At 42.9% G+C, this 105,089-nt stretch overlaps 2 protein-coding genes across 2 annotated transcripts; both read left to right on the forward strand.

Moving 5' to 3' along the window:
• The first annotated feature begins 9,024 nt into the window (after nucleotides 1–9,024).
• cdipt (CDP-diacylglycerol--inositol 3-phosphatidyltransferase (phosphatidylinositol synthase)) lies at nucleotides 9,025–15,832 on the forward strand. The gene is made up of 6 exons (XM_034190059.1): nucleotides 9,025–9,067; nucleotides 10,089–10,223; nucleotides 11,337–11,490; nucleotides 13,000–13,081; nucleotides 15,043–15,124; nucleotides 15,410–15,832. Exons 1-6 carry the CDS (start codon nucleotides 9,025–9,027, stop codon nucleotides 15,553–15,555), a joined length of 642 nt encoding a protein of 213 aa, XP_034045950.1. The 3' UTR covers nucleotides 15,556–15,832.
• Nucleotides 15,833–26,980: 11,148 nt separating this feature from the next.
• LOC117528066 (myc-associated zinc finger protein) lies at nucleotides 26,981–64,613 on the forward strand. Its single transcript, XM_034190592.1, has 8 exons — nucleotides 26,981–27,998; nucleotides 33,219–33,369; nucleotides 34,952–35,346; nucleotides 42,641–42,897; nucleotides 44,148–44,211; nucleotides 58,234–58,405; nucleotides 58,491–58,909; nucleotides 63,701–64,613. The coding sequence occupies exons 1-7, from the start codon at nucleotides 27,966–27,968 to the stop codon at nucleotides 58,814–58,816; spliced, it is 1,398 nt and encodes a 465-aa protein (XP_034046483.1). The 5' UTR covers nucleotides 26,981–27,965; the 3' UTR covers nucleotides 58,817–58,909; nucleotides 63,701–64,613.
• Nucleotides 64,614–105,089: the final 40,476 nt, after the last annotated feature.

The following is a 105,089-nucleotide window of genomic DNA, read 5'->3' on the forward strand; positions in this document are numbered from 1 at the left end:
TATGTGGAAAAAGTTTTAGATCTTTGAGTTCATCTCATACAAAATGGGAGCAAAACCAAAAGTGTTGCGTTTATATTTTTGTTGAGTGTATATGTGTGTGTGTGTGTGTGTGTGTGTATATGTGTATGTATATGTGTACAACCCCTGGCAAAAATTATGGAATCACCGGCCTCGGATGATGTTCATTCAGTTGTTTAATTTTGTAGAAAAAAAAGCAGATCACAGACATGACACAAAAAAACTAAAGTCATTTCAAATGGCAACTTTCTGGCTTTAAGAAACACTATAAGAAATCAAGAAAAAAAGATTGTGACAGTCAGTAACGGTTACTTTTTTAGACCAAGCAGAGGAAAAAAATATGGAATCACTCAATTCTGAGGAATAAATTATGGAATCACCCTGTAAATTTTCATCCCCCAAACTAACACCTGCATCAAATCAGATCTGCTCGTTGACATTGACCCTATGCCATGACATTGACCCTATGTGTCTTTTTGCAAGGAATGTTTTCACAGTTTTTGCTCTATGGCAAGATGAATTATCATCTTGAAAAATAATTTCATCATCCCCAAACATCCTTTCAATTGTCCAAAATATCAACGTAAACTTGTGCATTTATTGATGATGTAATGACAGCCATCTCCCCAGTGCCTTTACCTGACATGCAGCCCCATATCATCAGTGACTGTGGAAATTTACATGTTCTCTTCAGGCAGTCATCTTTATAAATCTCATTGGAACGGCACCAAACAAAAGTTCCAGCATCATCACCTTGCCCAATGCAGATTCGAGATTCATCACTGAATATGACTTTCATCCAGTCATCCACAGTCCACGATTGCTTTTCCTTAGCCCATTGTAACCTTGTTTTTTTCTGTTTAGGTGTTAATAATGGCTTTTGTTTAGCTTTTCTGTATGTAAATCCCATTTCCTTTAGGCGGTTTCTTACAGTTCGGTCACAGACGTTGACTCCAGTTTCCTCCCATTCGTTCCTCATTTGTTTTGTTGTGCATTTTTCGATTTTTGAGACATATTGCTTTAAGTTTTCTATCTTGACGCTTTGATGTCTTCCTTGGTCTACCAGTATGTTTGCCTTTAACAACCTTCCCATGTTGTTTGTATTTGGTCCAGAGTTTAGACACAGCTGACTGTGAACAACCAACATCTTTTGCAACATTGCGTGATGATTTACCCTCTTTTAAGAGTTTGATAATCCTCTCCTTTGTTTCAATTGACATCTCTCGTGTTGGAGCCATGATTCATGTCAGTCCACTTGGTGCAACAGCTCTCCAAGGTGTGATCACTCCTTTTTAGATGCAGACTAACGAGCAGATCTGATATGATGCAGGTGTTAGTTTTGGGGATGAAAATTTACAGGGTGATTCCATAATTTTTTCCTCAGAATTGAGTGATTCCATATTTTTTTCCTCTGCTTGGTCTAAAAAAGTAACCCTTACTGACTGCCACAATCTTTTTGTCTTGATTTCTTATAGTGTTTCTTAAAGCCAGAAAGTTGCCATTTGAAATTACTTTAGTTTTGTGTCATGTCTGTGATCTGCTTTTTTTCTACAAAATTAAACAACTGAATGAACATCCTCCGAGGCCGGTGATTCCATAATTTTTGCCAGGGGTTGTATATATATGTATGTATATATGTATTGTGTGTGTATATATATATATATTAGGGCACACACTTTAACGTAAATATGCCAGTTTTAGCATAATACTAATTTCCATCCGTAGTCTTCAGACATAAAATATAAAACACAGAGCATTTAACAAGCATAAAAACATTGATAATTTACAATATAATACACTGTCATATTTTAATATAACCCAGAGCCATATAAAGGAGGAGTTATCTGTTCCGGTCAAGATGGAGGTTAAAATGCTGTTGTCTCAATATAAAGTGCAGGAAAGTACTGAGGTAGAATTCAGTTGTAGGTGTGTACAGGTACAGTTAGTTTTATTATAAGATGCTGAATTCAAGTGCTTTGTCGCGATAGTAAAGTGCTCGATACAGCTGCCGTATCTCTGTAAAGTGCTGGTGTGCATAAGCTTACCTATGTGTTGTTGTGTGCGTGTATATGAAAGTATATTGCTTTCGCATGTCTTTAACTTGTAATGATTACAGGTTTGGTTATCTTTCAGCCATGTTTTAAGCTGTGTCTTGAATAAAGCAAATGTGGGGCTGAACCTGATTGTCGTTGGCAGAGTATTCCATGTGCTATTGCCCCTAATAGAGAGTACATTTTGAGCAAAGACAGTTTTTCAAAATTTGATCTCGCAATCACACCTAACGGAGGATCTGGTGTTAATTTCATTGTTACTTTTCCTGTTAATATAGTTCCTCAGAGGGAGTGGGGCCAGTTTGTGTAGGGACCTGTACACAGCACATTTTAAATAGCATGAAATTCTCAAAACTTAAAAGCTTATATTTTTCTAAGATTGGACGGTGATGAGAAATCTTTTTTTGTTTGTTTGTTTTTTTTGGTCCAATATTTTTATGGCTTTTTTGTACAATTGTTCTACTGGTTTCAGTACAGTTGTTCCTGCAAAGGACCATGTTGTAATGCAATACTCTATATGTGACATGAAGTGTAAGTAAGATTTGGCCGTATCTATTGTAATAAACGGTCTTATCTGTTTAAAATTAGATCGATTGAACTTTACAGGGTGATTTACCTTTTTGATACGTTTTTTGAATGTAAGATTTGGGTCCAATATCACTCAGAGATATTTGAATTGGTTCACAAGCACAGTTCTTCCCCTTCCAAGAAAACATGGGATCTGGCTAACTTAATTGGTCTTTTGGTGAACATCATACATACAGTTTTTTGGTGTTCAGCAGAAGACAATTTTTATGTAGTCATTTGTGTATTTTACATAGTGCATTTGTGAGGTCTACAGATATTTTGTCACTCTTTCCCTGGGTCAAGATTACTGCGTCATCTGCATACAGTTGCATATTTAGTTCAGAGCACACATCGGGGAGATCATTTCTATACAGAAAGAATAATAGAGGGTCTAATATTGAGCCTTGTGGAAGACCAACATAACTAGGGAGATACGAGGATGTGGCACCATCCACAACAACACGCTGCTTTCTGTTCAAAAGATAGGATTGAAACCATTAAATAGTATCCTCTGAAAAATAAAATATGAATTGTAAAAATTGAGATATTGAATTAAGGATTCTGCATATTAATACATGGACTGGTTGAGCGCCCTTGAACTTCACTGTGCTGAGGGGACTGGCACTATAGAAGTTATTGTATAGTATTTTTATGAATGGTTTTCTTTGTTTTTTAGGCAAAGAAGGAGGATGAAAGAATTGGTACTGGTGTTAATGCTGACTCAGATGCTGGGGTGGATGAAGCCCTGGGCGACGATGTGGATGCCGATGCCATGGACCATTGTGTAGTGAATGATGATGCCATGGACGGCAGTGCCATGAGTGATGATGCCACAATTAGTCATGGGTCATATGAGAAGTGATTCATTTTATACTGAGAACTTATGCCTCCCCCTCTGTAAGGTGCGGGTGAGACATGAAATAAGTGCCCAATTTTCCTTGCACAACTTTTTTCCTGGATGCCATGATCATCAACTCGAATGGACTGACGTTATGTTTGTTTTGATCCACCTTTGTGATCCAGCCACCATTGTGGGAACAAATCAAAAGCTGTGTTCACCACGGGGACACGTTCGGCACTGTTCAGGATTATTTGAGTGTTTTTTTTTTTTGTTTGTTTTTTGTTTTTTTTTGTTTGTTTGTTTTTTTACCGATGACGAACAATGCGTAAAAAAATCTGACCGATGTAACTGCATCAGTCCAAACCGGTCTGGATCCAGGACTGATGTTGCTGCTTTAAAGGGTGGGCGGTGGAGACATCTTCAGTTTTTGTTTAACGTTGACCCTTGTAGTTCATTTTATACTGAGAACTTATCCATGGCTTAATGCTATTGTAACTGTAATAATACTGGATGATGTCACCTGGCTTAGTACCTGAGAGATTGGAGTGTATTTTACCTGTTTCTATGACTGTATTATTTTATGTGTTTATTTATGTAAGGTAAATTATTCTATTGAAGTTTTATTGCACTGAAGTCACTGATTGAGAAAAGAAATTTCATTTTCTAGTGTATACAATTGCACAGTGAAAATAACAATCTTTAAACCTTAGTCATGGGTCACATCACGGATGAGAACTGATCCCTGGCTTAATGCTATTGTAATTGTAATAATACTGGAGGGCGGATGAGAACTAATCAAGCTACTGAGAACTTGTCCATGGCTTAATGCATTGCTATTGTAATAATACTTCTAAAGTAATAAACTTGCAATTTACAGACTCATGCAATGAATGTTCAGTGTTCCTTCGTGTTGGGGGACATTGCAACAACGTTGCAGCAATGTTGTGTCACAACCTCCTGAGAGCGTTCTAGGTGGGTTGGTTGGTAACGTTCTTGGCAACATTCCTGGAACGTTCTGGAGAGTCTACAAATGAACGTTCCTACAACGTTGTGATGCAACGTTACTGCCACTTTGATGTAACGTTCAGGCAACGTTCCATTGTTAGCTGGGTTAAAGCCAGAAAGTTGCCATTTGAAATGACTTTAGTTTTGTGTCATGTCTGTGATCTGCTTTTTTTCTACAAAATTAAACAACTGAATGAACATCCTCTGAGGCTGGTGATTCCATAATTTTTGCCAGGGGTTGTATTACTGCCAGGGTCTTAGAATTCACAGGGAACATTCTTGGGACACAGACTTTGGACAAGTTCAAAGATGGCTAACCTTGACCTATTTTTGTTTCCTATTTTTATGCTCATATGGCCGAGGGTAGTTTAGCATTGCTTTGTTTTCTTAGTCTTACAGAAATCTGGCTGTAAAAGTGATAATTGATCTAACAACATTTTATGAACTGTGCAAAATTTTAACTGACTTACTCAGGGATGCCATTGTCAATAATTCTGACTAGTATTGAATATTTCAAATAAAAGTTATGTGTTGGCTGTTGTAGAAAAACAGGGTCACAGTTTGAGTCAAAAGTGTTTACGGCTAAAAATAAAGATTTAAAGGGGAGGACACGCAGCGTGGATGTGACGTCATCAATTCGGTCAAACTTGCTGCGAACACGCAGATGTAGTTTTCAAAATAAAAGTATTAAAAGATCATAGGTCCAAGCCAGGCGAAAACTGCCGATTTTTACTATCAAGGTTTTTTCACCTGATTTTGCACAATGAGACCATACTCTGAAATAAAAACTCAGGCTACCTGGATTTTTGCCTCATATCCAAGATGGGGGCTAAAATCCAATATGGCCACCAGTATACATAAAATGTCTACTGCAGCTGTCCTGTTTGGCCAATTTCTTTCACTTATATTTGACAGTGAAGGGGCATGGATAAGATACAATCAAGATGAAAATTTCTCAGTGCTGCATAGGCATAAAAATCCAAGATGGCTGCCAGACGGACTCCCGGATCACACTCTAACTCCTCTCCTGTTTGAAGTATGACAACAAATTTGGTGTTTATTTTCAGCAATTGAGGGTCCAGGATTTCATTTATGCCATTTATTTCTACATTAGACCACTGCAGGCACCCCCCCCCTCCCCGTTTTTTTTTTTTACATCAACCATTATTTTATTTTTTTTATTTTTTTTATGTTTTGACCCAAGCATTTAAACTTCTCTACTTCCACCACTTCTACTCCTTGTAACTGCACTATTCCCCTGGGCTCACTCTCATTTGCACATGCACTCAGTCTTGCTCCTACGGACCTTCATTCCCCTGCTCTCCAGAGTGTATCTCCACATTTCCAGGCTAGACTCAACCTATTTCCTACTGTCACAACAGATCACAGTGATTGCAAACATAGCTCATTTGATCTCATCTGTCAACCTGTCCATCACCACTGCGAACAAGAAAGGAACAAGGACTGATTCTTGGTGTAATCCCACCTCCACCTTGAATGAGTCTGTCATTCCTACTACATATCTCACCACTGTCACACACACTATCCTTGTACACTACCCTCCAGACTTCTTCATACAATACCACAACTCTTCTCTTGGCACCCCGTCATAAGCGTTCTCTAAATCTACAAGCGCACAATATAACTCCTTCTGACCTTTTCTATACTTCTCCATCAGTATTCTCAGAGTAAACGTTGCATCTATAGTGCTCTTTCTCTGCATGAACCCATATTTCTACTCACAGATCTTCACCTGTTATCTCAGCCTAGCTTCTACTACTCTTTCCAATAACTTCATGCTGTGGCTGATCAGCTTTATGCCTCTGTAGTTACTGCAGCTCTGCACATCACCCTTGTTCTTAACAATAGGAACCAGCACACTCATTTCCACTCCTCAGACATCCTCTTACTTTCCAAGATTTTATTAAACAATCTGGTTAGAAACTCCACTGCCATCTCTCATAAACATCCCTCCAATGGAATGTCATCTGGACCAACTGGCTTTCCATTTTTCATCCTTACTAATCTCTTGCACTTACTGATTTACTCTCCACATTGTCCAGCCTTTTCTCTCTCTCATTTTCTTCATTCATCAGCTCCTCAAAATACTCTGTTATTAAGTGTGACGTAACCCATCACGTGATTTTCAACTTCCGGGTCAAAAAAAAAAAAATGTGCGCTTTGTCAGTTATTTGTGGTTGTTGGTCATCCGCATCAGCTGAGCTTCTTTTGAAGCTAAGACCTCACAGGCAGAGTTCCCGGATGTGGGACCGAGTCAATAGGTCAAAAACGTCACCAGAGCTGTCGTTTTATAGATTCCCAGCCGATGACAAACAGAAATAGAAGTGTCTACAACTGATCAGGTAGCCCCCTACCCTGGCCTTTTTGTTTTGATTGCTGACGCTGTAGCGGCTGTACCGACCATTTATGAAATGAATCTCGTCAATTTACATAACCATAAGTGTTTTGTTTGGACCCGGAAATAGATTTATCACATGATGCGTTACGCCAGAGCTTAACAGTTCCATTCCCTTCACCTTCTCAACACACTCTCCTCACTTGTCAGCACATTACCATCTGCATCCTTTATCACTCTAACCTGCTGCATATCCTTTCCAGTTCTGTCCCTTTGTCTGGCCAATCAATACAAGTCCTTTTCTCCTTCCTTACTGTTCAACTTCTTGTACAGCTCACTATATGCTTTTTCCTTAGTTTTTGCCACTTCTCTTTTTGCCTTATGCCACATCTCCTTGTACACCTGTCTACTTTCTTCTTCTTCTTCTCTCTGACTATCCCAAAACTTTTTTTTGCCAATTTCTTTCTCCTTATGCTCTCCTGAACATCTTCAACCCACCACCAAGTCTCCTTGTCTTCCTTCCACTGTCCACATGTCAGTACTATCCTAGCGGTCTCCCTCACCACATCTGCAGTACTTTTCCACTTGTCCAAAACTGCTTCCTCTCCGCCCAGTGCCTCTCTCACCTTCTCACTGAATTTCACACAACAGTCTTCTTCCTTCAGCTTCCACCATCTGGTCCTTTGTTGAGCTCTCACTCTCCTCTTCTTCTTCACCTCTGAAGTCATCCTACAAACCACCATCCTATGCTGTCTACACTCTCTCCTGCCATCACTTTACAGTCTCCAATTTCTTTTAGCTTGCATCTCCTACAAAGAATGTAGTCCACCTGTGCACCTTCCTCCACTCTTATTCCTCCACGTTTACTCCTCCCTGCACTCCTTCCTTTTCCTAGATATTCATCACAGCCATTTCCATCCTTTTTGCCAAATCAACTACCATCTGCACTTCCAAATTCCTGTCCTTGATACCATATCTACCCATTACTTCCTTGTCACCTTTGTTCCCTTCGCCAACATGCCCATTGAAGTCCGCTCCTATCACCACTCTTTCAAGCTTGGGTACACTGTCCATCACCTCATCTAACTCACTCCAGAAATCTTCTTTCTCCTTTGTCTCACAACCCACCTGTGGGGCATATGCACTGATGATATTCGTCATCACCCCTTCAATTTCCAACTTCATGCTCATCACCCTGTCAGACACTCGCTTAACCTCCAACACACTCTTAACATACTCTTCCTTTAAAATGACCTTGACACAATTTCTCTTCCTATCCTCACTCACCATGATACAACAACTTGAACCCATTGCTGATGCTCCTGACCTTACTTCCCTTCCACTTGGTCTCTTGCACACACAATATGTCTACTTTTCTCCTCTCCATCATGCCAGCCAGCTCTCTCACTTTACCAGTCATAGTGCAAACATTCAAATTCCCACTTGTCACTTCCACCCTTCTAGTTCTCCTCTTTTTCTTGTTCACCTAGCATTAGCCCAATTTCCAGCAGCACCCTGTTAACCCGGCCCTCAACCGATATGGTATGGAAATTCAATTTGTACTCTGCATCTTTGTTTTTGGCTTGTTTTACACCAGATGTCCTTCCTGATACACTCCTACTCATTTATCCAGGCTTGGGGGCTCTCAGATTGTACTGGCTGCACACCCCATGTGGCTCAGTTTTAATGCTCACATAATGGTGAGGGGGGAGAAAAGGCAAGTGTTCTGGTTTTGTTGAAACAGAGAGGCGACATAGTGAAGACAAGATAACTAAGTTGTACAACATGTCCTACAGTGGAGACAGAAAAGTTCATCTATGAAACTTTGAATAGGTTAATTTATTGGTCTGCCCACAAAGAACACACCATCAAATCACGTGACTTTAATCAGAACAACTAAATTATATATTTATTCATTGGTAGTTGGCTATTGGTCGTTGGTATATTTATTCATTGGTAGTTCTTCATTGGGTAGACCAGTTTGGCATATCGGTGAGGTTATGCTTTTATTCTGAAAACAAGAGCTCCACAGGATGTCACATTCGACTTTGCTCACGCACTTGACAACCGGTCCTGTGAAAAACGAGTTCAAGCTTTCACTTTCTCGCACGATTGAATACATTTTCGTTGCGTTAATAAAGATAGGAAATATCTAAATGCGAAGTGCTTGGGTCTAAACGTCAGAGATGGTGCAGGAAAACATTTTTCTCTTCGTTCCTAATCTGATTGGTGAGTCTGTGACTGTCGCCGCTGTTCGTGTTAGCAGCTATTTTGTTAGCAGCCGAGAGTGCCTTTTACATCTGTATCATTTACCGTGAAAGACGTTTTGAGGCGACAAACAGAACACTTTTATGCATTTCTAATTACTATTTTACACCCCAAATAAAACTCAGACATTATGATTATTTTATGTCAACGTTAAAACCTATCGGCCTGTGTGATATTTCGTTGTGTCTCGTCATCCTATGTCACTGGTCTGTCTGGTACCATCAGTAACTCCTCCCATATTGTGACATGATTGGCTGAGTTCACTTCACAGCAGCCTGTGATTGGTCGGGATAATTTACAGAAAATCCACTTTAAAATATATATGTTTAATTAAATACTGAAAAAATAAATACTCCGAGATATTTTTAAAAACAAAGTACAAGGAATAGAAGGAGGCTTTTGTCTTTTGGACAGACAAAGAAGACAGTCTTAAGTGACATTTGATAAATTAATCTGTTTAAAATAAGTATTTGAATTGACTGACAGTGAAACGCATTAACACGTATGTAATCAAGTTTCATTTTAAAAGCATATGGTTATACTTCACATTGACACATGCTCATGGAGGCTGACTCTGACCTTTGTCCTCAGGAGCACAAACTCACTTTAAAATGTTTGCAGAGAGTGTGGCTGGACAAATGTTGGATCTTACATTCAGATTCTTTAATCTGTCAGCGCTACTTACAGCCCAACAGCAACAACAAAAAAATGATTATAGTTTTTATATTTTGTCACATGACACAAACTAGAAGAAGGATGCAAACAAAGTGATGTGTTAACTTGTGCTTTGTTCTTCAGTTTTTGTTCTTTGTTCTTGGTTCATCAGTTAATTAACTTACTGTTTCCGCCACTGCTAACGGTGACGCACATCCAACACGTGTGAAAACTTCTCATCCCTTAAAACCCCAGAGTTTGTGTTTTTCTGTGAATGTTTGGAATCTGACCACAGTGTGTTTGGTAAGTTGTTGTTTTCTGGCTGCAGGTTATGCCCGTGTGGTGTTGGCGCTGGTGGCATTTTACCTGTTGCCCTGCTGTCCGTGGCCTGCGGTCTTCTGTTACTTGCTGAGTGGCCTGATGGATTCCTTTGACGGCCACGCCGCCCGAGCACTGAACCAATGTCAGAATCTGCAGATTAACAAGTCATCAATGTTCACTGATTAACTCATTGATTCTTTTTTTTTTTTCAATAAAAATACCAATTTTTAACCTGCTACATCTTCTGAGATGACACCTTCTCCTTCTGAGTGTCATGATATAAAGTGCTTATGAAGTGTACCGAGGGCTGTTTGTCAGAGACCAGATTAACAAATCCAGGATAACAGAAAGCCAGATTTGACAGTCTATTCAGTGCTGTCTTTGTTTAAAGATTGCAAAGCCAGGCTGAGGCGAAGCAATTTATTCAAGCAGGTATAAGTAATCCGGATAGAAGCGCCTTCACAGTCTTGTCTGAGTTTCTCTAAGCCAACGAGACAAAAAAAACATGCAAATCTAAATTTAAAGTGATAGAAGGATATTTACAAGCGTGAAAGGAAAACTTTACAGATGTGGTGAGACCAACTATGTTGTACAGCTTACAACAGGGGTCGCCAACCCTGTTCCTGGACGACACCTGTCCTGCATGTTTTCTAACTCTCCCTGGTCCACTCCCAGGCAATTAACTCTATCAGGTGTGCTCAGCCAATCAAGAGATGGAAAACAGCACTTTTAAAAAATCAGGTGTGACTTGAGTAGGTAAATGTGGAAAACATGCAGGACAGGCGCCCTCCAGGAACAGGGTTGGTGATCCCTGGCTTAGAGACAGTGGGGCTAACAAAAAGACAGGAGGTGGAGCTGGAGATGCTGTGATTTTCTATAGGAGTGTCAAGGATGGACAGGATTAGAAGTGAACATACCAGAGGGACAGCACAGGTGGGACAGTTTGGAGACAAAGTCAGAGAGGTGAGACTGAGAAGGTTTGGACGTGCAGAGGAGAGAGCTAGAGTATATAGGGAGAAGGATGCTGAGGATTGAGCCACCAGGCAGGAGAAGAAGGAGACAGAGGTTTTTTTATGGATTTCTTGAGGGAGGGCATGAAGGTTGGTGTGACATAGGAAGATGCAGAGGACAGGGTGAGATAGAAAATGATGATACGCTGTGGCTGCCCCTTAATGGAAGCAGCCAACAGAAGACTAAATTTAACCTTGCATGATGGGATCTTTTGGATCTAATGACTTTCTGTTTTTTGGGCCAGCCACAAAGTTTGGGGCCATGTTGGACATGCTAACAGACCGCTGCGCCACCATGTGCCTGCTGGTGAACCTGTCGCTGCTTTACCCAAAGTACACCTTCTTGTTCCAGCTCAGCATGTGTCTGGATATCGCCAGCCACTGGCTGCACCTGCACAGGTACCTACCTCCAACCCCTCATATACGAGGTCTGTTAGAAAAGTATCTGACCTTTTTATTTTTTGCAAAAACCTGATGGATTTGAATCACGTGTGCTTGCATGAGCCAACCTTGAACCTTCGTGCGCATGCGTGAAAGCGTCATTTGCTTGTAAGCAGCCTTTGAGTGAGGATGGGTGGAGTCTGTCGTCGTTTTTTCTTTGCAAGGAAATGGAATGACTGGAGCAGCGCGACTGCATCAAATTTTGCCAGAAACTGGGCGACAGCCAGGTGGAAACCATTCTGATTATTCAGACGGCTTTCGGTGACGATCCTATGGGCATCACCCAGATTAAGGAGCAGTACAGCCAGTTTAAAGACGACCGCACAACGGTGGAGAGCGCGCTGCGCTCTGGGTGGCCATCAACATGCTGAAATGACCGGATCATTTCCAAAGTGAACGCTGTGGTGATGTGGGACCGTTGTGATTATCCGAGAAATTGCGGAAGAGGTGGACATCAGCATTTTTTCGGCACATTCCACTGTGACAGAAGATTTTGCCATGAAAAGAGTTGCAGCAAAATTCATCGGCATGAAGCTGATGGTGCAGCAAAAGCTCCTTCGTGTTGAAGCCTCACAGGACATGCTCACCTCGTCCACAATTTCTCGGATAGTCACACGACTGAAAAGCCACCAAAAGCCGTCTGAATCTTCCGAATGGTGGAAGAGCTGGGCATGTCCCAGCATGTCCTGTGAGGCTTCAACACGGAGGCGCTTTTGCTGCGCCATCAGCTTCATGCCGATGAATTTCGCTGCAACTCTTTTCATGGCAAAATCTTCTGTCACAGTGGAATGTGCCGAAAAAGTGCTGATGTCCACCTCTTCCGCAATTTCTCGGATAGTCACATGATGGTCCCACATCATCACAGCGTTCACTTTGGAAATGAGCCGGTCGTTTCAGCATGTTGATGGCCGACCGGAGCGCAGCGCGATATCCACCGTTGTGCGGCCGTCTTTAAACCGGTTGTACTGCTCCTTAATCTGTGTGATGCCCATAGGATCGTCACCGAAAGCCGTCTGAATAATCCGAATTGTTTCCACCTGGCTGTTGCCCAGTTTCTGGCAAAATTTGATGCAGTCGCACTGCTCCAGTCGTTCCGCCATTTCCTTGCAAAGAAAAAACAACGAGAGACTCCACCCATCCTCACACAAAGGCTGCTTACAAGCAAATGACGCAACCGACAGGCGTGAAAAAAATCATGCATGCGCACGAAGGTTCAAGGTTGATTTTCAAAAAAGTGTACAACAGTCTGTCCTCAGTGTAGAGCCATTTAAATCTGGACAAAATTAAAGTAATGGAATAAACTGTTGAGCTCAAGGAGCTGTAATGAATCAAAAGTTATATATATTTTTTATTATCTGGAACCCTGAAAAAGTCTGAAGTTGATGTGCTTTGGTCATGATGGCTGACTGATGCTGCTGATGTAATTGGCCTTTTAACTCTTTAATTTTGCATCGTCGTCTTCTTCAGCTCAGTCATACAGGGATCAGCCAGTCACAAGACCATTGACCTCTCTGGAAACCCGATCCTTCGTCTTTACTACACATCCAAGGTAACGCCGTGATCCCTTCAGTCTGCACCCTGCTGCTTGTAAGGTTGTTTCATTGACTTGTTTTAAAGATTGTAAGATGGAATGTTCTGGGTCTTGGATTATGTACAACCCCAATTCCAATGAAGTTGGGACTTTGTGTAAAATGTAAATAAAAACAGAATACAATGATTTGAAAATCTCTTCAACCAATTGAATGGACCACATAGACAAGATATTTAATGTTCAAACTGATAGACTTTGTTGTTTTTGTGCAAATATTTGCTCATTTTGAAATGGATGCCTGCAACACATATCAAAAAAAGTTGGGACAAAGAACACCTAGTTGGAAACAGGTGAGTGTCATTATGGGGTATAAAAGGAGCATCCCCAATAGGCTCAGCCATTCACAAGCAAAGATGGGGGTGAGGATCACCACTTTGTGAACAACTGTGTGAAAAAATAGTCCAACAGTTTAAGAACAATGTTTCTCAACATTCAATTGCAAGGAATTTAGGGATTCCATCATCTACAGTCCATAATATAATCAGAAAATTTGGAGAACTTTCTACACGTAAGTGGCAAGGCCAAAACCCAACATTGGATGCCTGTGACCTTCGATCCCTCAGGTGGCACTGCATTAAAAACCAACATTGTGTAAAGGATCTTACCACGTGGGCTCAGGAACACTTCAGAAAACCATTGTCAGTTAACATAGTTAGTCGCTACATCTACAAGTTAAATCTCTACCATGCAAAGTGAAAGCCATACATCAACAACATCCAGAAACGCCACCGCCTTCTCTGGGCCCGAGCTCATTTGAAATGGACAGATGCAAAGTGGAAAAGTGTGCTGTGGTCTGATGAGTCCACATTTCAAATTGTTTTTGGAAATCATGGACATTGTGTCCTCCGGACAAAAGAGGAAAAAGGCCATCCAGATTGTTACCAGCGCAAAGTTCAAAAGCCAGCATCTATGATGGTATGGGGGTGTGTTAGTGCCCATGGCATGGGCAACTTACACATCTGTGATGGCACCATCAATGCTGAAAGGTACATCCAGGTTTTGGAGCAACACATGCTGCCATCAATGCAACGTCTTCTTCAGGGACGTCCCTGCTTATTTCAGCAAGACAGTGCCAAGCCACATTCTGCACGTATTACAACAGCACAGCTTCATAGTAAAAGAGTGCGGGTACTAGACCTGTCACCCACTGAAATGTGTGGCGCATTATGAAGCTCAAAATATGACAACAGAGACCCCGGACTGTTGAACAACTAAAGTCATACATCAAGCAAGAATGGGAAAGAATTCCACCTACAAAACTTCAACAATTAGTGCCCTCAGTTCCCAAACGCTTATTGAGTGTAGTTAGAAGGAAAGGTGATGTAACACAGTGGTAAACATACCACTGTCCCAGCTTTTTTGAAATGTGTGTGTCAAAATGAGCAAATATTCGCACAAAAACAAAGTTTATCAGTTTGAACATTAAATATCTTTTCTTTGTGGTGTATTCAATTGAATATAGGTTGAAGACGATTTGCAAATCGTTGTATTCTGTTTTTATTTACATTTTACACAACGTTCTAACTTCACTGGAATTGTGGTTGTAAGAAGTCTTATTCCAGATTCATGTTTTGCATGGATGTGGATGATTCCAGGACGGGCCATTCACTGTGTCCGGCTGTCCAGAGCTTTTGCATTCTTTTGTTGAGGAAACTACAAAGCCTTTCAATAGAGACCAAGAAAAGAAAAGAAGTCTGATTTTGTTCTTCTTTCTTTCTGACTTTGAGAACATTTGGCTGACAGTGCCCTCTAATGTCACAGAGAGGAGGTGCAGGGTCAGTTTAAACACAAGAACTATGAATGCTCATGTTAGAATCCATGCAAAGTATGAACTGGACTGGGCCTAAGAGCGGACTTCTGGTTCCAAAGTTTTCCTTCATTAAACATAACCAATGTGTTTCCTTTTTTTTTGGTAACAGCCTGTGCTGTTTGTCATGTGCATGGGGAACGAGCTCTTCTTCTGCCTCCTCTACATTCTCTATCACATCGAGCAACCTGCAGGTAAGCCCATCTGCACTCACCCCCACTGCCTCCAGGTGGCAGTAGCCTCCACGTATGAGCACTGTGGGAGCAAATTGGAAACACCTCCATATGTTAATGTTTATTTCCACTGCAGTACTCAGGGTGTGTGGAAATCATATCACCTCGACTTCGCAAAATGTGTTTGTGCCGTTTTCACTACTCACCGCAAGCCAACATTGGCATCACTTCTAACCAGTTAATAAACTTTGACAGTTCTGCTCTGATGAATGACTTTGGTTTAATGCCGATGCGTTACCCTTACAGCCTGGTTCTACTGTTTGCACGGAATCTGCGGAATCATCTGCCTGCTGAAGTCCGGCATCAGCCTGCTGCACCTCATCACCGCCTCAAAGAACATGGCCGCCCTTGATGCTGCAGAGCGAGAAAAAAACATTACCAAGAAGGAGTGAGAGGCTGCAGAATGAGGAGGTGGAGCAGCTTCTGTGCCTGGTTTTCTGTTTTTATTCTTGGGTACAAAGTGTGGCAGCTAAAGTAAAGAACAGCTTTTCCGATGGTAAGAACGTCAACGACCAAAAACTGTCCATCTGCAATTTCAGAGCCAGATGCTCGAGAAGCTTTTTATGAGCCAATGATATCATCTGACAAACTTCAGAGATTTAAATTCTGAAATCCCAAAATTGAGAAGTTGGCAGCTGTTATTTTTGACACTCAAAATTGTTGATAGTTTATTGGTACAATTAGATCATTTTTATTTCTAAAATTCAAATACCTAAATACGATGTCGTTTTAAGGCCACATTGAAGCTTTTTATTAAACTTCGAGAATAAAGTTGTAATTTTATTACAAAAAAAACTTCTTTAGAAAATATTATGACACAATAAAGTTGTATTCATACGAGAAGCGATAACTCTGCAGAATGCCAGTTCCAGCCATCTCCTCCTCCACAAAAGAGGTGATTTCAGGAGCTACTAATTGCCGGAACTACAGTTGAAGTCTGTGGGGTTCCTCTTCCGTAATAGACACCTTTTCTTGCATATTCTTTCCAAAGTTGTGATACTAATGATAATGTGGTACAGATGGGCCAAAAGATGAAGTATTTCCTTATTTGTAAAACCTATACTGAAGTACAACCCCAATTCCAATGAAGTTGGGACATGTAAATTATAAATAAAAACAGAATACAGTGATTTTCAAGTCCTCTTCAACCTGTATTGTTTGCATTGCATTGTCTTGCTGAAATAAGCAGGGACGTCCCTGAAAAAGAGATTGCTTGGATGGCAGCATGTGCTCCAAAACCTGGATGTACCTTTCAGCAGTGATGGTGCCATCACAGATGTTTAAGTTACCCATGCCATGGGCACTAACACACCCCCATACCATCACAGATGCTGGCTTTTGAACTTTGCGCTGGTAACAATCTGGATGGTCTTTTTCCTCTTTTGTCCAGAGGACATGACATCCATGATTTCCAAAAACATCACTCATCAGATCACAGCACACTTTTCCACTTTCCATCTTTCCATTTCAAATGAGCTCGGGCCCAGAGAAGGTGGCGGCGTTTCTGGATATTGTTGATGTATGGCTTTCACTTTGCATGGTAGAGTTTTAACTTGTACTTGTAGATGTAGCGACGAACTGTGTTAACTGAAAATGGTTTTCTGAAGTGTTCCTGAGCCCACACGGTAAGATCCTTTAGACCAGGGGTGGGCAATCATGTGCCATAAAGGGCCGAGACATTGCAGGTTTTCCTTGCTACCAGTCACCTTCACAGGTGATTTCATTAATGTTCAGGTGTCTCAGCAGGTGATTTCATTGATGACCAGGTGTTTATGTGCAGGGGAGAAGCTCATCAGCAACCCACCTGGTGATTGGTTGCAAGGAAAACCTGCAGTGTCTCGGCCCTCGTTGCCCACCCCTGCTTTAGACAATGATGTTGGTTTTTAATGCAGTGCTGCCTGAGGGATAGAAGGTCACGGGCATTCATTGTTGGTTTTCGGCCTTGCTGCTTACGTGTAGAAAGTTCTCCAGATTCTCTGAATCTTCTGATTATATTATGCACTGTAGATGATGGAATCCCTAAATTCCTTGCAATTGAACATTGAGAAACATTGTTCTTAAATTGTTGGACAATTGTTCCACACAGTTGTTCACAAAGTGGTGATCCTCTCACCATCTTTGCTTGTGAATGGCTGAGCCTTTTGGGATGCTCCTTTTATACCCAATCATGATTGGGTATAAAAGGAGATTGGAAATCACCTGTTTCCAGTTAACCTGTTCACCTGTGGAATGTTCCAAACAGGTGTCGTTTGAGCATTTCCCAGTCTTGTTGCCCTGTCCCAACTTTTTGAAATGTGTTGCAGGCATCCATTTCAAAATGAGTAAATATTTGCATAAAAACAATAAAGTTTATCAGTTTGAACATTAAATATCTTGTTTTTGTGGTGTATTCAATTGAATATAGGTTGAAGAGGATTTGCAAATCATTGTATTCTGTTTTTATTTACATATCACACAACGTCCCAACTTCATTGGAACTGGGGTTGTAGAACTTAACGCACTCCACAAATCTCATTTTGAGATGCAGTTTTTCTGTCGTAAAATTCATCTTTATTCTTGTAAAATTACAGGTTTATTCTGATATTACAAGTTTATTCTCCTATTATGACTTTATTCTCATATTACAAGTTTTTCTCCTAAAATTACGACTTTATTCTCATAATATTATGACTTTATTCTCGTAATGTTATGAGTATTTTCTCAAGATTACACTTAAAAAAAAATTGCAATATTTTGAGAATAAAGTCATATTACAATTTTTTCTCATAAAATTATGACTTTATTCTCGTAAATTCAGACTTTATTTTCAAAGTCTTAAAAAAAAAAAAAAAAAAAAACCCTCAATGTGGCCCTAAATCACCATCGTACCTAAAAGTATTTGTTTTTTGTTTTTTTTCTCTCTCTCTCTCCCCCCTCATTCCTGAGTTTTATTTCTGCTTTTTGCTGTTGGGTCAACGTGTACATCATGTTTCATGATCGTTATTATTGTTAAACTTTTATTCTACTAAACTAGGGGGAACAAAGTCTCTAATCTGCGTGTACTGCAAAATGGTGTTCTAACCAGCGTGTTTGTTCTCTCACATGCAGTGATGACATGAATTGCTTGGGTGAAAATGAACATTCTTTGTGCAATTTCTTTTTCTCTGTTCTTTGTACCACAATTGCTATAATGCCCGTGTGGTTTAGGATGGTATTGCGGCTTGTCTGTTAAATATTTTTGAGGACCTGCACAAACAACACAAAGATAAACTAGATATCATGTGGGGAGGGGATGATTTATTTAACAGTTTGTATGATTCAGGTTTTAATTTTATGTTTGGCACCAATCCAGTATTTTGAGATAGTGTCTCTGACATTGGCCAAAATTATTGAATCAGATATTGTATATTTAAGCAAATTCCAATCAGTCTTTTATCATACATATGAGAGATGTAGTGGGTTTAAGTTTCCCTTTAGACGAAGAATATTTGAAGAGTTTAGATGCAAAATGCTACAAGTCTGTTTTTCTACAAAAGTCCAATTTTAAAATGTGAATTCACAGCCAAGCGCATTAGAACATGCACAGATTTACATAAATGAAAATGGTGTCTTGACATTCATTTGTACATGACCCAAGCAGCCTTGTGCATGTTGGCTTCAATTAAAAAATTGTGGTTTTGGACTTTGTGTTTTGCATCTAAACTCTTAAATTAGTTTACAGTTTGTTTATGTCTGGTTAGTTGGCTAAGTTACCAAAGTACAATCATACAAATGTCTTTAATAATAGATGAGTTAAGAATCAGAATATCTTTGTCATTGTAATGTCGCTGCTTTAAGCCAGGGGAAACGGCATGGCATTGGTGTCAGTATCATGTCAGGATTGTGCCAACTGTACACTGGTGACAAACCACTTCTTCCAAATTACTGAAAATCAATCCCATTTTGTGGCAGAAGTCCTTAAATTCTTTCCCTTGATGCAGAAACATTGATGACTCATATCAGTTGATGATTTTAAGCAGTTGACCAAAACAAACGGGAAACACTGCAGATATGTAGCTGTCCAGTCAGAGATCTTGCAGCCAAGCATGAGGACATGATGGGGATTTTTTTATGCTTTTGCCTTTGGTCATCAGTTGGTGGCGCTATAGATTATCTTCCAGTGACATGAAGGTTTCAGATTGATGCTCTGAGGAACTTAGCTGGACTGATTGTATTCACAGCCTGACGTTCAGACATGAGAGTTGGAAACACAACTTGAGCCGCACCATAAATGTGTCTACATCTCACCCAGGCTATTTATTGTGTAGACACACAGACAGATCAAACTCATAAACGGCCCGTTCTGTAAGGGCGTCATGTGTGTCTGTTCCAGGAGATCTTTGTGTGTTTGTCCTCTAAAAGTTGAATGTTGCATATTCAAGTTGTAGTACTCCCCCTCCCCAAGCATATTGGATTCACAATGTGCTTGAGTTAAAGGTCAGTATTGCAGAATATTTAGTGTTTATTTGAAATTCCTTCTTGTTTGTTGGTGGTGGATTTGGTGTGCTTGTGGTTTAGTCTAGACTTTCAGTTGTTCACTATTGTAAATGAACACTATTGTTTGTTATTGATGTTTAAAAGTTGCTGTGTGTTTAATGCTGCTGATTACACTTCTGTAAATGTGTGATTCTATGCACAGTATGCTGGAAATACTTTTACTCTTGTTTTTGATAGAATGTCTAAATACAAAGGTTTATCAAGACACTGGTGTCATTTAAATATATATTGTATTTTACTAGCTGGGTACCCAGGTGAGGTCCGGGTGTGAGGTCACGTAGACATTTTAGTAGAGGACCCACCCATTGAGTCTGTGACCAATTTTCTGGGAGTAAGCTTTGAATGCAGAGTCTTGGAAATTGGCCCCAAAGATGAGATTGTAGCTGTGGTAATTTTTTTCCTAAGTGTGGGATAACTCCATCAGGAGCAATAAACAAAATCAATATTATGGCATATTTTCACTTCTCTGTGACCTAGAACAGTAATTTTGGTGTCTAAATCTATGTTTTGGGGGTCACAGAATTCAAATATGACCACATATTTGCTACAAAAGAGGATGCTTTAGAATACGTTGGACAGTAATACAATTTTTTGACTTTTCATGATAATGTATATGTTGAATACGTAACACTTAGTATTTCCAGTCTATTTAAATGACAAAAGTCACATTTCACGGTGAAAATAATGTATTTTAAATTTAAGTTCACAGGAGTGGCAATATCAGGCATAGATCAAGTTATGTGAGGTCGATATTCTTACATAGTGAGTACATGTTTGGTAGATCGTAACTACAGTAAGTCAATCATCAAAATCTTTATAACACATCTCAAAATAGCAGCCACAGTTTTACAATATCAAGTTTCTTATTGGGCTAAATATGCTAAGATTTAATTTTTTGGGGGGGCAATCTCCAAGAATCTGCATTCAAAACGTACTCCGGGAAAAATGGTCATGAACTCAATGGGTGGGTCCTCTGTTTGTGATTGCTTCACCACTGACTGTCCGGATACGAGGAAATCATTTCTTTAATTGTCTTTGATTAATGTGAAAATATAATTAAATTGGCTCCTAATGTTATGGCACGATTCAACACTGGTTTCATGTGATGCTCTGGGCAGATAAAGCTGTTTATTCTGTAATATACATCCAGTTCCATAAATATTTGGACATTGCCCCATTACACTCTGCTTTAGGTGAGTGGTTGTTAGGCAATCCATGACTGAATTGTTTCTGATTAAAGCCATCAATGGCATCAAAACCATTTTTACTCTTACTGAACTTTGATCTTGACTGATCAATATTTTTAACATTAGGAGCTAATGTTTTTAACTGTTTGAACATTGTGAACAGAAAGGAAGGAACTAAGCCTGGAAAGGTGTGTGGGGAGGGATGTTTAAAATGAAAGAAAACTGATGCTTACTGCATGTAGTGATTTGAGTTTTACTGTAAAAACAGAAAAATGTTTTCTCTTCAAGCTGCATATAAAAACCCTGATATTTAAGGAATATTTTCTATTTTCATTGTGATGGCCTATTAGAGCTTCTGTTGGAGAAGAAATGGTTTTAAAATTTTTATTTATCATAACCCCTGATGGTAATGGTGTAAAATCAAGGTTTGTTTTGGAGTAATGCGAATGATAATAAAAGTTGATACTGATAGTAAAATGTCTGGTGTTTGAAATGTGCTCTTTTTAGGTTTTTATGTGACACAAAGTATAATTTTAACGCAGGTTTTTTTTAATGTTTAGTTTCTCTGTTGTAGAGCTCATCACACTCCTCGCTGCAGTGAATCGCACACACCAGCTTGCTTTTGTGGGTGTGTAATGTGCAGACTTTGGCGTGAATCGGTTTTTGTCTGATGGTGCTGGGCTTGAAAATCACAGTAACGTTTTTTGAAAATTCTCAAACTCCAGCTGCATATGGAATTACAGTGGTATTCCTTTTGCACTTTGTCATTACATCACTATGACATCAGGAACCACACATTGGATAAATAATGAGTCTGTTTCTACTCCATCTAGAACTGATTAGGCCTTTGGGAGAAGAACGAAATCTCTTCAAAGAAATACAGTGAGGAAATAAGTATTTGAACACCCTGCGGATTTGCAAGTTCTCCCACGTAGAAATCATGGAGGGGTCTGAAATTTTCTTCTTAGGTCCATCCATGTCCGCTGTGAGAGACATAATCTAAAAAAAAAAAAAAAAAATCCGGAAATCACAATGTATTTTTTTTTTAAATAATTTACCAACCAGCAAGAATTCTGGCTCACACAGACCTGTTCATTTTTCTTTAAGAAGTCCTCTTATTTTGCACTCTTTACCTGTATTAATTGCACCTGTTTGAACTTGTTACCTGTATAAAAGACACCTGTTCACACAATCAATCACACTCCAACCTGTCCACCATAGCAAGACCAAAGAGCTGTCTAAGGACACCAGGGACAAAACTGTAGACCTGCACAAGGCTGGGATGGACTACAGGACAACAGGAAAGCAGCTTGGTAGAAGACAGCAACTGTTATGATTATTTAATCTTTTTCAATCAATTTCAATCTCCCTTGGTCTGGGATTCCATGCAAGATCTTACTTTGTGGGGTAAGGATGATTCTGAGAAAGCTCAGAACTACACAGGAGGACCTGGTCAATGACCTGAAGAGAGCTGGGACCACAGTCACAAAGATTACATTAGTAACACATGATGCTGTCATGGTTTAAAATCTTAAAGGGCAGCAAGGTCCCCCTGCTCAAGCCAGCATATGTCCAGGCCCGTTTGAAGTTCACCAGTGACCATCTGGATGATCCAGAGGAGGCATGGGAGAAGGTCGTGTGGTAAGATGAGACCAAAATAGAGCTTTTTGGAATCAACTCCACTTACCATGTTTAGAGGATGAGAACAACCCCAAGAAAACCATCCCAAACGTGAAGCATGGGGGTGGAAACATCATACTCTGGGGGTGCTCTTCTGCAAAGGGGACAGGACGACTGCACCGTATTGAAGGGAGGATGGATGGGGTCATGTATTGTGAGATTTTGGCAAATAACCTCCTTCCCTCAGTAAGAGCATTGAAGATGGGTCATGGCTGGGTCTTCCAGCATGACAATGACCCCAAACACACAGCCAGGGCAACTAAGGAGGGGCTCTGTTAGAAGCATTTCAAGGTCCTGGAGTGGCCTGGCTAGTCTCCAGACCTGAACTCAATAGAAAATCTTTGGAGGGAGCTGAAACTCCAAACCTGAAAGATCTAGAGATGATCTGTATGGAGGAGTGGACCAAAATCCCTACTGCAGTGTGTGTAAACCTGGTGAAAAACTACAGGAAACATTTGACCTCTGTAATTGCAAACAGAGGCTACTGTACCAAATATTAACATTGATTTTCACAGGTGTTCAAATACTTATTTGCAGCAGTAACATACAAATAAATTATTAAAAAAATCATACATTGTAATTTCCAGATTTTTTTTTTAGATTATGTCTCTCACAGTGGACAAGCACCAAAGATGAAAATTTCACACCCCTCCATGATTTCTAAGTGGGAGAACTTGCAAAATCGCAGGGTGTTCAAATACTTATTTTCCTCACTGTAAGTCCAGCTGACAGACTCAACCTACTTGGATGCCATCAGCTGGACAACTGAGAATCTCCAGATGACCCCCCCCAAAAAAAAAAAAAATCAGGGAATTAAATTTATCTAAATTAATTTTTAAAAAAACAGGAATTTTAACTTATCATAGATGATCAATACAAAGAGAAAACTAACATTAAGTATTTAAAAATGTTATTGGAAGAAGATTGTCATAACTGTTGATCCCATTGTATTTTTCATTCCTTCCCTGATAAAAAATGTATTTCAACAACAACAACAGGTGACCAGATTTTAACACATTGTAAATTTTGGCTCAAAGTTTCACTTTAGCTTGAGACTATGCTTTCATAGATTTGGCATGTTTCTATATTTCATAAATGGTAAATGAACTGCAGTTATACAGCCCCTTAATGCTAAAAGCACTTTACAGTGATGTCTCACATTCACATGAACAGGGTGCTGCCATGCAAGGCACTCAGCTGTACACCGACAGCAACGTGGGGATAAAGGACCTTGCCCAAGGGCCCTTTATGATTTTCCAGTCTGACAGGCGTTTTGAACTGACGATCCTCTGGTCACAAGCCCACTGCTTTAACCACATCAAGTAAAATGTGTACATATCATCCAATAATATCTCATTTCCTGTTTATACATCTGCAGTGTTTGAACTGCCCTCTTACATAATCTATTCTATTTAACAGGTCATCAATACTATTGTATCAGTTAATGCACGTTTAACATTAAAAGAATGAGATGTTTTGCACTCGGTGGGCCATTAAGTCCAAAATAGCAATTTTGATATTTCTCCATTGAGATAAGAATTCCAAATTAAAATTTTTTTTCCAATGTTCTGGTTACCAAAATATCTGCGTGCTGGCGAAGCAGGGTATTGTAATCGGACCTCGATGTATGGGTGTGTGTGAGAACAAGATATCTAAGAAAACAGTTGGGTAGATTTTATTAATATTATTTGTCCAGATATCTTGAAATGATTCATTTTTGAAGAGGATCAGACGAAGGTCAAGGTCAACAAAAACATGGTGCAAAAAAATTATACAAATAATGAATGTCTACGAGTGCAATGGTAAAAATATTTCATGAGGTGAAAGATGGAATGATCCATTCAACGAGCATTGCATGAATGAAAAAACATTCATTATTTGTCTTATACTTGTATACTGTAATACCTAAAACAGATCCTTGTCATTTGATATTTTATTCATTTCTAAACAAGAGAAAAGGGACTCACATTTTGGTGTGGTTCCAAATAGTCCAACATGAAATTTAAATAGCAATCCAATGCGAAATTGTTCTCGGTCAACTTGCAAAAACAGTCGGTTCTAAAACAATCACGATAATGTAGTCCGTAGCTGATGCTGTGCATTGACTTCTTTGTGTACAGACTACCGTCTGCTTTCCTCAGTCCTGTAAAAAATTGTGACAGAAATTTGTCAAGCTCTTCATCTGACAGCATTTCTACTTCAGCTGGAGAAGTCCCAGCGAATACTGCAAATGCCTCCAGATGGTTTAAGGCGTAGTGGATTTGTTTTTTGTGTTAGAATTTGTACCGTCAATAAGATCGTTCAAATCTTCGTCTGTCAGCAAAACAAACCCGGCCATGTTTGTTTTTTTAGCTCACCACCATCGCCGCTACTATGAGCATGCGGCAGTGTGGAATGGTACAAAACGTATGGAACCAAATTTGCACGGTAAATGGAACAAATGGCAAATGGGACGAACGATCAATATTACATCACATACACACTACCAATCAAATGACAAGGATCTATATAATTTCTGCTATATTGCTGTAACCCATAGGGGCAGAGAGATTATCTAAAGTTTATACTGATCAGCAAAATATCTGTCCTCTGTCTTTCATTGTAAAAGGAGTTTAATATACCATTACTGTCTTACTTAAAATTTATTTAAAATATGCATTTTTGAATAATGTTTGATATGCTATATCATAAAATGAAATGTTTTAAATGGAGTTTGGTTATAGTTACATCTTTTTGATATTGGTCAACTGAGTTGGGTATGCCATTAATTTTTATTTATTTTTTTAATGGTGTTTGGTGGGCAACAATTCTACAATATCAGGTTATGTAACTTCCGAAAATGATTTGCTTTCATTTTTCATATGGTACAACCCCTGGCAAAAATTATGGAATCACCAGCCTCGGAGGATGTTCATTCAGTTGTTTAATTTTGTAGAAAAAAAAGCAGATCACAGACATGACACAAAACTAAAGTCATTTCAAATGGCAACTTTCTGGCTTTACGAAACACTATAAGAAATCAGGAAAAAAAATTGTGGCAGTCAGTAACGGTTACTTTTTTAGACCAAGCAGAGGGAAAAAAAATATGGAATCACTCAATTCTGAGGAAAAAATTATGGAATCATGAAAAACAAAAGAATGCTCCAACACATCACTAGTATTTTGTTGCACCACCTCTGGCTTTTATAACAGCTTGCAGTCTCTGAGGCATGGACGTAATGAGTGACAAACAGTACTCTTCATCAATCTGGCTCCAACTTTCTCTGATTGCTGTTGCCAGATCAGCTTTGCAGGTTGGAGCCTTGTCACGGACCATTTTCTTCAACTTCCACCAAAGATTTTCAATTGGATTAAGATCCGGACTATTTGCAGGCCATGATATTGACCCTATGTGTCTTTTTGCAAGGAACGTTTTCACAGTTTTTGCTCTATGGCAAGATGCATTATCATCTTGAAAAATGATTTCATCATCCCCAAACATCCTTTCAATTGATGGGATAAGAAAAGTGTCCAAAATATCAACGTAAACTTGTAACTTGGAACGGCACCAAACAAAAGTTCCAGCATCATTACCTTGCCCAATGCAGATTCGAGATTCATCACTGAATATGACTTTCATCCAGTCATCCACAGCCCACGATTGCTTTTCCTTAGCCCATTGTAACCTTGTTTTTTTTCTGTTTAGGTGCTAATGATGGCTTTCGTTTAGCTTTTCTGTATGTAAATCACATTTCCTTTAGGCGGTTTCTTACAGTTCGGTCACAGACGTTGACTCCAGTTTCCTCCCATTCGTTCCTCATTTGTTTTGTTGTGCATTTTCAATTTTTGAGACACATTGCTTTAAGTTTTCTGTCTTGACGCTTTGATGTCTTCCTTGGTCTACCAGTATGTTTGCCTTTAACAACCTTCCCATGTTGTTTGTATTCGGTCCAGAGTTTAGACACAGCTGATTCTGAACAACCAACAACTTTTGCAACATTGCGTGATGATTTACCCTCTTTTAAGAGTTTGATAATCCTCTCCTTTGTTTCAATTGACATCTCTCGTGTTGGAGCCATGATTCATGTCAGTCCACTTGGTGCAACAGCTCTCCAAGGTGTGATCACTCCTTTTTAGATGCAGACTAACGAGCAGATCTGATTTGATGCAGGTGTTAGTTTTGGGGATGAAAATTTACAGGGTGATTCCATAATTTATTCTTCAGGATTGAGTGAGTCCATATTTTTTTCCCTCTGCTTGGTCTAAAAAAGTAACCGTTACTGACTGCCACAATTATTTTTCCTGATTTCTTATAGTAAGCGAGAAAGTTGCCATTTGAAATGACTTTAGTTTTGTGTCATGTCTGATCTGCTTTTTTTGTCTACAAAATTAAACAACTGAATGAACATCCTCCGAGGCCGGTGATTCCATAATTATTGCCAGGGGTTGTAGTAATGTTCAGTACTGCACCAGAAATGATGATTCTAACTTCTGTTTCGACGTTTGTTTCCTGCAGCCTTTCTGAATGTGCGGCCTGCTCCATTATGTCCGGAACGAAAATCTGTAGAATTCTGAATGGAGTTTGGTTTGCTGTTGGTTGCTGCGCGTTACCTTTAAGATGCGAACTGAAAAAGCGCGGTTCGAGCTAAACAGGCACCATTTTATCCAAGAGTTTGGAGAATTTACCGCACACATTCAGATTCTTTCCTAAAAGGTGGTTTTTTGATCCTGGTGAAGGAGGGAAATCGACGGCACGGCGGGTTTGGATTATCTGTCGGCCCACCGACAGGAGGCGGGGGCAGCGAGAGGAACGGGACAAGCCGATCCGGTACGATCCGATCCGGGGTCCGCCAGGAGGGTGCATCCAGCAAATACTTTCCCTTTAAAGCAGAGAGGGACAGAGGGGGTGAAGACGATTTAAAAAAAGAAAAGGAAGAAAGGCTGAGAGGGAGGGAGGGCGTTGAAAAAAAAGAGAAAGATGTCACCCTGCCGATTGAAACACCGAGGCGGAGCTGTGGACCGCCGCCGACCAGCAGCTCTCTAGTGCGGGGAGGAGCTCTACGCAACGCCGAGGCTTGGGATCCGACGCTTGGGCCTTTTTTTCGGAGCGATCGCAAATATCAGCTGATTTATTTATTTTTTTTGCCACATTCTACTCATCTCCTCTTTAATATCTGTTTTGCATGCAATCCACCAAGTTTTATTCCAGTAGTCATCACCAGATTGTATTAAAATCCACCACTAAAGCAAGCATGATACCATCATTTTTCCACATATAACTCGTGCAGCCAAAATCTGGCAATAATAATTCATAACTCATAGGAACAAAATCTGGATTATTTATTTATTTATTTTTTAGCCGTTAACTATCAGAGATAACAGGCCTGAGATTTAAGTTCTCCTCCTGCACCTCCTCCTCCTCCTCCTCTGCATGGATCAGGATGGACACCTCCTGGAGTAATTTCCTCTTTCAGGTGAGTCTTACAGCCGCTTTCTGACCATTTGGGGTTTTAACCACAGAGGAGGGGGCACAGGAGGTCACACAGGGGTCAGGACAAACGGCCGCGCGAATATACTGCCAAAACATCTTATACAGTGGTCAAACATACAGTGATCTGCAAATACAAAACACAAAGAAATGCATTTTGTTTTATAAATACACAGTTTAGCTATGAAACAAATACACAACATATTGCGCAATGTGCCATTATTCAGAAACACCACATCTTACAAGTAGAAATATATGGATGTGTGTGCAGCTCATCTCAAAAATATTTCTAATCTTGAGAAATTTTTTTTTTTTTTTTTTTTTGTCAGGTGTTCCAGAAAGTGAAACTTTTTATATATTGTAGACTCAACTAAAATGTTTGAAGCATTTTTATGTTATTATGGCCAACAGCTCCATTTAAAAAAAATGTATATCTCAAAATCTATGAGCAATCAAAAGAAAAAAAAAGATTTAGAATTCTGGAACATTGTAGTTTTGAAAGGTACAATCATCCTGTGGCACTGCTGAGGTTTTATGAACCCTAGTTTGGTTTGATAGCGGCTTTCTGCTCGTCACGTCGTGTCTTTGATCTTACTTTGGAAAATACCCCTAGAGAATCTATGGGGTATTGTCTATGGGGCCAATCAGGTACAGTAATACTATAGTCAGCAAAGCAGTTGCTTGTATTTTTGGCACTGTTGGCAGGTGCCAAGTCCTGCTGGAAAAATAAATCGGCATCTCCATTGACCTTGTCAAGAGATGAAACCATGAAGTGCTCGAAAATCTTTTGGTAGACTATGTAGAGATTGTTGGACTTGATAAAACACTGGACCAACGCCAGCAGATGTCATGGCACCCAAAATCATCACTGACTGTGGAAAGTCACACTGGGCTTCAAGCATCTTGGATTCTGTCCTTCTGCTCTTCCTCCAGACTGTGGGACCTTAGTTTCCAAATGAAATGCAAAATGTACTTTCATCTGAAAAGAGGACTTTGGACCACTGAGCAGTCATCCAGTTCTTTTTCTCAGCACAGTGTGAGGTGCTCATTGTCTCTGCTTGAGAAATACCTTGACACTTGGATTGCGATGCTTGTAGCCCATTTCCTGGACATGTCTGTGTGTGGTGGCTTTTGATGCACCGACTACAGCCTCAGTCCACTCCTTGTGAAGGTCCCCCAAGTTCTTGAGTCAGCTTTGCTTGACAATCTTCTCAGTGCTGTGGTCATCCCTGTTGCTTGTGCATCTTTTCCTACCACACTTTTCCCCTCCAGTCAGCTTTCCGTGAATATGCTTTGATCTAGCATTCTGTGAACAGCCAGCCCTTTCAGTAATGATGTTTTGTGGTTTACCTTCTTTGTGGAAGGCGTCATGGAGTGTCTTCTGGGCAACTGTCATTAGCAGTGTTCCCCCTGATTGTGGTTATGCATACTAAACCAGATTGATGTTTATACTTCATTCATAAACTTTGAATTAGTCAAACTTAAAATGAAGTAATACATTTTTTTTGAGATACTTATTAAAATATTTTCTTCTTCAGCTATAACTTTCAAAACTAAAACTGAAAACTGCTTGGTGGCACGGTGGATTAGTTTATGTTAGATAGAACTTTATTAATCCCTTGGGAAGACTCCCTAAGAGTAGCACTGTTGCCTCACAGTGAGGTCCTGGAATCGTTTTCCTCCTGGTCCTTTGTGTGGAGTTTGTTTGGGTTCCTTCCAGCTTTCCCATGCTTCCAAAAGACATGCAAGTTAGGTGAATTGGAAACTTTTAATTGACCATATGTGTGAATGTGTTTGTCTACAACCCCTGGCAAAAATTATGGAATCACCGGCCTCGGAGGATGTTCATTCTGTTGTTTAATTTTGTAGAAAAAAAGCAGATCACAGACATGACACAAAACTAAAGTCATTTCAAATGGCAACTTTCTGGCTTTAAGAAACACTATAAGAAATCAAGAAAAAAAGATTGTGGCAGTCAGTAACGGTTACTTTTTTAGACCAAGCAGAGGAAAAAAATATGGACTCACTCAATTCTGAGGAATAAATTATGGAATCACCCTGTAAATTTCCATCCCCAAAACTAACACCTGCATCAAATCACATCTGCTCGTTGACATTAACCCTATGTCATGAAATTGACCCTATGTGTCTTTTTGCAAGGAATGTTTTCACAGTTTTTGCTCTATGGCAAGATGCATTATCTTCTTGAAAAATGATTTCATCATCCTTAAACATCAGAAAAGTGTCCAAAATATCAACGTAAACTCGTGCATTTATTGATGATGTAATGACAGCCATCTCCAAAGTGCCTTTACATGACATGCAGCCCCATATCATCAATGACTGTGGAAATTTACATGTTGTCTTCAGGCAGTCATCTTTATAAATCTCATTGGAACGGCACCAAACAAAAGTTCCAGCATCATCACCTTGCCCAATGCAGATTCGAGATTCATCACTGAATATGACTTTCATCCAGTCATCCACAGTCCACGATTGCTTTTCTTTAGCCCATTGTAACCTTGTTTTTTTCTGTTTAGGTGTTAATGATGGCTTTCGTTTAGCTTTTCTGTATGTAAATCCCATTTCCTTTAGGCGGTTTCGGTCACAGGCGTTGACTCCAGTTTCCTCCCATTCATTCCTCATTTGTTTTGTTGTGCATTTTCGATTTTTGAGACATATTGCTTTAAGTTTTCTGTCTTGACGCTTTGATGTCTTCCTTGGTCTACCAGTATGTTTGCCTTTAACAACCTTCCCATGTTGTTTGTATTTGGTCCAGAGTTTAGACACAGCTGACTGTGAACAACCAACATCTTTAGCAACATTGCGTGATGATTTACCCTCTTTTAAGAGTTTGCTAATCCTCTCCTTTGTTTCAATTGACATCTCTCGTGTTGGATCCATGATTCATGTCAGTCCACTTGGTGCAACAGCTCTCCAAGGTGTGATCACTCCTTTTTAGATGCAGACTAACGAGCAGATCTGATATGATGCAGGTGTTAGTTTTGGGGATGAAAATTTACAGGGTGATTCCATAATTTGTTCCTCAGAATTGAGTGATTCCATATTTTTTTCCTCTGCTTGGTCTAAAAAAGTAACCGTTACTGACTGCCACAATTATTTTTTCTTGATTTCTTATAGTGTTTCTTAAAGCCAGAAAGTTGCCATTTGAAATGACTTTAGTTTTGTGTCATGTGTGTGATCGGAGGATGTTCATTCAGTTGTTAATTTTCTACAAAATTAAACAACTGAATGAACATCCTCCGAGGCCGGTGATTCCATAATTTTTGCCAGGGGTTGTATATATAGCCTTGCAATAGACTGGTGTTGTGTCCTCTTAATGACCAGTGGGACAGGCTTGAGCTCCCCCATGACCCTTAATTGGAATAAGTGGGTAGAGAAAATATATTGGGGGGGGGGGGGGGGGTGCTTGAAACACCTTGTTTATATGTAATAAGCATACCATTACCATATACTCGTATAATATGTTAACCTTTTGAGATGTTGGGCAAAAAATACTGAACTTTTTCATGATATTCTAATTTGATGTGCCCACCATATTATATATATTACACATACACATCAAGATTTCTGGTAAAGTCTTTCTGCTGAGAGGGTTGAAGATTTTTATACCCCCCGCCCCCCACAAATGAGAAAAGCCTAGACATATGCCCTTTAATGTTATTATTGTAATTCACAAAAGTTTAAATGTATTTGATGTGGACAAACACAATAAATTGGATCAATCCAGAAACGGCTTTGTGTTGCCTATGTAATCTCATAGACATGTGTGCCACCTGCTGGATGGTTGTCAGTTACTGGATTGATTATGGATTAGGAGCAGGTGTGGTTGTCAGTGAGACTGGGACTCCTACAGTTTGTATACCTGCCAACATTTGAACTTACCAATGTGGGGCACCCACACGTTGGTGCGAGTGCCAAGCGCGCAAAGCGTAATTAGGGGGGGTCTGGGGGCATGCCCACACCCACTCAAATGCGGGATTAATGGGCATCCTGCACACACCCATGCAGGACACAGGGGTAAATACCGGGACTGTACTGACCAATGTGGGACGTTTGGCAGCGCTGAGTTTGTGACATTTATGCCTCGCCTACACATACATGGACATTTTGGAAACTGTAGCTTTCTCTGTGTTTTATCCTTTCATTCACACAAAAACTCTGCTTTAGGTAACTGACAGCTGCTCTTTTGCAAACACTGGTGTTCTGTCGAGATGAGTTCTACGTCATCTAACGACAATATTCTGCTTTAAAGACAGTGTGTACATGCAAATCTTTACTTTTTTCAATTGAAATGACACTTATTACTGTATTTTTACTTAAAGACAAAACTTGTGTGGGTTTTCTTCGGTTGGGGAGCTCAACTCCACGGGTGAGATTTCCCATCAAGATGAGCTCCACTGTGCAACTGTGCCATCCCTGGTTCTCAAGACCAGGCACCTAAGTGGCTCTACTCTACTCTTTTCTACTCTCCTATTTTACTCCCCTTTAGACATTTAGATATACCTTTGTATACTGAACTTTCATGCGCACCTCACCTGTCGAGTTGAGCTCCCCAACTGAAGAAAACCCACACAAGTTTTGTCTTTAAATAAAATACAGTAATGAGTGTCATTTCAATTAAAAAAGTAAAGATTTGCATGTACACGCTGTCTTTAAAGCAGAATATTGCTGTTAGATGACAGGGACCTCTTCTCACCAGGGAGATACGCAGTATTGGGTTTAAGACCAGAAGATCCTTGGTTCAAATCCCAGCCTAACTAGAAAATCACTAGGGGCCATTGGGCAAGGTCTTTAATCCCCTATTGCTCCCGGTGTGTATTGAGCACCTTGTATGGCAGCACCCTCACATCAGGGTGAATGTGAGGCATTATTTGTAAAGCGCTTTGAAGCGTCTGATGCAGATGGAAAAGCGCTATATAAATGCAATCCATTTACCATTTATTTACCATTTTATGACTCTTCTGGAGTATAAACCTAAAATTTTGGATTTTTCACATTGGGATGAGCCCCAGGTTCAACTTCAGGGTGAACCCCACCATGAACTGGGAGCCACTTGTTGATTTTGTATGAAATGACCCTGCAGCTGATCATATTTGGATCTAAATTTGCCAGAACACACACATAGGATGACTGTTTGGAAAAGAAGTTGACTACATGGTGATGTACATTTTATTTTTGGTAGACACCGTCGACTCAGACTCAGCCTGAGACGTCGCTCCAGGCTGAACTGCTGCCTGAGCTGACCGGCCCCACCCAGAGCCCCCCGGCAGAGCACATCGTGACACCACCATCAACCGTCGACACCGCTGCCCTGAGCGAGGAGCCTCTGCCTGGTGAGTCCAGTCTGAAGGTGCTTCAAACCACTTTGTCTTCAAACAGCCAAAACCAACAAAATAAATGTTCTCGGTTTCTCTCTTGGATTACATTAGATAGAACTTTACTGATCCCTTGAGAAGACTCCCGCAGGGAAATTGAGGTTCCAGCAGCATTGTATACCCCTGACATCGGGGTGAATGTGAGGCATTATTGTAAAGCGCTTTGAGTGTCTGATGCAGATGGAAAAGCGGTATATAAGGGTGATTCTTTAACTACGGGCACTATTGGCCTTGTAAATGTAATTTCCACCACACCATTGCCTTACAATATAAAGTGCCTTGGGGCAACTGTTTGTTGTGATTTGGCGCTATATACATGTGCTCTGATGTCACTGTTTATCTCCATAGAAACTACCCAAACAATCTTTCATACAAACTGTTTAAAGGGACATTACAGTGTTGTGGTGGAAATTACGGCAATAGTGTGGGACAACTACATTTTGTTTAAAAAAATAACAGTTGTATGACATTGAATACCCCAATTATGTTTTGATTATTTTACTGATATTACAGTGCTCTGGTGGAAATTACGGCAATAGTGTGGGACAACTACATTTTGTTTAAAAAAATAACAGTTGTATGACATTGAATACCCCAATTATGTTTTGATTATTTTACTGATATTTTATTCAGAGATATTTTAAAACATTAGAAAAAACGTTTCTTTACCATTCATTTTATCATTGAAGATCAAAAGTCTGGGTGTGGGACAAGCACAAAACGGCAATATTTGCATATAATGATGCTGAAAAAAGGTGAAAAAGTCATCATAGACTATTAGAACAAATTTCTTAACACACTTTAATTGTAAAGATAACCATAAAAGTGTGAAATTTCCCCTTTTTTCTGTTTTTCATACAATATGATCAAAGGACATAATAAGTGCCCGTAGTCTAAGAATCACCCATAAATGCAGTCCATTTGCCATTGTATAGCAGCACACAGGGTAAGAAGCACAGAGTATCAAAAGTGAAAGTAAAAAAGAAAAACACTTTGCAGTATAAATACACAATATAAATATCAGACATACTGATCAGTACTGGTTTACTGGCTACTACTGTTCCTCGCGTTCCCGTCCTCTGTCTTCCTGTTACCGTTACTCCCCCTCCCCCTGAGTGAGGAGTTGTACAGTCTGATGGCCTGAGGAACAAAGGAGTTTTTCAGTCTGTTGGTCCTGCACTTGGTAAGGAGCAGTCTGTGGCTGAAGAGGCTCCTCTGGTTGCTGATGACAGTGTGCAGAGGGTGACTGGCATCGTCCATAATGTCCAGCAGTTTGTCCTGTGTTCTCTTCTCTGCCACCATTACCTTGGATGTTTTGTAGCTTCTGCTGGCATTTGGCGGTAATGCATCTGTTTATTTTTTTATCGCTGAGATGCAGAAGGGTCTCCAGAAAGGGGCCGAGCACCAGTATGGCCCATCACACATTTCTGAAGACAGCTGTGCAATATTTCTGTGAGCCTCTTGCAGCTAGCTGATAACTGTGGTGGAATATAAAGTACTAAATGATGTTTGCTGCTGTTTTGCTTCCTGTGTCTGTCAGTAAAACCAATCACCAAACCCCTCCGGCCTGCCCACATCTGTGCCACATGCAACAAGGAGTTCAAGAACAGCTACAACCTGCGGAGACACCAGTCGGTGCACACGGGCATCAAACTGAAGGACCGAGCCAGTCGCGAGAAAGATAATGGCGGGAAGGCAGGACGAGTGGAGAAGCAGACGGTCCCTCTCTCCCTGCTCCACCTGACTCTGCCCTCACAGCCTGCCCCGCCCCCTGTTGTCCCCACCACCCCGGAGACCCTCCCCCAGCCGGGTCAGCTCGCCAGTCCAGAGGGCCAGCCGATCTCTGTGTCGATCGCCCCGGCAACTGTAACCATGGCTGCCCCACCTCAGCCCATCCAAGCTGCTGCTGTTGTTGTTGTGGGTTCCATGGATCAGGTAGGTTAATGTCAAGAACAGTGTGCTGGTTTCAGAATGTCAAACTATTATCTTAAGGTTTGGACAGAATGTGAATTTGTAATAAATTTCCAAAAACAGTGATAAGCTGAAACAGTGGTTTCAACCCGGCCCTCAAGGACCACCTAACGTGCACAACGATAGGTGGTACTTGATGGCCGAGTTGAGGACCACTGAGCTAAAAGCTTCAGGAGGAAACATGTCAGAATTAAAGACAGTCATATCATCATTGCTGAGCAACATTTATTATGTACAAAAAAGATGCAACTTTCTTTTGTGATTTACATCATAAATGTCTTTTGTGGTTTAGATTGTGGTTAGATTGATCTAGTTAACTAGATAATGATTTGTTTCACAGTGTAATCTTTACGTGCCTTAACTAAAGCACTCCCTCTGCTGAATCACCTCTAAATTAGTTACACATTATTCACGTTGTGTGTTTTTAGGAATCCGCTAGCTTAGCGCAGCTACTAGCTCTTAGCCGGTTTAGCATGGAGGCTTCTCCTGTCTCTCCCGCACTTTTCTGCTCTGGGTGTGAAATGTTTAGTTATTCTTCGGTCTCCTTTAGCAGTAATGGTACTTGTAATAAGTGTAGCTTATTCGTAGCTTTGGAGGCCAGGCTGGGCGAATTGGAGACTCGGCTCCGCACCGTGGAAAATCCTACAGCTAGCCAGACCCCTGTAGTCGGTGCGGACCGAGGTAGCTTAGCCGCCGTTAGTTCCCGTCCAGCAGATCCCAAGCAGCCGGGAAAGCAGGCCGACTGGGTGACTGTGAGGAGGAAGCGTAGTCCTAAACAGAAGCCCCGTGTACACCGCCAACCCGTTCACATCTCTAACCGTTTTCCCCACTCGGCGACACACCCGCCGAGGATCAAACTTTGGTTATTGGCGACTCTGTTTTGAGAAATATGAAGTTAGCGACACCAGCAACCATAGTCAGTTGTCTTCCGGGGGCCAGAGCAGGCGACATTGAAGGAAATTTGAAACTGCTGGCTAAGGCTAAGCGTAAATTTGGTAAGATTGTAATTCACGTCGGCAGTAATGACACCCGGTTACGTCGATTGGAGGTCACTAAAATTAACATTGTATCGGTGTGTAACTTTGCAAAAACAATGTCGGACTCTGTAGTTTTTTCTGGGCCCCTCCCCAATCGGACCGGGAATGACATGTTTAGCCGCATGTTCTCCTTGAATTGCTGGCTGTCTGAGTGGTGTCCAAAAAATGAGGTGGGCTTCATAGATTATTGGCAAAGCTTCTGGGGAAAACCTGGTCTTGTTAGGAGAGACGGCATCCATCCCACTTTGGATGGAGCAGCTCTCATTTCTAGAAATCTGGCCAATTTTCTTAAACCCTCCAAACCGTGACTATCCAGGGTTGGGACCAGGAAGCAGAGTTGTAGTCTTACACACCTCTCTGCAGCTTCTCTCCCCCTGCCATCCTCTCATTACCCCATCCCCGTAGAGACGGTGTCTGCTCCCAGACCACCAATAACCAGCAAAAATCTAATTAAGCATAAAAATTCAAAAAGAAAAAATAATATAGCACCTTCAACTGCACCACAGACTAAAACAGTTAAATGTGGTCTATTAAACATTATCAATCAATCAATCAACTTTATTCTTATATAGCGCCAAATCACAACAAACAGTTGCCCCAAGGCGCTCCATATTGTAAGGCAAGGCCATACAATAATTATGAAAACCCCAACGGTCAAAACGACCCCCTATGAGCAAGCACTTGGCCACAGTGGGAAGGAAAAACTCCCTTTTAACAGGAAGAAACCTCCAGCAGAACCAGGCTCAGGGAGGGGCAGTCTTCTGCTGAGACTGGTTGGGGCTGAGGGAAAAAACCAGGAAAAAGACATGCCGTGAAGGGGGGCAGAGATCGATCACTAATGATTAAATGCAGAGTGATGCATACGGAGCAAAAAGAGAAAGAAACAGTGCATCATGGGAACCCCCCCACAATCTACATCTAAAGCAGCATAACCAAGGGATGGTCCAGGGTCACCCGATCCAGCCCTAACTATAAGCCTTAGCGAAAAGGAAAGTTTTAAGGGTATCTGTCTCCCTGATCTGAATTGGGAGCTGGTTCCACAGGAGAGGAGCCTGAAAGCTGAAGGCTCTGCCTCCCATTCTACTCTTACAAACCCTAGGAACTACAAGTAAGCCCGCAGTCTGAGAGCGAAGCGCTCTAATGGGGTAATATGGTACTTCGAGGTCCCTAAGATAAGATGGGACCTGATTATTCAAAACCTTATAAGTAAGAAGAAGAATTTTAAATTCTATTCTAGAATTAACAGGAAGCCAATGAAGAGAGGCCAACACGGGTGAGATATGCTCTCTCCTGCTAGTCCCCGTCAGTACTCTAGCTGCAGCATTCTGAACCAACTGAAGGCTTTTTAGGGAACTTTTAGGACAACCTGATAATAATGAATTACAATAGTCCAGCCTAGAGGATTAGATCTCTCTCTTCTAAGTCCCTGTTAGTAAATTATATAATAATTCATCAACATATTGATTTATTCTGCCTTACAGAAACCTGGTTACAGCAGGATGAATATGTTAGTTTAAAGGAGACCTGCATTGATAAAAATGCAGTCAGATTTTTTGAACAAAAAATGACTTACATTTACACATGAGATCCTTCTGAATGTAGTAAAGTAAATCTGCAAGCCCAGATCTGTCATTCAACGGACAAATCTTCACTTGAAAATGACAAATTTACAGCTAACATTTAGCCCTCCGCAAATTGTCCCTCTCATCATGGACGCTGCCGAGACGTCACGGACAAGACCCTCTCCCAGCATGCATTGCGCCAATTGTAATTTGTGGATTTACGTCAGTTTGCATCTGCACCTTTTTCTTGTCTTATACGGAAGGATCTACTTTTTTAAAAACTTCATATTGTCTTGCGGCACGTTTGGTGAGTACACATTTCTTTTATTTGTACTTGAAAATTATTTTGGGGGACTTTTTAATACGCCCGTTTGAATGAGTGGTGTCGCAATGAAAATCTACTGTCTTTCGCCTCCGGTACCATCGCGGGATATGGAGGCAAGACCCGCAAAGAATCCCAGTCATTAAAAATATATAAACCTCTCTCAGCGTCCATGGAGCTCTGGGGCTCCGATTGCCGAGACGTGCGGTGCTGTGGATTTTGCCGCAAGAAGTCTGTCCTTGCAGCAACAGGTGTGCCGGCCGCTTCGCATTAAAACAGCAAGTGTAGCGGAGGCAGAGAGCGGGAGAGGAAGAACGGCGCCCGCTGTCGATGTCGTTGCTGATCTAAGCACACAGATCTGTATCTCACATTCATTGCAGCTTACTTTTGGATGTTGAAACCAGGACGTGTATAAGTAACATTACTAACAGATAAAATCAATTTCAATGCGGGATCGGACTGAAGGCGGGAGTGCGTCGTCTTGTCCCTGAAGTCATGGAAATGATACGGCTGTACAAACTGTTTTCACAGAGGGCTAAATTTTAGCTGCAAATTTGTCATTTTTAAACGAAGATTTCTCTGCTGAATTACAAATTTGGGCTTACAGATTTACTTTACTGCATTCACAAGGGTCTTATAAATACATATCGGCTATTTCTTTCTGAAATCTGACCACATTTATTTCAATGCAGGTCTACTTTAAATGAGTCAACACCCCCGAGTCACACTAACTGCCAGAACGCTCATAGCACGGGCCGAGGCGGAGGATTAGCAGCAATCTTCCACTCCAGCTTATTAATTAATCAAAAACCCAGACAGAGCTTTAATTCATTTGAAAGCTTGACTCTTAGTCTTGTCCATCCAAATTGGAAGTCCCAAAACCAGTTTATTTGTTGTTATCTATCGTCCACCTGGTCGTTACTGTGAGTTTCTCTGTGAATTTTCGGACCTTTTGTCTGACTTAGTGCTTAGCTCAGATAAGATAATTATAGTGGGCGATTTTAACATCCACACAGATGCTGAGAATGACAGTCTTAACACTGCATTTAATCTATTGTTAGATTCGATTGGCTTTGCTCAAAATGTAAATGAGTCCACCCACCACTTTAATCGTACCTTAGATCTTGTTCTGACTTATGGTATGGAAATTGAAGACTTAACAGTATTCCCTGAAAACCCCCTTCTGTCTGATCATTTCTTAATAACAGTTACATTTACTCTGATGGACTACCCAGCAGTGGGGAATAAGTTTCATTACAGTAGAAGTCTTTCAGAAAGCGCTGTAACTAGGTTTAAGGATATGATTCCTTCTTTATGTTCTCCAATGCCATATACCAACACAGGGCAGAGTAGGTACCTAAACTCTGTGAGTGAGATAGATTATCTCGTCAATAGTTTTACATCCTCATTGAGGACAACTTTGGATGCTGCAGCTCCTCTGAAAAAGAGAGCCTTAAATCAGAAGTGCCTGACTCCGTGGTATAACTCACAAACTCGCAGCTTAAAGCAGATAACCCGTAAGTTGGAGAGGAAATGGCGTCTCACTAATTTAGAAGATCTTCACTTAGCCTGGAAAAAGAGTCTGTTGCTCTATAAAAAAGCCCTCCGTAAAGCTAAGACATCTTACTACTCATCACTAATTGAAGAAAATAAGAACAACCCCAGGTTTCTTTTCAGCACTGTAGCCAGGCTGACAAAGAGTCAGAGCTCTATTGAGCAGAGTATTCCTTTAAATTTAACTAGTAATGATTTCATGACTTTCTTTGCTAATAAAATTTTAACTATTAGAGAAAAAATTACTCATAACCATCCCAAAGACATATCGTTATCTTTGGCTGCTTTCAGTGATGCCGGTATTTGGTTAGACTCTTTCTCTCCGATTGTTCTGAGTTATTTTCATTAGTTACTTCCTCCAAACCATCAATATGTCTATTAGACCCCATTCCTACCAGGCTGCTCAAGGAAGCCCTACCATTAATTAATGCTTCGATCTTAAATATGATCAATCTATCTTTATTAGTTGGCTATGTACCACAGGCTTTTAAGGTGGCAGTAATTAAACCATTACTTAAAAGCCATCACTGACCCAGCTATCTTAGCTAATTATAGGCCAATCTCCAACCTTCCTTTTCTCTCAGAAATTCTTGAAAGGGTAGTTGTAAAACAGCTAACTGATCATCTGCAGAGGAATGGTCTATTTGAAGAGTTTCAGTCAGGTTTTAGAATTCATCATAGTACAGAAACAGCATTAGTGAAGGTTACAATTGATCTTCTTATGGCCTCAGACAGTGGACTCATCTCTGTGCTTGTTCTGTTAGACCTCAGTGCTGCTTTTGATACTGTTGACCATAAAATTTTATTACAGAGATTAGAGCATGCCATAGGTATTAAAGGCACTGCGCTGCGGTGGTTTGAATCATATTCATCTAATAGATTACAATTTGTTCATGTAAATGGGGAATCTTCTTCACAGACTAAGGTTAATTATGGAGTTCCACAAGGTTCTGTGCTAGGACCAATTTTATTCACTTTATACATGCTTCCCTTAGGCAGTATTATTAGACAGCATTGCTTAAATTTTCATTGTTACACAGATGATACCCAGCTTTATCTATCCATGAAGCCAGAGGGCACACACCGGTTAGCTAAACTGCAGGATTGTCTTACAGACATAAAGACATGGATGACCTCTAATTTCCTGCTTTTAAACTCAGATAAAACTGAAGTTATTTTACTTGGCCCCACAAATCTTAGAAACATGGTGTCTAACCAGATCCTTACTCTGGATGGCATTACCCTGACCTCTAGTAATACTGTGAGAAATCTTGGAGTCATTTTTGATCAGGATATGTCATTCAATGCGCATATTAAACAAATATGTAGGACTGCTTTTTTGCATTTGTGCAATATCTCTAAAATTAGAAAGATCTTGTCTCAGAGTGATGCTGAAAAACTAATTCATGCATTTATTTCCTCTAGGCAGGACTACTGTAATTCATTATTATGAGGTTGTCCTAAAAGTTCCCTGAAAAGCCTTCAGTTAATTCAAAATGCTGCAGCTAGAGTACTGACGGGGACTAGAAGGAGAGAGCATATCTCACCCATATTGGCCTCTCTTCATTGGCTTCCTGTTAATTCTAGAATAGAATTTAATATTCTTCTTCTTACTTATAAGGTTTTGAATAATCAGGTCCCATCTTATCTTAGGGAGCTCATAGTACCATAGCACCCCAATAGAGCGCTTCGCTCTCTGACTGCAGGCTTACTTGTAGTTCCTAGGGTTTGTAAGAGTAGAATGGGAGGCAGAGCCTTCAGCTTTCAGGCTCCTCTCCTCTGGAACCAGCTCCCAATTCGTATCAGGGAGACAGACACCCTCTCTACTTTTAAGATTAGGCTTAAAACTTTCCTTTTTGCTAAAGCTTATAGTTGGGGCTGGATCAGGTGACCCTGAACCATCCCTTAGTTATGCTGCTATAGACTTAGACTGCTGGGGGGTTCCCATGATGCACTGAGTGTTTCTTTCTCTTTTTGCTCTGTATGCACCACTTTGCATTTAATCATTAGTGATTGATCTCTGCTCCCCTCCACTGCATGTCTTTTTCCTGGTTCTCTCCCTCAGCCCCAACCAGTCCCAGCAGAAGACTGCCCCTCCCTGAGCCTGGTTCTGCTGGAGGTTTCTTCCTGTTAAATGGGAGTTTTTCTTTCCCAGTGTCGCCAAGTGCTTGCTCACAGGGTTCCTTTTGACCGTTGGGGTTTTTCCGTAATTATTGTATGGCTTTGCCTTACAATATAAAGCGCCTTGGGGCAACTGTTTATTGTGATTTGGCGCTATATAAATAAAATTGATTTGATTTGGTTTGTGGGATCTTGCAGACAACTGTCCAGTTCCTTGTTGTCACTTAAAATGGACTTATTTACCTTCAGATTAAAGATGACAGTCTGAACTGTAACCTCACAGCTCTTTAATTTAATTTAATCTTTATTTAACCAGGTTAGTCCCATTGAGATTGAGATCTCTTTTGCAAGGGAGACCTGGGCAATGATAAAGTTTTTAAATCACCTAACCTGCATGTCTTTAAATGTGGGAGGAAACCCACACAAACACAGGAAGAACATGCAAACTCCACACAGAAAAGCCACAGGTGGGAATTGATTCCATGACCTTCTTGCTTTGAGGCAACAGTGCTAACCACTAATCCACCATGCTGCTCTTCATGTGATCATAGCTTCTAGCCGGAGGATCAGCTCCTGCTGACGTCATAGATTATACGCTCAGCCCCTATAAAACAAAGACCATTGGTAATGTCACTCATAAACCACCTGCTTCTGCTCTGCAGAATCCAAATCCCAACCCCAATCCCAATTCCAACCAGGTGAGGAAGAACCACGCTTGTGAGGCTTGTGGAAAGGCCTTCAGAGACGTTTATCACCTCAACCGCCACCGGCTGTCACACTCGGATGAGAAGCCATACTCCTGCCCCATCTGCCAGCAGCGCTTCAAGAGGAAAGACCGAATGAGCTACCATGTGCGCTCTCACCAAGGTGGCGTGGAGAAACCATACGTCTGCCCTCACTGCGCCAAGGCCTTCTCTCGGTATGAACATGAGCCACACATTCAGCATATTTCATTATGAAACATAAACATTTTGTCTGCCACTGAGCAGAAACATGAATATTGAGTTCCATTCATACTTTGGTCTCTCCATCTGTTTTTTATTCCGTGTGTCAGTCCAGATCTTTTAGGATAAACTACAGTATAAACATCCAAATATCTATCCATTTTCTATACCAGCTTACTCCAGTTCAGGGTCACAGGGCGCTGGAGCCTATCCCAGCAGTAATAGGGCATGAGGCGGGATACAACTGGACACAGTTGCTGTATTTTATGGAGTATAAGACGCGCCTGTCAAAAAACACATTGTGAAGAGGGAGAAAAAAGTATATAAGTTGCACCTTTTTACTGTGTGTGTGTGTGTGTGTGTGTGTGTGTGGTGTGTGTGTGTGTGTGTGTGTGTGTGTGTGTGTGTGTGTGTGTGTGTGTGTGTGTGTGTGTGTGTGTGTGTGTAACTCACTTTGTAATGTAGCGTTCCCAGGGGGTGAGTTTAACAACAGACAGGAACTCAGTGTAGTACATGTTCACACCACAGCCTGTGCTGTTACTTAAAATGACTTTTGAATTAAAAAATAAACAAGATGGACAATTAAACCTCTTTTTGATGCAGTTTGAACAAAGGAAATCATGAAATGAATCCTGCGACTTATACTGCGGAAAATATAGTACATTAAATTTGTAATTGGTTTCAGTTTTGTACCAGTGTTTAAAAAGGTTTCTGTGCATGTTTTCTTGATTTATGGCTCTTGCACACAGCGGTAACCAGGACATAACCAGGACATCCTTCCCACTGTTGCCAAGTGCTTGCTCATAGGGGGTCGTTTTGACCGTTGGGGTTTTTCCGTAATTATTGTATGGCCTTGCCTTACAATATAAAGCGCTTTGGGGCAACTGTTTGTTGTGATTTGGCGCTATATAAATAAAATTGATTTGATTTGATAACTACAGCAGTGGTTCCCAGCGGGTTATCTTTGGTGGTGGGACGCGTACCTGTTGAAGAAACACTGATTTAAAAGAATTGTTTAACGGCGGGGAGATTAAAAATTAATTGAACATGATGTTCAGTGACGTCTTTCTGACATAAAATATGCAGAGGTGGTGATCTGAGATCTGATTAAATCCAAACAGTTTTGGATTATTTTGTGTGCAGATTAAAATTTTGAGCATAGTCCAGGAGAGAGATACAATATTGTATAATGTATGTTAATGTGCTTTTTTGTTTGTCCTTTTAGACCGGACCATCTCAACAGCCATGTTCGACAGGTGCACTCTACAGAAAGACCCTTCAAGTGCACGGTAATGACTTCAAACAACGTGAAAAATAATGAGGTTACAATGCAGACATTCTTCAATAAACCCAGATTTTCTCTCAGTGGCCTAAATTTTATGACTGTGTGTGTATATGTACATATATATATATATATATATATATATATATATATATATATACACTCAACAAAAATATAAACGCAACACTTTTGGTTTTGCTCCCATTTTGTATGAGATGAACTCAAAGATCTAAAACTTTTTCCACATCCACAATATCACCATTTCCCTCAAATATTGTTCACAAACCAGTCTAAATCTGTGATAGTGAGCACTTCTCCTTTGCTGAGATAATCCATCCCACCTCACAGGTGTGCCATATCAAGATGCTGATTAGACACCATGATTAGTGCACAGGTGTGCCTTAGACTGTCCACAATAAAAGGCCACTCTGAAAGGTGCAGTTTTGTTTCATGGGGGGGATACCAGTCAGTATCTGGTGTGACCACCATTTGCCTCATGCAGTGCAACACATCTCCTTTGCATCATCCGTGAAGAGAACACCTCTCCAACGTGCCAAACACCAGCGAATGTGAGCATTTTCCCACTCAAGTCGGTTACAACGACGAACTGGAGTCAGGTCGAGACCCCGATGAGGACGACGAGCATGCAGATGAGCTTCCCTGAGACGGTTTCTGACAGTTTGTGCAGAAATTCTTTGGTTATGCAAACCGATTGTTTCAGCAGCTGTCCGAGTGGCTGGTCTCAGACGATCTTGGAGGTGAACATGCTGGATGTGGAGGTCCTAGGCTGGTGTGGTTACACGTGGTCTGCGGTTGTGAGGCTGGTTGGATGTACTGCCAAATTCTCTGAAACGCCTTTGGAGACGGCTTATGGTAGAGAAATGAACATTCAATACACGAGCAACAGCTCTGGTTGACATTCCTGCTGTCAGCATGCCAATTGCACGCTCCCTCAAATCTTGCGACATCTGTGGCATTGTGCTGTGTGATAAAACTGCACCTTTCAGAGTGGCCTTTTATTGTGGGCAGTCTAAGGCACACCTGTGCACTAATCATGGTGTCTAATCAGCATCTTGGTATGGCACACCTGTGAGGTGGGATGGATTATCTCAGCAAAGGAGAAGTGCTCACTATCACAGATTTAGACTAGTTTGTGAACAATATTTGAGGGAAATGGTGATATTGTGTATGTGGAAAACGTTTTAGATCTTTGAGTTCATTTCATACAAAATGGGAGCAAAACCAAAAGTGTTGCATTTATATTTTTGTTGAGTGTATATATATATATATATATATATATATATATATATACACATACACAAGCATGTTGCCTGTGGGGATCCACGAGCTGTAGATTGGGTAGTGTTTATATAATAGGTAACTGATATTTTACACAATGTTTCTATAATGAATTGGAATTACTTGAGTCCAAAATTTTTTTGACCCTTAGACCTCAACAGTTTTTAGAAGAGAAACTCAACCCTTTTATTACCTGTTAATTATGTCATTTTTAAATTTTAATTTACTGTCGTAATGTATTTATAAATTGTTTAGGTTTTCGCTTCCTTGTGCCACCCATGTACATTGGGGTAAAAAAGTATTTAGTCAGTCCCCGATTGTGCAAGTTCTCCTACTTAGAAAGATGAGAGAGGTCTGTAATTTTCATCCTAAGTCATGGGTTAAAGTTCTCCATCACCACGACGGATTTCCGTCATTTGGAAAATTTAACTACACATACGCGCGCATACGTGGTGTCATGCGTGTTTTGTGGCCGAAATATAATACACTCACTGTCAAAGCAACATCCCATTCTGCGCTAATCAAAGCAGCAGCAACGTCAGCGTGGACTGCGGAGGAAGGGACTGTGTGAAATTTCACTCCTCTCCGCTGTTTTTACTGCTTGCCATGAGCCGTGGCCCTTCTCCTCCCTGTCTTCGTGGGAACATTGGCAGACCTTCCCCAAGTAGAGCAGGGTGTGGCTTTGCTTTGAACCAATGAAGCAATGATCCGAATCACTGCTTCGGTGGTTCATTGTTTTATTTCGCTTTAATCTTAATTTTGCCCGCTAAAACCCTAAAGAGCATATGTCTGTGAGTAATATTTACCTTTTTTATGTTCAACCGACCTGTTATTGTCTTCTGAAAGAGTTGATAGTCGTATTTTATAACTTAAAAACGGGGCCGATGCTATCGCGTTAGCATGTCTATGGCGATTTCAGTTTTAAAGTTAGCATTATCTCAGCACAGTTTGTGTGCATTTCTGTATAATTAATGGCTCAGCGTTTGTTGTCGTAAAGAGTCAAATGTGTTACGAATTGTAATATTTTTTATTTATATATTAATAATAATAATAATAATAATAGCAACAACAAAAGTAATACTGCTACAATACAATTTTAGAGAAACAGACAAAAAGAACCTGATAAAACACAACAGAAAAGGTAAAACCAACTAACAATGAACATAAATATAGAAATAAATGTTTCCTGTGAACATCTAGTGACTCTTAAACCTCCACTTCATCCCTGTTTAATGACAATTTGTTTCAGTCAAACCACATCTAAGCTGTGTTGTTACACAAGAAAAAAATAAAATGTAGTAAACTGCACATTTGTGTCTTTTTTTTCATGAAAATATCTTATTAAAGAGCACATATTACTCTTTAGTCAGGCATTTAAATGTGAATAAGCCAGTTTTGAGTTTCTCAGTGCGCATGTGTTTTCAAAACTGGTGACAGTGTTACTTTGTGCACAGCAGAACAACGTTGTCAGTTGCTTTAGGCCCTAATTTTGTATTTTATTGACTGTACAGTCAGCGACACAGCATTCTTTTGGTGCATTTACCGGATTAGAATTTTTACTTGACAGTTTGAAGTGAGTTTTCTTTGTTTCAGAGGGCTTTATATACAATAAAATTCACTAGAACATACCAAATTTGACTTGCTCTTTTAAAAAATATCTGGGGGAGTACCCCCAGACCCCCATAATCAATAATGTGTTTTTACTTCATAGTTTGAAATGACTTTTATTTGTTTCAGAGTGTTTCATACTCATTAAAATTCACCAGAATATACAAAATTTGACTTGCTCTTTTAAAAAATTTCTGGGGGAGTACCCCCAGACCCCCCATAATCAATAATGTGTTTTTACTTCACAGTTTGAAGTGACTTTTATTTGTTTCAGAGTGTTTCATATCCATGTTCCATTGTTCTCCTGGGGGATTTCAACGCCCACGTGGGCGGTGACAGTGAGACGTGGAGGGGGGTGATCGGGAAGCACGGCCTCCCCGATCTGAACCCGAGTGGTGTTCAGTTGTTGGACTTCTGTGCTAGTCACAGTTTGTCCATCACGAACACCATGTTCGAGCACAAGGGTGTCCATAAGTGCACGTGGCACCAGGACACCCTGAGCCGGAGGTCGATGATCGACTTTGTAGTCGTATCATCTGACCTTCGGCCACGTCTCTCGGACACTTGAGTAAAGAGAGGGGCAGAGCTGTCGACCGATCACCACCTGGTGGTGAGTTGGATCTGCTGGGAGGGGAGGAAGCCGGTCAGACCTGGCAGGCCCAAACCTATCGTGAGGGTCTGCTGGGAACGACTGGCGGAAGCCTCTGTCAGGGAGGTCTTCAACTCCCACCTCCGGGAGAGCTTCTGCCAGATCCCGGGGGAGCTTGGAGACATGGAGTCCGAGTGGACCATGTTCTCCACCTCCATTGCTGATGCAGCCGCTCGTAGCTGTGGTCGCAAGGTCTCTGGTGCCTGTCGCGGCGGCAATCCCCGAACCCGGTGGTGGACACCGGAAGTAAGGGATTCCGTCAAGCTGAAGAAGGAGTCCTACTTATCTTTGTTGGTAGGTGGGACTCCAGAGGCAGCTGACAGGTACCGGCAGGCCAAGCGTGCCGCAGCCCGTGTGGTCGCAGAGGCAAAAACTCAGGTCTGGGAGGAGTTCGGGGAGGCTATGGAGGAGGACTATCAGTCGGCCTCGAAGAGATTCTGGCAAACCGTCCGACGCCTCAGGAGGCGGAAGCAGCTCTCCACAGGCACTGTTTATGGTGCGGGTGGGGAGCTGTTGACTCTGACTGGGGATGTTGTTGGGCGGTGGAAGGAGTACTTCGAGGATCTCCTCCCATCGTCACGACTTCCGAAGAGGAGGCAGAGACTGGGGACCCAGAGGCGGACTCATCCATTACCCAGGCAGAAGTCACTAAGGTGGTTGGAAAGCTCCTCGGTGGCAAGGCTCCTGGGGTGGATGAAATCCGTCCTGAGTACCTTAAGTCTCTGGATGTTGTGGGACTGTCTTGGCTGACACGCCTCTGCAACATCGCGTGGCGATCGGGGACAGTGTCTCTGGATTGGCAGACCGGGGTGGTGGTCCCTCTGTTTAAGAAGGGGGACCGGAGGGTGTGTTCCAACTATAGGGGGATCACACTCCTCAGCCTCCCCGGTAAGGACTATTCTAGAGTACTGGAGAGGAGAATTCGACCGATGGTCGAACCTCGGATTCAGGAGTAGCAGTGTGGTTTTCGTCCTGGTCGCAGCACACTGGACCAGCTCTACACGCTCCATCGGGTGCTCGAGGGTTCATGGGAGTTCGCCCAACCAGTCCACATGTGTTTTGTGGATCTGGAGAAGGCGTTCAACCGTGTCCCTCGGGGCACCCTGTGGGGAGTGCTCCGGGAGTACGGGGTCCGGGGTCCTTTGCTAAGGGCTATCCGGTCCCTGTACGACCGCAGCAGAAGCTTGGTTCGCATTGCCGGTAGTAAGTCAAACCTGTTTCCAGTGCACATTGGCCTCCGCCAGGGCTGCCCTTTGTCACAGGTTCTGTTCATTATTTTTATGGACAGACGTTCTAGGCGCAGCCAGGGTGTAGAGGGGGTCTGGTTTGGGAACCACAGAATCTCGTCTCTGCTGTTTGCGGACGATGTGGTTCTGTTGGCTTCGTCAAATCAGGACCTTCAGCGTGCACTGGGGCGAATCTGCCGAGTGCAGCCGAGTGTGAGGCGTCTGGGATGAAAATCAGCACCTCCAAATCCGAGGCCATGGTTCTCGACCGGAAAAAGGTGCTTTGCCCTCTTCAGTTTGGTGGAGTGTCCTTGCCTCAAGTGGAGGAGTTTAAGTATCTCGGGGTCTTATTCACGAGTGAGGGACAGATGGAGCGTGAGATCGATAGACGGATCGGTGCAGCGTCTGCAGTGATGCGGTCGCTGTATCGGACCGTCATGGTGAAGAGAGAGCTGAGTAGGGGGGCAAAGCTCTCAATTTACCGATCGAGCTACGTTCCGATCCTCACCTATGGTCATGAGATTTGGCTCATGACCGAAAGAACGAGATCGCGGGTAGAAGCGGCCGAGATGAGTTTCCTCCGCAGGGTGGCTGGGCACTCCCTTAGAGATAGGGTGAGGAGCTAGGTCACTCGGGAGGAGCTCGGAGTCGCGTCGCTGCTCCTCCACATCGAAAGGAGTCATTTGAGGTGGCTCGGGCATCTTTTCCGGATGCCACCTGGACGCCTCGCTGGAGAGGTGTTCCGGGCACGTCCCATTGGGAGGAGGCCCCGGGGAAGACCCAGGACATGCTGGAAGGATTACATCTCTTGGCCGGCTTGGGAACGCCTTGGGGTTCCCCCGGAGGAGCTGGGGGAGGTGTGTGTGGATCGGGAGGTCTGGGCGGCTTTGCTTGAGCTGCTGCCCCCGCGACCCGACACTGGATAAAGCGGAAGAAAATGGATGGATGGATGGATGTTTCATACTCATTAAAATTCACCAGAATATACAAAATTTGACTTGCTCTTTTAAAAGGTTTCTGGGGGAGCACCCCCAGACCCCCCATAATCAATAATGTGTTTTTACTTCACAGTTTGAAGTGACTTTTATTTGTTTCAGAGTGTTTCATACTCATTAAAAGTCACCAGAATATACAAAATTTGACTTGCAGTTTTAAAAAATTTCTGGCAGGCACCCCCAGACCCCCCATATTGTGTTTTTACTTCACAGTTTGAAGTGAGTTTTCTTTGTTTCAGAGGGCTTCATACCCATTAAAATTCACCAGAACACACAAAATTTGACTTGGCCTTTTAAAAATGTTCTGGCAGGCACCCCCAGAATCAAGACTACACCCTGTCCCCACCACCCTTTTATGTACCTTTATGTTCAGGTTTTGCATTTTATGCTTTGTCTCTCTCTCTCTCTCCTTAGAGGCTATTTAGAATAGATTTGTTTACTGTATAATGTGTTTATTGTATTTATTGAGGAAAAAAAAAAAGAGTATGTGCCCCCACTACACCACATTTTAGGGAACTGCTGGCATTGATTTTTGCCAGGAAAAATTTCAGTCATGAAAATTTATTGCTTTAACCCATGACATCCTAGGATTTTGCCAACATAAATGTCACACTGGACTGCTCCGCACACACACACAGGGTTTTTATTTTATTACTTTTTTTAAACTGGGATTTTACACCTTTGTTCTTAAAATAATCGTTATGACCAGACAAGTAATGTGACCTGGCTACAGCTACCACCCTGAGATTGCCATCATACATTTTTGTGTAGGCCATGATACACTGGATTCTAAGTATTAATGTAGATAAAATAAATCAATCAATCAATATTTATTAAATATTAATTATTTCATTATATATATATATATATATATATATTTATTAAGTATTAAATATTAATTATTTCATTTATTTGTGTGTATATCCTAGGATTTTGCCAACATAAACATAACACTGGACTGCTCCACACACAGGGTTTTTATTTTATTACTTTTTTAAAACTGGGATTTTACACCTTTGTTCTTAAAATAAATCCTGTCTGTACAACTGCTCTTTAGAAAAAAAAAAATCTCCATTCACATGTAAAGTAACAGGTGCATGGAGAGCGGACAGGTGCATGGAGAATGGGCAAACCATGGTCGTGCCATCCTGTTCCAGTGTGCACCGGCCTGTTACAAGCCTAACAGGAAGCCAGCACACTCCGGCTGTCTCCAGTTTTCCACACGGATGGCCCTGGTATTTGTGTTCAGTGCCAGTGCTTCAGGGAACAGAGCCTGCTCTGGAGTGGCACAGCACCATGAAAGAAATGCAGCAGACCTGGGGGGTCGGTTTAATCTTTATCAGTGTGTATACACGCCAGAATTATATACCCGAGTGAACCACACTATTCTCCTTTTCTTGAACAGTCACAGCACACTTCTGGCAGTGGTGTGTTTCTGTCTGTATGTCTGTCTGACTGACTGACTGACTGGATCGATGGAGGGATCTGGCCTCAGTTATTCTGGGCCCCCCGCAACAGAATGTACATACTACTAAAAAAAAGTGGATCGGGAATGTAAACAACTTATCCGTGACTTTTCGCCTCTGGAAGGTTTTGCTGTTATCTATATTATGATAGCCAAGTGGCCTCTGTGTGCGTGCGTGTGTGTGTATGGCTTTGATCATACAGAAACCGGGGAGAGCTGGTATTTGCCGTTTGGTATGCGTATGTATTTTGGGTCAAGGATGAAAGCTGAGAAAGTGGTATGTTGATAGGACTAATATTTTTGGATAAACAACAGATATTAGCTAACGTTGCTAATTACATTCTGGACTAACACACCATTCCAGCAGGGGGGCGGCAAATCACCTCTATATTAAAAACATGTGTGCGTGATTTTATTTAGTAAGGTCAATGTAAGTACATATATTGTAGATACGTTAGAAGAAAGTGAAAACACTTATTTCCAGTGTGGTCCATTTAAAAATCAAATGATAAAATAGAAGTAATGATAAAATAAAATAAGAATAATACTGATAATGATGATAATAGTCTGTATATGATAACAGGAACCTGAATAATTTGTAAATACATTAAGAATTAACATAAAATCACATAATTAACAGGAAATAAAAGGGTTAGGGTTATACAAGCGTTGCTTAATTTATTACCACCCTTGAAAAATGTCAGCTACCTATTTTATAAACACTACTCAATCTAGAGCAATATATATATATAGTTTATATTAACTTTTAAAATAATGCTTCTGGCTCCAGCATGCGTTTTCAGGTTTGGTTTATTCCCATTTCTGAAGAAAGCATGGGCCCTTCTGCAAAGCAAACTGCAGAAAAATGGGCTGCAGATACAAATCCATTTTGTAGCTGTTCTCTGCACACATTTTAGTCCATGGGCCAAGCAGGTTTTTGGTACCACATAAGGTGACTAAACAACACTTAGAATCCAGCCTCAGTGTATCATGGCCTACACAAAAATGTATGATGGCAATCTCAGGGTGGTAGCTGTAGCCAGGTAGGGGTCAGTGAAGAATTACACATAGGTCAAACTTTAAAAATGCTCCAATCATGTTGAAAACTAAATTGCATTACTTGTCTGGTCATAATGATTCCAAAAAGGTATAGTTTGGACTATCTGTGATGGAATGTTTTGGAGTTATGGTGTAAAAACTGCAAAAATTGTGACAATCAATCAATCAATCAATTTTTTTTTTTAATATAGCGCCAAATCACAACAAACAGTTGCCCCAAGGCGCTTTATATTGAAAGGCAAGGCCATACAATAATTATGTAAAACCCCAACGGTCAAAACGACCCCCTGTGAGCAAGCACTTGGCTACAGTGGGAAGGAAAAACTCCCTTTTAACAGGAAGAAACCTCCAGCAGAACCAGGCTCAGGGAGGGGCAGTCTTCTGCTGTGACTGGTTGGGGCTGAGGGAGAGAACCAGGAAAAAGACATGCTGTGGAGGGGAGCAGAGATCGATCACTAATGATTAAATGCAGAGTGGTGCATACAGAGCAAAAAGAGAAAGAAACAGTGCATCATGGGAACCCCACAGCAGTCTACGTCTATAGCAGCATAACTAAGGGATGGTTCAGGGTCACCTGATCCAGCCCTAACTATAAGCTTTAGCAAAAAGGAAAGTTTTAAGCCTAATCTTAAAAGTAGAGAGGGTGTCTGTCTCCCTGATCTGAATTGGGAGCTGGTTCCACAGGAGAGGAGCCTGAAAGCTGAAGGCTCTGCCTCCCATTCTACTCTTACAAACCCTAGGAACTACAAGTAAGCCTGCAGTCTGAGAGCGAAGCGCTCTATTGGGGTGATATGTTACTACGAGGTCCCTAAGATAAGATGGGACCTGATTATTCAAAACCTTATAAGTAAGAAGAAGAATTTTAAATTCTATTCTAGAATTAACAGGAAGCCAATGAAGAGAGGCCAATATGGGTGAGATATGCTCTCTCCTTCTAGTCCCCGTTAGTACTCTAGCTGCAGCATTTTGAATGAACTGAAGGCTCTTTAGGGAACTTTTAGGACAACCTGATAATAATGAATTACAATAGTCCAGCCTAGAGGAAATAAATGCATGAATTAGTTTTTCAGCATCACTCTGAGACAAGACCTTTCTAATTTTAGAGATATTGCGTAAATGCAAAAAAGCAGTCCTACATATTTGTTTAATATGCGCTTTGAATGACATATCCTGATCAAAAATGACTCCGAGATTTCTCACAGTATTACTAGAGGTCAGGGTAATGCCATCCAGAGTAAGGATCTGGTTAGACACCATGTTTCTAAGATTTGTGGGGCCAAGTACAATAACTTCAGTTTTATCTGAGTTTAAAAGCAGGAAATTAGAGGTCATCCATGTCTTTATGTCAGACAATCCTGCAGTTTAGCTAATTGGTGTGTGTCCTCTGGCTTCATGGATAGATAAAGCTGGGTATCATCTGCGTAACAATGAAAATTTAAGCAATACCGTCTAATAATACTGCCTAAGGGAAGCATGTATAAAGTGAGTAAAATTGGTCCTAGCACAGAACCTTGTGGAACTCCATAATTAACTTTAGTCTGTGAAGAAGATTCCCCATTTACATGAACAAATTGTAATCTATTAGACAAATATGATTCAAACCACCGCAGCGCAGTGCCTTTAATACCTATGGCATGCTCTAATCTCTGTAATAAAATTTTATGGTCAACAGTATCAAAAGCAGCACTGAGGTCTAACAGAACAAGCACAGAGATGAGTCCACTGTCCGAGGCCATAAGAAGATCATTTGTAACCTTCACTAATGCTGTTTCTGTACTATGATGAATTCTAAAACCTGACTGAAACTCTTCAAATAGATCATTCCTCTGCAGATGATCAGTTAGCTGTTTTACAACTACCCTTTCAAGAATTTTTGAGAGAAAAGGAAGGTTGGAGATTGGCCTATAATTAGCTAAGATAGCTGGGTCAAGTGATGGCTTTTTAAGTAATGGTTTAATTACTGCCACCTTAAAAGCCTGTGGTACATAGCCAACTAACAAAGATAGATTGATCATATTTAAGATCGAAGCATTAAATAATGGTAGGGCTTCCTTGAGCAGCCTGGTAGGAATGGGGTCTAATAAACATGTTGATGGTTTGGATGAAGTAACTAATGAAAATAACTCAGACAGAACAATCGGAGAGAAAGAGTCTAACCAAATACCGGCATCACTGAAAGCAGCCAAAGATAACGATACGTCTTTGGGATGGTTATGAGTAATTTTTTCTCTAATAGTTAAAATTTTGTTAGCAAAGAAAGTCATGAAGTCATTACTAGTTAAAGTTAATGGAATACTCAGCTCAATAGAGCTCTGACTCTTTGTCAGCCTGGCTACAGTGCTGAAAAGAAACCTGGGGTTGTTCTTATTTTCTTCAATTAGTGATGAGTAGAAAGATGTCCTAGCTTTACGGAGGGCTTTTTTATAGAGCAACAGACTCTTTTTCCAGGCTAAGTGAAGATCTTCTAAATTAGTGAGACGCCATTTCCTCTCCAACTTACGGGTTATCTGTTTTAAGCTACGAGTTTGTGAGTTATACCACGGAGTCAGGCACTTCTGATTTAAAGCTCTCTTTTTCAGAGGAGCTACAGCATCCAAAGTTGTCTTCAATGAGGATGTAAAACTATTGACGAGATACTCTATCTCACTTACAGAGTTTAGGTAGCTACTCTGCACTGTGTTGGTATATGGCATTAGAGAACATAAAGAAGGAATCATATCCTTAAACCTAGTTACAGCGCTTTCTGAAAGACTTCTAGTGTAATGAAACTTATTCCCCACTGCTGGGTAGTCCATCAGAGTAAATGTAAATGTTATTAAGAAATGATCAGACAGAAGGGAGTTTTCAGGGAATACTGTTAAGTCTTCTATTTCCATACCATAAGTCAGAACAAGATCTAAGATATGATTAAAGTGGTGGGTGGACTCATTTACATTTTGAGCAAAGCCAATCGAGTCTAATAATAGATTAAATGCAGTGTTGAGGCTGTCATTCTCAGCATCTGTGTGGATGTTAAAATCGCCCACTATAATTATCTTATCTGAGCTAAGCACTAAGTCAGACAAAAGGTCTGAAAATTCACAGAGAAACTCACAGTAACGACCAGGTGGACGATAGATAATAACAAATAAAACTGGTTTTTGGGACTTCCAATTTGGATGGACAAGACTAAGAGTCAAGCTTTCAAATGAATTAAAGCTCTGTTTGGGTTTTTGATTAATTAATAAGCTGGAATGGAAGATTGCTGCTAATCCTCCGCCTCGGCCCGTGCTACGAGCATTCTGACAGTTAGTGTGACTCGGGGGTGTTGACTCATTAAACTAACATATTCATCCTGCTGTAACCAGGTTTCTGTAAGGCAGAATAAATCAATATGTTGATCAATTATTATATCATTTACCAACAGGGACTTAGAAGAGAGAGACCTAATGTTTAATAGACCACATTTAACTGTTTTAGTCTGTGGTGCAGTTGAAGGTGCTATATTATTTTTTCTTTTTGAATTTTTATGCTTAAATAGATTTTTGCTGGTTATTGGTGGTCTGGGAGCAGACACCGTCTCTACGGGGATGGGGTAATGAGGGGATGGCAGGGGGAGAGAAGCTGCAGAGAGGTGTGTAAGACTACAACTCTGCTTCCTGGTCCCAACCCTGGATAGTCACGGTTTGGAGGATTTAAGAAAATTGGCCAGATTTCTAGAAATGAGAGCTGCTCCATCCAAAGTGGGATGGATGCCGTCTCTCCTAACAAGACCAGGTTTTCCCCAGAAGCTTTGCCAATTATCTATGAAGCCCACCTCATTTTTTGGACACCACTCAGACAGCCAGCAATTCAAGGAAAACATGCGGCTAAACATGTCACTCCCGGTCTGATTGGGGAGGGGCCCAGAGAAAACTACAGAGTCCGACATTGTTTTTGCAAAGTTACACACCGATTCAATGTTAATTTTAGTGACCTCCGATTGGCGTAACCGGGTGTCATTACTGCCGACGTGAATTACAATCTTACCAAATTTACGCTTAGCCTTAGCCAGCAGTTTCAAATTTCCTTCAATGTCGCCTGCTCTGGCCCCCGGAAGACAATAGACTATGGTTGCTGGTGTCGCTAACTTCACATTTCTCAAAACAGAGTCGCCAATAACCAGAGTTTGATCCTCGGCGGGTGTGTCGTTGAGTGGGGAAAAACGGTTCGAAATGTGAACGGGTTGGCGGTGTACACGGGGCTTCTGTTTAGAACTACGCTTCCTCCTCACAGTCACCCAGTCGGCCTGCTTTCCTGGCTGCTCGGGATCTGCCAGAGGGGAACTAACGGCGGCTAAGTTACCTTGGTCCGCACCGACTACAGGGGCCTGGCTAGCTGTAGAATTTTCCACGGTGCGGAGCCGAGTCTCCAGTTCACCCAGCCTGGCCTCCAAAGCTATGAATAAGCTACACTTATTACTGACACAGGTCAGTTTCAGTTTTTACAGGTGTCAAAAGTTAAAGTTGCTCCAATTTCAGTACAGAATGATGCAAATTATTGGTTGAAATAAAAGGATTAATAAATGGAATAGTTTTGACTGTGTTGAATGTTTGGTCTCCAAGGTAAAGGTCAAACAAGGTCAACATCTATTGGATTCTATGACGTGACATATGTTACCCTGTAACATGATAACTAAGCATGACAGATGGTGCAAACTATTCCTTATTAGAACCCTATTAACCCAAACAATAATTTGCATCATTTGTTTTACTGAATTTTAGCAACTTTAACTTTTGACCCCTGTACAAGCTGAAATTGACCTTTGTCACCATTTTTGCTGTTTTTCCCCATAACCCCAGAACATTCCATCATAGATAGTACAAGCTATACTTTTTTCGAATTGTTATGATCAGACAAATAATATGATATAGCTTTCAACGTGATTGGAGCATTTTAAAATTTTGACCTCTATGTTATTCTTCATTGACCCCTACCTGGCTACAGCTACCACCCTGGGATGGCTATCATACATTTTTGTGTAGGCCATGGTACACTGAGGCTGGATTCTAAGTGTCGTTTAGTCACCTTCAGTGGTACCGATTAGGTCAAAATTGATGACTTGCTCATGGACTATTTATGCTATGTTCTGTAATTTTGGGTTATTGGGAAAGCTGCAAATGCTGACATTCTAGCTGCTGTCTCTCTAATTTGAGCACTCAGTCATAGCGCACCTATGAGGCATATTTCCACACTGAGCTATTTCCATTTATTTTATTTATATAGCGTCAAATCATGTCAAAGCTGCCTCAAGGCACTTCACATGAGTAAGGTCTAATCTTACCAACCCCTAGAGGAAGCAGTGGTAAAGAAAAACTCCCCCTGATGATATTAAGGAAGAAACTTCCAGCAGACCAGACTCAAAGGGGTGACCCACTGCTTAGGCCATTCTAACAGTTACAAGGTTTTTACAGAGTTTTACCGAACTGATGAACTACAACTTTGCTTCTCAATCTCAGCTGCAGTGTTTGTGCTTTCAAGCAGGAAGCACAGCTGACCCGTCCTGGAGTGATGTTACATGTGCACTCTTCTTCAAGCGGGATGTGTTGCTGGCAGAATTTTGCACAGGAAATTGTAAATCTTACAAAACTGACAAATTGTCCATTTATAGTGTGTGTTGATGTATTAGTTTGGACTTAGTCCATTATGTATTTAAAACGTAAAAAAAAAACATGTCAGTTGCACTTTAGTGTTGCAATGTTTTCCACAGACGTGCACTTCTGCTTTTGCCACACGGGATCGTCTGCGCGCCCACCTGATCCGGCACGAGGAGAAGGTTCCGTGTCACATCTGTGGGAAGCTGCTCTCTGCTGCTTACATCACTGACCACATGAGAGTCCACAACCAATCACAGCACCACGCGTGCCACCTCTGCAACCGCAGTAAGTAGTCATCAGTAGACAGCTTGTTGTGAAATGATTTCAGGACGTTTACGTACTTGTACTCGTGTACTTCTCTGTTTCACAGGCTTCACTACACTTACGTACTTGCGTGTTCACGCCCAAAAGCACCACGGGCAGGAGTGGAAGGAGAGCGGCGGGGCACGAGGGGGCTTTGGAGGAACCGGCGCCGGCGGGGTGCTGCTCTGCCAACTGTGCGGTGTGCAGTGCAAAACAGCCACACAGCTGCAGGGTCACATGGGCACACATGCCAATCAGGTTGAACCCAGCGCTGACCCAACGAGCGCGGGCCCCGTGGACACCACCAGTGTGGCTGTCACTGTGTCCAGTGCCACCACGGTCGGATTGCTGGTTACTGACTGCTCGGGAATCGCCCCCCAATCCCACAGCTAGCACGCTGTGAGGGGGCGGGGCTGGGGTGGTTAAAAGGGGTGGGGCAAAAGACGACACATGTAGAGAGGATTTAAAGTGCAGCAGTGTGTCCAGGTAAGTGTGACGCTTTAGTGATTTCACATAGAACAGCGTTCCTCAAACCTTTTCAGACCAACGACCACTTAAACAATTTAAAAAAAAAACAGTCTCACAGACCAACTGTCTCCCCAAATGTCCCAAAACAATAGGTCTGATTACTACTCCAGCGGCACGGCGGCTTAGTGGTTACAAATCAATTCGATTCTGATTCTTAAAATTCAGAATCGATTATTTCAATTCGATTCGATCTGATCTGATATCGATTTGGGTTAGTGTTATTAAAACCGCTTTTGAGCTGTTACCTAATTGTCTAGTTATGCAACATATTAATACGATATAATATTATTATAATATTATAAAATATTAACAACAATAATATATAAATATTCTAAATATAATAATATTATATTGACATTTGACAGCAAATTAATGAAGTATTGTAGTTAATAATGATAGCTATAAGACTGATGGCACAGACCAATCCCCCTCCCAGAATGATAGAGCAGTATTTTTATTTTACAAACATGCTGAAGGACATCCAAAAGAGAGCACCACAGGCAGGGATGGGTATTGATAAGATTTTATCGATATCTATGTCATTATCGAATCTGCTTATCAATCTGATTCCTTATCGATACCTCTTGTGAATTTTCTGTGTACTAAAAGTAGGCTTTACAGGTTTCCTATGTCAACATTTTAGTGAGTCTTAAAGTAAATAAATACGAAATTGGTCACTGGATCCTTGATCTCTGGACATAAATAAAAATATACTCAACAAAAATATAAACGCAACACTTTTGGTTTTGCTCCCATTTTGTATGAGATGAACTCAAAAATCTAAAACTTTTTCCACGTACACAATATCACCATTTCCCTCAAATATTGTTCACAAACCAGTCGAAATCTGTGATAGTGAGCACTTCTCCTTTGCTGAGATAATCCATCCCACCTCACAAGTGTGCCATATCAAGATGCTGATTAGACACCATGATTAGTGCACAGGTGTGCCTTAGACTGCCCACAATAAAAGGCCACTCTGAAAGGTACAGTTTTGTTTTACTCGGGGGGAATACCAGTCAGTATCTGGTGTGACCACCATATGACTCATGCAGTGCAACACATCTCCTTCGCATCATCTGTGAAGAGAACACCTCTCCAACGTGCCAAATGCCAGCGAATGTGAGCATTTGCCCACTCAAGTCGGTTACGACGACGAACTGGAGTCAGGTCGAGACCCCGATGAGGACGACGAGCATGCAGATGAGCTTCCCTGAGACGGTTTCTGACAGTTTGTGCAGAAATTCTTTGGTTATGCAAACCGATTGTTTCAGCAGCTGTCCGAGTGGCTGGTCTCAGACGATCTTGGAGGTGAACATGCTGGATGTGGAGGTCCTGGGCTGGTGTGGTTACACGTGGTCTGCGGTTGTGAAGCTGGTTGGATGTACTGCCAAATTCTCTGAAACGCCTTTGGAGATGGCTTATGGTAGAGAAATGAACATTCAATACACGAGCAACAGCTCTGGTTGACATTCCTGCTGTCAGCATGCCAATTGCACGCTCCCTCAAATCTTGCGACATCTGTGGCATTGTGCTGTGTGATAAAACTGCTTCTTTCAGAGTGGCCTTTTATTGTGGACAGTCTAAGGCACACCTGTGCACTAATCATGGTGTCTAATCAGCATCTTGATATGGCACACCTGTGAGGTGGGATGGATTATCTCAGCAAAGGAGAAGTGCTCACTATCACAGATTTAGACTGGTTTGTGAACAATATTTGAGGGAAATGGTGATATTGTGTATGTGGAAAAAGTTTTAGATCTTTGAGTTCATCTCATACAAAATGGGAGCAAAACCAAAAGTGTTGCGTTTATATTTTTGTTGAGTATAAATTAAAATTTGTAGTTTTTGTCAAAAGCATTTCCTTTCAGACATTTTGGCATGAATGTCTCTCCATACCTCTGAGCTGAGCTCAGTCGACTGCTGCACGTCAGCGCAGGACGTCTCTTTTGGGAGGAAAAAATGTTTTAATTGATTGCAGTTTGTTTGTATCACAACATTTGGAAAGAGGTGTCTTTTGATTTAAACGGTGTTTCCCTTTGAATTTATTAATTCCGACTGGACTCTATTGTTCTACCTTGACTCGGCAGAGAGCCGCGCAGTGTTTGGGGCTGTGTGAACAGAACGGAGGATGACTCTCGTTTCTTTCTCGTAACAAGACAGGAGTCCCAGTTAGTGACTTTCATCCCTGAATATGTCAATCGTGAGTCACTTTTGTAGGGGATTAAAGTGGTGAAAAACAAAAAAGATGAAAATTACCCCCCAACACCACCCACACGAAAATGTTTGTATTCTATAAGCTCTGAAATGCAGTCTGGGACTATTCCAGACAATAAACTGCAGTGAGTGCAGCATCCATTTTGGTGAGGGAAACAAACCAAACTTTCCTTATTCAAATTCATTCCAGTAGTATTCTGCTCTTACTAGGATGCAGCGGTTTTCTAGCTTGGCAGATAGTTCTGGAGGAAATCACTGAAGAAATTAACACATTGAAAATACGGTTTGACAAATTGTCATTAAACTTAAATAAAACAGGGATGGAGTGGAGGTGTAAGAGTCACTAGGTGGTCACAGGAAACAGTTATTTCTATATTTCTAAAATTGTATTGTAGCATTATTAGTTATTATTATTACTATTATTATTGTTGTTGCTATTATTATTATTAATAATAATATCTAAACAACAATAAATTTAAATAATATTACAGTTTGGAATACATTTGAGTCTTCTACGACAACAAACGCTGAGCCATGAATTATTATACAGAAAACAAATGCACACAAACGTGCAGATATGCAAACAGCTTAATGCTAACTTTAACATTGAAAATGCCATAGACATGCTAACGCGTTAGCATTGGTCCCGTTTTTAAGTTATAAAATATACCTGTCAACTCTTTCAGAAGACCATAACAGGTCAGTTTAACATAAAAAAGGTAAATATTACTCACAGACATATGCTCTTTAGGGTTTTAGCTGGGACAAATTAAGAAATTAAGATAAAGCGAAATAAAACCAACAAACCAGCGGATCGGATCAATGCTTCATTGCCTCAAGCTTCAAAGAAGAGCCGCGCTACAGAAACGGTTGATTATAGACAAGGGTTATGTAATCAACATAGAGACATGATCATTTTCCCGACAAACACCCCCAAAAACAACGGCTACTCTAAAGGACCGATAAGGGAACCATTAAGCAAAATGACTATTGATGTCAGTGAATCGAATAATTTCTTAACGATACCCGAAGAGAACCGGTTCTCGATACTCAACCCTAACCGGAGGTGCCTGGTTCATTGGCCCTGACACAGGTACATTTCTACAGGCTTCCATGTTTTGGCCTGACACCTTGTTTCTTTTGGCTTTAAAGTAAGGCTGTAACAAAGATTAAAAAACAAAACTATGGCTTTACTTCACAAAATGTGTCCCTCAAAATGCAGGCAATAGTGTTTCAGGGAGTTCTAAATTTAAAAATTTTCTGGGGGCAAATGGTCCCGGTCTCCCCTACAGCGCTGGTTGTGCAGCACACAGCACCAGAACTTCTCTAACAGCCACGTGGACCGACTTTTCAGTCAGTCTGCACGGCTGTGGGAAAAGACTGACTGGTGGAAAAGACTGATTGAAAAGTCAGTCCACACCAGGGAACCTTTGCACGCTGTCCCACAGAAATGGCACGTTATGAGGAATGAAAGAAGAAAAAAAAACCGAAACAGCACGTTATGAGGAATGAAAGAAGAAAAAAAAACTGTGTGAATTAAATAGTGGACAACTGGACTAAGTGGGTTTAGAAAATAGATGGATGGATGATTACTAGCTTCACCAAACACACTATTCAAATTCATTTTTTTATTTACATATGAATTCATATACAAATAATGAATGTTTATGAGTTCAATGGTATGAATATTTAATTCGGTGAAAGTTGGAACGTACCATTCAACTCGGCTTTGCCTCGTTGAATGGTACGTTCCAGCTTTCACCTTATGAAATATTCGTTCCATTGAAAGAATGTAAAAACATTCATTATGTGTTTTATATCACGGCTAAAATAGATACTTGTCATTTGATTTTTTTTATTAATTTATAAACAACAGAAAAGGGACTTACATTTTGGTGTTCCACTGTAACGTGTAGTCCAGTGATGCTGTGCACTGACTTCGGACTTCCACAAAAAAAAAGACTTTGTGTAGTTCCTCAGTCCAGCCACAAATCACATCAGCGTTTCATGTGAACAGGTCTTCATGCATCCAGGCGGATTTTGTGTGTATGTGTGTATGTTACAAGCAGCGTCCGTTAGCTCAATCAAATCATCGTGTTTTTGTCCCCCGCGCATGCGGGTGCACACACACGCAACCGGCTCGGTCGACTGTGTACGTCCTCGGTGCAGCGGGAAAAAAAAAGTCACGTCAGAAATGAGTCCAGCTTTTTTTTTTCTCTTCCTGCTAACAGCCTCCGGACAACACAGTGGATTTGTTTTGTGTGTGCGTGTGCACGAGCATGTGTGGGTGCACACATAATCGTGCACATGTGCATGCGCAATCACGTGTGCGCGCGTGGACGAGGACGTGCGTGTGTGCAGAGTGCAATAGTACCAAACGTATGGAACAAAATTTGCACTCTAAATGAAACCAAGCTGCACTCTAAATGCAATGCAACACAAATGGGATGAATTAATCCATGTCATGTGACATACAAAGCACCAATCAAATGACAAGGTTCCACTCATGTTTGAATGTTTTTGTTTTCTCAGGTTATTCATGGACGCATGCAGAATCCGCCATGGATGTCATCTTTGATCTTTATGTTGCCGTGACGACTGCATTCTGTTCTTGGACCTTTTCGTGTTTTCTCTGAAACTCTGCTCCACCCGCTAATCTGCTGCTAACAGTCAGGCAGCATCTTTGGCACATGCACAAACTGAGCGTGCACACGCATACAGGCAAACGTCTGCTTACCTCTTCATGTGTACTTTTTCTTCATATGGCTTAGCAGGTAAATATTTGTATTGGTTGAATTCTCCGCTGACTTGCACATCCCCCGTCATGATTTTGTAAAGCTGTTGTTTTTTTGTTTTTGTTTTTTGTGTTTTTTGTTTTTTTATTGTTTATATGAACTTGTTTTTGTTGTTTATAATGAGGAAGTTTATCCCACGTATGCTAAGTTGGATTATCTTTTTGTCCGTTATTTATAATAAGTCGGTGTTCACTTTGCTTTCGTTACTCAGTGTACTTAAGAGCAGGAAAACCTGACAACGTGAAAATACCTTTTAGAAGGGCCATTTCTTGCGCGTACGTATGTGCACACTTTTATATATGGCCAATAAAAGAAGACTAGTAAGTCTTTGTGTATATTCTCCATGAACATTGAATGTATATAATTTATTTGCTTCTGATGATCTTTCTTACTCTGGATGCTGATTTTAATCCTTAAAGATAAATTGCCATGTAATTTGTAGCTATTTTCTGTGGCTGTGCATATTGATTGTACCTAATGCATCGTGCATAGCGCCTTGTTAATCCCGTATTAAAAGGCAGTAAAACGCATGTTTGGCTTCAAGTTAAGACGATCTCCAGTGTTTGAATGATTATGGAAAACTTTTTTTCTTTGCACACCTGTGTTCTAAACGTGTGGGCTTACATTTCTATTAAAACTATTTTAAAGTGCAAAAATCTCCAAATTATTTAACAGAAGTTAAATGGCTGTTGTTTGATTGCTTTGTTGTTTATGCCAGTTGTTATTTATGGAATTACAAAATAATCAAATGGTATTATACACACTCTAGTACCACAACTTGATGTAAAATGGATTGAAAATACTGTTTGCAAATTCGAACATACCTCTATGAATGTATGACTGCTGTGATATCATCAGGCATGTTTTCTCTTGTTACCTTATTCAGTGTCGTAATCATTTGCTACAAGTTCAAATTGAAAATAATAAGACGGTCAAAGCCAGTAAGAGCATAGATTACACAGGTTCGTGAAGTTTGTTTCATTCCTAAAAACAAACACTGACACCTTCATTTATGTCTGTCATGTTAATGAGTCAGTACCATACAGGGCATCCGGAAAGTATTCACAGTACTCAATGTTTTCCACATTTTGTTATGTTACAGCCTTATTCAAAAATGGAGATTAATTTTTTTTCCCCCTCAGAATTATACTTGCAACACCCCTTAACAACAACGTGAAATTTTTTTTTGTTTTTTTCTTTAAATTTATTAAAAATAAAAAACTAAGAAATCACATGTACATAAGTAGTCACACCTTTTGCTCAATACTTTGTTGATGCACATTTGGCAGCAATTACAGCCTCAGGTCTTCTTGAATATGACGCCACAAGCTTGGTGCACCTATCTTTGGGCAGCGTCGGTGCACAGCCATTTTCAGATCTCTCCAGAGATGTTCAATCTGATTCAGGTCTGGGCTCTGGCTGGGTCACTCAAGGACATTCACCGAGTTGTCCTGAAGGCACTCCTTTGATATCTTGGTTGTGTGCTTAGAGTCATTGTTCTGCTGAAAATGAACAGTTGCCCCAGTCTGAGGTCAAGAGCATTCTGGAGCTGGTTTTCATCCAGGATGTCTCTGTACATTGCTGCATTCATCTTTCCCTCAATCCTGACTAGTCTCCCAGTTCGTGCAGCTGAAAAAACAGCCCCACAGCATGATGCTGCCACCACCATGCTTCACTGTAGGGATGGTGCCTGGATTCTTCCAAACATGGCGCCTGGCATTCACGCCAACCTTTGTCTCATCAGACCTGAGATTTTTGTTTCTCATGGCCTGAGAGTCCTTCAAGTGTCTTTTGGCAAACTCCAGGTGGGCTGCCATGTGACTTTTACTAAGGAGTGACTTCCGTCTGGCAATTCTACCATACAGCCCTGACTGGTAGCTTGCTCCAGAGATGGTTGTTCCACTGGAAGGTTCTCCTCTCTCCAGAGAGTAATGTTGGAGCTCTGACAGAATGACCATTGGGTTCTTGGTCACCTTCCTGACTAAGGCCCTTCCGTTCGCTCAGTTTAGACGGGCGGCCAGCTCTAGAAAGAGTCCTGGTGGATCCAAACTTTTTCCATTTATGGATGATGGAGGCCACTGTGCTCACTGGGACCTTCAAAGCACCAGAAATGTTTCTGTACCCTTCTCCAGACTTGTGCCTCAAGACAATCCTGTCTCGGAGATCTGCAGACTATTCCTTTGACTTCATGCTTGATTTGTGCTCTGACATGCACTGTCAGCTGTGGGACTTTCTATGTAGACAGGTGTGTGTCTTTCCAAATCATGTCCAATCAACTGAATTTACCCCAGGTGGACTCCAATTCAGCTGTAGAACCATGTCAAGGATGATCAATGGAAACAGAATGCACCTGAGCTCAATTTTGAGCTTCGTGGCAAAGGCTGTGAATACTTACGTACATGTGATTTCTTAGTTGTTTTTTTTTTTTTTTTATATATATATATAAATTTCCAAAAATCTAAAAAAAAAAAAAAAATCTTTTTTCACATTGACATGGGGTGTTGTGTGTAGAATTTTGATGAGGAAAAAAAATCATCCATTCTGAAATAAGGCTGTAACAAAAAATGTGGAAAAAGTGAAGCGCTGTGAATACTTTCTGGATGCACTGTGTGTCAACTTCCGAAAGTCAAAAATATCAAATATATTAAATATCAGTATGTTTGACTGTTCATAACCTTGTAGGAAATTTCAGAATTAGGATTATCATTGATGATATCTGTCTCCAAAAGCCATTAAAATGGATTAATTGACCTTTTCTTATTCTGCATTTGATACATTGCGAAGTCAAACCCCCAAATTGTCGTATTTAACCTCTGTGCATCGAACTGCAGCAGCCTTCAGGTTTCAAATCAAATCAAATCAACTTTATTTATATAGCGCCAAATCACAACAAACAGCTGCCCCAAGGCGCTTTATATTGTAAGGCAAAGCCATACAATAATTACGGAAAAACCCCAACGGTCAAAACGACCCCCTGTGAGAAAGCACTTGGCGACAGTGGGAAGGAAAAACTCCCTTTTAACAGGAAGAAACCTCCAGCAGAACCAGGCTCAGGGAGGGGCAGTCTTCTGCTGGGACTGGTTGGGGCTGAGGGAGAGAACCAGGAAAAAGACATGCTGTGGAAGAGAGCAGAGATCAATCACTAATGATTAAATGCAGAGTGGTGCATACAGAGCAAAAAGAGAAAGAAACAGTGCATCATGGGAACCCCCCAGCAGTGTAAGTCTATAGCAGCATAACTAAGGGTATGGTTCAGCGTCACCTGATGCAGCCCTAACTATAAGCTTTAGCAAAAAGGAAGGTTTTAAGCCTAATCTTAAAAGTAGAGAGGGTGTCTGTCTCCCTGATCTGAATTGGGAGCTGGTTCCACAGGAGAGGAGCCTGAAAGCTGAAGGCTCTGCCTCCCATTCTATTCTTACAAACCCTAGGAACTACAAGTAAGCCTGCAGTCTGAGAGCGAAGCGCTCTATTGGGGTGATATGGTACTACGAGGTCCCTAAGATAAGATGGGACCTGATTATTCAAAACCTTATAAGTAAGAAGAAGAATTTTAAATTCTATTCTAGAATTAACAGGAAGCCAATGAAGAGAGGCCAATATGGGTGAGATATGCTCTCTCCTTCTAGTCCCTGTCAGTACTCTAGCTGCAGCATTTTGAATTAACTGAAGGCTTTTCAGGGAACTTTTAGGACAACCTGATAATAATGAATTACAATAGTCCAGCCTAGAGGAAATAAATGCATGAATTAGTTTTTCAGCATCACTCTGAGACAAGACCTTTCTAATTTTAGAGATATTGTGCAAATGCAAAAAAGCAGTCCTACATATTTGTTTAATATGCGCTTTGAATGACATATCCTGATCAAAAATGACTCCAAGATTTCTCACAGTATTACTAGAGGTCAGGGTAATGCCATCCAGAGTAAGGATCTGGTTAGACACCATGTTTCTAAGATTTGTGGGGCCAAGTACAATAACTTCAGTTTTATCTGAGTTTAAAAGCAGGAAATTAGAGGTCATCCATGTCTTTATGTCTGTAAGAGAATCCTGCAGTTTAGCTAATTGGTGTGTCCCCTCTGGCTTCATGGATAGATAAAGCTGGGTATCATCTGCGTAACAATGAAAATTTAAGCAATGCTGTCTAATAATACTGCCTAAGGGAAACATGTATAAAGTGAATAAAATTGGTCCTAGGACAGAACCTTCTGGAACTCCATAATTAACCTTAGTCTGTGAAGAAGATTCCCCATTTACATGAACAAATTGTAATCTATTAGATAAATATGATTCAAACCACTGCAGCGCAGTGCCTTTAATACCTATGGCATGCTCTAATCTCTGTAATAAAATTTTATGGTCAACAGTATCAAAAGCAGCACTGAGGTCTAACAGAACAAGCACAGAGATGAGTCCACTGTCTGAGGCCATAAGAAGATCATTTGTAACCTTCACTAATGCTGTTTCTGTACTATGATGGATTCTAAAACCTGACTGAAACTCTTCAAATAGACTATTCCTCTGCAGATGATCAGTTAGCTGTTTTACAACTACCCTTTCAAGAATTTTTGAGAGAAAAGGAAGGTTGGAGATTGGCCTATAATTAGCTAAGATAGCTGGGTCAAGTGATGCCTTTTTAAGTAATGGTTTAATTACTGCTACCTTAAAAGCCTGTGGTACATAGCCAACTAATAAAGATAGATTGATCATATTTAAGATTGAAGCATTAATTAATGGTAGGGCTTCCTTGAGCAGCCTAGTAGGAATGGGGTCTAATAGACATGTTGATGGTTTGGAGGAAGTAACTAATGAAAATAACTCAGACAGAACAATCGGAGAGAAAGAGTCTAACCAAATACCGGCATCACTGAAAGCAGCCAAAGATAACGATATGTTGGGATGGTTATGAGTAATTTTTTCTCTAATAGAATTTTATTAGCAAAGAAAGTCATGAAGTCATTACTATTTAAAGTTAAAGGAATACTCGGCTCAATAGAGCTCTGACTCTTTGTCAGCCTGGCTACAGTGCTGAAAAGAAACCTGGGGTTGTTCTTATTTTCTTCAATTAGTGATGAGTAGTAAGATGTCCTAGCTTTACGGAGGGCTTTTTTATAGAGCAACAGACTCTTTTTCCAGGCTAAGTGAAGATCTTCTAAATTAGTGAGACACCATTTCCTCTCCAACTTACGGGTTACGGGTTTGATTTATTTCTTTTCTATGAATAACAGCAGAACATCACAGACACAGTTAAGATGCCCTGACACTTGCAGGCATTTTGGCTCTGCTCTCTTGCGCACCTCGTCATGACAATCAATTGCGAGCAGGACGCAGCGTATATAAAATAATTATTTTGTAGCGGATTAATCATTTTCTGAGTTTGGCTGTTGAAAACACCATTAATCGCTTCCGGAATCACAGAGGACCATTCAAGCTGCTGCTTTTTTCCTCTCTCTCATGCCGTGGAGAACGCATTTGGAATAGTCTACAGCACACACTGAAGGTCTTTGGCCCTCCCTCCACCTGTCTTCAGAACTTTGGTTTGAAACCATAACAGGTCAGATGTGTAAAGTATCTTTATGGTTGCGCATTTTGTGATAAAGGCACCCAATTTTGAACAGACATTGTTTGATATATAATAAATCTGGATATCATACCAAGCTCTCTCTCTCTCTCTCTCTCTCTCTCTCTCTCTCTCTCTCTCTCTCTCTCTCTCTCTCTCTATATGTATACACACACACATGCACACAGGAAAAGTTGCCTAAACCATCATCGTATAAACCGGATATTCGCAGTCACCATACAAAAGCAAAAGTCCCAATGCTTTTGTATGGTTTTCCTTGTAATAAACGCCGTATATAACAGATTTTGCTCACATCGGACAAAATGTCCTATCCAATTGTAATGCATTTCCATTAAAAATCCCTCACATGTAATGGACAGAGCAGTCTGGATGTCCCCAGTAACAGAGGTATGAAATGAAGTTCCGCACTGACACTCACGATTCACAGAAAGTAGGTACCATATTTTTGTGATTAAAAGACCTGGCATTCATTTTTTTCAAACTTTACTCAGACACAGAATGTAAACGAGGCAGGGCATAATTCAAGGTGATTAGTAACAAAATTCTATGTTGTGAAAGTATAGGAACACGGATCCACAACAGGGGGCGTAAAAGAACGGGCAATGGATAAGCCAAACAGTAACAATTTAATGTTGTAAATTGTGCACAACGGAATACAGACAACAACCAGTTTGGAACTACAGTCAATTACGTTGGGTGACGTGTGGGCAGGCTTGAGGATAGGAGACGCTCGTCCAGAACTGAGCCGGATCCCACACGGCCCTCACCGCCAACGGATCTGAAGAACACCGGAGCCGCCAAGTCCTGGGTCCCCAGGTGGGCACCGTCTCCAGCTGTCAGACCTGGTACTGCTGGCAGAGAACAGAAACAGTACAGGTGAGTGTGAGTACGCACACTCAGTAATCCCACAGTCTGTGTTCTTTTGGGAGGGAGCACCTCCACCTCCAGTCACACACTCGTGCAGCTCCTGTCTAACCACTTATCTGGTTGGGGTGTGAAGCGAAGCCGTCGCTGATCACACCAAACGCCAATCCCACAGATAAGGCAACACCACAGGAAAACGGCTGCAAAGAAGTTCAGACTATTAGTCAGTGTTAAATACAGCAGAGAATATTACCTCCAAGGTAGCTGATTTCTCGGCGAGGAGGTGGAGTTGCAGTCCGGCCTTTATGGTGATGGTGATGAGTTGAATGAGTGACAGCTGGTGCTGATGATGAGTGACAGCTGTCACTCCCAGTGGCTCCGGCGCCCTCTCGTGCTTGAAGCCCGCACTCCAAGCAGGGCGCCATCTGGTGGTGGTGGGCCAGCAGTACCTCCTCTTCAGCGGCCCACACAACAGGACCCCCCCCTCAACGGGCGCCTCCTGGCGCCCGACCAGGCTTGTCCGGGTGCCGCCAGTAGAAGTCGGCCAGGAGGGCCGGGTCCAGAATGAAGCTCCTCTTCACCCAGGAGTGTTCTTCGGGTCCATACCCCTCCCAGTCCACCAAATACTGGAACCCCGGCCCTTCCGACGGACGTCCAGGAGCTGGCGCACGGTCCAAGCCGGCTCCCCATTGATGATCCAGGCAGGAGGTGGCGCCGGTCCGGGGGTACAGAGGGGTGAAATGTGGTGAGGTTTGATGCGTGACACATGGAAAACGGGGTGGATCCACAGCGAAGCTGGCAGCTTCAGCTTCACTGCGGCTGGACTGAGGATCTTGAGTATGGTGAATGGTCCAGTGTATCTGTCCTTTAATTTCTGGGATTCCACTTGCAGGGGAATGTCTTTTGTGGAAAGCCAAACCTCCTGCCCAGGCTGATACGTAGGGGCCGGGGCACGCCGGCGGTCTGCATGGTTCTTGGCCCTCGTCCGGGCTTTGAGCAGGGCAGAACGGGCGGTACACCACACCCGACGGCACCTTCTCAGATGGGTCTGGACCGAGGGCACTCCGACCTCTCCCTCCACTAGCGGGAACAATGGGGGCTGGTACCCCAAACACATCTCAAACGGGGAGAGGCCGGTAGTAGACGATACTTGGCTATTATGAGCGTACTCGATCCAGGCCAGATGGTTGCTCCAGGCCGTCGGGTGCGCGGAGGTCACGCAGCGGAGGGCCTGCTCCAATTCCTGGTTCGCCCACTCTGCCTGTCCATTCGTCTGAGGATGGTACCCGGACGAGAGACTCACGGTGGCCCCCAGTTCCCTGCAGAAACTCCTCTAGACCTGAGAGGAGAACTGAGGACCACGGTCTGAGACAATATCGGATGGAATCCCATGCAGATGCACGACATGGTGGACCAGGAGGTCTGCAGTCTCCTGGGCCATCGGGAGCTTCAGGAGGGCCACGAAGTGGGCCGACTTGGAGAACCGGTCCACTATCGTGAGGATGGTAGTCATGCCCTGGGACAGCGGGAGGCCCGTGACAAAGTCCAGGCCGATGTGAGACCAGGGGCGATGAGGCACGGGCAGAGGCTGGAGGAGGCCTTGGGCCTTGTGGTGATCGGCCTTGCCCCTGGCACAAGTGGTGCAGGCCTGGACATACTCCCGGACGTCGGCTTCCATAGACGCCCACCAGAAGCGCTGCCGGACCACTGCCACGGTCCTTCGCACCCCTGGATGACAGGACAGAAGTCTAGGACCGCAGCCCTGGCCTCTGGTGGGACGTACAATTTGTCCTTCTGACCTGTCCCCGGGTCTGGGCTCCATGTCAGAGCCTCCCGGATGGTCTTCTCCACGTCCCAGGTGAGGGTGGCTCAGGGGATGATGGTTTCCGTCGGGTCTGACAGCTCGGTCTTGACTTCCTCTTCATGCACCCGGGACAAGGCATCAGATCGTTGGTTCTTCGTCCCGGGCGGTAGGTGATCCGAAAGTCAAAACGCCCGAAGAACAGTGACCAGCGGGCTTGCCTGGGGTTCAGACGCCTGGCGGTCCGAATGTACTCCAGGTTCCGATGGTCCGTGAAAACCGTAAATGGTACCGATGCTCCCTCCAACAGGTGTCTCCACTCCTCAAGAGCCTCCTTCACCGCAAGAAGTTCCCGATTGCCGACGTCATAGTTCCTTTCAGCCGGGGTCAACCTGCGGGAAAAGTAGGCACATGGATGGAGAACCTTGTCGGACTCCCCGCTCTGGGATAGAACGGCTCCTATCCCCGAGTCAGAGGCGTCCACTTCAACTACAAACTGGCGATTGGGATTGGGCTGCACCAGAACCGGTGCAGTAGAGAACCGGCGTTTCAACTCCCTAAATGCGGCTTCGCACCGATCCGACCAGGTGAAGGGGACTTTAGTGGAGGTCAGGGCTGTCAGGGGGCTAACTACCTGACTGTAGCCCTTGATGAACCTCCGGTAGAAATTTGCAAAACCGAGGAACTGTTGCAGTTTCCTACGGTTTGTTGGTTGGGGCCAATCTCTCACCGCCGCAACCTTGGCTGGATCAGGGACGACGGAGTTGGAGGAGATTATGAACCCCAGGAAGGACAAAGAAGTGCGGTGGAACTCGCACTTCTCGCCCTTCACAAACAGCCGGTTCTCCAACAACCGCTGTAGGACCTGACGTACATGCTTGACATGGGTCTCAGGATCTGGAGAAAAGATGAGTATATCGTCTAGATATACGAAGACAAACCGATGCAGGAAGTCCCGCAAGACGTCATTAACCAACGCTTGGAATGTCGCGGGCGCATTGGTGAGGCAGAACGGCATGACCAGGTACTCAAAGTGACCTAACGGGGTGTTAAATGCCGTCTTCCACTCGTCTCCCTCCCGGATCCGAACCAGGTGATAAGCATTCCTAAGATCCAATTTTGTGGAAATTTGGGCTCCATGCAAGGGCGTGAACACTGAATCCAACAGAGGTAATGGGTATTGGTTGCGAACCGTGATCTCGTTCAGCCCTCTGTAATTAATGCATGGACGGAGTCCGCCGTCCTTCTTGCCCACAAAAAAGAAACCAGCACCCATCGAGGAGGTGGAGTTCCGGATCAACCCGGCAGCTAATGAGTCCCGGATGTAGGTCTCCATTGATTCGCGTTCCGGACGTGAGAGGTTGTACAGCCTGCTGGACGGGTACTCAGCGCCCGGTATCAAATCAATGGCACAATCATACGGATGGTGCGGGGGCAGCGTGAGTGCCAGATCTTTGCTGAAGACGTCAGCAAGGTCATGGTACTCGGCTGGCGCCGCCGCCAGATTGGGGGGAACTATAACCTCCTCCTTAGCTGTCACACTGGGTGGAACCGAGGATCCTAAACACTCCCAGTGGCAGGTTTCGCTCCACTGAACCACAATCCCAGACGGCCAATCAATCCGGGGATTGTGTTTTAACACCCATGGGAAACCCAAAATCACTCGGGAGGTAGAAGGTGTTACATAAAACACAATCTCCTCTCTGTGATTTCCAGATGCAGCCAATGTCACTGGCTGTGTCTGGTGTGTGATTAGAGGAAGAAGGGTGCCATCTAGTGCCCGCACCGACAATGGTGACGGTAAGGCCACTAGAGGGAGCCCAACCTCCTTTGCCCATCTGCTATCCAGCAGATTCCCCTCCGACCCCATGTCCACCAGTGCTGGGGCGTGAAGGGTTAGATCCCCACTCAGGATCGTGACTGGGATACGTGCAGATTTTCGGGGTCTCCCCGCGTGGGTATTGTGACCCACCCTTAGCCCAGTCTCTAAGGACGAGTGCTGCTGTTTTGACCGTTTGGGGCATTCTCTCTGTGTGTGCTCGGTTGAGCTGCAGGGAAAACACTCCCCACGGATCAGCCTCCTTTGTCTCTGATCTGATCGCCTTTTGGCGCTGCTCGTTTCCATAGCAACGTCAGCAGGGGGAGCTGTCGTCACGTGGAGTGCCCTGGCTGTGGAGCATGGGGAAGACGGCTCCCTTTCGGACCCGGGAGGAAGAGGGACGGCTTGTGCCTGACCACGCCCTTCGTCTCGCTCCCGTCGGTGTTCTGTTAATCGGTTGTCTAACGGAAATAACCAGGTCGATAAGCCCGTCTAAATCCCGCGGCTCGTCCTTCGCCACCAGGTGCTCCTTAAGGACCAGAGACACTCCGTTTACAAAGGCGGCACGGAGCGCAACAGCATTCCAGCCGGCTCGCGCTGCCGCGATGCGGAAGTCGACTGCATACTTTGCTGCGCTCCGACACCCCTGTCTTATCAACAGCAGCACGCTTGAAGCGGTCTCGCCTCTATGAAGGTGGTCGAACACCTGTCAGAACTCCCTCACAAACTCAGTGTAAATCATTAGGAGCCGTGAATTCTGCTCCCAGAGCGCCGTAGCCCAGGCGCTTGCCTCTCCTCGAAGCAAATTTATAACGTAAGTCACCCGGCTAGCGTCTGACGTGTACATGACGGGACGCTGTGAAAAGACGAGTGAGCACTGCATCAAGAAGTCCACACACGTCTCCACACAGCCTCCATACGGCTCCGGAGGGCTTATGTATGCTTCAGGGGAAGGTGGGGGGGTTCGTTGAACGACCAGTGGAATGTCTGTTTCTGGCATTCGGTCAGCAGGAGGAGGTGCTGCAGCAGCGCCCTGAGCACGCGCTTCCACCTGGGCGGTGAGAGCCTCCATCCTTCGATTGAGAACAACGCTCTGCTCGGTAACTAAGTCCAACCGAGCAGTAGAAGCGGTTAAGATGTGCTGCAGCTCACCTAACACGCCTCCTGCTGGCGCCTGTGCACCTTGCTCTTCCATTGGCAGTTCAAGCGATGGTTGACGCCCCTCGGGATCCATGACACTGGCCGAGAAATCCTGTTGTGAAAGTGTAGGAACACGGACCCACAACAGGGGGCGTAAAAGAACGGGCAATGGATAAGCCAAACAGTAACAATTTAATGTTGTAAATTGTGCACAACGGAATACAGACAACAACCAGTTTGGAACTACAGTCAATTACGTTGGGTGACGTGTGGGCAGGCTTGAGGATAGGAGACGCCCGTCCAGAACCGAGCCGGATCCCACACGGCCCTCACCACCAACGGATCTGAAGAACACCGGAGCCGCCAAGTCCTGGGTCCCCAGGTGGTCACCGTCTCCAGCTGTCAGACCTGGTACTGCTGGCAGAGAACAGAAACAGTACAGGTGAGTGTGAGTACGCACACTCAGTAATCCCACAGTCTGTGTTCTTTTGGGAGGGAGCACCTCCACCTCCAGTCACACACTCGTGCAGCTCCTGTCTAACCACTTATCTGGTTGGGGTGTGAAGCAAAGCCGTCGCTGATCACATCAAACGCCAATCCCACAATTAAGGCAACACCACAGGAAAACGGCTGCAAAGAAGTTCAGACTATTAGTCAGTGTTAAATACAGCAGAGAATATTAACTCCACTTACCGTATTTAGAGGATGAGAACAACCTCAAAAACACCGTCCCAACCTTAAAGCATGGGTGTGGAAACATTATTTTTTGGGGGGGTTTCTGCAAAGGGGACAGGATGATTGTAGTGTCTTTGAGGGAGGATGGATGGGGTCATGTATCACAAGATTTTGGCAAACAACCTCCTTCCCTCAGTAAGAGCACTGAAGATGGGTCATGGCTGGGTCTTCCAGCATGACAGTGACCCCAAACACACAGCCAGGGCAACTAAGGAGGGGCTCCGTAAGAAGCATTTCAAGGTCCTGGAGTGGCCGAGCCAGTCTGCAGACCTGAAGTCAATAGAAAATCTTTGGAGGGAGATGAAACTCGAAACCTGAATGATCTGGAGAAGATCTGTATGGAGGAGTGGACCAAAATCCCTGCTGCAGTGTGTGAAAACCTGGCCAAAAACTACAGGAAAAATCTGACCTTTGTAATGGCAAACAAAGGTTTCTGTACCAAATATTAAGGTCTGTTTTCCTATTGTATCAAATACTTATTTCATGCAATAAAATGCAAAGTAATTATTTAAAAATCATATAATGTGATTTTTTTGTTTTTTGTTTTAAATTCTGTCACACATTTGAAGTGTTCTTACGATAAAAATGACAGACCTCTCCATTCTTTGTAGGTGTCCAGCCTTACATGTTGTGTGTGGGCCGCCAGAAGAGGAGGTACTGCTGGCCCACCATCAGAGGGCGCCCTGCCTGAAGTACGGGCTTCAGGCACAAGAGGGCGCTGCCGCCATGGACACATCCGGGGGTGACAGCTGTCACTCATTACCTCTTGACAGCTGTCACCCATCTACTCAACGTCCTCTCACTCCATAAAGACCAGACGTCATCTCCACCTCGTTGCCGAGATATCATACTTCATTGGAGGTAATATCCTCAGCCATTTGTGATTGCAATATTTGTATATTGTGAGTGTTTGCAGGAGTACTGGTACCTCCGTCGGTGAAAGCTGAGAGAGCGTTGAAGGCACTCTTTTCCCCTGAGGAATCTACAGTACTCTGCAGTTATTGAGTGAGAGGTGGAGGTGGCATTCCCACCGCTGTTGTTACTGGGTGTACACACACCCACACTTGACTGTCTTTGTTCTCGCCAGCAGTACCAGATCCGACAGTCGGGGACGGTGATCACCTGGGAATTCGGGACTTGGCGGCTCCAGTATTCACCACGTTCTGTGGCGGCGGAAATCGTGTGGTTCCGGCTCTTCTCAGGACAGACGTCTTCTATCCTCGAGCCTGCCCACACGTCACCTTTGTGGATTGACTGTAATTATATTCTGAGATTGTCTGTATGTTCGTTGTGCACATTTCACAACATTAAATTGTTACCTTTTGGCTCATCTATTGGCCGTTCATTTGCGCCCCCTGTTGTGGGTCCGTGTCACTACACTTTCACAACATTACATCCGGTTATCATTCCCAAGCTAATGGTCAAGCAGAATGTCTCAACCAAGAACTTGAAAAGGGTCTTCGGATCCTGGCCTCTCAATCTCTTGACTCTTGGGCCTCTCAGTTACCATCTGCTTCTGGTTTTTCGCCGTTTCATGTGGTTTTTGGTCACCAACCATCATTGTTTACTTCCACAGATCTATGTTCACCGGTACCTTCAGCTCTGGGACTCATCTTGCGTTGCCTGTCACGAACTTCACAAGCTTACAAGACAGCGGCAAATCATAAGCGGTTGATAGCTCCCTCCTACGCCCGGGACAACGGTTTTGGCTTTCCACGCGCCATCTGCCACTGCGAGGAGTGCCTCAGAAAATGGCTCCCAGGTTCGTTGGCCCATTCCCATTGTCCAAGATCATTAACCCTGTCTCTGTCCTTCTCTGCCTTCCAAGGTCCATGAGGGTTCAACCAACATTCCACGTCAGCCACCTGAAACCTATATGATCCAGCCCTTTGTGTCTGCCTGCCGGTCCCCCATCGCCCACACGGTTCGTGGATGGGGGCCTGTTTTCACTGTGCAATGCCTCCTGTGATCTGAAAATGCTCTTTTGAATGTGGAGTGAACTTTCATAAGTGTGTATTATATGTAATATGTAATTGCTGAAAAAAGGTTAGAAAATGATCTGTGTGTGTGTGTGTCTCGATCTGTGTTCTGTAAAGTATTGACTTCAGTTTTACTGCCTGAATGCTTTGTTGTAATAAATATTTCATCATTCATTTGGTGATTTAGTTAGAAGTCTACTTTCAGTCTCAATATATCCTTTTTAATTGGCCTTGGGTTTTTTTCTTCACATCAGGTTTTCCATCCTGAGATATTCTGTAAGAGCAACTTCACAGAATGGAAATGTTTTTTTCCTCTCAATTTGGTGACTGTCATGACAGTCGCTAACCATCTTTGACATTAATATTCTGCTACTAATATAAGAATATACACAAATGAGATTAATTTCTCTATGATATACTCATATTCCAATGTAGTGCTTTCAGATCCCGCGGGAGTGGAGCGCACACGATCAGAGTTAACAGGAAAACTTACCAACAAAATTGGCCAGCATGATTGTTTAGTTTTATTTATTTTATTTGAGCGCTCTGTAAAAGCACCATTGCAGGTGTGTTAAAAGCAGTCTTTACTATTAATATCTTTAATGTGATGCGAGTGCGCAAAGCTCTTACTTTCACCCCGATTATTTTCTATCAGCCAAAGGGGAATTCCCCCCTAGCCAAGCTAGCGGGGACATCTTTTCAATCCAGACTTCACCTTGCTACATATTTCACCCACCATTTTTGAATTCGTCCCAAATACACAGGTGCATTTAAGCATGTTCTGTGACTACCCAGTCAACTGCCACATCCTGCCGACAACGCCAGTTTGTGACCGGATGGCTTATTTTTGTGGCAGGGATGGTGGTGGGATTCGGACACCGGATTGCTCACACTCGATACCAAGAGCCAAAGAGGAATTCTCCGCTAGCCAAGCTAGCAGGAACATCTTTTTAATCCGGACTTCACCTTGCTACATAAGGACATAAGTTTGATAAACTGATGATATTATTTTCTATCCTGATAAAGATAATGACTTCAGTGGTCGAGATAGTATAAACAAAATTCATAACTCCAGGTGAACTCTTCACAACATCTGGACTGGGACGAACAAATTCATTCAAATCTTATATAAATATTCTGATCCTCTTCTGTATTTGTTTTGACATATAGTGGTTGCACAAATGTGGGACTGAGTTTGAATAAATGTAATAGCACAGTAAATGCATATTTATGATTAACCTCTCTTGGAAACATTGATCATGCCCATCGATATCTGTTTATGTCTGGTTGCTATATGCTAACCAAGATGGCGGTGCTCTGGCAACAGCCAGCAAATGAGCGGATCAGCCCAGTGTCGCAGACCGAACGGTCCCCCTAAAAATCGGTCCACCCTGCCTTCACTGCGCATGCGTCATTAGCCGTGGTTCACGGCTTATCACCTTGTTTCTGAGTGGAGTTCAAACTGAACTCCACACATCATCAATCTCAGCGACAGATATCTGAAGCTTCTGTACAACAATCATTTCCACATAATTTTTGTTTGCTGCCGAGTTTGCATGTTTCCTGCATGTTTTGCTTCATTTGCTGTGCAGAACCGGCGCCACGAGGGGGCGTTTGGGGGCGACACCCCCTCACGTCATCAACCCCGCCCCCTCAGATGTGAGAGTTATCAAAAAATAAAAAAGAAAGAAAAAGAAATACTGGAAAATATAGCAAAATATTAGTTATTCAATAATATCACGTATTTAACAAATAAACCAAATTAATTAACTAAAGTAATTAATTTTAAAACAAACGGATATGGCGTGTGTCTGTGTTCAAGTGATTTGATAGGCTGAGGGTTGCGCTTGTCAGTGCGGCAGAGGGCAAGGATCCTGAGTCCAGCGATTATGGCAAGGTGGACGAACTAAAGCATGCTCGATTTATTCAAGCAGTGTAAGAGCTGGAGTTCCTGGGATTTGTCAAGTCCACCAAGCAAAAGGCAGATCATGCAGCACGACTCACTTGGGGAGGGTGTTAATGCTGTGTTTACACATAACAACGACAAGTCACGAATGCCACGAAGTACACCTTCTTGGCCGCTGATCACGAATGTGATGATTTGGGGCAGAGGCATCAGGTGTCCTCAGGAACTGCTGCAACCTGTTACGATTAATGGCACGTGTTGCTGGAGAATTATCAGGAACCATTACGCACAGTCAAGAATAGTGTTCCGTGTTGTTGCACGCTATTGCGCGTAACAGCGCATCGTTAAGTTCTGTCACCTTGTGAACGAGGTGAATTGTCTCCACACACACACCCATATTCATCCAACCGAATTCAGATCGCTCCAGTTTTTCAGAACTTTGTGACTGCATGCGTAGTTGGGCTCTGTGCCATGGAGTGGCGCACATGCCCAATTGCGCTGTGTTTGCGCTTGTGATGGAGGGCTGTATGTGGGGTTAATCTACTGTCTTGTGTCGTTTTTCAGATCAGTTGTTGGTTTGGTTTTGTGGTATGCAGAAGATCACTTGACAAGGGTCTATACGTTCAAATAATAATTAAAAAAAATACTGTCATCACTCTTTACTCTTACTTAGTCAGTCTCTTACAACGGTGTAGCCTAAATACATGAGCTTTCCAGGAGCACCCAATTCATTACGCATTACGCCGGTGCGCACTTTTTTTGGGGGGGAGGGGGCGCGACCCCGCCCCCTGTGATAAACTCATCGCCCCCTTAATATTTTTTTCCTGGCGCCGGGCTTGTTGCTGTGCCTTTGAGTTCTGCCTCCTCAGTGGTTGTCATGCCAACCCCAGAAGCACCTCTTGCTTAAAATGATTACCTGAAATCATTGCACCTGGGGCATGACACATAATGGGACAAATAAAAGACACTGGAGTTTCAGACGCAGCAGGTGTATGGAGAACAGGGGATGGGGGAGCAGAGCACAGGAGTAGGGACACAGACGGAAGAGCAGGGCAGAGTGGACAGGGGCAGAGAGGGCAGGAGGTAGCATGCGCTGGTATCCTAAGCGGTGTGGCGCGGAGAGCAGAGGATGGGAGGAGAGGCTGCTGGAGAAATCAGGAACCGCACCGGTACAGGCACCACCGGGCCAGCTGGATTACTGTCCAGAAGGAGCACAACGTGGATCACACACAGCGGCAGAGGGAACCTTGCCAGCCCCTGTGAGTACAGTTTGTGTTTGTAGTAGTGCTTGTCAAGAAAGAGTCTTTGGCTCCAGGGATGCTTTGCTGTGTGTTCGCCGGCCCCTATGTATGTATGTGTCTGCCACATGTATGGGATGAGAGATGCCGGTGGAGGAGCCAAGAGGGGAGATGAGCACCGTGGAGTTGATCACGCGCAGCGGCAGGGAAGGAACCCTGCTCCGCCTGTGAGTATTTGTTGTGGTGCTTGGAACAGTGTAGCAGACAGCCTTTGGCAATTGAAGTACGAGGGCTGTCCATAAAGTATAGGTCCTTTTTATTTTTTTCAAAAACTATATGGATTTCATTCATATGTTTTTACGTCAGACATGCTTGAACCCTCGTGCGCATGCATGAGTTTTTCCACGCCTGTCGGTGACGTCATTCGCCTGTGAGCACTCCTTGTGGGAGGAGTCGTCCAGCCCCTCGTCGGAATTCCTTTGTCTGAGAAGTTGCTGAGAGACTGGCGCTTTGTTTGATCAAAATTTTTTATAAACCTGTGAGACACATCGAAGTGGACACGGTTCGAAAAATTAAGCTGGTTTTCAGTGAAAATTTTAACGGCTGATGAGAGATTTTGAGGTGATACTGTCGCTTTAAGGACTTCCCACGGTGCGAGACGTCGTGCAGCGCTCTCAGGCTCCGTCGTCAGCCTGTTTCAAGCTGAAAACCTCCACATTTCAGGCTCTATTGATCCAGGACGTCGTGAGAGAACAGAGAAGTTTCAGAAGAAGTCGGTTTCAGCATTTTATCCGGATATTCCCCTGTTAAAGGAGATTTTTTTAATGAAAGACGTGCGGACGGGTCCGCGCGTCGGGACGCAGCCGGCGCAGTGCGGCGGCACAGGAAAAACACCTCCGTGTTGATAACCATTTGTAAAATCCAGGCAGCTTTTGATGGCTTTCAGTGGAGTGAGTATATGAGAAATTGTTTAACAGCTGGACATGTTCCAACTTGTCCTTAAGGCTTCCAACAGAGGTGTTTTTCCTGTGGCGGAGCGTCACGGCGGCTGCAAGCCGACGCTGCAATCCGCCCGCATGTCTTTCATTAAAAAAATCTCCTTTAACAGTGGAATATCCGGATAAAATGCTGAAACTGACTTCTTCTGAAACTTCTCTGTTCTCTCACGACATCCTGGATCAATAAAGCCTGAAATGTGGAGGTTTTCAGCTTGAAACAGGCTGATGATGGTGCCTGAGAGCGCTGAGCGACGTCTCGCACCGTGGGAAGTCCTTAAAGCGACAGAATCACCTCAAAATCTCTCATCAGCCATTAAAATTTTCACTGAAAACCAGCTTAATTTTTCGAACCGTGTCCACTTCGATGTGTCTCACAGGTTTAGAAAAAAGTTTGATCAAACAAAGCGCCAGTCTCTCAGCAACTTCTCAGACAAAGGAATTCTGACGAGGGGCTGGATGACTCCTCCCACAAGGAGTGCTCACAGGCGAATGACGTCACCGACAGGCGTGGAAAAACTCACGCATGCGCACGAGGGTTCAAGCTTGTCTGACGTAAAAACATATGAATGAAATCCATATAGTTTTTGAAAAAAATAAAAAGGACCTATACTTTATGGACAGACCTCGTACAGTAGTGTTCAGAATAATAGTAGTGCTATGTGACTAAAAGATTAATCCAAGTTTTGAGTATATTTCTTATTGTTACATGGGAAACAAGGTACCAGTAGATTCAGTAGATTCTCACAAATCCAACAAGACCAAGCATTCATGATATGCACACTCTTAAGGCTATGAAATTGGGCTATTAGTAAAAAAAAAAGTAGAAAAGGGGGTGTTCACAATAATAGTAGTGTGGCATTCATTCAGTGAATTCGTCAATTTTGTGAAACAAACAGGTGTGAATCAGGTGTCCCCTATTAAGGATGAAGCCAGCACCTGTTGAACATGCTTTTCTCTTTGAAAGCCTGAGGAAAATGGGACGTTCAAGACATTGTTCAGAAGAACAGCGTAGTTTGATTAAAAAGTTGATTGGAGAGGGGAAAACCTATACGCGGGTGCAAAAAATTATAGGCTGTTCATCTACAATGATCTCCAATGCTTTAAAATGGACAAAAAAAAAAAAAAAAAAAACCAGATGCGTGGAAGAAAACGAACAGCAACCATCAAAATGGACAGAAGAATAACCAGAATGGCAAAGGCTCACCCACTGATCAGCTCCAGGATGATCAAAGACAGTCTGGAGTTATCTGTAAGTGCTGTGACAGTTAGAAGACGCCTGTGTGAAGCTAATTTATTTGCAAGAATCCCCCGCAAAGTCCCTCTGTTAAATAAAAGACATGTGCAGAAGAGGTTACAATTTGCCAAAGAATACATCAACTGGCCTAAAGAGAAATGGAGGAATATTTTGTGGACTGATGAGAGTAAAATTGTTCTTTTTGGGTCCAAGGGCCGCAGACAGTTTGTGAGATGACCCACAAACTCTGAATTCAAGCCACAGTTCACAGTGAAGACAGTGAAGCATGGTGGTACAAGCATCATGATATGGGCATGTTTCTCCTACTATGGTGTTGGGCCTATATATCGCATACCAGGTATCATGGATCAGTTTGGATATGTCAAAATACTTGAAGAGATCATCTTGCCTTATGCTGAAGAGGACATTCCCTTGAAATGGGTGTTTCAACAAGACAATGACCCCAAGCACACTAGTAAATGAGCAAAATCTTGGTTCCAAACCAACAAAATTAATGCCTCGCAGATGTGAAGAAATCATGAAACTGTGGCTATACAACTAAATACTAGTTTAGTGATTCACAGGATTGCTACAAAAGCAGTTTGAACACAATAGTTTTGAGTTTGTAGCATCAACAGCAGATGCTACTATTATTGTGAACACCCCCTTTTCTACTTTTTTTTACTAATAGCCCAATTTCATAGCCTTAAGAGTGTGCATATCATGAATGCTTGGTCTTGTTGGATTTGTGAGAATCTACTGAATCTACTGGTCCCTTGTTTCCCATGTAACAATAAGAAATATACTCAAAACCTGGATTAATCTTTTAGTCACATAGCACTACTTTTATTCTGAACACTACTGTACGTCCAGTGTTGGTGGTGTTGTGCTGGCTTTGCCTTTATATTCTCTAGGGGAAGATTGTGATGCACGCTAGATGTCAAGAGGACCCTCCCCAAATAAACCGACGTCTCGAAGATGCCCACAGACTGGACTGACTCGTGGATGCTTCATTTGGGCCCAGACTCACTCACTCTCCGCCCACCGGCGTAGTTATCATTTTAGTTAGAGACCGCTCATTTTTAAACTGTGTTTTTATCTTTTTAAATACTTAAATTATTTGTACATAAATTGTTAACCTGTTAATCAGTGGTTGCCTTGTTTGGTTGCTCCAGCGCTCCTTTGCAATATCAGCTTAAAGTAGACCTGCACTGAAATAAATGCAGTCAGATCTTTGGACCAAAAAATGACATATTTACACATAAGATCCTTCTGAATGTAGTAAGAAAATCTGCAAGCCTAGATCTGTCATTCAACAGAGAAATCTTCATTTAAAAATGACAAATTTACAGCTAAAATTTAGCCCTCCGCAAAACTGTCAGCACATCCGGAACGCTGCCGAGACGTCAGAGAGAAGACCCTATCCCAGCATGCATTGCACGCGGCAACTGTAATTTGTGGATTTACATCAGTTTGCATCTCTTACAAAAGCACCTTTTTATTGTCTTATATGGAAGGATCGACTTTTTTTAAAACTTCATATTGTCTTGCGGTACATTTGGTGAGTATACATTTCTTCTATTTTTGCTTGAAAATGATTTTTGGGGACTTTTTCATACGCCCGTTTGATTGAGTGGTGTCGCATTGAAAATCTACTGTCTTTAGCCTCCGGTGTTACCGTCGCTGGGTACGGATGCGGGACCCACAAAGAATTCAAGTCATTAAAAAGATATAAAACTCTCTCAGCGGCCATGGAGCTCTGCGGCTCCGATTACCGAGACCGTGCGGCGCTGCGGATTTTGCCGCAAGAAGTCTGTCCTTGCGGGCAACAGGTGTCACCGGCTGCTCCGCATCAAAACAGTGAGCATAGTCTCAGGACTTGTTGTCAAGTTGGCCACACCTCCATTCAGTAGACAGGGAGGTGGTGCCGGCTGCACAGCAGACATGGGGGCAGTGTGAGTGGCCCGCTGCGGCGTTTACCGAGCCCGCAGACTCAGTAAGTGCATCAGAGGCAGTGAGAGCAAGGCGTCGGGGAAGAACGTCTTTTGGATGTTGAAACCAGGATGAGTATAACAGTAACATTACTAACAGATAAAATCAATTTCAATGCGGGATCGGACTGAAGGCACTAGCGCTCCGTCTTCTGCCGCACATCACTGCAATGTCCCGGATGTACAAACAGTTTTCATGAAGGGCCAAATTTTAGCTGCAAATTTATCATTTTTAAACGAAGATTTCTCCGCTGAATTACAAATTTGGTGTTGTGTGTTGGGGGGTTTGGCTGGACATTTTGGTGCTGTTTTCTTTTCTTTGCTCTCCAGGTGGTATGCAAACTGTTTTTTTCTGTGGAGAAGGTGCTGGCAGAAGAGTCCTTCACCCTCATCAGAACTATTGGCTGCACCTGTGGAGGATGTTCACGTGCAGGCCTAACAACTTGCAGCACCTGTGGATGATGCTCACGTGCAGACTTAAAGATTTTCAGCTGAAGCAGATAATGAGATGGCGTTCTGCATTTAAGCCATGAGTGATTTGAGCAGAATTGCCGGGAACTCGACCTTGTGACGTTCGGTTGTGAGACGCTGAGGACCGCGCCAGGGTTTGACACATCGTGCCTGTGAAGGAGGACGGGTGAGGGACACATGCTGTCAGCACACATCAGAGGTGATTATTGTCTGAATAATTGTTAATAGTAATTTGGCGTTTGTTACGCAGTATATTGAACATTGATGATAATTGTGCAGTTTGCTTCTCACTGCCGTGGCGTACGGATTGATGATCCTCCACCTGTTGTGAGAAGCTGCTCATTTACATAAAGCTTAAATTCAGACCTGAATGTGTTGCTGATAGTGTGTGCCTCTGAAGGATATTTGTTGTAGCTCTGTGGACTTACCTCACCTTTTCCGTCCTTCACAGAGTCAGTTTGTCGTATCCACCTGGGGGGTGTTCGGGCGGTGAATCTGAGTCCAGAAGTGCCGGGCTTTGATCCATTTGGGCGCTGGAGAGCGCGCCGTCCTTCACCTTGCCAGACAGCTTGAATATTTATGTTGTACACGAATTATTGCACAGGAGGGGAATAAATTTGTTTCTTGGAACCGCTTTCTGGTTATTTAGCGCTGGGCCATTGTCAGATGCTGGTTCGGTTCTCTGACCCGCGTCAGCACATAACATTTGGGCTTGCAGATTTACTTTACTGCATTCATAAGGGTCTTATAAATACATATCAGCTATTTCTTTCTGAGATCTGACCACATTTATTTCAATGCAGGTCTACTTTAAGTGTGACTGGATGACTTTTGTTTGTGGCAGGGATGGCGGTGGGATTCGAACACCGGATTGCTTGCATTTGAGACCAAGACTCTACCAGGTCAGCCAAAGGGGGGAATTCCCCACTAGCCAAGCTAGCAGGAAAATCTTTTAATCCGGACTTCACCTTGCTACATAGGAACAGTATTTTAGTACACATTTTCAGCAACAATTCAGTTAATTTTTGGAAAATCCGTGCTCGACGAACAGACAATGTGAATCTGAGAGCCGGGCAGAAATTTGCCGCTAACCGCAACTACAACACTGTGGAAGAGAGCTCTCTCAAACAGCCCGGCTTCAGAAACCTCCCCTCCTCACACTCGCCAGTAAACAAGCAGAGAGCAAACAACAGCAATTGAGAGGATTCACAATGGCTCTTCTCTGGTATTGGAAAATGTTGCAGGTTGGATCATTATTTTCCAATACATGAATTACATCGGTATCGGGTTCCGATACCAATCCGGGATCGGATCGGTCCCAGCGCTAGCTAGGACGCACTCGTCTCATTGCTGAGGAATGCCTTGATGTCAGTGAAAGGGGCTGTGCTTCTACTGCGGACAGCAGGGTCACGTGATCTCAGGATGCCAGCTCAGAAGTGCCAGGGTCCAGACCCAAGTCTGAACCATGTGACTCACAGTCTTACTCATGAAACTGTCAAAGCAACCATCATTACTGACATTACATCTGTGACTGTGCCTGTATTCTGTGACTCTGGGTCAGACACTCTCTTATTAGTTTCTTAAGCAATTTTGTCTCCAATGGCCTCTGGAGGTGAATGCCGTTAATGGCGGCTGTCTGGGAAGTATCCCATTGAACTCAATCAGTATGATTAACCTTTTCTAACCTGCATTCAGAAACCAGTAAGTTCCATATATTTGACAATATGGCACATCAGGTTATTTTAGGACAACCCTGGTTTAAACAACATATCTCAACTTCGACAGGGCCAGTGGTCAAATTAGTTCTTGGGGTCCTGGTTGCAACAGGACCTGCTCAGTAATGGACTATATTCCTGCGGTCACTGCCAGTCCAGACCTTACCAAGGTTCCCACCTGTTAACAGGTGCTCTGCTGTTCAGTAAAACCAAGACGAAGTCTCTGCTGCCTCACTGCAGCAGTGACTGCACCATATATTTATTATCTGGCACCACTCCACCTAGAGGTAAGCGTTATTCACAATCAGCACCCGAATGACAGGCGATGGACGATTTCATCCAGGAGTCACTGGCAGCTGGTCTTTTTCGTCCTTTCTCCTCTCTGGCCAGGGCCTGATTCTTTTTCATTGAAAAGACAGACAAGTCCCTCCACCTATGTATTGATTACAGGGGAACGGCGACATTGGTTGAAGGGGACGCAGAAGTCTTTTCTGGTATGGACGGATCATAAAAATTGAGAGTATCTTAAGTCAGCCAAGAGACTCAATGCCAGACAAGCCCATTAGACCTCATTTTTTGGCCGCTTTAACTTTGTGTTGTCCTATCATACCAGCTCAAAAAACAGCAAAAATGACACCCTCTCACATTAGTTTAATCCGGACAATGCTCCTCCTTTATCTAAGATCATTCTCCCCCTATCTTATTTTGTCTCTGCCCTCATGTGGGATATTGAACCAGGGTTCAGACGGCCTTTGGAAGGGTTCCAGTGCCGCCGGACTGTCCATGGGGTAAGCTGTTTGTAGTGAAATCTTTAAAGGGGGAGGTTATACAGTGGGCGTACAAATCAAATCAAATCAATTTTATTTATATAGCGCCAAATCACAACAACAGTTGCCCCAAGGCGCTTTATATTGCAAGGCAAAATCCATACAATAATTACAGAAAAACCCCAGTTAGTGTGACTCGGGGGTGTTGACTCATTTAAACTAACATATTCATCCTGCTGTAACCAGGTTTCTGTAAGGCAGAATAAATCAATATGTTGATCAATTATATATCATTTACTAACAGGGACTTAGAAGAGAGAGACCTAATGTAGGTTCTCCTGTCATCCGGGATTAGGCACACTGCTCAGCCTGGCACTCTCATTGGAGTGACATAGCTGCTATTTTGGCATTGTGGGATAGCTCACTGGACTACTTTCGCCACACTGCCTCAGCATGGTGCTCTCATTAGAGCGAGGATTTTCCTGGTAAAAATTAAATCAAAGCAGATGCATACCTGTGGGCAACATGCAAAATGTGCCTCTTCTCAGATAGATCTCTTTCAGTGCAGCTCACCCAAGTCTTTCATCACCAATTGTAATGGTAATCAAACCATTCCAATTGTATATTTCTGAACTCTTCTGCATCAAACTCCATCATGTCAATGTTTACAATGTGCTTGAGCGATAGGTGAAGTGCTCCAAAACTTTACGTTTCGTAAATATTTATTATGGCCACTCTTAAAACTTCAATTATCTTTATAATTTTATTACTGATAAATTTTTAGAATTGATTTAGATAAGATATACTCATTATCTCACAAGAATATATCACAATTATCTGGGAACTACTTTTTGCACAGGAACTCATCAAACACCTCAGCCGCCGGCGCGTACTAACACAGAATATACAGAAACTGTTTATCGTTGTTCGGCCAAAACGACAGCGTCCACTGCCTGAGCTAGTGGTGCACGTGAGAGTATGGGGATTAGGAAGACATCATTTGTAATCCGGCCTAAATATTTAAAAAATATCACAGAACATGCCAACGCCTGTCATGTGTGTGCTACCCCAAGACCTCTAACCAGAGCCCTCAAGGGGAATTTAATGGCGCTCTCTGTCCCTAAGACACCGTGTTATAGGTCTTCCAGACTCTCAAGGCAAATTGGTAGTACTCACAGTTGTGGATAAGTTTTCTAAGATGGATCATTTTATTCCTTTGTGAAAAAGTTCCTCGGCCCAAGGGCTGGCCGAGGTCATGTTAACTAATGTGTTCAGGCTACGTGGCTTCCCACAGGATATTGTCTCTGTACCGGGGGACCTCAGTTTGTGTCACACATCTAGAAGGAGTTCTTTTAAGCTTCTCAACCACCTCTGTCAGCCTCACTTCTGGCTTCCACCCGCAAATCTAATGGGCAAACCGATGTGAGTTAACCAGGAGTTGGAGAAGGGGCTCCATTATACTAGCCTCGCAACACCCAGCCTCTTGGGCAGACAACAAGCTTGTGTGGATTGAACTGGCACATAACAGTCTACCATCTTCATCATCGGGATTCTCACCTTTTCATATCGTTCACGGTTCTCAGCCTACATGTTCACATCCACAGACTCTAACTCCCTATGTTCCGTCGGCGCTGGCTCTGGTGAGATGTAGGAGCAGCCTGGGAGTGGGTTCGTCATGCACTCCTCAAGTCTTCCGCTGTATACAAGTAGGCTGCTGATTGCAGGAGAATGGACACTCCTATTATGTGCCTGATCAGAAGATCGTGTTTTCTCTCATCACACTTGCTATTTAAGCGTTATGTTCTCCACATGTCTTTTGCCAGATCGTTTGTGCTTCATGCCCTGCGTTTCTGGACTTTTTGTAACAGTGTTCTGGTATCTTGTTCATGTCTTGCCGTGTAACCGACTGTCCGCCCATTTTTTGACCTTGCTGCTGTCTTGTGTTTTGGACACTGTTGCTGAGTATTGCTTGCTGTCCGTGTACGAACCCTGCCTGGAAACTGAGTAAAGCATTTGAATTTCCACACTTTGTGTCAGAGTCCCGCATTGTATCTCTGCCTTTTCATGTCACAAATCATGACAGTATATATGCATAAGCAGGTAAAATAAGTATTGAACATGTCACCTTTTTTCTCAGTGAATATATTTCTAAAGGTGCTACGACATGAAATTTCACCAGATGTCAGTAGACAACTCAAGTAATCCATAATGCAGAGAAACCAAACAAATAAGTACAGACATTAAGTTATGAAATTAAGTTAAACACTGACTGAAATTTATTTAATACTTCCTACAAAAGGCTTGTGGGTAGGGCAGGGGTGGTACCTAAGTGATTAGTGTTCTTGGTTTCATTCCAGAAGGTTCCCAGTCCACCCTACCACATGTTTCCATGCAATGTGGAGTTTGTCAGGAAGGGCATCCAGTGTAAAACCTGTGCCGATTTAACTGTTTGGAGAAACTAGTCCCATGCATTGCTCTAGGTATGAATTTTGGCCCATTCTTCCACACAAACAGTCTTCAAATCTTGAAGGTTATGTAACTTCTTTTATAAACTCTGATCTTTAGTTCTTTCCATTGATTTTTCTGTTGGATTCAAGTCAGGGTGATTGGCTGGGCCATTCTAGCAGCTTTATTACCCGAGCCAAAATTATGGCCATCAGTATTATGAAGACTTTGCAACCATCTGTCTATCTGTCTGTCTGTGCTCAGCATAAGTCAATTCCTATTACTAACCAGGGTCTTCTAAATTCACAGGGAACATCCTTGGGACACAGACCTTGGGACACAGTTCAAAGATGGCTAACCATGACCTATTCTAAGGGGTCAAAAGGTCACACCCTTTCTACACATTCTTTCATTGATTACATGCTCATACGGCCAAGGGTACTTTAGCATTACGGTCTATATTTTTCATTCTTTGAAACCAATTGAGAGTTTCCTTGGCTGTGTGTTTGGGATCATTGTCCTGCTGAAATGTCCACCCTTGTTTCATCTTATTAGCCTGGTAGATGGCAGCAGATATTTTTATCAAGAATGTCTTGATACATTTTTTTCATTCATCCTTCCTTCAGTTATATGAAGTTTGCCAGTGCTGGATGCTAAAAAACAGCCCACACCATGACGTCCCACTTCCAAACTTCACTGTTGGTATGGTGTTTTTGGCGTGATGTGCAGTGCCATTTGACCTCTAAACATAGTGCGATACTATGGCCATAGTTCTCAAACTGTGGTATACTTACCATTGGTGGTGTTATGGTTTGTATAAAGCTGAGTCAAGATTGGACCCCAAGATGCAGGACAGCAGGACACAAGGAGATAAATTCAAATATTCAAGGTGTGACAGTGGGTTAAACAATGGTGAACAGGATGAACAAACGTGACTACTCCAAAGCAGCGAGGATATTTTAGCATTGCGTTATATTTTATCATCCAATTCAGTCAACTGCTTTATTTTAAATAAGATTTAGGCTAAACTTGACATCTTTTCAATTGATTCAATACAAACCGGAATACACTACTCGTACTGAAGGATTTAATGGCTTTCAGCAGCTGGCTTTGACACTTGAACAAAACCAGTCTGACAGCGCTCTCTGCTGAAAGTGGAGTGAAACGAAGCAATGCTTCATAAAGTCGCCCCATAGTGTTATATGCAGAATGTAATACAAAAACTTATATCTATAACTAGTGTGTTGCCCATGGGGATCCACGGGCTCTAGATTGGGTAGTGTTTATAAAATAGGTAGCTAAGATTTTTCAAGGTGGTAATAAATTAAGCAAAGCTTGTATAATGAGTTGGAATGGCATGTGAGTCTAGAATGTTTTTAGAACCTTAGACCTCAACATTTTTTACAAGAGGAACTCATGTTAGGCTGGATGGTCAGGAATTGTTGGACACAAATGCACAGTTCGAACAAACAGCTGTAGTTTTTAGAAGCCTTTACTGAAGGGAATGCAGAGGTCGGTACATCAATCAATCAATCAATCAATTTTTTTATATCGCGCCAAATCACAACAAACAGTTGCCCCAAGACGCTTTATATTGTAAGGCAAGGCCATACAATAATTATGTAAAACCCCAACGGTCAAACGACCCCCTGTGAGCAAGCACTTGGCTACAGTGGGAAGGAAAAACTCCCTTTTACAGGAAGAAGAAACCTCCAGCAGAACCAGGCTCAGGGAGGGGCAGTCTTCTGCTGGGACTGGTTGGGGCTGAGGGAGAGAACCAGGAAAAAGACATGCTGTGGAGGGGAGCAGAGATCGATCACTTAATGATTAAATGCAGAGTGGTGCATACAGAGCAAAAGAGAAAGAAACAGTGCATCATGGGAACCCCCCAGCAGGTCTACGTTCTATAGCAGCATAACTAAGGGATGGTTCAGGGTCACCTGATCCAGCCCTAACTATAAGCTTTAGCAAAAGGAAAGTTTTAAGCCTAATCTTAAAAGTAGAGAGGATTGTCTGTCTCCCCGATCTGAATTGGGGCTGGTTCCACAGGAGAGGAGCCTGAAAGCTGAAGGCCTCTGCCTCCCATTCTACTCTTACAAACCTAGGAACTACAAGTAAGCCTGCAGTCTGAGAGCGAAGCGCTCTATTGGGGGTGATATGGTACTACGAGGTCCCTAAGATAAGATGGACCCTGGATTATTCAAACCTTATAAGTAAGAAGTACGAATTTTAAATTCTATTCTAGAATTAACAGGAAGCCAATGAAGAGAGGCCAATATGGGTGAGATATGCTCTCTCCTTCTAGTCCCCGTCAGCACTCTAGCTGCAGCCTTTTGAATAACTGAAGGCTTTTTAGGGAACTTTTAGGACAACCTGATAATAATGAATTACAATAGTCCAGCCTAGAGGAAATAAATGCATGAATTAGTTTTTCAGCATCACTCTGAGACAAGACCTTTCTGATTTTAGAGATATTGCGTAAATGCAAAAAAGCAAGTCCTACTATTTGTTTAATATGCGCTTTGAATGACATATCCTGATCAAAAATGACTCCAAGATTTCTCACAGTATTACTAGAGGTCAGGGTAATGCCATCCAGAGTACGGATCTGGTTAGACACCATGTTTCTAAGATTTGTGGGGCCAAGTACAATAACTTCAGTTTTATCTGAGTTTAAAGCAGGAAATTAGAGGTCATCCATGTCTTTATGTCTGTAAGACAATCCTGCAGTTTAGCTAATTGGTGTGTGTCCTCTGGCTTCATGGATAGATAAAGCTGGGTATCATCTGCGTAACAATGAAAATTTAAGCAATACCGTCTAATAATACTGCCTAAGGGAAGCAGTATAAAGTGAATAAAATGGTCCTAGCACAGAACCTTGTGGAACTCCATAATTAACTTTAGTCTGTGAGAAGATTCCCCATTTACATGAACAAATTGTAATCTATTAGACAAATATGATTCAAACCACCGCAGCGCAGTGCCTTTTAATACCTATGGCATGCTCTAATCTCTGTAATAAAATTTTATGGTCAACAGTATCAAAAGCAGCACTGAGGTCTAACAGAACAAGCACAGAGATGAGTCCACTGTCCGAGGCCATAAGAAGATCTATTTGTAACCTTCACTAATGCTGTTTCTGTACTATGATGAATTCTAAAACCTGACTGAAACTCTTCAAATAGACCATTCCTCTGCAGATGATCAGTTAGCTGTTTTACAACTACCCTTTCAAGAATTTTTGAGGAGACAAGGAAGGTTGGAGATTGGCCTATAATAGCTAAGATAGCTGGGTCAAGTGATGGCTTTTTAAGTAATGGTTTAATTACTGCCACCTTAAAAGCCTGTGTACATAGCCACTAACAAGATAGATTGATCATATTAAGATCGAAGCATTAAATAATGGTAGGCTTCCTTGAGCAGCCTGTAGGAATGGGGTATAATAAACATGTTGATGGTTTGGATGAAGTAAACTAATGAAATAACTCAGACAGAACAATCGGAGAGAAAGAGTCTAACAAAATACCGGCATCACTGAAAGCAGCCAAAGATAACGATACGTCTTTGGGATGGTTATGAGTAATTTTTTCTCTAATAGTTAAAATTTGTTAGCAAGAAAGTCATGAACTCATACTAGTTAAAGTTAATGGATACTCAGCTCATAGAGCTCTGACTCTTTGTCAGCCTGGCTACAGTGCTGAAAAGAAACCTGGGGTTGTTCTTATTTTCTTCAACTAGTGATGCGTAGAAAGATCTGTCAATAGCTTTACGGAGGGCTTTTTTATAGAGCAACAGACTCTTTTTCCAGGCTAAGTGAAGATCTTCTAAATTAGTGAGACGCCATTTCCTCTCCAACTTACGGGTTATCTGCTTTAAGCTACGAGTTTGTGAGTTATACCACGGAGTCAGGCACTTCTGATTTAAAGCTCTTTTTAGAGGAGCTACAGCATCCAAAGTTGTCTTCAATGAGGATGTAAAACTATTGATGAGATACTCTATCTCACTTACAGAGTTTAGGTAGCTACTCTGCACTGTGTTGGTATATGGCATTAGAGAACATAAAGAAGGAATCATATCCTTAAACCTAGTTACAGCGCTTTCTGAAAGACTTCTAGTGTAATGAAACTTATTCCCCACTGCTGGGTAGTCCATCAGAGTAAATGTAAATGTTATTAAGAAATGATCAGACAGAAGGGAGTTTTCAGGGAATACTGTTAAGTCTTCTATTTCCATACCATAAGTCAGAACAAGATCTAAGATATGATTAAAGTGGTGGGTGGACTCATTTACTTTTTGAGCAAAGCCAATCGAGTCTAATAATAGATTAAATGCAGTGTTGAGGCTGTCATTCTCAGCATCTGTGTGGATGTTAAAATCGCCCACTATAATTATCTTATCTGAGCTAAGCACTAAGTCAGACAAAGGTCTGAAAATTCACAGAGAAACTCACAGTAACGACCAGGTGGACGATAGATAATAACAAATAAAACTGGTTTTTGGGACTTCCAATTTGGATGGACAAGACTAAGAGTCAAGCTTTCAAATGAATTAAAGCTCTGTCTGGGTTTTGATTAATTAATAAGCTGGAATGGAAGATTGCTGCTAATCCTCCGCCCTGGCCCGTGCTACGAGCATTCTGACAGTTAGTGTGACTCGGGGGTGTTGACTCATTTAAACTAACATATTCATCCTGCTGTAACCAGGTTTCTGTTAGGCAGAATAAATCAATATGTTGATCAATTATTATATCATTTACCAACAAACCAAACAAAAAATGAGGTGGGCTTCATAGATAATTGGCAAAGCTTCTGGGGAAAACCTGGTCTTGTTAGGAGAGACGGCATCCATCCCACTTTGGATGGAGCAGCTCTCATTTCTAGAAATCTGGCCAATTTTCTTAAATCCTCCAAACCGTGACTATCCAGGGTTGGGACCAGGAAGCAGAGTTGTAGTCTTACACACCTCTCTGCAGCTTCTCTCCCCCTGCCATCCCCTCATTACCCCATCCCCGTAGAGACGGTGCCTGCTCCCAGACCACCAATAACCAGCAAAAATCTAAAATGAATTAAAGCTCTGTCTGGGTTTTTGATTAATTAATAAGCTGGAATGGAAGATTGCTGCTAATCCTCCGCCCCGGCCCGTGCTACGAGCATTCTGACAGTTAGTGTGACTCGGGGGTGACTAGGCAGTCAAAGAAAAGCAGCAGTACAAAAATAATCAGGCAATAAGGTGCGGTCGAAGCAACAGGATGGAGGTCAGGTAGACACAAAGAGGCAGGCAGGACTATGGAACGCAGGTACAGAGCTAGAAAGTGGCACAAGGCATGACAATTTGGCGAAGAACTAACACACCCAGTGTGTATATACCCCAGTTGATGATTATGTCCTTGGTATGATGTTAAACTGCATACAGTGGTGAGGCCATTGCCTGGGAAGGCTCTGGTTCTGGGGAATGTAGGGTTGCTCCTTAGTCGCCACTACCCCCAGGTTCCCTCTGACCCAGAGGGATAGTACCTGTTTAGGGTACCAGCTATGGCTTGAATAGCCCCACTGTCTTGTGGGTTAGCTTGGGATAGCATAAGACTAAAGGAGAGCACCTTGACAAAGAATCCATAGTGGAGCCCTATAGGCAGACCAGCCTGAAGTCCTGGCCATGGCAGCTCCTGCAGTTGTGTTGGCCCTCATCATGTACTGACTTCGTCCTTCTGTTTAGTCAGCCATTATGACTGAGAGGGTGGAGCTGAAACCTGGGCACATCATCTCTGCCGAATTCGGCCCAGGCAAAGTTGTGTGTGTGGTGTTGGGAGAGGACATTCCCTGCTTGTGGTCCGGGACCATGAGGAACAAACACAGAGGATGTAGCTACCGGTTAAAAGTTCTCTCAAATTGGCATCAGAGAGAGCGCCTGGGGCATTCCTCGATGGTGGGAGTGATTATTCAGTTGCAGTGATTGGCTACCGCCCGCCTCAAACCAGGCAGCCCCTGGTCAACAAGGCGCCTTTCCTTCATGGCTGTGTGCTCCCCTGGGTGCAGAGAACTAGACCAAAAGTCGAATAGCAGCCACAACCCAAGTACCCAACAGACTCCAAGCCAAAAAGAAGTAGTCCACCCGGCTATGACTTAGAACATGGAATGTCAGGACTATGTCCTGGCTTTGGAGAAGACCCTCCTGTTAACATCAGAACAACTGCCATAGTTGACCGCAAACTCCACAAACTCAAGATGGATGTGGCAGCCCTCCAAGAGACACGACCGACTGGCTATGACAAGGTCAAAGAAGAAAACTACACCTTCTTCTGGCAAGGTCTGAGCCCTGAAGAACCCCGCCTTTATGAAGTCGGTTTTGCTGTGAACAATAAACTACTAGACTCAACCAATACCCTCCTCCATCTCTGAATGTGTCATATCCATGAGGCTGACCACTCATGATGCAATGACAACCATTATCTGTGCTTATGCTCCAACCCTGAATGCAGACATGGTCTAGAAAGTCAAATTCTATGATGAGCTGAACCAAACCATCAACCTTACCCCCGATGATGACTACCTCTTCGTCCTCTGTGACTTCAGTGCCCGTGTTGGAGCAGATAGTGATGCCTGGGCATCTTGTCTCTGCCACTTTGGAACTGGCAAAATCAATGACAATGGACAGAGACTGCTTGAGCTCTGCGCACCGAGGCAATTATGTGTCACAAACACATACTTTGATGGCAAAGAAATGCACAAAGTCTCCTGGCATCAACCTAGATCTGGTCATTGGCATCAACTTGACATGATCCTGGTCAGAAGGAAGCACCTCAACACTGTGAAAATAACAAGATCATTCCAAAGTGCCGACTGCAACACCGACCACTCCTTGGTGATCTCAAAGACCAATCTGGTCCGCAAAAAGCCTCACACCGCAAGATCTGACAAGCTGTCAAAGCTGAACACTGTCCACATGCATGACTTGGAGAGGAGAGATGCTTTCCAATCAAAATTACTGGAGAAGACTGGCCCCCAGACCTTCAAAATTCAGCAAGTAGACGATGACTGGGAAAGCATGCATTTAGCTTTATACGAAGCATCACTGGATGCCTTTGGCAAGAAGTACACCATCAAACATGACTAGATTGCAGAGCACCAAGAAACCCTCCTGCCCCTCCTCGAGGCCAAAGGAGAAGCCCTGCTTGCACACAAGGACCACCCCTCTCCTGCAACTAAAGATGTGCTTTAAAAGGCCATAGTAGAGGCCTTTTCAGTGTGCTTTAAAAGGCCAAACAAACACTACAAAGGATTTCCAGAAGATGCGCAGATAAATACTGGACCAAACTCTGCAAAGAGATCCAAGAAGCAAATGACAGTAGGGAAATCCGGCGCATGCACAAAAAGTTGAAAATCACTCTTAGACCTCTGCCATGCAAATGGCCCCTCTGAAATCCAAAGCAGGGGAACTCATCCATGACAGATCCAAGCAACTGGATCACTGGATAGAACACTATTCTGATTTATACTCAACTGAACATCACTTTGATGAAAGAACCCAACTACAATCCCTCCCTATAATGACTGAGCTGTACGCGATACCCACCATTGATGAACACAGCCAAGCTATCGACCACTTATCCAGCGGAAAAGCCTGTGAAACAGATGCCATCCCCGCAGAACTGCTGAAGTTGAACAAGACTGCCATCCTCCCGCAACTCTACCAACTCCTCATCAACTGTTGGAACCAGCGCTCCATCTCCCATGATATAAGAAATGCAAACATAATTACGCTGTACAAGAACAAAGGTGACAAAGGGGAGTGTAACAATTACAGGGGTATATCGCTTCTCAGGATCGTAGGAAAAGCATTTGCCAGAGTACTCCTGAAGAGATTACTACCTGAAAGTCAGTGCAGATTTCAATCCAAAGGCTCAACTATCAATATGATCTTCTCCTTGAAAAACTACAGGAGAAGTGCAGAGAACAACTGAAGCCACTACGCATTGCTTTTGTAGACTTAACAAAAAACTTTGACAGAGTGAGTCGTAGTGGCCTATTCCACATCCTTCAAACACCATAGGATGCCCCCCAACTCTACTGAGCCTGATAAAATCCTTCCATGACAAGATGGAAGCCACAGTGCAGTTTGACGGTGATAGACAGAGCTTCAGTGTGCAGAGTGGTGTGAAACAGGGCTGCGTCTTGGCCCCAGCCTTGTTTGGCATTTACTTTGTAGTGCTCCTCCAAACAGCTTTCACTGAAACACCTGGTGATGTACTACTGCACTGGAGAAGCGATGGCTCCATCTTCAGTCTCTAGACTGAAGGCAAAGACCAAGACCAGACAAGCGACCGTGAGAGACCTCCTTTTTGCTGACGATGCAGCCCTTGTGACCCACAGTGAACATGACTTGCAGCAGATGATCAACCAGCTCAATGTGACCTGCAAAGCATTCTCTCTGGTCATCAGCATCAAAAAACTGTGGTCTTAAATAAAGGAGACCTTACACCAAGTGTGATTAAGCTTGATGGCAAACCTTGATGGAAGCCGTGCAAAAATTCTGCTACTGGGTTCCACTCTTCACAGCAACATATCCTTGTAGGAGGAGCTAAATGCTCACATCGGCAAAGCAGCAACAACCTTCAGGAGGCTTACCAAACGGGCTTGGAATAACAAATACCTTTTGACAATGACAAAGCTCCTGATCTACACCAGCTGTGTGCTTAGCATTCTTCTGTATGCCTCTGAAACATGGACAGTCTATAAGAGCCAGGAGAAAAAGCTTAACCTCTTCCACCTTAGATGCCTGAGGAAAATCCTCAACATCAAATGGCAGGAACGTGTGCCCAACTCACGTGTGCTGGAGAGATCAGGCACCACAAGCCTTATTTCCATCTTGAGCAAGTGCAGAATGAGATGGCTTGGTCATGTGCGGAGGATGGATGACTCCCGAATCCCCAAGCAGCTTTTGTTTGGACAGCTCGCACATGCACGTCGCCAGTAGGTCGTCACAAGCTGTGATACAAGGATGTCTGCAAGTCGACTATGAAAGACTATGCAATTGACTTGGCTTCATGGGAGACCCTCGTATCAGACCGAAGCGTGGGGAAATCAGCCAACCACAAAGGTGCTGCCAAGCAATAGGCGCCCGTTGAGGGGGGGTCCTGTGTGTGTGGGCCCGCCAGAAGAGGGAGGTACTGCTGGCCCACCATCAGAGGGCGCCCTGCCTGAAGTGCGGGCTTCAGGCACGAGAGGGCGCTGCCGCCATGGACACAGCCGGGGGTGACAGCTGTCACTCATTACCTCTTGACAGCTGTCACCCATCTACTCAACGTCCTTTCACTCCATAAAGACCAGACGTCATCTCCACCTCGTTGCCGAGATATCATACTTCATTGGAGGTAATATCCTCAGCCATTTGTGATTGCAATATTTGTATATTGTGAGTGTTTGCAGGAGTACTGGTACCTCCGTCGGTTTGGAAGCTGAGAGAGCGTGAAGGCCACTCTTTTCCCCCTGCGGAATCTACAGTACTCTGCAGTTATTGAGTGAGAGGTGGAGGTGGCATTCCCACCGCTGTTGTTACTGGGTGTACACACACCCACACTTGACTGTCTTTGTTCTCGCCAGCAGTACCAGATCCGACAGTCGGGGACGGTGATCACCTGGGAATTCGGGACTTGGCGGCTCCAGTATTCACCAGGTTCTGTGGCGGCGGAAATCGTGTGGTTCCGGCTCTTCTCAGGACAGACGTCTTCTATCCTCGAGCCTGCCCATACGTCACCTTTGTGGATTGACTGTAATTATATTCTGAGATTGTCTGTATGTTCGTTGTGCACATTTCACAACATTAAATTGTTACCTTTTGGCTCATCTATTGGCCGTTCATTTGCGCCCCCTGTTGTGGGTCCGTGTCACTACACTTTCACAACATTACATCCGGTTATCATTCCCAAGCTAATGGTCAAGCAGAATGTCTCAACCAAGAACTTGAAAGGGTCTTCGGATCCTGGCCTCTCAATCTCTTGACTCTTGGGCCTCTCAGTTACCATCTGCTTCTGGTTTTTTCGCCGTTTCATGTGGTTTTTGGTCACCAACCATCATTGTTTACTTCCACAGATCTATGTTCACCGGTACCTTCAGCTCTGGGACTCATCTTGCGTTGCCTGTCACGAACTTCACAAGCTTACAAGACAGCGGCAAATCATAAGCGGTTGATAGCTCCCTCCTACGCCCGGGACAACGGTTTTGGCTTCTCCACGCGCCATCCTGCCACTGCGAGGAGTGCCTCAGAAAATGGCTCCCAGGTTCGTTGGCCCATTCCCATTGTCCAAGATCATTAACCCTGTCCTCTGTCCTTCTCTGCCTTCCAAGGGTCCATGAGGGGTTCACCAACATTCCACGTCAGCCACCTGAAACCTATATGATCCAGCCCTTTGTGTCCTGCCTGCCGGTCCCCCCATCGCCCACACGGTTCGTGGATGGGGGCCTGTTTTCACTGTGCAATGCCTCCTGTGATCTGAAAATGCTCTTTTGAATTTGGAGTGAACTTTCATAAGTGTGTATTATATGTAATATGTAATTGCTGAAAAAAGGTTAGAAAATGATCTGTGTGTGTGTGTGTCTCGATCTGTGTTCTGTAAAGTATTGACTTCAGTTTTACTGCCTGAATGCTTTGTTGTAATAAATATTTCATCATTCATTTGGTGATTTAGTTAGAAGTCTACTTTCACGTCTCATATATCCTTTTTAATTGGCCTTGGGTTTTTTTCTTTCACATCAGGTTTTCCATCCTGAGATATTCTGTAAGAGCAACTTCACAGAATGGAAATGTTTTTTTCCTCTCAATTTGGTGACTGTCATGACAGTCGCTAACCATCTTTGACATTAATATTCTGCTACTAATATAAGAATATACACAAATGAGATTAATTTCTCTATGATATACTCATATTCCAATGTAGTGCTTTCAGATCCCGCGGGAGTGGAGCGCACACGATCAGAGTTAACAGGAAAACTTACCAACAAAATTGGCCAGCATGATTGTTTAGTTTTATTTATTTATTTGAGCGCTCTGTAAAAGCACCATTGCAGGTGTGTTAAAAGCAGTCTTTACTATTAATATCTTTAATGTGATGCGAGGTGCGCAAAGCTCTTACTTTCACCCCGATTATTTTCTATCAGCCAAAGGGGAATTCCCCCCTAGCCAAGCTAGCGGGGACATCTTTTCAATCCAGACTTCACCTTGCTACATATTTCACCCACCATTTTTGAATTCGTCCCAAATACACAGGTGCATTTAAGCATGTTCTGTGACTACCCAGTCAACTGCCACATCCTGCCGACAACGCCAGTTTGTGACCGGATGGCTTATTTTTGTGGCAGGGATGGTGGTGGGATTCGGGCACCGGATTGCTCACACTCGATACCAAGAGCCAAAGAGGAATTCTCCGCTAGCCAAGCTAGCAGGAACATCTTTTAATCCGGACTTCACCTTGCTACATAAGGACATAAGTTTGATAAACTGATGATATTATTTTCTATCCTGATAAAGATAATGACTTCAGTGGTCGAGATAGTATAAACAAAATTCATAACTCCAGGTGAACTCTTCACAACATCTGGACTGGGACGAACAAATTCATTCAAATCTTATATAAATATTCTGATCCTCTTCTGTATTTGTTTTGACATATAGTGGTTGCACAAATGTGGGACTGAGTTGAATAAATGTAATAGCACAGTAAATGCATATTTATGATTAACCTCTCTTGGAAACATTGATCATGCCCATCGATATCTGTTTATGTCTGGTTGCTATATGCTAACCAAGATGGCGGTGCTCTGGCAACAGCCAGCAAATGAGCGGATCAGCCCAGTGTCGCAGACCGAACGGTCCCCCTAAAAATCGGTCCACCCTGCCTTCACTGCGCATGCGTCATTAGCCGTGGTTCACGGCTTATCACCTTGTTTCTGAGTGGAGTTCAAACTGAACTCCACACATCATCAATCTCAGCGACAGATATCTGAAGCTTCTGTACAACAATCATTTCCACATAATTTTTGTTTGCTGCCGAGTTTGCATGTTTCCTGCATGTTTTGCTTCATTTGCTGTGCAGAACCGGCGCCACGAGGGGGCGTTTGGGGGCGACACCCCCTCACGTCATCAACCCCGCCCCCTCAGATGTGAGAGTTATCAAAAAATAAAAAAGAAAGAAAAAGAAATACTGGAAAATATAGCAAAATATTAGTTATTCAATAATATCACGTATTTAACAAATAAACCAAATTAATTAACTAAAGTAATTAATTTTAAAACAAACGGATATGGCGTGTGTCTGTGTTCAAGTGATTTGATAGGCTGAGGGTTGCGCTTGTCAGTGCGGCAGAGGGCAAGGATCCTGAGTCCAGCGATTATGGCAAGGTGGACGAACTAAAGCATGCTCGATTTATTCAAGCAGTGTAAGAGCTGGAGTTCCTGGGATTTGTCAAGTCCACCAAGCAAAAGGCAGATCATGCAGCACGACTCACTTGGGGAGGGTGTTAATGCTGTGTTTACACATAACAACGACAAGTCACGAATGCCACGAAGTACACCTTCTTGGCCGCTGATCACGAATGTGATGATTGGGGCAGAGGCATCAGGTGTCCTCAGGAACTGCTGCAACCTGTTACGATTAATGGCACGTGTTGCTGGAGAATTATCAGGAACCATTACGCACAGTCAAGAATAGTGTTCCGTGTTGTTGCACGCTATTGCGCGTAACAGCGCATCGTTAAGTTCTGTCACCTTGTGAACGAGGTGAATTGTCTCCACACACACACCCATATTCATCCAACCGAATTCAGATCGCTCCAGTTTTTCAGAACTTTGTGACTGCATGCGTAGTTGGGCTCTGTGCCATGGAGTGGCGCACATGCCCAATTGCGCTGTGTTTGCGCTTGTGATGGAGGGCTGTATGTGGGGTTAATCTACTGTCTTGTGTCGTTTTTCAGATCAGTTGTTGGTTTGGTTTTGTGGTATGCAGAAGATCACTTGACAAGGGTCTATACGTTCAAATAATAATTAAAAAAAATACTGTCATCACTCTTTACTCTTACTTAGTCAGTCTCTTACAACGGTGTAGCCTAAATACATGAGCTTTCCAGGAGCACCCAATTCATTACGCATTACGCCGGTGCGCACTTTTTTTGGGGGGGAGGGGGGCGCGACCCCGCCCCCTGTGATAAACTCATCGCCCCCTTAATATTTTTTTCCTGGCGCCGGGCTTGTTGCTGTGCCTTTGAGTTCTGCCTCCTCAGTGGTTGTCATGCCAACCCCAGAAGCACCTCTTGCTTAAAATGATTACCTGAAATCATTGCACCTGGGGCATGACACATAATGGGACAAATAAAAGACACTGGAGTTTCAGACGCAGCAGGTGTATGGAGAACAGGGGATGGGGGAGCAGAGCACAGGAGTAGGGACACAGACGGAAGAGCAGGGCAGAGTGGACAGGGGCAGAGAGGGCAGGAGGTAGCATGCGCTGGTATCCTAAGCGGTGTGGCGCGGAGAGCAGAGGATGGGAGGAGAGGCTGCTGGAGAAATCAGGAACCGCACCGGTACAGGCACCACCGGGCCAGCTGGATTACTGTCCAGAAGGAGCACAACGTGGATCACACACAGCGGCAGAGGGAACCTTGCCAGCCCCTGTGAGTACAGTTTGTGTTGTAGTAGTGCTTGTCAAGAAAGAGTCTTTGGCTCCAGGGATGCTTTGCTGTGTGTTCGCCGGCCCCTATGTATGTATGTGTCTGCCACATGTATGGGATGAGAGATGCCGGTGGAGGAGCCAAGAGGGGAGATGAGCACCGTGGAGTTGATCACGCGCAGCGGCAGGGAAGGAACCCTGCTCCGCCTGTGAGTATTGTTGTGGTGCTTGGAACAGTGTAGCAGACAGCCTTTGGCAATTGAAGTACGAGGGCTGTCCATAAAGTATAGGTCCTTTTTATTTTTTTCAAAAACTATATGGATTTCATTCATATGTTTTTACGTCAGACATGCTTGAACCCTCGTGCGCATGCATGAGTTTTTCCACGCCTGTCGGTGACGTCATTCGCCTGTGAGCACTCCTTGTGGGAGGAGTCGTCCAGCCCCTCGTCGGAATTCCTTTGTCTGAGAAGTTGCTGAGAGACTGGCGCTTTGTTTGATCAAAATTTTTTATAAACCTGTGAGACACATCGAAGTGGACACGGTTCGAAAAATTAAGCTGGTTTTCAGTGAAAATTTTAACGGCTGATGAGAGATTTTGAGGTGATACTGTCGCTTTAAGGACTTCCCACGGTGCGAGACGTCGTGCAGCGCTCTCAGGCTCCGTCGTCAGCCTGTTTCAAGCTGAAAACCTCCACATTTCAGGCTCTATTGATCCAGGACGTCGTGAGAGAACAGAGAAGTTTCAGAAGAAGTCGGTTTCAGCATTTTATCCGGATATTCCCCTGTTAA

Source organism: Thalassophryne amazonica, chromosome 16 (genome assembly GCF_902500255.1).
Source record: "Thalassophryne amazonica chromosome 16, fThaAma1.1, whole genome shotgun sequence".
NCBI classification, from domain to species: domain Eukaryota; kingdom Metazoa; phylum Chordata; class Actinopteri; order Batrachoidiformes; family Batrachoididae; genus Thalassophryne; species Thalassophryne amazonica.

Coding starts and splice junctions, on each gene's coding strand:
- cdipt (XM_034190059.1), top strand. CDS start 9,025: ATGGTGCAGGAAAACATTTTTCTCTTCGTTCCTAATCTGATTG. Junction 9,068..10,088: donor CTTCGTTCCTAATCTGATTG/GTGAGTCTGTGA, acceptor TTCTGGCTGCAG/GTTATGCCCGTGTGGTGTTG. Junction 11,491..12,999: donor CACTGGCTGCACCTGCACAG/GTACCTACCTCC, acceptor CGTCTTCTTCAG/CTCAGTCATACAGGGATCAG.
- LOC117528066 (XM_034190592.1), top strand. CDS start 27,966: ATGGACACCTCCTGGAGTAATTTCCTCTTTCAG. Junction 33,370..34,951: donor GAGCGAGGAGCCTCTGCCTG/GTGAGTCCAGTC, acceptor TGTGTCTGTCAG/TAAAACCAATCACCAAACCC. Junction 35,347..42,640: donor TTGTGGGTTCCATGGATCAG/GTAGGTTAATGT, acceptor TCTGCTCTGCAG/AATCCAAATCCCAACCCCAA.